The sequence below is a fragment of the Dipteris shenzhenensis genome, chromosome 31 (assembly GCF_047967505.1).
Source record: "Dipteris shenzhenensis isolate YYH24624 ecotype China chromosome 31, Dip_SZ_1.0, whole genome shotgun sequence".
Taxonomy (NCBI): domain Eukaryota; kingdom Viridiplantae; phylum Streptophyta; class Polypodiopsida; order Gleicheniales; family Dipteridaceae; genus Dipteris; species Dipteris shenzhenensis.
Window position 1 is genome coordinate 23,253,185 of NC_141626.1, and position 116,011 is coordinate 23,369,195.

The 116,011-nt window shown below is 41.3% G+C and overlaps 2 protein-coding genes across 7 annotated transcripts; one reads left to right on the forward strand and one right to left on the reverse strand.

Annotated features, from left to right (window-relative positions):
- The first annotated feature begins 14,775 nt into the window (after positions 1-14,775).
- On the forward strand, positions 14,776-44,988 carry LOC147881221 (gamma-secretase subunit APH1-like protein). Its single transcript, XM_087369802.1, has 6 exons — positions 14,776-15,181; positions 17,609-17,761; positions 17,957-18,042; positions 26,212-26,337; positions 43,437-43,564; positions 44,226-44,988. Exons 1-6 carry the CDS (start codon positions 15,069-15,071, stop codon positions 44,385-44,387), a joined length of 768 nt encoding a protein of 255 aa, XP_087225928.1. The 5' UTR covers positions 14,776-15,068; the 3' UTR covers positions 44,388-44,988.
- Positions 44,989-62,961: 17,973 nt separating this feature from the next.
- LOC147881222 (putative 4-hydroxy-4-methyl-2-oxoglutarate aldolase 3) lies at positions 62,962-64,351 on the reverse strand. Of its 6 annotated transcripts, none has more exons than XM_087369688.1 (2): positions 64,170-64,351; positions 62,962-63,875 (listed from the first exon to the last, which is right to left on the reverse strand). In XM_087369688.1, the coding sequence occupies exons 1-2, from the start codon at positions 64,325-64,327 to the stop codon at positions 63,335-63,337; spliced, it is 699 nt and encodes a 232-aa protein (XP_087225814.1). In that variant the 5' UTR covers positions 64,328-64,351; the 3' UTR covers positions 62,962-63,334. The 6 variants fall into 6 exon arrangements, with proteins under 6 accessions (XP_087225814.1, XP_087225813.1, XP_087225812.1 ...); XM_087369687.1 differs by having other exon boundaries at positions 64,113-64,351; XM_087369686.1 differs by having other exon boundaries at positions 62,962-63,867; positions 63,973-64,351.
- Between the last annotated feature and the right edge of the window lie 51,660 nt (positions 64,352-116,011).

Below are 116,011 nucleotides of genomic sequence, written 5' to 3' on the forward strand. Positions count from 1 at the left end.
GATATTGATGAATTTTGAATAGACCCAATGAAAATAAAAATACTTGAACCCTAGTGAAATTCATGAGAAGACCAATTTTGGGATTATGCAGCCATTATAGAAAATGTGTCTAGACCTTTGCATATGTTGACCATCCTTCGATGGAACTAAGTATAAAACTGACCAAATGTCATATTTGAATACAGTCTATATTCATATGAAGTGGTAACCAAAAAGCTGTCTTATACATTCTTCAAAATTGTATTCAATTACTAACTATTATGATTACCACATCCAATTTTGTTGTGTATTTATGCATTGCAACTCTTTTATTTATGCCTTATTTGTATTGTGGAGCTTCTAGTTGTAGAAAAGAACTATGCTTATTATTTTTGTTGACTATCTAGAAGTGTCGACTATAATGTTTTACTAAGTAGGTTTAAAACTAGGCAACAATTTCTTTGCCTTGATGTATATTGCCAAATTTGGTGTTTAGTATTGACGTGTGTGTGTGTGTGTGTGTGTGTGTGTGTGTGAGAGAGAGAGAGAGAGAGAGAGGATATTACACACTAATGCAAGAGAAAAAGCTATAGCCTAGCCCACATCTATAATGATTTGGAGGCAAAAAGGCATCCTCCAAATATCAAAAGGAGTAATGGAGAATAATCGCATCACTATGTCATTAGTTTTCCATATGTATGATAGAAGAAGTAGAGGCAGTGGAAGTATTGGGGACCATAATGGGTTGTACCAAGGATTGTACCCAAGATAAAGATTATTTTTGATCGTTAAGGTATTTAAAAAAAAAGCAACAGCCATGCAAAAAAGAGATTAATCCAACTAGAGACAATTTAAAGAATAGAAATAGCCATTGCACTAGCTATACCAAAACAACCAAGTATAAACCATCAATTCATTTAAGTCAAGATAAGGAAGTTCAAAAATCATTGGGCTAACTTGAACCATCAAGACCGATTGGTAATAAACCAACCCAATCAAGACTAAAAAATGATCATACAATAAACTCTCTAAAGAAAATTGCCATTTATAGCATTTTACACTAGAGGGTCCAACTAGGGGAAGGGCAGAGAGAGAGAGAGAGGAGGGGGGGAGGAGGAGAGAGAGAGAGAGAGAGAGAGAGAGAGAGAGAGAGAGAGAGAGAGAGAGAGGGAGGGAGGGAGGGAGGGAGGGAGATAGAGAGAGAGAGAGAGAGAGAGAGAGAGAGAGTGAGAGAGAGAGAGAGGGAGGGAGAGAGAGAGAGAGAGAGAGAGAGAGAGAGATTAACGTCCTTGGGAGGCCTCCCAAGCCTATGGGATAAAGTACATAACAAAAAAGTAGCTCATATAAGCCTCAAAGGGCTGAAGGAAAGGGTGTGCTAGGGCCCTCGCTGCTTGAGAACTATACTAGGCTTGAGAGCTCAAACAAAATTCAAAACACAAACTAAAGCTGAAAGTTGAGACTCAAAAAGCAAAACTTGACACTATAGTGGCTCTCTAGTGGGCTATGAGAAGATCTCTAATCTTCATTGTTCGAGCTGTATCGCACTGTTGTGAGGGGTGTGGTTGCCTCGATCTTTGGATCCAATGGGCAATATCAAGAGTAGTGCCTTGTCTCTTGAGAGATCTCAACAATGACAACAAAACGGGAGAAGGTGAGAGAGACAGAGAGCCAGAAGAGAGAGCGTTTTGATGGGTGCAAAACACTCTAATCTTCTATGTCATCCATATATATATATGTGTATGTGTGTGTGTGTGTGTGTTTGAGTATTGTACATAACGTGGGTTAAGGTATAGTGGCCTTTAACCCCCACAACCTCCCACTTAAAGAAAAATGTGCTTTTAAGGGAGAACAACCAATAGACAAACTATCCGATGCCCATCAATACACGATAATACTCCACCGCTGACTAGGTAGACTTTTCATCAGCATATCTATAGGGTTATCATTTGTATGAACCTTGACAAGCTCTATGCGCTTGTCCTCAAGTACCTCCCTAATAAAATGGTGCCTAACCTCAATGTGTTTGGTCTTTTCATGAAAAACTGGATTCTGTGCCAGCTGAATAGCACTCATGGAATCACTATGCAATGTTGGTACACCTGTATGAATCCCCAAACCTCCTACTAGGTGATCAAGCCATATAGCCTCCTTGAAACCCCCTGTGGCTCCAACATACTTGGCCTCTGTGGTAGACAAAGCAATACACTTCTGTGCGCGAGACATCCATGACACTACACCACCTGCAAATGTGAACACAACTAGAAGTGGATCTCCTGCTATCCACATGCCCTACATAGTCTGAATATGTGTATCCAAGTACATGCATCTCTCCTCTACTGCCAAAGCAAACACACATCTCCTTGGTACCCTTTATGTACCTCATGATGCACTTAACTGCCTCTCAATGCCTCTTTCTTGGATTAACCATGTACCGGCTAACAACTCCCACTCCAAATGCAATGTCCAGTCTAGTAGCTATCATAGCATACATAAGACTCCCAACTGCTAATGCATACAAAACCTTGGCCATCATGGCCCTCTCCTCATCTGATTTGGGACTATCTTTCTGACTCAATTTCACATATGGAGGAAATGGAGTACTTACTACCTTCCCCCCCTCCATATTGAAGAGTTGCAATACTTTTGTAACATACTCCTTCTATGAAAGCCAAAGGAGTTTCCTACTCTAGTCACGCATGATGCGCATACCAAGTATATCACCTACAGGTCTAAAGGCTTCATGTCAAAGGCCTCATGCAACTTGGCCTTCAATGCATCCAACTCATAATTGTTCTTGCTAGCCAACAGCATATCATCCACATAAATTGCCAAGAGTATCAAGCTATTATCCTTAGCCCTTTTAGTGTAGAGGCATTGATCAATTTCACCTTCTGAAACCCTGGGACCGAATGAAAGCATCAAAATTTTGATACCATTTTCTAGGTGCTTGCTTAAGGCCATAGAGACTCTTTTTCAGCTTGCAAACCAAATGCTCTTTGCCTTTTTCTTCAAAACCTTCTGGCTGTACCATGTAGATCCCCATGCAAGAATGTTGTCTTGACATCCATTTGCATAAGCTCCATGTCCTCTGCTACCACAAGTCCAAGTAGGCATCTAAGTGTGGTCATCTTCACAACTGCAGAGAAGATCTCATCAAATTCCACTCCCTTCTCTTGCTTGAACCCTTTAGCAACCAAATAGGCCTTGTACTTAGGCACATCATCACTTGTGACCTTCATCTTGTAGACCCAATTATATGGCAATACTTTCTTTCCATGTGGCAAAGAAACCAAGTCCCAAGTCTTATTTTTCATGAGTGAATTCATCTATGATTGCATAGCATACTCCCACTTGCATTGATCCTCACGCATCATAGCCTCTCTATAGCAAGAAGGCTCCTCGCAATCAGTAAGCATCACATATCTACCCTTGGAACAAATCTCTTAGGCAGTCTAGACACTCTAGATTATCTTCTCAAGGGCATTTCAGCTTGTTGCCCACCTGCATATCAGCCACATTTGGCTCATCATCTCCACCAATAGACGAGCCATCATCTGCCCTTGATTATGTACCTGTAGGAGTAATTGGTAACACCATTTCCTGCACATTTGGTGCATGGACATCTTGCTCTCTCTCAACATATTCGGGTGGATTCACATCGCGGAAAGTGATTCTCCTTATTTCCACATCCTCATGGGTGTCTTATGCACCTTTTGCTCATTGAAGACCGCATCATAGTTTCATATGATCTTCTTTGCTTCTGGATCCCAGAGATGATAGACCATCTCTCCACTTTCACCATAACCCAGAAAGATGCATTTCCTAGACTTAGGATCTAGCTTCTTCCAAAGCTCTTTTGGCACACGTGCATATGCCTCACACCCAAATATATGCAAATGAGTGATCTATTGATCACATGCACTACATCTTCATTACCTCAGCCCAAAAACCACAAAAAAGAATTGCATTGGAAAGCATACATTGCAACCTTTCTTGAATGGTGCGGTTCATCTATTCTGCAACTGGATTTCGCTCTGGAGTACGAGGAGACGTGAGCTCCCTCTTGATCCCACGTGTATCAGAGAAATGCTAAAAGTCATGAGAAAGATACTCTCCACCATTGTCAGTTCATAAGCATTTAAGCGTTCTACTTGATTGATTTTCAGCCAAAGCTAGCCATTTTTGAAATACCTGGAATACATCGCTCTTTCGAGCTATAGCTTAAGCCCACACTTTCGTAGCTACATCATCAATGAATGTCACATGATATTCATCCCCCCCTAATGACCGTGTAGGCATGGGACCACATACATCTGAATGCACTAGATCAAGCTTTTCAAACTCTTTCTTTCCCCCCTTTTTATGGGCTGATTTAGTATACTTCCCATAGAGACAGTGCTCACAAAATTCAAAATAAGAAAAACTCAAATGCGGTACATAACGCAAATGGCATAAAGTTTCATTCCATTCTGGCTCATGTGCCCCAACCTACAATGCCACAAAGAAGTACTTGGCTACTCAGTTATTGCAACAACATGATCAAACACCCCTGATACATGTAAGGGATACAATGTCCCACACTTGGCACCCCTTGCCAAAACCATAGGGCCCTTCTGAAGTTTCCAACTCTGAAAGCCAAAAGTGATTTGAAAACTAGCATCATCTAGCAGACCCACTTAAATAAGACTCTTGGTCAGCTTAGGCACATGTCTCACATTTTTCAAAACAAATGCAAACCCATTTGCAAAACAAAACTTTATGTAACCTACTCCCACTATGTCACATGCATAGTTATTTCCAAGATACACACAACCTATCTTTCCACTATCATAAGTGGAGAACCATTCCCTATGGGGAGTAACATGGAATGAAGCACCAAAATCCAAAATCCAATTCCGGTTTCTCCACATCTGGTATTGACAAATCGGAAGAAATGAGCGAAGAGTAAATGGAATATGCATCATCTGAAGTGGTAAGTAATTGTGCAAAGGTAGACTAGACATGAAGATAATGTCATTGTCACTATTATCAATGAGACTGCATTGATCTCCTCGATCTTCACTTTTCCTTTGGACTCTCTTCTTATTTTCACCCCAATTTGCATTCTTTTTCTTATCCTTTTGCTCTCTTTTTAGCTTGTAGCGATCCTTTTTCATGTGGCCGTTCTTGCCACAATGGTAACACTCAATGTTCCGTGCCCTAGATTCGCCCTACGAGACCCCTCTCTTTCTTGGGACTTCGTCTTGAACTGTGATATGCCCCTTTGCACATTTAAGGCTGCATCCTACTTGTTGCCTTCCATAGACTTTTGTCTAATATCCTTGGCTACCATGCTACCCACAACATCATCAAACTTTAGTGCTCCACCAGGTGCAGAGTTATTGACAGATGTACATAAGGTATCCCATGAAGATGGCAATGAACACAAGAGAAATATTGCCATAGTCTCCGCATTAAAATTCATCTTCTAAGCTTGAAGCTGGCTGAAAATAATATTGAATTCATTCAAGTGAGAAGAAATGGAGACCCCTTCCTCTTCCGTAGTTAGCTCATCTACTACTGTGAAATAGATTGACTCTATAAGATGAAGTCTAGCAGTAGACTTTGCTAATGCATCCACTCATTCCAATCATCCTCAGACATATCTACAGGCTTAGCTCCAATCCCTGCCAAGGGTTGAATCCGCTTCTTTTGAATAAGCACAGCCCTTATTTGTTCTTTCCACAAAGAAAAGTTTGTCCCATCAAACTTTTTAATGCTAAAAAACTCCTTTTCAGACATGGAAGAGGATGCCATGATGCAAATGAAATAAAATCCCAAATGCTAGTGTCTACAAGAAGAATCACACCAAATACTAGGTGCACCCAAATATGTTTGCCTTAATGAAGGATAGTGTCACCAAAACTCAAGGCTCAAAGCATCAAAATGCATCTGACTCATGTGCATATACTATGCATCCTTATGAGCAAATCTGGCCCAAAAGAAAATGTCAACCCGCAATGACAAAACAATGGCAAACCCAATGCCAATAAGAGCCAAATGCCTCAAGCATAAACACCGCCCATGGGCATAAGCATCAATAATTTATCATCCCTCAACATAAAATAGCATATGTGTGCTAAACATCCAACAATAAAGCATCCCACAAGGCAATCTGGGCCTATCAGCGCATCCAGCAACAACAACAAGGATCACAAAGCATCCAAATGGCCTGTAAAGCATCCATTGCAACCCAATGCAAACCACAAATGAGCGCACAAGGCTTAGACTTCAACATAAGGTATATGCAAAAAATCATGACCCCACGACAACGACCGCTAGTGAAAATAGCACTTGGGATGCCTCAAAACATGGGTGTCACTACATAATCAGACTCAGCAAGAAAATCTGCAAATATCTCTCTTCTGCCACAACTCCAAAATCTCATCCAAGGATGTAGTAAGAGCCAGTCAACCCTTGTATTTACTTGCAAAAATGAACCTTAGGAAACTTAACCTTAGCCAAAATGCCATGTGGCAATCAATGTGAAGGTCTTGGAAACTTTGAGAAATTTCTTGTAAAGAGACAACGGAAAAACACAGAGAATCACAACTCCCTCAATTCTTTATGGACTAGCAAGCAGCTTTGTAGACAGATGTTTCTGCAGTCTCAGATCTAGCGGGATAGACAGCTCTGTTGATGGAGGCCCGGATGTTGAGATCCCAACCACACAAGAAATGACGAAATGAAGATGTTGGAGTAGATAGAGCTTCACCATAGCTTCAGCACTTCACAGAATTAGAAGCAGCTTCACAGGTAGAAGTTTTGCATTGCTTTGAATCCAATGGGAGTGTCGAAACTATAAATGGTGTCCTGGATATGGAGATCCAACACACAAAATCCGCGCAGGAACTTGAATTTTGTCACATTTTGCAGGAGCTTTAACTTTTCACCAAAAACTTAGATGATGGAGATGTAAAAAGAAAAATGAAGTACTCAAAGTCTTCTATAACTTTGCTTTTGGTCTCAGGGTGAGATTTAACTTCCAGAGAAAGATATCTTCATCACAAGACTCTCAGTTCTAAAATAGATTGTCTTTTGCCTCCAAAACCACCTGCTGGCTTGCAAAAAACCACTCATAGAGCTTTTCGAAGGTTTCTGCAAGGGCTCTGTACACTAGGATGGAGGTAAAGTCACCCAATGGAGCTTCTTCTTCCTCCCACAGAGCTGCATCAATAGACTTTGGGCTCCAGGCACAAAACTCGGGCTCATCTATAACAACCACGCTTTGATGCTAGTTGAGAGATCTCAACAATAGAAGCAAAACGGAAGAAGGCGAGAGCGAGAGAGAGAGGGAGATCTAGGAGAGAGAGAGCCACACAAGTTTTGGTGGGTGTGGAACACCCTAACCTTCTACGTCATCCATATAAATATATGTGTGTTTGAGTATTGTACATAACCGGGGTTAAGGTACAGTGGCCTTTATCCCCCACATATCCAGAGGTCCCCTCTAAGGAGAGTGGAGATAGGTTTGACCTTTATTGTGTGTTTGGTCCCTGTCCGTATTATCGGGTGTGGTCTCTGTGCCTCTTGCTCGGGAGCCTTGTGTAAGCTTTGTCTGTGGATCCAACTGCCCTCATATAAGCTAGCTGTGGGGGTTAAAGGTCACTGTGCCTTCACAACACATATATAAATGAATGAAAAAGAAGATTAAGGTGGTTCTGCACCCACCAAAACTTGTGTGGCTCTCTGTCTCCCTCTCTCTCTCTCTCTCCTTCTTCCGTTCTTGCTTCCGTTGAGAGCACTCTCAACTGGTATCAGAGCCCGGGTGATCTAGCTAAGCGTGCGTGAATGCTTAAAGCTCAGTAGCTCTGTGGGAGGAAGGAGAAGCTTTGTGGGAAGCTTTGTGGGTGACTTTACTTGCATCCGAGTGTGCAGAGATCTTGGAGGAACCTTTGGAAAAGTCACTTTAGCTTTGCGAAGTGGTTTTGAGAGCCTATTAAGAGCTTTCAAAGAAAAAGTCATTTTTTGAGCTTTTCCCTATTTCGTTCGATGACAGAGACTCCATATTGACTTATAGAGGTAACTATTGCTTGCTTTTGGTGTCCACATTACTTCAGGAGCTTGGAAACACCTTCATTCCTGAATCTGGGATCATTTCATTGGATTTCTGACTCACTGTGTCAGTTCCTGCGTTTTTTACCCGGGTGTTGGAACTCAAGTTTGGAGCAACCATTTGCAGATCTGTCAGTTCCGGTGGACTCAGGAGGTCTTGAAACTTCTATGTTGCTCATCATTCGCACTCCGGTGGAGTTTACAAACAGCTCTGTTTCAAAAAAACGTTTTTCAGCCCGTGTGTTGGACCCAGTGATTGAGACCACGGTTTCCAAAACTGTCTGTCCCATTGCGTTCCGGACGCCCAAAAACCCCTACCTATCAGTTCTTGCGCGATTTGGTGGAGGATTTTCAGAGTTATAGATTTCTGTGTATTCGATTTCATCTCTCTGTTATGCATTTTTCATTCTAAGGTTTTGAAACCTTAGATTTATGCCACATGGCAGTGGATAAGTGTTGACTCCCATTTCTCACTCATCGGTTGGGATTTTGGAGTTCGGGTAGAAGAAAGATATTTGGAGATTTTCTTACTGAGTCCGATTATGCAATGGCGCCCATGTTTTGAGGCATCTCAGGTTCTATTTTCAGTAGCGCTCATTATCGTGGGACTATGATTTCTTGAGCATACCTTATGCAGATCACTCTGGTTGCAGTTTGAGCAGTGTGCGCTCATTCGTGGTGTGCATTGGGTTGCAGTGGATGATTTATATGCCATTTGGATGCATTGCGGTCCTTATTGGATGCGCTGATAGGCCCAAATTGCCTTGTGGGATGCTATTTTTATGGACGCTTTGCACATGGATGCTATTTTAAGCTGAGGGACAGCTTTGACACATTGCAAGTGATGCACTGATAGTGCTATGCTCTCTTGGATGAGATATTATTGATGCATATGCCAGTGGACGGTGTTTATGCTTGAGTCATTTGGCACTTATTGGCATTTTCTTTTGGGCCAGATTTGCTCATATGGATGCATAGTATATGCACATGAGTCAGATGCATCTTTTGATGCTTTGAGCTTTGAGTTTTGGTGATATTTCACTCTATTGTGGCATACACATTTGGGTGCACCTGGTATTTGGTGTGATTCTCTCTTGAGGCACTAGCATTTGGGATTTTGCTTTATTTGCATCATGGCATCCTCTTCCATGTCTGAAAAGGAGTTTTTCAACATTAAAAAGTTTGATGGGATTGAAGCTAAGCCTGCAAATTTGTCTGAGGATGATTGGAATGAGTTGGATGCATTAGCAAAGTCTACTATTAGACTTCATCTTGCAGAGTCAGTTTATTTCACAGTAGTAAATGAGCAGACTACGGAAGATTTGTGGAAGAAACTGTGTGCAACTTATGAGAAGGAAACTGCCTCTAATAAAGTTTACCTCATGAAGAGGTTGTTTGAGCTGCAAATGAAGGAAGGGGTCTCCATTGCTTCTCACTTGAATGAATTCAATATTATTTTCAGCCAGCTTCAGGCTCAGAAAATGAATTTTGATGCGGAGACTAAGGCAATATTTCTCTTATGTTCATTGCCATCCTCATGGGATACCTTCCGTACAGCTGTCAGTAACTCTGCACCTAGTGGAGTACTGAAATTTGATGATGTTATGGGTAGCTTGTTGGCCGAGGAGATTAGATGGAAGTCTATGGATGGCAACAAGCAGGATGCAGCCTTAAATGTGCAAAGGGGCAGATCACAGTTCAGGGGGAAGTCCCAAGAAAGAATGAAGTCACGTAGCAAATCCAGGGCACAGAACATTGAGTGTTACCATTGTGGCAAGAAGGGCCATATGAAAAAGGATTGCTAGAAGCTGAAAAGAGAGCAAAAGGATAAGAAAAAGAATGCAAATTGGGGTGCAAATCAAAAGGAAGAGAGTCCAAGGGAGGACAAAGGAAAAGTGAAAATCGAGGAGATCAATGCAGTCACACATGATAGTGACAATGATGTTCTCTTCATGTCTACTTTATCTGCAGAGTTGCTTACCACTTCAGATGATGCATATTCCCAGGATTGGATTTTGGATTCTGGTGCTTCATTCCATGTTACTCCCCATAGGGAATGGTTCTCCACTTATGATAGTGGAAAGATAGGTTGTGTGCATCTTGGAAATGACTATGCATGTGACATAGTGGGAGCAGGTGACATAAAGTTTTCTTTTGCAAATGGGTCTGCATTTGTTTTGAAACATGTGAGACATGTGCCTAAGCTGACCAAGAGTCTTATTTCAGTGGGTCAGCTAGATGATGCTGGTTTTCACACCACTTTTGGCTTTCAAAGTTGGAAAATTCAGAAGGGCTCTATGCTTTTGGCTAGGGGTGCCAAGTGTGGGACTTTGTATCCCTTACATGTATCAGGGGTATTTGATCATGTTGTTGCAATAACCGAGCAGCCAAGCACTTCTTTGTGGCATTGCAGGTTGGGGCACATGAGCCAGAATGGAATGAAACTCTTATGCCGTTTGGGTTATGTACCGCATTTGAGTTTCTCTGATTTTGAATTTTGTGAGCATTGTCTCTATGGGAAGCAGACTAAATCAGCCCATAAAAGAAGGGGAAAGAAAGAGTTTGAAATGCTTGATTTGGTGCATTCAGACGTATGTGGTCCCATGCCTACACAGTCATTAGGCGGGGCTGAATACTATGTGACATTCATTGATGATGCAACTAGGAAAGTGTGGGCTTATGCTATAGCTCGGAAGAGTGATGTGTTCCAGGTATTTCAGAAAAGGCTGGCCTTGGTTGAGAATCAGTCAGGTAGAATGCTTAAATGCCTACGGACTGACAATGGTGGAGAGTATCTCTCTCATGACTTTCAGCATTTCTGTGATACACGTGGGATTAAGAGGGAGCTCACATCCCCTCGTACTCCAGAGCAAAATCCAGTTGCAGAAAAGATGAACCGTACCATTCAAGAAAGGTTGCAATGCATGCTTTCCAATGCAAGTCTTTCTGGTGGTTTTTGGGCTGAGGCAATGAAGACTGCAGTGCATGTGATCAATAGATCACCTGGTAAGAGTTTGGATGGTGGTATTCCTGAAGAGGCATGGAGTGGCAAGAAGCCCTCTTACTTCTCATTTGCATATATTTGGGTGTGAGGCATATGCACATGTGCCAAAAGAGCTTCGAAAGAAGCTAGATCCTAAGTCTAGGAAATGCATCTTTCTGGGTTATGGTGAAAGTGGAGAGATGGGTATCGTCTCTGGGATCCAGAAGCAAAGAAGATGATATGCAGCCATGATGTGGTCTTCAATGAGAAGAAGATGCATAAGGCACCCATGAGGGATGTGGAAATGAGGAGAATCACTTTCCAGGATGTGAATCCACCTGCATATGTTGATAGACAGCAAGCTGTCCATGCACCAAATGTGCAAGAAATGGTACAACCAAGTACTCCCACAGGTATACAATCAAGGGTAGATGATGGATCATCTATTGGTGGAAATGATGAGCCAAATGTGGCTGATATGCAAGTGGGACAGCATGCTGAAATGCCCTTGAGAAGATCATCTAGAGTGTCTAGACCGCCTAATAGGTTTGTTCCAGGGGTAGACTATGTGATGCTTACTGATTGCGGGGAGCCTTCTTGCTACAAAGAGGCTATGATGTGTGAGGATCAACGCAAGTGGGAGTATGCTATGCAATCAGAGATGAGTTCACTTATGAAGAATAAGACTTGGGACTTGGTTTCTTTGCCACATGGAAAGAAAGCATTGCCATGTAAATGGGTCTACAAAATGAAGGTCACAGGTGATGATGTGCCTAGGTACAAGGCCCATTTGGTTGCTAAAGGGTTCAAGCAAGAGAAGGGTGTGGACTTTGATGAGATATTCTCTCCAGTTGTGAAGATGACCACACTTAGATGCATGCTTGGACTAGTGGCAGCAGAGGATATGGAGCTTCCATTTGTCCACTATCAAACCACCATGCAATTACGTAGGCAGACCAATGCATGAGGTGCCACATCAAATTATCCATCCATGCCTCCAAGAGCCATCTAGAAGATGGCAGTGGGTTATTTCACCCCCCACAAACATAGCTTCCTACGAAGATCATTTTCCAACAATCCCCCCCATGAGTTGGAGTAGGGAATCAAAGGAAAACTCCAACCACAATTGGCTCATCCCTACCGGCTTTTTGCCATTACATTGAATCGTGAAGTTTCAACAATAGTTACCAAATCTCAAGGCATCGTAGCCTTGAAGAACTTGAAATAAAAGAAGGCATCGTAGCCTAGCAAAAGAAACAAGACAAGGCATCGTAGGCTTAACAAACATAATGATTATCCACATAGGACCGAATCACTCTAATACCTGCCGGTTATCCACAAAGGATCAAACCACCCTGAAACATAGCTCACAAAAAGCACTCAAACGGTCCACCAGCTCCAACTTAAGAAAGGTTTCAACCCAAAAAACACCTACAAGAAGTTGATGATCCATTTGCAAAGATCCAGAACCAATAGATGAACTAGCCATACCCACAAAGGGCCAGGCTAAACCAAAAAAAGATGTAGGAAAGTACGTCTGCCAAATTCCAACATCTTCAATCGGCAATAAACCCTTCAGGCGCAAGGTGACCAATTGCCTTGTGCAAATTCAAAAAATAGTTGCAACCGTTATGATGTAGGAGCAAGACACCACTTAGCAGACATGATAAAAAACCAAGGAAACCTTTTTTTTGTTGCTTCTGCTTTCCAAAAGTGGAAGAAAGCACAATCTTGCGATTTTGTAACCTTTCCCCAATGCATTTTCTATACGCAGCCATGTAACCATGCTTTTGCCTTCTCAATAAAGCTGAGAAACTCAACCTTCCACTTTGGTAGCCTTGGCGCAAACTTGATAAGATTTGCTTGTAGACCCATCACGCTTCTATTGCGCCTAAGCCGTGATGAAAGAATTCTACTATAGCTCACAATCCCTCAGAATCAACATGCAAGCCATTTGATATGTATACTGAAACGGTAGAAAATCTCACGAACTACTCCAAGACTGCATCTAACCAGAAAGATAGGGTTCTTGACAACTCTTTCAAAATCTTGGAGGAGAATACTAAAGTGACCACAATTGTATGAATCAATAAACTACCACGAGAGGGAAAGACTGGCCCAAAAACCGAAGCATCAAAGTCATCACACAACTGCATATAATCTGCACTATCTGCTTTAGCCAGAATCTAGAAACTCATGAATTGCTTATGATAAGATTTTCCCATCAAATCGTGACACTCTTCCTCGCACATACAATGTCACAGATCCCTTTGCGATGCTGCTTTGATACCATATGTTAGAAATAGGTTTATAATTCCATGACCAGAGTTTGCACCTCGCTCAATACATGTGACTTGACATCCTAATGAAAAGTGATGCGCATAGTTTGCACATGGAATATTAACATCAGCTAAAGCTCCAAACATTTGAACTCATATTAAACTCAACTGGAGAACTCGAACAGAGACCAACGTAGAGACAACATGGCCTCACCCCTACCAGGTTAGTTGGCCTTACAAGACTCCAAGAAAGACTTAGACCAACCTACGGACCCTACACATGAGCATCTGCCCTATTGTATCGACTACTAGGAACAATCTAGACAACCAACTCTCATGAGCAAGAACTTCTCCGATGAAAGGAACGAGATCATCTCCTTTTAGTCTATTTGTAGAAGAGTCTAGCCGCTTCAACCATAATCTTACAAGTGATTCCATTGGTCCACTATCAAACCACCATGCAAATATGTAGGCAGACCAATGCATGAGGTGCCACACCAAATTATCCATTCATGCCTCTAAGAGCCATCTAGAAGATGGCAGTGGGTTATTTCACCCCCCCCAAATGTAGCTTCCTACGAAGATCATTTTCCAACTTTTTTGACCTTCAAGTCATGTCAATGGCGGCCCTCTACTAAGGATGAGAGTAGGACCATGCCATCTGCATATAGGAGAATCTGGAGCAAGGATTCGATGAAAGAGTAGTGAGTCCCCCTGGAGTCCCAATGAAAGTCTCGAGCTCGTCTAAATAGAGGCCAAACAAGGTTCATGATAATGGACAACCTTGTTTGACCCCAATAGTGCCCACAATCTCTTTTGCTCATCCCTACACCTATACGAACGTTGCCTCTCATAAAGTGCCATGACTACTTAGATGATCTTCTGATATATGCCAACTCCTACAAACATTTGATGAGACGAGCTCTCGGCATTGTGTCAGAAGCTTTGTGGAAATCCACAAAGCAACAATAAACACTCTGTCTCCGTGCCCTAGCCTCCTCATGGATCTCTGCGGGAGCCGGCCGATCCCATGGCTTTGAGTATAAAAGGACGTCGAGCACTAATGCATAGATCGTGGACATTTACATAGCAAGCGACGGCTGAGCTAGCAAGGCATCACTCGTTGGCGAGAGGGGCATGGCCCATGGGGACCAGTCAGTGTTCACAGAAAACCTGCAGACTATATACGATGATCCTGCAACATTTTCATTTTCACCCGTAAAAAATATTCTCTCAATTTTGTAAGATCTCCAAAATTTTAAGCAATTTCATTACATATTGTAAGCTAGAAAATCGGCAAATTCTCAAGAAAAACCTGCAAAGGAAGAAACTCCAAGATTTGAGAAAAATGTTGTGTGTGTGCAGAGTGAAGAGACGGGGGTGAATGCTGAGTGCGTGAAGAGAAGGCAACGTGAATGGTGTGAAAAGTCAAGTGGGTGAAATAAAGTCAACGGGGTGGTCAGATTATTTAAAGGAGATAGATGTACCGACAACGAACAATGTCACTTTGTTCGTTTGCAGTCAAGCTTCATGCTTCTAGCTGAGCTTTTTATGGAAGGCCATCGTTGATTAGGGTTCCAACTTCAAAGTAAAGGGCTGGATGTAGCTGCATCACCGCCTGATCAGGGAAGAGCACTGACAGGATACAGAATGCAGTTCAATTTCTGATTTCCAGCTATTGCAGCTTTCCCCAGCTTCATCACCTTCACAGAATCAACTCTCCCGTCGTCGCCATGTCACTTTCAGCTGGCCTCGGTTATGCCTTATTGGCACTTGGTCCGGCTCTTTCCTTGTTCGTCTCCGTCATCGCCTTGAAGCCGTTCCTAGTCCTCACGGTGCTTAGCAGGTGCGATTCCGGTTACTCCAGGGTTTTTGATGTATTTTAAGCATATTTCTCAGCTGTCGACATATCAAGTAGAGGAGACTGTTACCAAGTTTATGTAAGGTTCTACATCATACACTCTCTACGACTGTGTGTTCTCTACGAGGATTGGTTTTGGAAAAACGTGTCCATGGCTACGTGGTTTCACGTATGATTTTTTTCCTTTTGGTAAAGGAATAGCTCCTTTTTGATAAGTAAGGAGGAGGAGAAGAACAGCACCAATTTCCTTGAAAGCGTCGTCCCTTTTCCCCCAAAATTTAGCTTGAGCTTCAATTCTACAAACTCCATCCCCAAGTGGGTGTATGAAATAACAACTGATGCCGGTCTCTGAACATAGGAGTGACAGCGTATGAAGTATAAAAAAACAGCTCGTGAAGAGGTTTACTTCCAATTGGTGTATGGAAGAGTCTTGGATTCAATGCATGATTCCCACAAAAAACTTGCAAATGCGTGTAACTGCTATCATATATCCTATCGGAGGGAACCCGATCATCTCAGTGCGATCATAAATCGTCTTGGAGACTACTTTGCATGTAATGGAGTGGTCGTGGAGATTGGGTGAACGCCTGAAGCATATAGCAGCAAAAGGGTTTCTAGCTGATTAATGTCCGGTCCGAACGAACGAGGAGACTTGGTTTTTGCTTGATTGGTGCTTTTGGACAAGTCCGTAGGGGACTGACCCCTTCGCTTGATCGTGCACTGTCATGACAACCAATATCCGCTCAAGATCTTTTTTAGAATTCTGATGCACGCTATGCACATGAACCACCCGAGATACTAAAATCAAAGTATGCAGTTCTCTCAACCCAAAACAAACATCAGATAAAATAACATATGAGATATGAAGAACCAGAGATAATCGACACATTAAGAGACCATAAACGACCTTCTATTATCCAGAGCTGAATGCCGCACCCCTATCGGGTTTGTTGGCTTACAACGGACGACTCAACAGACGACTCAATGACCTCTAAGGACCCTCTGCTCGACACTGATCACTGCCAGGAGGAAAACATTTCTGTAACGACTCTCATCGAACTCAATCACAAGCTATGAGCCCAGCCTGCGGAAACGGTCCGGATAATCACGTTGCTCCGCATTTGTAGAAATCTCTGGTCACGAATTGGACAGCCACATCGAGAGAGATACTTCAGCCAATACAGGTGCACCGCACTGCCACATCAAGCCATGCATGCATGTGCCAATTCATGCAATGGAACGTCATCAATCTTTGTACCACTCTCAAACCTTAGTCTCCAAAAGTTTGCCCCCACATGAAGGGTTTTAGCCAACACAAAGAGGGCAGGAGGCAAGGAACACTCCTGTTTCGTTCCAATGGTGCTGTACACCTCCTTGGCGAGCTCCTGTGTGATATGTACTCTGCTTATGACTCTCTCATACAAAACTTTGACTGCTTGTGTAACTTCTTGTCAAGGGCCCGAAGTCTTGAGATGAGGCACACTTGTGGTACGGAGTTGAAGGCCTTCCAAAAATCCACAAAGCAATAATAGAGTCTCTGTTTCTGGTTTTTGGCCCCCTCTGGGAATTTTGAGATGAAGATGTGATCTCCTGGGGGGTGATCCTGTCTGAAACCTTGTGTGGTCAGATGCTTGCAAGCTTGCACTCTCAGTCTACTCACTGATGTGTGTCTCAACACGCCAGAGAAGATGAGTTTTACGTTTTGTAATTAACCTCTCAGTTTTGGGCAAGACTCACCCACGTTGAGTCCATCTTTAGATAGCCCCAGGCACAGATGTTTTGATCCAATCCCAAGAGAGACCGAGTATATACACAGGATTTCTTAGCACTCCATTGAGTGTACTTTTCTTTTCGAAGATAAGTTAGCTATTATTTTGTGGTGACGTGTTACTCTTAAGTACTACTTCAATAACCCTGGTTAATAAAGGATTTGTAGTGTGTGCCACGCCTATTACAAGTTTCTGGTTGGTTGTCTTTCTGGTCAGCTATGTAAATGCCCATCTTGGCCCTGCCCAAGCCTATTATTCACTCCATCATTGCTTGGATCAGCTAGAGGAGCGCTTTTGCAGCTCATCACTGTATTTTTAGCTTGACATTCCAGTAATTCAGAAACTACTGTTTTGACCTTGGGGCCGTTGGCCCCAATGAGCTGTTGTGTGTTTCTTTTCTCTTCTTCTCTCCATTCATGTTCAGTTTCAGAAAGTCTTCAACTCCTGGTCAAGATCAGTTAGTTAATGTGACATGTGAGGAAGCAGCCCTAGCCCCTGTGGTAGGTAGTTCTTCATCATTCTATTTGTATATTATTTGTGTGCAATTCATCTGTCTTGATTTCCTTTCATAAATTTTAATGAGTTGGGTTCTAATTGAAAGAATTTGGGCATAATATTACGGATATCTTTTTTTGTTATGCAGTGCTCTGGTTTGGCTCGTAAGCCTTATCATTGTGGCAGCTGTGTGGAGGGCATTTCTTCCTTTAGGGTCCTCCCCCTTGCTTCTCTTTCTGTTACTTTTTACTTGTGTTTCTTTCCAAGAAGCTATAAGGCCAGTTTTCTGGAAAATGTACAAGTAAGTTTATCTAAGCTGCATATTATTGACTAATTTGCATGCAAATTTCGAGTCTCACTAGTTTATCAATTGTAATTCGAACAGGTGCAAATGTGTTGCCCTGCAACCTTTTCGATTTTGAAAAATTCAGGATTCAGACATTTTTTGTGGAAAACAATCAGTAAATTATATGAGTCTTTATGTCCACATGTGCAGGAAAGTTGAGGCCTTTCTAGATTTGCTGGCGGAGAAGCTGTCAAAACCACAACTGTACTTTACTGATAAGATTGAGATTGCTCTTGGTAATTCAGAAAATACCTAAACTTGTGTTTCATATGAGCTGAATCTTGTTGTTAGAATATTCATATTTCCTAAGGCAGTGGCCATTTTATTAAGGGTTAAGGGAAGTATTTCCCTTGGTAAGGTTCCCCCGCCTAACCTCAGTCAGAGGTTGAGTTTGTGGGTGAGTCAGTCACCACACATGTTTTGATCCTAGTAAGGGTTTTTCTTCTATGTGTACCCTAGCTTTGTAGTTCATTCTTGTTGCTGCAATTTCAGTTCAGCTTCGTCCAGATCCTTTCTCTCTCAGTCTCTTGCTTCCATTTCCAACATTTGGTATCAGAGCGGGCTGCTCTTGCTCTCCAACATAGGCCTTGATGACATAGATCAACAAACTTGATTTAGAAGGGTCTCCCCCCCCCCCACCCCCCCCTCTCGCCTCCCGATTACTGATCTTGGAGGCCTGGATGACATAGATCAACAAACTTGATTCTGAAGGGTCCCCCCCCCCCCCCCCCCCTCCGGCCTCCCCTTTTTGGCACACTGGAAAATCAGCCATTTTTGAAGACTGTTATCTCCCATATGGTTAAGAACCTGAAAATAATATGATTCCCATCTTCATCTCAATCTTCCAAAATCTTCTATTCCAGGCCTCAAATCTGTATTTAAAATTTGACACGGAAATCAAGCAAAAAAACCAGTCTATAGTGTGTTTCCATGATGTTTTTACCACTGTTTCACCCTTTAACAATTGAATCATGTAAATGATAGTGTATCAAAAGTATAGTCTATTGAAAAGTCTACAATTTCGTCATATAAACTTTCTTTATAATGAAATGTCTTCCCATACATATTTGCCTTCCAAAAAGGGCTAATATAAATATTCGGATGACAAAATATCAAAAAAATTGACAACAACATAACATAGTATAGAAATAGGGCGCAGTGAGCTGAGGCCTCACATATTCTATGCAATCTTTGCATACAGCATAGATCAGCATGCATGGCATTCTGGCCTATGCACCAGCATGCAACCTTAGATCTACATGCATAGCTTTCTAACGCATGCATGAACATGCAAACACTGCATGCAAACTGATAGATCTTCATGCAGGCTTTCCAGCCCATGCTATTACAAATCACAAGGTAGAATCACTCAACCTCACATGCAGCGGAATAGGATCAGCTCTATCCTTCACACTCAATGATGCAACTCACTGATGAAGACCTCACTCAAATAATAATAGGCAGCACATGAAAGAGAGGGAGATAGAGAGAGAGCTCAGATCTATTCTTCCACCAAACAGTGGGCAAGACTAGCTTAGAGTGAGCACAAAACCACCAGCAAGGGCTGGCCCAAAAAGTGAGAACTCTCTGCTTCTGTAGATCTCAGAACACTCCTCCTCCATGCTGCCTAGAAGGCTTCGGGCGGGTAGGGGGGTTTATATAGGGGCTGGCTGCCCCCTGAAGTAGACCAACCTGCTGGCCATTTTTCCCAGAGTGGGTCGACTGGTTGCTTGGCTGGGCCGACCCCCTTGGGCAGGCCTATATATAGGGCCTCCCGTGGGGCTGGTCTTCTGCTGTTGCAGGCAGCCCACACAGCTCCCCCAAAACACGCTCTGCCTCACTCAAATGGGGGCTCACAAGCAGGCACATTGACTTCCAACACCCTCTCGCCAATCTTCGAATGAGGTGTTCCATCTGCTCCTGTGGGAGCGCCTTGGTGAATGCATCCAACAGGTTGTCGGTGGTCAGACAGTACATAAGCTCGATGATGCCGCTGATGATGAGCTCTCGAACAAAATGATAAGGGACCTGGATGTGCTGTCACATGCTGCTGCGCACTCAGCTTTTTACTCGGCCTCCGTAGATGAAAGGGTGACTTAGTCACGAGATGGCCCCTAATGCAAGTACAAAACAATAGCCCGTGGTTGATTGTCTGGTATCCGCGTCACCTGCCCAATCAGAATCATAGACAGCCGCCCAACTCCACCCATGTGGTATATGTGATGCCATAGGTATATGTACCCTTCAAGTACTGCAACACCCGTAGACCTGCACTCCAATTATTCTCCTTGGGTTGGGCAGAGAATTGACGGAGTAGCCCTCTAGCGTAGGGGATATTTGGCCTGGTGTTGGTTAGGTAGAGCAGGCTGCCCCCCATCCTTTGATACTTGCTAGCATCCACCAGCTGAGATGAATCATGTATGCTCAGTTTCAGCCAACCTCTATGGGGTCACAGCCACCTTGCAGTCCTCCATCTGGAACATTCCCGACAGTATTTCTGTTGCGAGATGAATAATCTGCTTAACCTCAATCCCAAGAGAATAATGGAGAGATCCCAAATCTGTCATTTCAAACTCCTTCATAAGAAGCTTCGTTACAACAGAGATCTTTTTCATGTGGTCTCTTGTAAGTATCAGGATCAATACCAGCCTCTTCCCCCTTTCAGAAAAGAGAGAAAGATTGGCAACTGAAGGACTCCAGAAGAATTTGTCTATCCGCTAGTACCACGCTTTCGGGGCTTGTTTCTATTAGAAATGACCCAACAGAGGGTACGCACAGCGGAAGACTAATAGTAATGCCTAGGAGCTCACACAGTGTGGTGTGGGGTGTGGAATCACAAACTTCTTTACTTAATGTGCATCACATAGATGTGCAGACTCATCAATAGACAATGAACCAGCCAGATAGAGAAACCACCAAAATATATTTCTGTCCAAAACTATGGACACAATACAAAAGATATAGATCGAGAGTCCCACCAATGGTGTGGTCCTCTAATCTTACCACAAGGTACTTCTCCTATCTGCTGGCTATCTCTAGACTCAAGCCTGCATGCTCCACCTCGAGCGTCTGTAGACTTTCTGTCCAGTGTGTTCTTCTCCACCTTACTGCCTGTGAATCAGCCTAGGTGGGCAGCCCCTGCCAAGCTTTGTCTGCAGCACAGAGGTCCCTTGGTCCTCCTGAATGTAGGCCCCAAGATAGCTGTTCCACTGCTCCAACCTGCTTGTGAATGGCTGCTCCAGAAGGTGATGATCTCAGCAACCTTCTGCCCTAGAAGACAGTCTAGGTTCAGCCTCTCCCTGGAGCTAATTCTGCATTAACACCTCTCTCCTTTACTTCCTGTGTAGAGGCCCAAGGATGGTGGATATGCTGCTCCTTTCTGCTCCTCCCAAAGCTGCTTGGCTGGATGTGAAATGAGGCTTAGAACCTCTCCTTTTATAGGCCCCAAGGGCCTGTCATAAAAACTGGCCAGTCAGCTTCATACTGGCCGACCAGTCTGCTGCTGGTCCAGCCCTTTAAGGGCTCTAAAACCGGGGCCCTTTGGCCCACACTTCTAGGGCCTTTGGCCATCCCATCAAGGCAGGGACCCAGCCCTATATAAGGCATGCCACTGCCCACTAGCAGCCCCATTTGCTGCTCCACTTCTGTCGTGCTGGTTCTGCCCTCTGCCAGGCTATCTCCAGCCACGTGTGCAGCGCCGTACTCATCCGTACTGCTGCTGAGGTCAGCCGCCATGTGTCACCATCATGCACTCCTCACCTTCTCTAGATGTGCTGCCCACATGACACCCATGTGGCAGCCCCTTTCTCTCTTTTTCTGTGGGGTACTGCCCTAGGTATCCCTCCCCCATGCTCTCCTCATATGGGGGCTTACAGATGGGGAGGTGACCATTCCAACAGTTTCACCCGTTACAATGCCTTCACCTTGGAAGTGGATCTGGAATACCGGCCATCCATGATGGGCAGCCAAGGCTATAATAGTCCGAATAGTCACCATCTGAGCTATCGGAGCAAATGTGTCCAAGCTACCATCAGACTTGAACTTGAGTTTATACACCCACTTGGTATCAATAAGCTTCCGCTTGAAAGGCTCGTCCACCAAGTCCGAAGTATTACTCTTGAGAATAGCATTCATCTTTGCCTTCATGACAGCCTGCCATTCTGGAATACCTCAAAGGATCTCAGCTCGTTGATCTAAGCTACCAGTGCATAGTTCGTGGTAAGAGTCCTCCGGGTGTGTTGAGATCTCCGTGCCCGGAAGTGGTCTCAGGTATGTCTGTCACCCGAGAATCCTGTAGGTCTGTAGGTACCACTGGGGTAGCTTCTTCTCTCTAGATGGTGTCTTCGGAGGTGGTTGTGGTGCATCCTGCTTTGCCTCCTCAGACTCTCCGGCGCTGGTGAGGGGTGCAACTGGAATTTCTCGAATCTCCTCCGGCTGAGACTGTCTCTCTTGAAAGACCACGTCCTTGCTAATGAGGATCCTCTTTGTTGCCGGATCAAAGAAATGGTATCGCTTGGACTTTTTGTGAGAAGTGCAGCGGAACTGAATGGAAATGAAGAGAGGGAGAGAGGGAGCAAATCTCACACATGGAGAGGGAGAAAGAGATGAGAGAACTTGCAAGTGAGGTTAGGAAAAACCCCTGTCCAGTGGGGAAAACCTGTACTATATATGGCTGAATTGCTCCACATTGAGATGAAATTAGAGGAAAGGAGGGGGGCCTATATGTAGCCCCAGCCCCTCCCCCAGTCGGCGGCAGCAAAAGAGCCGACCCTTTGCTCTAGGGGCCAACTTGCCAGTAGGGTGGGCCGATCCGCCTCTGGCCTCCATGGGCTGCTGCATCGCCCTATAAAGGAGCTGCTCCTCTAATGTGCCTAGCCCGACAAGGAGCCCTACATGCTGACCTACTCAGCCCTACAAAACGGGCCATAGAGAGGCCTCTACATGCTGACCTACTCAGCCGACTTGCCCTGCCATTACTAGTAGCCCTAGAGGAACTGCCACGCAGCCTATAAGGGTTGTCTCTTGCCCTATGCCTCCCGACCAGTAGGCCTAGGTGGCCGATTATAAGGTCAGCCCACCTCAACCTGAGAAAGGCACCACAAGAGCAGCTCTCGGGTCCAGGAGCAACCACACATGCCTCCAACCTTGGGCAGACAAATGGCAACCATCCTACCCTAGACTACCCTCACGGGCACCCACAAGCAAAGGCCCTCTCTTTGTACCCTATCCTAACCTCTCTCTGGGGGGGGCACACCCACAAGCAAGGTCCTCTCTCTCTAGAGTGACATCAAGAGATGTTGATCTCCAATGCCCCCCTCTTAGCTCTTGGATGAAACTTAGGCGCCAGGGAGTTGGGTGTCGTCGTGTGGTGCATTGAAGACCGCCACAGGTATTGTTGAAGAAGCCCCCTCGTGGCATGAATTGCCTTAGCACGATCACTGGAAATTGGGTGCCACAAGTGCTAGATACACTCCTCTAGTCCGGTACTAGTACAATAAGTCATTTGGTACAACAATCCTACTGCTAGTACTGGTGGTACATCATTCCAACAGAAGGTACTGATACAATAATCCAATTGATCTTGCCCCTGGCGCAAGGTCTTCTTCCCTGCCTGGGCCCCTGTAGCTCAGAGCTTGATAGCCCCCTCTCAGGTCCAGACTGATGCTCTGACTCCAGATCGATGAACCTCTATGCTCCAGAAACAATAGCGCTCTGTCTACTCACAAGGATCGATCTGCTGTGTCTGGATTCCCCCACTGGCTAGAAGCTTCAGAGCAGGACACTACAAATTTTTCCTCGTCCTGCACGCATGTACCTTCTTGGTACTTGAATCAAGGCATACTTCCTTGCAGCACGTTTCTGCAATTTCGCCTTTCCCACAACCACTTTAAATAGGTGATTCATTTTGAATAGAGTGCTAATACCCCTCGAACCGTTGTTTTTTTGGGGAAGAAACAACAGTTTGAGGGGTCTCTAAATTGGCAGATGTCTCAAAATGGCTAAGCTACTGCTTCAATGCCATGTTGCCCGGTGTTCATGAACTTTGGAGTGACTTATTAAAGGAGGCAGATGTTCCTTCACAAACAAGCTGGGTTTTAAATGACTCCGTAGGAGTGATTCCTATTGTAAATTCTTTTAATTCCTCTCGAAGGATTCAAGAAAAAGAGTCTCCTATTCTCCTTCAAACCTATGATTTTACTATGCTTTATACAAAGATCGAGTTGGAGGATCTGAAGTTTAGAAGCTAATGGCTGAAGTTTTGAAGTTGAGATTTGACAAAGATAGATGCAGTGCTAAAATTTGAGAAAACAGCTTTATATCTTGACTTTTTGTGGCTAAATTATAAACATCATGACATTGATTCTAAAAAGAAAAGATACATAAGTGGTTCCTTTAGTTTTTAATGTTTTAAATTATTCGTTCATTCTGGTTTTCTTTCTTTCATTCATACTTGAGAGAGAGAGAGAGAAAAGAAAGAAAGAAAGAAAGTTTATTAAAGTCTTTGGGAGACCGTGAAGGTCTATGAGACTAAAGATAACTGATACAATGAGCATAACGGTGGCGGTCTCAAAACGGGCCAGCCAACCGTTTCTACAAAAAAGAGGTTATGAAGGACGGTGTGTCTAGTCCTGATACAAAAAATATGTGTCTACATCCAGATGATACAAAAAAGAAGGGGGGGGCACCAAAAATGGGGCAGAGGGGGGAGATAAAGTATATATGTGCAGGTGGTGATCGTCAGAGACCAATCATAGAGGGGCTGTCAAATGGGAGGTCGGAAAAAACCCTGCGATAGATGATTGGCCTCCGACGTCACGCGGCCTAGTCGAGCTCGGTCGTCGGGGGCGGCGGGTGGCCCTGTGGATGAGGGCAATGGTAACCCCGGTGGGGCGGGCAGAGAGCAGAGACGAGATGTCATGGACCCGGATGTGTGAGTCTGTCCGCTGGCGCAGCTATTGTGGCTCTGGCTCTTGCTCACGTCCGCATCGTCGGCTAGACTGAGGAGAGGTATCTTGTGACTGGAAGAAATCAGTGATAGGCCGCTGGGTGTTCTCACGCTGTGTGTGCTGCTCGTGTCGCCGTGCTCGGAGAGAGGTATCTCGGTGGCGAGTCATCTCATGTAAGAAAGCGGCTAGGCCTCGCTGATCCGGGAACTTCAGCATGTGTGGGAGGGAGCCGAATCCGTCACGGAAGAGGTAATGGTACCGGCCTCGAATGGCATAATAGATAGGACATCTGAAAGCAAAGTGCTCCTCCGACTCGATCTCCTGCAAGTCGCAAAGTGGGCAAAGGCGGTCCTCTCGTGGGATACCCTCTGCGCGTCCGTAATCTTGCTTAGTCACCTTCTTCCTTTCTTCTTTATTTCTTGTTATCTTTCCCTTTTGTTTAATTGACGTTTTTTAGCTATCTCTAGACTAGAGTCCGCGTGCTCCACCTCGAGCGTGAGTAGACTTTCCGTCTAGAATGATCTTCTCCACCTTGCTGTCTGGAAACCAGTCTAGGTGGGCAGCTTCCTGCAAGCTAAGTCTGCAGCACAAGGCACTTCTTTCTCCTCCTGACTGTAGGCCCAAAGATAGCCCTGCTGCTGCTCTTTCTGCTGATGGAATTGCTGCTCCAGATGATGTTGAAATGAGGCCTGAATGGCCCCCTTATATAGCCCTCAAGGGCCTGGCCAAAAAACCGACCCAGTCTGTACAAAAACCGACCAGACTGCTTGGGAAAAACTGCCCTTAAAGGGCTCACAATTCAGGCCTTTTATGGCCCAAACTTCCAGGGCTTTTGGCCCTCCATTCAAGGCAAATATGCAGCCTATAAAAGGCCTGCCACCTTCCCACTGCCAGTCACATTCCTTGCTGCAGATCTGAGCCTGCACTCCCTGCCATGTGTGCGCCTCTGCAAACGGTGCGCCTCCATGTCTTAGATAGCCAGCAGATAGGAGGAGGACTTTTGTGGTAAGATCAGAGGACCACACCATTGGTGGGACTCTGGATCTGTCTCTTTTGTATTATGTCCATAGTTGTGGACGGAAATATATTATTTGGTGGTTTCTCTATCTGATTGGTTCATTGTCTATTGATGAGTCTGCACACCTATTGAATGCACATAAGTAAAGAAGTCTGTGATTCCACACCCACACCGCACATTGTGTGAGCTCCTGGGCATTACTATAAGTCTTCCGCTACGTGTACCCTCTGTTGGGTATTTTCTAACATGGTATTAGAGCAAAAGAATGCAACACAAGAATGCAAAAGTCCTCCAATTGGAGTTACAATAAGCAAGATTCTTTACAGAGGTCCATTAGTGTCAGAATGGTTGCTGATATTAATTTGTTATTCTTGAAAATATTATCTTTTTGTTTTGTCAAGAAAGTGTAACAGGATTCCTGTGTTTGCCAATGATTGCAGCTGGTGGTTTGGGACATGGAATTGCACATGCAGTCTTCTTCTGTTTAAGTCTTCTGACTCCTGCTTTTGGGCCAGCGACATTCTATGCGGATTCCTGCAGTCAAATGCCATTATTTCTTGTTGCAGGTAATTGCATCTATGCTTGTTTTCCTTTGTTATGCCCTGGACTGTGGTTTCATTTTTATCTTCGAAATGGGAAACCCTTTCAGCACTCATCATGATGTTTTGAATGCTTCTTAAACATCCAAAGGTTTCTTTGCAGTGCTTCTTGAGCAATCTGTGGTCTGAGGATGGAAGGCTGGGTCTCAACCTATTTATGAAACCTATGTAGAAACACGTTGAGTGAGGTGAGCTACACAACAAAGAGACAGTGTGAGTTCTGCACACATGAGGCAGCAGAGAAACCTACAATGTGCCAATGTCTCGGGCATCTTTAACCTTGTGGCATCGGATTGGCTGCAACAGCAGTCACAGAGCTAAGCCAAGGAACTAGAAACAGCAACACATGGTCCAAGGCAGCGACACACAGCAATACAGGCAGTACGGGATGCCAAACAACAGCAGCAGGACACATGCATGCAGGACAGTTACAGCAAAAGGGCAGAAGAACAGGCCCTGTCAGCCATATTAGCAGGCTGATCAGCCATGTGGCAGCTCACCACATGTCTGGAAGTTGGCCAGAACATGCAGCAGTCTGCCCTCACAAGTTGTGGGCAGTAATCCAGTCCAGCCATCTAGGGGGAGGGGCAGCCGCGTATATAAGGCCTCCATTCCACCACAAAACTTTTTCTTTTTTATTCGTGGAAAAAATAGGATTTATGATTAAGTGTGAAAAGCACAACTCAGCTATCCACAACGGACTAGCCAAGATGCTTGGACACGAGGTCTTACAAAAGTGTTCATGGTGCTGAGATTTCCTGCGGGATCCCTCGCAGTTAGAGTGCCAATGCTAAAACCAGATGCCTACCAAGGACACTGCCGATTACAAGCCGCAACAAGCAACCCAAATGTGTCAGGTTGTGGTTGTGGCATCGTCTCATTGGCGTTCTCTTCAAGGGAAGGTGAGGATCTTTGTTTGAATGTTGGTGATCTCAAGCTTGATCACAATTTCATCATGCATTAGACAGGCCAGGAAGCCACTCATCGCCGTGAATTGGAAGACTTGGTGCCCCTCTAAAAGCTAGCTACCATTCTCAAGTCACTACCCTAGGATCCTTGAAGAACAGAGGATCTTGAGGCATGTCTCCAAATCTACAGGGCTGCTCAGCAATCTCAGAGGTTATGCTGAATGGTTTTTGGAAACCTCTTGGACATTGGTGGCTGCTATGTCTCATCTCATGTGTTCTGGTAGGGGCTAAACAGTTAGCTCATTCAAAAACTTGGTTATCAATGTGCCAGCAAATCATGGATGGAGTGAATGCATAGAATGATGACCAGACAAGGACAAGTTGGAGATTACCTTTTGGTCCTGCAGGTCTCTTTCTCTCTTGAGTCTCCACGGCAAGGAGGCAATTTGCAGGTGCCTATTGATCATGCATCTTAGACAATACTCTTCTTTGGATACCCCACTCCCGATAGACCATTGTCACGGCTGAAAGTTCTATTGCAGTGTGGCTTGGGGCATCACATCATTGCATGTACCCACTTTTGGATAAGCCTGTTTTGAAAGGAAGGTGTACGCTTGCTAATCCATTGTTTTTCTTTTTTAACACAGAAAATAATCTTCTATTAATGCTAGCGAAACCAACCATACAAATCATTCCTTGAGGCGCTGATTATGGGAAATACAATTCGAAAAATGGCTAAAAGGACCAGCCTGTTTTCAGAGAACCCAACTCATTGCCTAGGGAATCTTTGGAACAAGGGCTAGTAGCCAAGGAGCAGGACTACACAACCAGCGAATCCCTCGCAGCATGGAAATATAAAAGGTACCTGCAGGTCAAGCCTTGGAGAAACGCTCCCATTTTGTGGCAATCGCTCTAGGTCCCGCAGTCCTGCGCCCAAGTGGCCCACAAGGTGTAGATAATATCTTGCCAAATGGCAACTAGAGTGGCTGCCTGCGGGTGGAACACGGTGCTTGCCCATCACCAGGGTGCAACGTGCAACCCAGATGTTCCACGATACTGGTCACTGTCTCCCACACTGTGTCCTCTAAAGAAGGGAACTCCTATCCTTGGCAAGGCCTTGTTTCGAGTCCTTCTAGCATCCAAACCTCGTTGTGATGCAAAACTATGTTTCCCTACTCTAAGCCTTCTCCAAGGAACCTGAGACCTACGAAAGCATGTGGAAGATGGCAGCCGATAAGGACGGCAAAGACAGACCAAAGAGGAGATGAAGTCCAATAACAATGTTATTGTTTGACTAATTATTCAGTAATGGCGAGGATACATGCACTAAAGCCACTGTGGCATCCACAGTTAGTGTGATGATAGTAGTGCCTCACAGCACATGATATACAAGAGAGAATGGTTCAATTCTCTTGGTCCGAAGTGCTCGAGGAGGTAGGCAATCAGTTCTGGGTGTCACAAGGTTTTAGCACCTTGCTGATAGAGGCTGGCATAGTGTGCACATGTTTTGTATATGATTTGGTCCATCCTTAGACAAATATATATTGCTGTTTCTACATCTTTCTCTTCAGCATTGTTCAATGTCTGTCTGCACATATATATCTCTCTCTCTACACTAGTATACACTATGGAAAGAAGTTGGATTTGATTTTAGCACTGTGGGATCCCTCTTTGTTTCCAAACTTTGTAGGATTCCTTTATTCATTCATGCTGGTACGAAAGTCGAGTTGTATAGGAATAGTGTGCATATGGCAAAGGCAAACAGGTTATTTCTTAGAGTGTGATTGGCAACAATGTCTATAGAGTTACATCATAAGAGATAACTCAGGCCTGTATCTACGCTGGCAAGTTGTGTCATCTCAGCATGTATACATTGTTCAAGGTGCAGAAGGTTGAATTGGTAGACCGTTTACCTATGATCCATAGATCTCTGGGTATGTGTGATGTCTATCACGTGTAAAATCTCCATACTTTTATATTTAGAAGTAATTGTGATATTGTGTCGATTACAGAGATATCTAATTGTGCTCTGTATACATTGTTATCTTCTTACATAGAGAGGAGAGCATCACTACTAGGAGTAGAAACTTTGTGTCTTGTTGTCATGTTTCAAAAAGTGCCATATTGCTGGGTTGAGGCTTAACCCAATGAACTGCAAGGGATATTAAATACAACTTGGACTGGGCATCCCGGTATGCTCCTCCTCATCCACTGGAGCATTACCCTCAGCATCATTCTGTGCTTGGAATATCATAGCAATGTGGTACTCAATTGATGCAACTTTGGAAATCTGGGCTGAGAGGTAATTCTCCCATGATCCTAAGGTCCATGGGTATGCGCACATGCACATACACAGAGTTGTGTAGTACTAGCTAGGTCAAAGGAAAAAGGAAAAAGAGGAGCAATCCAACCTCTAGAGTTTGCCTCTCATCATTGGCACCATTTGTCTCCTTTTGAGTATCATGTTGTTTGTCCCGATGTTCCTCATTTTGGATATTTCCGTATGCATGGGAGTTAACTTCTCACCACATTTGAAGCATAAATTGGACCTTTTCCTGTTGTCCATGATGGCTTATGTGTGCTTCTTAATTTCTAAATTTTCGTGGTCTAGTGTTTCCCTCATTGATACAGCTTGACATAGAGCATTGCTTGATACTGTTGGATATATGTGCTGCGCCCAGTTTGCTTGTATTTACTTGCATTCTTTGGCTGAAATACCTCAGAAAGCTTGGCAGCTTTCTCGATGGTTTGGAGCTCATGAGCTGCCCTCACATCTGCCAATGCCAGGAAAGGGTGCAACCCCCAAATATATCACAGCATCCTGTCACTCTTGGACGGTGCCAGTTTGGGATAATGCATCCAAGTATTGCTGGAGGGTGAGTGGGGAAGGAAATGCCGTGAACCATCAATCCCTTAAACTGTTCCTACGTGGTGGGTTTGTTTGGAGAATTTCACATGTAGTGCAACTAATCCTGTAAATGCATACCAGCAAAGATGATTCACTCATCACCATCCTTGGATCCTTCAAGGAATGTGAGGACAAGGGTCCCTTTGGTGAGGCAGGCTGCTGCTCCTCAACTATTGCTGCTCTATGGTAAAAACTTGCTGCTGCTAAGCTATGAATCATGCTCAAATCAGGGGGATGAGACTGGCCCCTCCCTTCAGGTGGCTGATGGAATCCTAGGGCAGACTGCCTCTGTAGGCTTGACTTGCAGGGCCAACCTGTGGCAGGCTGTCAGATGCCTGGTCGCACTGCCAGGCCTATTCTTCTGTGGCAGGCAAGGTAGTTCCAAGAGGAGGTGTTGGAGTTTGTCAAAGAGCATCCAATAAACATCATCACATGGATGCCACATTTTAGGAAGGAGGTTGGGCTTACCTTGAGATCATGAAGAAAATTTGAACAGGTTTGCAAGAAGTGCTTTGGCCCCATTCTATCATCAATGTCATCAAAAGGTGACCATGAAGTTGCATTTGCAAAGCTGACCATGCGTCTAGTATTATTTCTTTGCTCAAACTAGTGTGTGGGGGCGCAAGAGGTCGAAGTAGATTAGGGGATAGGTGTCAAATTAATATCTGACTTACAATGGAGTGGAGCTAAATGTCTCCCAGTGCTAACACCACTTCTTTACAGCCACCCCCTCCCAAATAAGTTTTTCCTCAAATTTACAGATGGAGGCTTTTGCATGAGGAGCAACTAAGGTAGCAAGTGCGTACTCATAATTTTTGCCAGTAAAATGCTCATTTTCATACATTCTTTTGCTTGGCATGAGCAACCTGCATGTCTTTTTTGGCCAATTGATCATCTCTTGCTTGCTAATTTTCCACACCCATGTCTTCTATCAACTTTGCATCCATACGTTGATAGTTTTTGGTGCTATCATAACAAATTCAACAAGTTCAAGCCTTTATTCCAAGACCTGTCTGATACTCCACCCATTTCTTCACCCTCTTCCACAATGGCTGCAGCAAACCAGCATGCCAAATATCTTGTCTTGTTTCTTCCATTCATAAACTTGATGATCAATAGCTTCTCCTTTTATCATCTATGCCTACTTACCAGGCATTCTCAATGTGGACTTTATTGATTCTGAACTTCTCATGCATGTAGTTTTTGGCTGTCTCTAGATGGCTCTTACATTCTTGTTAGCCCCTTGCTTGGTGAGGATATGGTTTCACGTCGTGACTCGTAATGTGAACCAAAAGGTTGGGAAGAGGGTTGACCTCTCCCAATGCTGCGAATTACTATGGTTTCACTGCGAATTACCGCATCATGATGCATTTGGCAAAACTACACAGCCAACAATTCATGCCCCTATCTGACTGCAGGTGAGCACTCATTGTCAGACATAGGCCATGCCTCGGACAGGAGGCTCCATGTTCCAGCAAGTCAATGGCACTAGTGGCCAACCAAACATTGATGACATGCTCTTGACGCTCTGTGGGCATGTTGTGCTCTACCTGATTTTTTTCGGGATGAGATGGCATTTCATCATTATGTGAGCCTTAATGTGCAGTGTGTTGGAGGCAATCCAAGAATTGTGCTGCAAAGAATGTCAAGAATAGGCTCACTGCGCATAACTTTAAAGGGGACACTCGAACCTGTCATGGATCATGAAGCTGGAAGACTATGCCGTATGCCTTTATAGCTTTGTCATTCATCTTTTTGGCTCACCAAACGAGAAACAGCTGCTGGACGGGGGAAAAGGAGCAGTCGTTATACCCAATGCTCTTTCAAGCACTCACTTGCACATGAGCGCTTGTTTCTTTCATTTCAGCAAGTTGTTAAAAATTTTAAGTTTGACGCTTGCCCATGCATGTGTGAGGCTAAGGAGAGAGTTTTAACTGTTTTAGCTTTACACTATCATGATGCATTTGGCAAGACTACACAGCCAATAATTCATGCCCCTATCTGACTGCAAGTGAGCACTCATAGTCAGACATAGCCCATGCATCAGACAGGAGGCTCCATGTTCCAGCAAGTCAATGGCACTGTGGCCAGCCAAACATTGATGACATGCTCTTGACGCTCTGTGGGCATGTTGTGCTCTACCTGCTTTTTTTCGGGATGAGATGCCATTTCATCATTATGTGAGCCTTAATGTGCAGTGTGCAATACTAGCTCTCGTAAAAGACAGCAGAGACACTCTCATTTGCTCTCCCTCTCTCCCTCTCTCAACAGAGACACTAGGGCCCAGGACAACATGTCGCGCTGGACCCCCCCGAAGGTATTTTATTCCTTGAAGAGAATCTGTTACAAGAGTTCAGCGTAGAGCTGTCTGATACATTCCCAAAAATCCAAAACGTGAATCATTCATCACAAGAGCTTCAAGCTCATTTCAAATTGGCAACATGCCACTTGTCTAAAATCTAGACTAAGTCCTATTACATGCCACTAAGGGCCACTCTGGAGTCTTCAAAGCACTTGGTCACACGAACCGCCTCCTAGATGCTTGTTAGGCTCCCGTAGCGCTTAGGAAAAATAACTCTTCCTAGTACCTGCAACAATTAATTAAAGCGCACCACCATGGCACCCATTAATTGTTAGCGCTTTGCATGCAAATAACACACTATGGACTAATTCTAGTCACGGTGGGCGTCCCCACTGAACACATGTGCACACCTAACAAATATAAAAATATATATTTATTCTCTGGTTGACCGGAGTCAACACTCTTGATTATAATTAAGGAGCTTTGACCAAGGGTCGAGGCGCCTTAATTATAGCCAAGTCTCTCCAACCGAAGTTGGCACAACTCTCCAACCGAAGTTGGCACATCTTGGTTAACCGGTGTTAATCCTCTTGGCGCATGCCAAGTCTTGTTGACTGAAGTCAACACTCTTTGACCGTAGTCAGCTCTATGGTTCTCTGGTTAACCTCTTGGTAATAAACCAAGTCTCCCCGATCGAAGTCAGGTTTACTTGACTAGAGTCAAGTATCTTTGACCGTAGTCAATCCTTTGACCATTAAAAGAATTCTTTGACCATAACTAACACATATAAAACTCTTTAATTATGATCAAATAAATGGTCAACTGTACTTTGACTTAGGATATTTACATTGTGGTGACATAGCTTGCTTGTAAACATCCAAAAGCTGTGGATGATCGGATAACATGTCTTCGTCCATCCACTTGGCATCTAATGCCGTATAGTTCTTGAATTTTACAAGATACCTGTAAAACTCCTTACTTTGAGGGCCTTTGCGTACAGTATGGTACACAATTTGCTCTGGCTGAAGGACCTCCTCCAGCTCATCCACTTTTGGTGGATCCTCTGATACTGGTTCTGTAGGCTCTGGTCCCTGGAATTTCTTTAGAAGACTCACATGGAATGCATTGTGAATCCTCCAATGCTCTGGCAATGCTAACCTGTATGCAACCTCATTTATTCTTTCTGTAACCCTGAAAGGGCCATAGTATCTGGGAAATAACTTTGCATACACTTTCTGTTTGCCTTTAAACTTGCGGAGCCTAGCTTTTTCAAACTTCAAAAGTACCCAATCCCCTTCCTTGAGATCTAACTGTCTCCTATGCTTATCTGCAGCTCTTTTATGTTTCTCTTGAGACCTTTCGATTGTTGTTCGGACTTGGCTGTAAGCTGTCTGGAGGTCTCTCACAAACTGATCAGCTGCAAATATTTCATCTTTGGTCCTCAATATAGGTGGCAAAATCACCTTCCCATATATGACCTCAAAAGGGGCTTTCCGTGTAGAGCTACGTACTGTATTATTGTAAGCAAACTCTACCAATGGTAGGTACTTTTCCCAGTCTTTACTTTGGTCACCCACGTAGCATTTCAGCATATCCAAAACTGTAGAATTTGCTACTTCACTTTGACCATCTGTGTGGGGATGGAAAGAAGAAGAAAAATTCAGATTCGTCCCCATGTTATCAAATAAAGCTCTCCAGAATAGACTGGCCATTCTAGGATCTCGATCACTAACAATGGACTTAGGCATACCATGATGCTTAAAGATCTGTGCCATGAAAAGCTTAGCCATATGATCTGCCTTTATGGTTTTGCGAACCGGAATGAAATGAGCTTGCTTGCTGAATTTATCAATTATAGTCCAAATCCCATCATTCCCTGACTTTGATCTTGGCAAATTAAAAATAAAGTCCATTGTAATACTTTCCCATGGTGCCTGAGGCACGGGAAGAGGCATAAGTAGGCCAGGTGCCTTCCGTCTGTCATACTTGACTTTCTGACACGTAAGGCATTTAGTAACAAACTGATGTATATCTTTCCGCATCCGTGGCCAAAAGAAATACCTCTCTAGTGCTAAAGTGGTTGCTGTAATTCCTCTGTGTCCAGCATAGGGAGGTGCATGGCATTCCTCCAAAATCTTTTTCCTCATCTCCTAGGTGATGCATAGGCAATCATCTTTCATTAGATACCCATCTTTCAGGGAATAGTGACTGGTGGATTGCCCCTCTTGCATTTGCTGTAAAATCTCACCAAAATCCGCATCACTAGCATATTGCTCCCTCATGCCTTCCAGGTCCTGATGATAAGCAATAGTCACATTATTGACCTGGGGTCTTCGGGACAAGGCATCTGCCACTCTGTTCCGAATTCCTGGGGTATGGACAATCTGAAAATGATACATTGACAGCATGTTTGCCCATTTCATATGCTTCTCGGAAAGCTTGGTCTGAGTAAAAAAGTATCTCAGACTTTGGTGATCTGTCTTAACAGTAAAATCTGCACCCAAAAGATAGTGCTTCCATGTATGGATGGCATGAATTACAGCCAATAACTCTTTCTCATACATTCCTAGATATCTCTCTGCATCCCGAAGTCTCCTGCTTTCATAGGCCACTACATGACCATTCTGATGCAATGCAGCCCCAACACATTCTCCACAAGCATCGCAATCAACATCAAAAGATTGATAAAGATCCGGGACTACAAGAATAGGCTCTGTAGTCAACTTCTCCTTGAGTGTATTGAATGCTTTCTTCTGTGATATTCCCCATGTGAAGGCTGCATTTTTCTTAGTAAGGTCATGTAATGGAGCTGTGATATCAGCAAAATGCCTGATAAACCTTCTGTAGTAAGAACACAGGCCTAGGAAACTTCGAACTTCATGCACAGTTTTCAGCTCTGGCCATTCCTGAATGGCACAGATCTTTGTTGGATCCATTTGTATCCCATTCTTGGATATTATATGCCCTAGATAATGGATTTCTTCCAAGAAGAATTCACTTTTCTTGCTGTTTGCATAGAGCTGATGATTTCTCAGCTCTTGAAACACTATAGCAAGATGTTCCCTGTGCTCTTCCTCATGTCTTTGAAAAGACTAGGATATCATCAAAGAAAGTACCCGTGAAATGCCTGTACTTTCGGAAGATGCGATCCATCATTCTATTGAATGTGGCTGGAGCATTTGTTAACCCAAAAGACATCACTAAGTATTCATACAACCCGAATGTAGTGCGGAATGCTGTCTTGTGCACATCCTGAGGCTGTATCCTCACTTGGTGATAGCCACTCTTTAAGTCTATCCTGCTGAAAACTGAAGCTCCATTTAACTGATCCAGCACATCATCAATGCGCGGAACAGGGAATCTATTCTTGATGGTCATTTTGTTCAGTGCACGGTAATCGACGCACATACGAAATGAACCATCTTTCTTCTGTACTAGCAGTACCGGGGAACAAAAAGGAGACGAGCTGGGCTGAATCAACCCTTTGGACAGCAAGTCCTGTACCTGAGACATAATCTCCTCTCTCTGAGTCGCACTGACTCTATAAGGTGGTCTGTTTGGTGGCTTACTACCAGGCATTAACTCTATCTGATGATCTTCTGGTCTCTGTGGGGGTAACTCCCCTGGCAAAGCATCGGAAAAGCAATCTTTAAAGTTTACAAGAAACTGAAACTTATCTTTGTCTGCATCATTCATTTCAGCATGCATATCATTCTCTTTTTCTTTTACAAAAACCATGTACGCAGAAATTGCAGACTTTATTGCTTTACCACATGTAACATCAGATACAATGGGGATAGTGTCCCCTTTATTCCTGGCAACTAAACGCTAATTTTTCCCCCTATGCACAAACTCCAACACTCTTTCAGGAAGAGTCAACTTCATTGCCTTGCGATGAAACCAAGGCATTCCAAGACTACATCATGATGTTTCAGTGGAGAAATGAAGAAGTCTTCCTGATCCACATAACTCTGTACATGAAGACGGAGCTTTCCTATCAAGGGAGTGACTGGCACAGGATTCCCACAGAACATCTGATCGGCATCCAAAGCCCTGCCCAACTCCTCCATCTTTATTCCCAGCCTCAGGGCTAGGTCCTCTGATATGAAATTATCAGTAGCCCCTGGATCAAATAAAATTAGCGCTTGCTGGTCTCTGACTTTGTCCCATGATAGCAGCAATTCGTTCTTCTGGGTTTGAAACATGACCCAATATGTCAGGAATTCGTCCTGCCATTGGCTTTTGCAGTCCTCGTGGCTTCTCTGCCTCTTTTCCCTTCGAAGTTGAAGGTTTTTCTGGGCACTGGGCAGCCACATGCCTCTCTTTACCGCACTTGAATCATTTCCCATGTCTACGGAATTCAGCTATCTGTTCAGGGGTGAATGGAGATTTGCCTTTATAAGCCTTCGAAAATTGAGTACCCCTCGGCTTCTGAGGCTGAAACCCTTTCTTTTCAACCTTGGGGTACTCTTTCTTTTCTGATTTTGAAAAATCAGTTTTCTTTCTTTCGGCACGTCCTGCATGCAAGGATAGTACCGTGGATGGATCTTGTAACGGCACAAGACTAGCTAGTGAATCTGAATGCATAAGGTCTTGAATGTTCTTTGCCCCCAAAGCATTCACTACTGCCTGGATTCTTGGAGTGAGACCTGCTCTATATTTTCAGATCTTTTTGAAAGGTGCAACCTGCAAATAAGCATCCCAAAACTTTTGGTTGTACACATCCACTGTACATATGCAAACTGTCCCAATCTTGAAGAACATGGTCTCTAAACTGTTTAGGCATAAACTATCGGTAGAAGGCTTTCTTGAAGTCCTTCCACTTCTTTGGGGCTGACCCATCTGTGGTCTGTGCACTCCACCATGCACTAGCTGTCACTGTCAAGTGCAAACTGACCATTCTTAACTTGGAGGATTCTGAAAACTTTTCTGTGCCGAATGCAGCATCAAACTGCCTGATGAACTGCAATGCTTTGTCTGTATGACCATACTGTCCATTGTAGGTCATAAACTTGACAGATTTACCTCCCTCTTTGAATTCCTTGGTTTCTCTGGAAGACTCTCTCTTCCTAGACTTCTTGTGTTTCCTTCTTTTCCTGGATGGTTTATCTGATAAAGAAGAAGAAGATACAGAAGTCGAACTCGGGGTAGACGGTGATGGACTAGGAGATTGGTGATGATGCCTCGATCTCTTCCTGCTATGAGACCGTCCCCTATGAGATCTCTCTTTCTCTGGTTGTACACGAGAGTGTGCCTCTGGCATTGGCACATCATATACTGCATTAGGCATAGCTTCTGCTTGAAACAAATGCTGAGCCCTTGGATCCTTTCTGAGATTTTCCATCTCTTGTATAGGAGTGTGTACCATCTGCTCAAATTCTTGTTGAGTTTGTTGCACACTTCTCTGATTTGGATGCGCATCCCTATCTTGTGAATCCCACTGGATAGGTGATTGAGCCATCTTCTTACAACTCGTTTGAGATCTGCAAATTTCTCGCACACACACTGTGTATGCAACTGATGCACGCTGCCTTCGCTTTTCAAGAGAAAATTTACCTCAACAAGAGGTGTCTTGCATTCACAATCTATGCCAGTACTGGCTGTCAATTCAAGGCATATACCCACATAGTTGCCAAAGCATCAACAACTATATTGCCCTTTTTCTAGCTGCTGCAGATGGCTTCAAAAAGCATCTGTTTTTCCCTCGTTTCACTGCTCAAAGGCATGCATACTCTTTTTCTGCAAATCTCTGTTTTCTCTGCTTTTCTGCTGCTTTTCTGACAGTAAAAGTCTGCTTTCTCTGTTTTCTCTGTTTTCTCTGCTTTTCTGCTGCTTTTCTGACAGTAAAAGTCTGACAGGCAGGTGAAATCTGCTAGCAGAAATAGTCTCTGCAACTGTCCCTTTTTTTTTTTTTTTGGGGTGGGTGTGTGGACAGTAACCAGATGGGTAACTGGCTGGTTACACTAACCAGACAATTCTGGTCTGGTTTGGTTGGCTCCCAACTGAACTCAACCCACTGTAGTCTAGATAACCAGTTATGGTTTGGTTAACTACAGCCAAGGTTAGTTGGCCAAACCTGGTTTGTCTAACCAGTCTGACTTGGTTAGACCAACTAACTGAACGTCTGACCAGGGTTAACTAACCAGAGTTAACTTAACCATTGGTCTGCCACATCAGCAGCTGACTATCTGCCACATGTCAGTGCCACATCAGCTGCATGCGCTGCCACGTCATCATCGCACGTGTGGACCTGTTGGCTGCCACATCAGCACCACGTCATCGTCGCACGTTTGGACCTGCTGGCTGCCCCATCAGTGCCACGTCATCGTCGCACGTTTGGACCTGCTGGCTGCCACGTGTCCTCCTGCGTGAAGCATCACTGTCCCTCTAACTTTCCGTCACGAGATTTGAAGGTCTAGTGTTGTGTGCGCCTGTGTGGAGGTCTCGCTGGCCATCACATCAGAGAATACGCCAAAACGTCTAGGCGACGGTGGAATCCCCCTGCTCACGTCGGAACCTCAAAATGGACTTCCCAAATAAATCCTGTCGTTGCGTGTAGACCCGCTGCTTTGCACATTCGCTACACTTTGCTAGCAATTGCGAATCAACACCCGCAGCTTGATGCACAACATCAGAGGCTCCAAACAAGGGACAAGGTCTTCTTCTCACAACAAGAGCTCCGAATAAAGTCCCGTCACTTATGCTTGCTGCGTGAACGGAATCTCTGCGTCAATCTTTCCGTCAACGGAACTGCTTCCTTCTCGTTCATTTCAGTAGGGCCTAGCTCTGCGTAACCTCAATCCCTTGCGCTCTTCGCGCTTTATCTACCCGATCGTCAAAGCTTGAAGAAGCCTCGAAAACAAGCTCTGATACCAATGCAATACTAGCTCTCGTAAAAGACAGCAGAGACACTCTCATTTGCTCTCCCTCTCTCCCTCTCTCAACAGAGACACTAGGGCCCAGGACAACATGTCGGGCTGGACCCCCCCCAAGGTATTTTATTCCTTGAAGAGAATCTATTACAAGAGTTCAGCGTAGAGCTGTCTGATACATTCCCAAAAATCCAAAACATGAATCATTCATCACAAGAGCTTCAAGCTCATTTCAAATTGGCAACATGCCACTTGTCTAAAATCTAGACTAAGTCCTATTACATGCCACTAAGGGCCACTATGGAGTCTTCAAAGCACTTGGTCACACGAACCGCCTCCTAGATGCTTGTTAGGCTCCCGTAGCGCTTAGGAAAAATAACTCTTCCTAGTACCTGCAACAATTAATTAAAGCACACCACCATGGCACCCTCTTTGTTAGCGCTTTGCATGCAAATAACACACTGTGGACTAATTCTAGTCACGGTGGGCGTCCCCACTGAACACATGTGCACACCTAACAAATATAAAAATATATATTTATTCTCTAGTTGACCGGAGTCAACACTTTTGATTATAATTAAGGAGCTTTGACCAAGGGTCGAGGCGCCTTAATTATAGCCAAGTCTCTACAACCGAAGTTGGCACAACTCTGCTACCGAAGTTGGCACATCTTGGTTAACCGGTGTTAACCCTCTTGGCGCATGCCAAGTCTTGTTGACACTCTCTGACTGTAGTCAGCTCTGTGGTTCTCTGGTTAACCGCAGTTAACCCTCTTGGTAATAAACCAAGTCTCCCCGACCGAAGTCAGGTTTACTTGACTAGAGTCAAGTATCTTTGACCGTAGTCAATCCTTTGACCATTAAAAGAATTCTTTGACCATAATTCACACATATAAAACTCTTTAATTATGATTAAATAAATGGTCAACTGTACTTTGACTTAGGATATTTACATTGTGGTGACACAATGTGTTGGACGCAATCCAAGAATTGTGCTGCAAAGAATGTCAAGAATAGGTTGACTACGCATAAGTTTAAAGGGGACACTCGAATCTATCATGGATCATGAAGCTCGAAGACTATGCCGTATGCCTTTATAGCTTGGAAGACTATGCTGTATGCCTTTATAGCTTTGTTGTTCACCTTTTCCGCTAACCAAAGAAGAAACAAGTGCTGGGTAGGGGAAGGGGAGCAGTCGTTATAGCCAATGCTCTTTCAAGCACTCACTTGCACATGAGCGCTTGTTTCTTTCATTTCAGCAAGTTGTTAAAACTTTTAAGTTTGATGACATGCTCTTGAGGCTCTGTGGGCATGTTGTGCTCTACCTGATTTTTTTTGGGATGAGATGCCATTTCATCATTTTGTGATCCTTATTATGCCGTTTGTTGGAGGCAATCCAAGAATTGTGCTGCAAAGAATATCAAGAATAGGCTCACTGTGCATAAGTCTAAAGGGACATCGAACCTGTCATGGATCATGAAGCTGGAAGACTATGCTGTATGCCTTTATAGCTTTGTTGTTCATCTTTTTGGCTCACCAAAGAAGCAATAGGTGCTGGGCGGGGGAAGGGGAGCAGTCCCAATGCTCTTTCAAGCACTCACTTGCACATGAGCGCTTGTTCTTTCATTTCAGCAAGTTGTTAAAGTTCGAAGCTTGCCCATGCATGTGTGAGACTAAGGAGAGAGCTTTAGTTGTTTTAGCTTTACAGTATCATGATGCATTTGGCAAGACTACACAGCTAACAATTCATGCCCCTATCTGATTGCAGGTGAGCACTCATAGTCAGACATAGTCCATGCATCAGACCGGGGGCTCCATTTTCCAGCAAGTCAATGGCACTAGTGGCCAGCCAAACATTGTGCTCTACCTGATTTTTTTCGGGATGAGATGCCATTTCATCATTATGTGAGCCTTAATGTGCAGTGTGTTGGAGGCAATCCAAGAATTGTGCTGCAAAGAATGTCAAGAATAGGCTCACTGCGCATAAGTTTAAAGGGGACACTTGAACCTATCATGGATCATGAAGCTGGAAGACTATGCCATATGCCTTCATAGCTTTGTTGTTCACCTTTTTGGCTCACCAAAGAAGAAACAAGTGCTGGAAAGGGGAAGGGGAGAAGTCGTTATACCCAATGCCCTGGAGTTGTCTCTTCCCAATTCCATAGATTTTCCCGCCTTTGTACAACTAAGGAGTCTTTTATCACTCAATGTAGTAATTTGATCACTTTACTAATTCACAAGAGGTATAATCCAAGAAAAATAATGAAAAAAGTACGCACAATCTTAGATATGAAGTCTTTTATCTATGGTGTATCGGCCTTAGGCATGTTTAGAATGATTAAACATAATTTGAAAACAAAAAGTGGGGAGCTGAATAGCCCGTTTTTCTTTTAGTTTCAAAAGAGAGTTTGATTGAGTATGCTTGTGCTTTCTAAGTTAGGAAGTAATTTTGCATCTTTGTAGGAAGCGGTACATAAGTGTAAGGGGTCCTTTTAGTTCTAGATAATGGCCCAAGACCGTCCCTAAAAAGGCAATGGTATCGACCGCGGATCTCGTACTGCACGGGGCATCCGAACGCGAAGTGCTCCTCTGACTCCACCTCTTGTTGATCACATAACGTGCATATGCGTCTCTCCCTGGGTATCTGGGTTTGCCCAAGAGACTCCGCGGGTCTTTAGAAACCCAGTATAGCTGCTTATGCTTGGGCACTGATGACGACATAAGTGTTGCTTTGCTTGCTAAGTATGTCTTCCTTTTGTTTTTCAAAAAAGTTTTTGTTACCTCTTTTTTCTTCTCTTTCGTTTTCTCTTTTATTTTGTGTGATTTTTGGACTTTAGAACAACCAAAAATCTAAAGCTGTATGATTGGATATATTCTAGTCTCACAAAGGTATATATATATAAAAGTTTCGTCCCAAGTTGCCCACATTGAGCTACACTCCTGAACGAGCTGGCAGAAGCATAAAGGAAGCTGTGTACAGGATTCTTCAATTGATAGCCCCTTGTTTGGTTAGAATCAACATAAATAACGTAAACACCCATGCAGTTAGCATCCAAGCATTGTAATTGCCTTATTGCTTGTTCTGTGGTTGTGCTTGCAAATAACAATCGGTCATTAGTTTTTTTGGTGTTTTAGCTCCAAGCAATTATTGCACAGCTTGCAATTAGGTCCTTGGCCTTTTGGGTTGTGCAGAATTTTGTGACTACTGTCTCTCTACTCACGCCTGAATTTATTTGGAAATTTCCACAACTCTTGGTTGGCAGAATGCAACGTGATTTTACAAAGAGGAAAAATGAAAAAACCAATGCTTGTAGAAACCTCTCTATTTCATAATAACTTAGTTTGTTCTACCCCTCTTCCAACCTTGCAGCGAAGCAAATACACCCATCGGTAGATTCCTTTTTAAGAATAGATGATGTGAATAATGTTACCTGTTGTTGAACAGCTCTAGGCCTGCATTTCAATGACTTTTGGGTGATACGTTACTTATACAGCATTAGACTTGAGTGTGGCACGCTATTTTACTAAAGGTCTAGAGATCTTGTCCTCCCTGTTAGTGTCCTAGCTGGTCACTGGCAGCTTTATGTCAGGAATACTTTATGAGCAGCGGGGACAGAAATGCTTTGTGATGGAGGTTTGTATCACTTCATTTCAAATGGATGTACACTAAAAATGACCCGCTTTTTTGTTGCTTTATTTCATATATTTGATAAACATTCCTAATTTTACAGATGCACCAGCATCACATCTCTGACTCCGGCTATTTCAGAGACGGAATCCGTTTTTGTTTGCCAGCTCTTTCTTTCTTTTCCATGAAGTAGACTTCTATTAAGTATGAGCAGCAGTCAAGAGCAAAGCACTGAAGGCATAAATACAACAAGCTCAGCATGAACAATAAATGATAAGATATTACTCAAATGTCTAGGCGTATGCAAATCCTGTGTGGCTGAAAGTGCCACACCATGCTAGTTAGAAAGAGTTGTTTGTCAACTCTTTTGATTCAGTTTCTCAGTAAATTTAGAAAAATTGTCATGTATTCATAGGCTAACCTCTGATTGTTTTTCAAACTCTGGACAGCATTGGTATCTCTTGCGTTCCTTATAATTCACACTTTCTCAATGATCATTGCTTTCAATGGGTACGAGGATGGCAAGAAGGTGCACCAGCTGTTTGCACCAGGATTGCATTTTTTGGCTTCGTTCCTGGTAAATTTTCAACCATCCATTATGAATTTGTCCTTATTGGGCCATAGACACCATGGATGATGAGTCTGCTCTTTCCCATCTGCCTTTGAGGGTTCAGAATATGGGCCTCTTTATGCCAGAGTGCCCGGTTGTTCATAATTTCTTGTTTTATTTGTTAAACGGGCATAATTAAATGGCTTATTCTCATGACCTTGATGATCCCTTTCTGAAGTTACTGACCCATGGTGAATGAGTCTTTGTTCTGTCTTTATGGAATTTATTTTCAATATTTTCAGGTCAAGCTGCTTAGTACGTCCCCCGACATTGAAAATTAGTATGCATGTTGATCATATTCTACATCCTTGAAACCAAATATGTCCCCATGTAGTAACTTAATGTTTTTTCTCTTAGGGCCTTGCCTAATCCTAACTTTGGAGGCTGACCTAGTTTAGACTGTAACAACTTCTCCGATGTAAAACCATTGTTTTCTTGCAAGAGAGGACACATAATTATTGATACCACATGGGTGACTTATGAACTTCTAAAAGACTATGTTTTATATTGAATATGAATGAACGTCTACAAAGAAAAGTAGGAATTGCTTCTTGAAAGGGTCGTCTTTGATTGGTTTGTCTTTCTTTTGTTGTGGCTTGTCATTAAATCTTTCATCCTTTCTTTGTAGACACTCGTGAACCTTCTTCCGGGGGGCTGTGTTGCTGGAGTTCCTTTGGCCTTATCCTGTGCAGCAGTTTCCCTCATCTATTGTGGAAAGATTGTTTGGGATAAAACAGGGCAGGAGTCTATGATTTCAACCAATGTGGAGAGAGTAGGGACATTGTCCTAGATTTTTAATCATTATTAAAAAAAAAATATTTTTACAAAGCAGCCCTATGCTGGGACTTGTATCAGGGTACAGGAATGTAGTTCCTTGTGGCAGCTGTGGCTGGCTGTGCGAGTTTCTTTCAAATGCTAATTTTTACTCCTCGATTTTCTTTTCAAATTAATATTGGAGATCTTATTTTTTAATTATTACAACAAGCATTGTATGTAAAGTTGCTGCACCACTTATGTGTGGATCCTGAAGGAAGCAGCAGACTATATTGAGCACTGAAAGGCTTGTGCTGTTAGATCCCAAGTCAATGATAGTTATAATTACAAAAATTATCCCTTTGAATTTTAAGGATAGAAAACTCAGACATCTTTTACAGGTACAATCAAGTTCACGATTTTACTTTGCGTTGGATCAAGTATGAATATAAAATTTCAAGCGAGGGGATTTACTATTCCAACCCAGCTTTTATGAGCTAAAGAAATTTTGTACTTTTGAACCGAAATGAGATTTTATTGTTTCAGGGAAGGGATGAAGTGAGCTATTCTTTCTATGCTATTATGATCTGACACATTATAATACATCATTGGCCTTGTCTTATAGGCAAGACTTTGCATTGTGTTAAAGAAAGTCTACTTTTTAGTCATTATGATGATAAGCCCACCTTGTTTGTAATAAGGACTCATATTGGTTATTTCTATTTCTCTTTAACGGACTTTTCACCAAATCTATACACTCCCCTTTAACAACAAAGTCAAAGACCTCCTCGTCACCTACCAAACCTAACAATTACTCATGCTTGTAATCTCTCTTACAAACTTCAACATCAGTAAATGTCACTATCACAGAAGGCAAGAAGCTCTTGTATCTCACCAAATGTCACCATCACAAAAGGCAAGAAGCTCTGAGAGAGTTGAATATCTTGTCTTGACATGATTAATAAGAAAACTAAATGTAGAGCAAAAGGTGTCTAGATTGTCCATGACTACTTGAATATCATGAACTGTGTTTGTTGGTGTCAGTTGCAAATTGTTGGTTTAGGGGTTTCTAACCATTTGGGAGTTCAATGCCTTTGATTACACCATCTTCAATTTGCTTATGAATTACCTAGCCACGAGCATCAATATCAAATTGCATATAGCAAGGGGGCCAATAGGCAACCTTGTCTTATTGACCTCTTAGGTTGAAATGGTTGAGTCATTTCCCATTTATAAAGACCTTGGTAGAGTCATTGGTTAGGAGAAGTTGAACTTGAGAGACAAAGATAGCTCCTAATCCCATGTCCCGGAGAGGTTGGACAAGGAAATCCCACTCAAGCCTATCATAGGCTTTATCAAAGTCAACTTTGAGAAAGAAGATGTCCTATTTAGTCTCTTTTGCATATTCATAGTCTTCCCAAATGTTAGTGATAGTCTCTAGGAGGTATTTGCCCTTAATGAAGCCTTTCTGTTCTTTTTGAATCTACATGTCCATTCTCTTTTGAATTCTAAGGGCCAAGGCCTTAGCAAAAAATGCATAGCTATGAATTAGCATGGTCTCTAGTTTTTTATGTCCTCCTTGTTCCCGTCCTTGGGTATCGGTTTGATGATACCTCCATTGATGTGGTGAGGGAGTTGTTGGTTTGCCACTCTCATTCCGCAATAATAGGAGATAAGGGCCTATCAAATCCCACAAGAATTTATAGAATTCAATGGGCAGGCCATCCTCTCTTGGAATCTTATCCTCTGCCATTACATGCGTTGCTCCTTTAAGGTCTTCCGAGGTAAGAGGAGTCTTCAAGTAAAAGCTATCAAAGTTTTGGGCAATTCTTGGCATATTCTTCTTGCTCGCTTAATAGACTCATCAGGCACAATGGAAGTGGATAACAGCTCTTTGTAATGTTCATATAAAGCTTGCATCTTATCCTCAGTGTTGTTGGCTATTGTTTCATCCTTCTTGTTTCCATTTGCTCTCTTTCTTCTAATCAATTTAAAGGTGTCTTTTGTTGGTCTGTCCATTGATATGCCCACCATTCTCTGAAATACAACTTAGTCTTAGTGAGTCTTATTTTTTCTTGAATTCTCAAGATCTCTTTTGCAATTATTAGTCGCTCTTGGGCTATCTGGTCACCCTCTTTGGCCCTCTCTTCAAGATGGTTAATGGATTGTTGGATGGCATCCATTCTCCGAACTCTTATCTTGGCTTTGTGCTTCCTTCTTGATTTCAACACTATGTATGTTTTTATCAGAGTCCTTTCCCAAGTCTCTGAAGCAATGCTGTTCTTTGTAAAACAGCTCCTTCAAATATAGGAATTTGTGTCTAAACACTCTTGAACTTAAAAAGATTGGGATTTGCTTTAAACAAAGATGAGGTCCTCCCATTACCAAAATCACAAAAAAATAGTACAGGGGTGTGATCAGATAAGCAAAGGGAGGAGAAGGTTTGACCTGTCATTTCGATTGTTTGACTAATCAAGTCTTGAGAAAGATACTGTGTCCAACCTAGCTTCCCTTCTTGTACCATGGAAGTCCCCTATAGAGTAGACATCTATCAAATGCAAATTGTCCTTCAATTCAAACCAAGCCTACATCTCTGAACCCCTGACCATTGATCCCTTTCTCTGCCATCTTCTTGCAAATTATCAACCATATTAAAATCTCATAGTACCACACTATTTTCCCCTAAAACTGTTAATGACTCCCAAGTTTGAAATCTTGACTAAACACTAGTAGTAGCATAAACAAAAGCAACATTAAAAGAGCAACCTTTGATTTCACAATATACTAAAATCTAACTATTAAGAGGATCAAGAAGAGTGTGTTTGACACCCTCTTTAAAGAAATTTAGGATTCCTATAGCAACCCCTCCTCTCCCATCTTGGTGATTTGTGGAGTACCATTCTCTTCTCATGTCTACCTGTCTAAGTTTGGCCTCTAGAGTAGTAGCTTTAACCATTTGTAAGGCTATAAAAGAGGGAGAGAGGAAGTTAGCTCTTTGCCAGTGATGATAAAGCCCATAAGCTCTTCTAGGGTTAGTAAGACCTCTGACATTAAGAGTCATAAAGAGATGGGCTTGCTTACCATTCTTTTTTTTTTTTGGGCAGAAAAAGTTTGTAATATATTATATCATCAAAGATATGATCAATACATATTCTTTAGAGTAGAGCAGACAGCTCCCATGGGGAGAAGTTTCTTTAGCAAAACATTTTTGACAGAAACTCATGAGCTTGAAGGCTTCTGATGATGGTACAAAAGATACAGATGACACATTGGTACCCCTCTTTTAAGTTTGTTACCATTCTTTTTTAAACCCTTCTTAGCCCTAGGGTTGGGGCTATTCACATGAGGGACCATACCCTTGATCTGAGACAGCCTTCTTTCTTTTTGTACAATGGTGAAGACCTTACCCTGACGTGAGAAGTCCTCTCCAGAAATTGTGTGGGGGTTGTCATCTCCAGATTCTTCTTCCTACAGTAGCTTTGTGACCATGTTGTCCCCTCTATTAACATCATCGTCACACTCTTTTGACCATCCTTCTCCTAGCTTTATGGCATCTCCTTTGTTCTCATTCTCTCTGTTCCACTGCTTAGTTTCCTTGTCAATCAGCACATCAATGGCCTTCTTAGGGGGAATGGTGACTTCTTTGTCCTTACCTCTGTTTCTGATAGCTTGTGAATTGACTACTAATTCCTTTGACCTACTAGGAGAAACAGGAGGAGGTGGGGTTTGCTGATTTTCTTTGGGAGCCCATTTCTCCTTAGGGGAGTTGGAGCCTGTGAAGGGGCAGCTGTGAGTTTTGGTTTAGGCTTTTTTTGTGGACAGTTTGTGACACTATGGCTTTGTAAACCAAACAGAATGCAAGAATTGGGTAAATTTTTATATACCAGTCCTTGCGCTCTAAAGACAGAACCATCTCTGTTAACTATCACAAGGGTGTTTGGTAGATCTTCAGCCATATCCATCAGCACACATACTTGTGGGTTACCATGGGATTGATAAAATTTTGCTTTTCAATACCTAATACCTTACCCAACCTACTAAAAAGGGCTGGAAGTATGTTCTGGGCTCATTAGTGGTTCCTCTCTGGTGGGATACTCAAGGGGATGTGATTTTCTCTTGGGTCATGCTTTTAGTTCTTGTCTCCTCAGTACGGTGAGCGTCTTCGGATTTTTTGTTTGTGTTGGTAGCATATCACCTCCCCTGGTGCCTGTAGCAGCTCCTGCATGGATGGCCTCCCTAGTGGTTCGTTTGATTGTTATGGACAAGCCTCCGTCGTGAATGGACTAGCTTGGGGGTGCAAATCCACCTCCAAAGTCATCTTCTCTTCTTCCTTCACTTGCGCGATGTTCTCCTTTAGAGCTTTCAACTGTTCCTCTTGCAGTGGGAGTGGGATGAGGTTTCTCCACCAAAGGCAAGGCTAGCATAAGACATTCTAGACCTGCATGCGCGGAAGAGGGTTGCCCTCCTCATCGTGCATGGTAACCCTGGTAGGAGAAGGTGCTCTATTATGAAAGTCCATGCCAGATTTGTTTTTCGGAGCTCCCTATCGTATTCTAAGCCGATCGATTTTAGTCTTTCGTCGGTTTCAAAGGGGAAAGATGATTTCATCAGCCGCATTGCTCTCCTAGGAAAAAGGTTTGAAAATCTCAGGTACTGCACCATACACGGGCCTGAGAGGAGGAGGAGGTGATATGGATTGAGGCTGAGTCCCCTCACTGTCATAACCCCCCCATCACCGTCCTCCATCTCATCTAAATAACTGGTTTGGGAATTGAGCATGCCTGTATACTTGGTCTAGGTTCTAAGAAATAGTAATAATTTTTGCATAAAAGGAAGCTCATTCTCAATCATTAGGTTGTGGATGAGCCTTTTCTTTCCTCTCTTTGTATGTGCCTTTTGCAAATAAAGCACGTACTAACAAATTGAGTCTTAGAAGCCTTGAACAACATTTCTTAAAAAGATGTGTATGGCATGTTTAAGACATAAACATCAAAACCTATTAGGATTTACATGATCTATGTAGCATTAGCTACTAACCTATATCAATTCATCTTACAGGATAGAATACCAATAAGCATTGTTGTTTAACATTAGGAGTGCAATTACATCCAATAATTCAAGGTTATTATATTGCCTACAAGGTTAGCACTATGGAAATGCCTTTAGGATTAATCCATCTCCTTGAAGCAATTATTCTAAAAGAGATCTCCCTGTCCTATTTGAGAACCGGTATGCAAGAGTGATTGCAAAGCAATGCTCTATAAAAGGGTTGGTGGAGTTGGAAAAAAGTTAATAGAAATAGCGATTGAAACCTCAAGCAAAAAGACTTTAAGGAAGCCCAATTAGTCTTATTCCAGATTGCATGCAAACACAATAAAATTTTGAATTCGTGGGACTAGGGGCGTTCATAATAGAGAGATCACAAACTAGGTTGCAATTCACTAGACCCTTGAGAGGATGGAATTCAATGGATTTGTCAATAGAAGGAGACTTCCTAAAGATATTACGTACAAGCACTTGAGATTGAACAATAGATTGAATAGCAATGACAACCATTTGGAGCCAATCTCAAGAAGACCATACAAATTTTCCTTTAGCTCTTAATGCGTTAGTCATGCAACCCTCATTGCAATGGTCCAATGGACTCATATTGCACGAGAAACTATTAGGATGTCTGTTGATGCTAATGAAGTATTAGAGATCACTCCCCTTGGAAGAAATAAATAAAAGATAACAATAGGGTTCAAAGCATCATTGGAATTTGGCTAGAAGTCAAACTCATAGATACACACCCCTTTGGAAATTGATGGGGAACCTAGCTTTGTCACCTATACATGCAATTTTCAAATTGCTAGATTTAAGTTTCCCAAGATCTCTTGGTATACTGAAGGAGTCCTTGATCAACATAGGTGACCTTCAATTAAACTATAGTTCTACATCATTAGAAAGGTCTTAGATGAAATAGACCAAAGTGGTGTAGAAATGGGGTGGGGGGGATAAGATCAATATGATGCAAGGAAAATTGCCACTAGTGACGTCAATTCTAGAGAACTTGCAAGCAAAATGAGATACTATGAAGACCCCTTGCTATTAGGAATAATACAAGGGCATACTTACTCTAGGACCCCTTGCTATTGGAAGAACACAAGGACATACTACTTTAAGACCATCTTATCAACTAGACGCCCAAGTAGCAAGTGCAAATAAAGTCATTGGGGGAGGTACAACTACTACGATGGTCTAATTGTAGGAACTAACATTGGCTAGACAAGCTAGAAAGAGGCATCATGGAAGGGGCATGAATAATTACACCCTAAGAGAGAGCACAAAAAAAGATGAATCAGGGACCTTTAAAAGAAAGTATGATGAACACACAAGAGTTAACATAAAAAGTAGGATAAAAGACAAATATGGGTTTTGGGAGAGGTACTTCTTGCCTAAGGATGGAGGATATATGTGACCAAACCAATTGTTGAAGCCAAAACTATTGCTCTTCCTGATAGGTTTAAGATACTAACTTGAACAAAGTATCCACTGCCTCACAACGATGCATTGAGTTTGCAATCATCAAAATAAAAGGGCAAAAAAGCACTTGACATGCACTAAAACATTTGAGACCTTTTACTAGTCTAGAAGCATTGGTAACAATAATATTATTGCTCTTAATGCTCCTATTATTGATGCTACTATTATAAGGATCCCAATAAGAAGTCATATTACTAAGTTGTTACTGCTAAGGATACTCTCATGACCTCCTCACAATAGTAGATCATAACAAGCCCTTGTGAGAATCCATCTTTGTGACCCTTTGCAAAAATCAATAGGCAACTGTGCCAAATGAATGAAATGGGTCAAACACTCCTGGTCAAAGTTCTTGATTTAAAACTACAATTTCAAGAGTTCATGGAAGATGACTATCATACTTTCCCTCATAAATTAGGCAATCATGACCCATCATGAAAGTTAGACATGTTATGAAGCTATAATCAAACTTGAGAGATCTGTAAGGCTAGGCAATTAGTGAGGTACTATCCAAATCCTGTAACTCACTCAGAAGAATTGATTTGAGGCCTTCATGAGATAATTGTATGATTATTCAGAGTAACCTGTATTTTGCCAATTGAGGAGAAATCCATTCAAGAGGAGAAATCATAGACAACAATAATTGAAGCACCATTGGGCTAGGAATTGATAAAGAAGCTAACTATGCTAGCAGAAAGACCGGTTGTATGTGATTTGGCATTTATTGAGCACTTAATAAAACCTAAATCTTTCCCATGTTCTTCCTGTGGTGGGGAAAAGTCTCTAATGAGTGTGGACTAGGTGGTATTGTTGACATGTTTTCCTATCAAACAAGCAATAAATTTGTGCCAAGTATAGTACTTTGTTCTCCATGGCTTGAAAAATATTGGTGCAAGGTGACAAGATTTAATATATAGCTTAATATGCTAGATAATAGCCAAGGCCTTGAATGTCCATGACATGGGTATTTCCAAATAGCGTGATTTGTATGGGTGCAAGAAATACTTCAAAGCCCAAAAAGTGACCTTTGAAAACATTAAGCTCAATCACATAGCTGATGACACTTTGAGGAATCTAGCTAGGTACTTTCATGTCATTGCTGTCGTATGCCTATATCTTGGACTAGCTCAAAGAAAGAGCACCTTGAATTTCTCCAATATTTTAAAAATGGAGAGGAGGAATTCAATAGGGTCTTGCACGAGGTATTGGTAGTTAAGAGTTAAATACCCTTGAGGACCACACAATCTATTCAATCCATTGACTATAAGTTTTTATATGGCCATAGGAAATAATACAAGGTGAAGTTTATTTGTTAATAACCACTCTGCCTGCCATATCTCATAGGACTTAAAAGGATTCATAATAAAAAGAGACTCCTATACTTGTTGGGCAACAAAGGGCTCTATTGATAGAAAAAGAAATGCTTAGTCACTCTAGAATAGGCTCTCGAAGTGGGAAATCTCAAACAAAAAAGAACATAAAAGAATGTTGAGGGACCTTGGGATACCACACCTAGCAAGTGAGCTACCACTTAGGCCCCCCTACTACCACAAAGTCAAGCAATTTAGAGTAAAATGCCACTCTTACATAATAGATCCACACCTATGGAAACTAAACCCTAGAAAACAATAATAGAGTGCATGCTAGCGTGGAGGAAGAGGGCAAGAAGGCTTGTGGTATTCAAACCTTTTGTGACTAAAATGTTTGTAAGCTACATAAAGATCTAAAGATCTTTTGGACGATTGAAAAGTAGGTATTACAATACAGTAAAGACATGCTTGTTAAATCTTGTTTTGTTTTTCTTTGATAAGTACAAGTTCGTCCTTTTCTCTTTTTACAAATTTCAAGATTTGAGTTGGTGAAAAATTCCAAGTTGGTGGTGAATGACTTTTGTATAGATTTTACCATCCAATATTTTAAAGCTTGCAATATTCTTTCCTTCATATTTGAAAATTTACCAAGCTAGAATAAGACATGTTGGAGGATCAACCCTATGCAATTAACTCTACAGCAAAAGAGATGAAAGGTATTAATGTAGCGGCTACTTCAACATTCGGTAGAAATGTGGGATGGTTATGAAACAATAAATATAGTTATGAATCCAATAACCCCTTGAGCCCATCTTTTGGTTGCATAAACTTGAATGGTGCACTACAGAGCTTTGAAAGCAATCCTTGTTTCCCTTCATGCCAGGTGCATGCCCTAGGAAGTACTCAACCAAACAAGTGAAAAAATGCCACATAGAATAATATCGGCTTATGTTTACCACTCTACTGTGTGCCATCACTTTTAATGAAGTTGGTCCAGAATATACTCTTATCTACCATGGACTCACACATCCACTACTTAATGATGCTTTGAATTTATTTAATAATGCAAACATATGTCATAGAAACATCTCTACCAATCTCCTCTTCCAATTAGAGTACATGGCTGAGCACAATAAACTATCAAATGCTTTGAGTCTTCTCAAAAAGCATCCATGACTTTACAATGGTTGAGCACAATCACCTATCAATTGCGCTAAATCTACTCAAGAACCATCCATGATCTTACAATTCTTGAAATACTTGGATTCAATGTTTGAAACATGCATCAAGCATGCCATTCTGACATTCATCCAAGGGGTTGAGTGAATTCCCTTTTTGGTTCAATTATTTCCTCATTGTTGGATCCTTATCCCCCCCCTTTTTTTTCATTGTACTGAAATTGAAAGTGCCAAACGATCCTATACAAGGTGACCAAGATAAGCCCTAGGCTGCCCCTAGGGCTTGAACTTGCGGCAAACTCGGGGCTGGCACATACGTGCCCACATGTTTTAGTTGGTTGGTTTAAACGTTGATGGTCTTGACCATCATCGTTCTGTGGGAGGTTAGACAATGCTGTTGCCATTATCACTGAGTAGTTTCCGCCACCTATCGTTGAGAAGATACGAATGCTCTTGATGTTGGTCATCCTAGTTAGCTACCCTTTTTTGACATTTTCTTTTTTGCCACGTTGTTATGAAAGGACTTCTTGGATCATTTGCTATCATTGTTTCCTGAACGGTTGACCCAACAAGCCTCTTTCTTTGTGACATCTTCATCTACCCAAATCTACTCCAACATATGTCGATCAAGCCACCACTTATCTCTAGTTCATTACCCTTCAATAAAGGTCCTATAGCTGACCACCTATTCAGATCTTTTGAAGTTACCATCGATGTATTTTTTGGGGCTTTTATCTGTTGTTGGTTGCCCATAATCATGTTGATGTTGTTCTACATTTGGACTCCTCATTCTTCGATGTTCACATTGCCTATGTTGTATGCACTCGATCAATGTTACTTGACATTAAACCCAGTGGGACCTTTATGATTAATAGTGCTACCTCCAGCATAGCATAGGAACTATACGCATGATGTTTTGCTCTACTTCTAGGGAGTGAGTTCTTTGAACTCCTTTGCTGAATAAATTGTATGCGAATAAATCGTATGTGTAGCGAGTTCTTTGAACTTATTTGCCGCAATGAAGTGAAACATCTTTGCTTACCGAATTTCTTTACATCTTCCATTTGATACTACATTAACTTAATAGTGCTGGTGAATTGAAAAAAATCAAACGATGGACTATGGTCAAGCATGTTTAGATAAATATTATAAGAACAAACTAATGAATTCATTGCATAACACCCATTGGACACAAATGTGATGCATTGCATTTGGGTATTTTTCATGGACTTTTCATATGAAGAACTTTTTGAATTGTGCATTATAATGACGTTGAACCATTGCCACGAGAGCATGTACTTGAATTCCTTAATTGCGGGTTGAATTCAAAGTTATTTGCTATTTGACATTTTGAAATTCTTCTTAACAAGATTTGACACTTCATTCAAGGTAATAAGATATGATGGGAAACACTATCAACCATTTTTCATGTAAAACCATCCATAGGCAATAAATGCCATCACCTTCTAGTGGATGAGAGTTGCACACGCCATACAATTGTTCCACTGGTAAGGAAGGACTCAAGACAAACATATGTTGTGTGGACCCACGAGCATGAGGAACAACTATGTTTACTACTTAGAAACTACTCTTCACCTGCTTGACAAATAGTAATGATACATGACAATGACTTCCCACACAAGAAGTATGCCATAAAGGCAATAGAGAGGAAGATCTATAGAATGAGAATGCCCCTTTCATTAACACCCAACAAAGTGAATGAAGCAAGGTGAATTTATACAAACAACATGCCAGTATAAGTACCTATTCAATGCCTTAGCCAATGAAGACAATATGTAAGGCAACAAAGCACTACTCGCTTTGAAGAAGAATATAAAAGATCCATTCATGATACCCCTCGCTTTCCATGCATTTCTTGTCAGTCGCTCACATTCAAATGGAAACTAAATAAAATAAGTGAACGGTGTAAGCATTTCATGATCCAAGCAGGGTTAGTAAAAGAATCGATTACCCATAATGAAAGGAAAATATGCTCACTTTGTACAAAACAAGTCAAGCACAAAAAGATACCCATACTTTCATACCCACACATGACCGTTGCAAAGAGAACACGATACACATCTAGAGTTAAAGAAATTGAAGCTAAAATAGTTGCAATAAGCATCCCATTTGCCAAATAAAGGAGTTATCATATGATGGGCAAAGGATGGACAGTATGTCTTATGTGGAAGTAGCATTTTCAATGTTCTTGCTGATGTTGACGGACCACAAAGAGTCCTTCCACATTTCTTGACAGACGATTCAATAGTTCTAGTTGCAATTAAAAGAAAAATGGAATATACAAACAATTACAAGAGTGTCATTATACAACCAATATTGAGTGTACATGCTTTAAAGGAGTTCTGGGAAGATCACTATCCAAAAATTACAATTACATGAGTGGCATTGTATGGCCAACATTGACTGCACATGCTTTAAAGGAGTTCTTGGAAGTATTGTTGAAGAAGTGAAAGGAAAGCATGAAGCTGAACACGAAATGAGAGAATGCTTGCTTATAGAATGAAGAAGGTTAAGGTCCATATGTAGGCACCTCTACATGAGCCACCAAGCTCCACAATCATCTCCTCAATCATCTCCTCAATCAACTTCTAGAATCTCTCAATCATCCTATGTGGCATCTACCACCACCTAACAGTGCTTATGGGCACCTAACTATGCCTCTAGCACACACACATAGAACCCAAGGTGTGCCTGGGGCATACACCTTGAGATATCCCATCAAACCCCCCCTCAAGGGAATGTCTCAGGCTATGTCAAGGATACATCTAGTCTCATAGTTTCTCATGCCATCTCATGGTGGTCAAGGATAAATATATGGCTAGGATCTCATGCTAGCAAGGGTTCCCAAGGGTGTGAAGTAAACAAAGGGATACATAAGACCCTCCAATGGTTATCTCCCCTGCATGTACATGCACACAATGTCTGCAGGAGGTACCATGGAGCTAAACACATACACATTGCCTACATCACATGGTGACTAGAGGTGTTTACAAAGAACACAATAGTTTATTCCATTCATTTTGGAGGACTATCCAAGCAGAGTACCTTGAGTTAACATAAAAGAGAGATCTAGAGCATATGTGGAGCTGGTTCAAAAAGCATAATCATCATAGGAGGCCTCATCTTGTGGAGGCACATCAACTGAAAGTAAATTGGTAGTTTCTGGTTTTGTAGTTGCTTCCTTCTTGGCAACCATTATCTTGGCAATCTGCAACAAGGAAGCCATGTTGGCATTCTCTTCCATTGTAGCATAACAAAACATTGCTTCATGATTTGGCTTTCCACATATTTTGCATAAGCAAGCCATGAGAGGGTCTAACCCAAGAATTGGGTAGTGTCTACTCTCTTACAAGCTAGAAAAAGCTGAAAAGCTTCAAAGTACAAGCATTTGGTGTAGCAAACACTTGTAACCAAATTCCATAATAAAAATCATAATGGAAATGATACTTCAACTTGCATGCTTGATAGAGGTGGTTAAATGAAAGCATTTTAGGCAAATCCAGGTATAGCAACCTAAAGGAAAGTTGTAGCCACAATTGTATTGATGCTATTCAACACTTTAAAACATCAGAAATGCCAAAGTAGCATCTAATGTAGCACAAAACTCACAACACTGTCAAAACTGTCCAAAACAGAGGCCTGATCTTGGAGGGCTTGTATCTCACTCTTCAAGGCAAAGAAAAGAGGGCTTTCTAGGTAGAAATAAAGCTGTTATAGTAGAGAAGAGCCACTGAAGAGGAAAGGCGAAATGCCGCATCATGTCGCCATAGCCAAGAGCTTGATTGTTGATTGGTTTTTTCATGTTTTCTCCCTCCTCGGTGGACTATTTCACTTCAAATTTGGACAGGGGCTAGCTCATGATGTTGTGCAAGCGTGGCTCAGAGGAATTTTGAAATGGTTGCTCCAGCAAGTTGTATTGCAGAAAATGGCATCAGGAAGAAGGTGGCTATTGCGTAGGTCTGTGGGCACCATTCCCTAATTGCTCTGATGTGGAAGATCACCCATACAAAGGGTCTCTCCAGCCAAAAGGACTCTGGGAATGGTTGCTTGTAGGTAGAGAACAAGCTCACACAAAATTTCGGAAGGAAAGAGGAAAATTGCATAAGAAGAAGAAGAAGAAGAAGAAGAAGAAGGTGACATGGCATAAATGGGCTCAAGGAGGATCATAGTGCTCTGATACCATGTTGAAAAAAGGAAAGCATGAAGCTGAACACGAAATGAGAGAATGCTTGCTTATAGAATGAAGAAGGTTGAGGTCCATATGTAGGACCTCTACATGAGCCACCAAGCTCCTCAATCATCTCCTCAATCAGCTCCTAAAATCTCTCAATCATCCTATGTGGCATCTACCACCACCTAATAGTGCTTATGGGCACCTAACTATGCCTGTAGCACACACACATAGAACCCAAGGTGTGCCTGGGGCATACACCTTGAGATATCCCATCAAGTACCACTATATACACAAGGCAATATCACATTGAATCCTTTGTGGATTGACTGCATTCTTAACTTGCAAGACTCTATGAGAGAGCACAGGGTCTTAGTAATTAAATCCCCCCCCCCTAAAGAGCTTGCATTTACAACTTTGTTTTATGGACACCTATGGAACTATAACATCCCTACATGAAGAACTTACCAAGATATAGCACATTGGGAACTCATGAAAAAGGACTAGCATTTTGCATACTCGATAGAGAATGTATTCTTCAAGACCATGAAATTCTTAGTCCCAACAAGTAATCTCTTCAACATGGGTGCTAATGAGAAAAGGGCAACTACGAGGAAGGACACTACAAGCAAAGGATACGATACAAGACAAAACATAGCCTTATCTCTACTAGTACTAGAAACTTCACATACATTAACACGAGTAGACAAAGCAGCTTCACAAGCAACCAAACAAGAAATGACAATGTTTTTACTAATTCTCTAGCAAGGGAGAGAATACAAAAGGTAAAAAATGCTATTCTCAACACACAACATATAAATGCACAACAGTCAGTCTACATAGCCTTATCTCTACCACTCACAAATAGTACTAGAACCTTCACATACATTAACACAAGTGCTACAAAAGACCGGACATTGCTACTAAAATGGAGACCAACTAGAAAATATGGATCCATATAGTACATATATTTTCTTTGAAGATCACATAAAGAAGTATTGTAAGTGCAACATTCACATGCAACATCTATGCTTGGAAGAAATTACTGCGCAATATAATAGTAGTAGAAAAGGTTTACAAAGAAGAAAATACCCAAAGATAATTTGATTTAACAATTACAACATAGCAAAAGATCTAGAAAGCCATTTTTGAGAATTGTGCTTGCTATACTTGCCATTCATTCGGAATGGACATATACTAAGTGACAAATTCCCAAAGTGATAGGATAAATACAAAGGCCAATAAGAAACAATAGAACTAAAAATAACAATTCAATAAACTATTAGTTTGTGACATTGGAAGTATGAGAGACAATGTAATAGATAGCTCATCTTTGAGCAACTCAGAGGTAGGACAAATTCGCGAAGGATTCAATCTTGCTACAGAAGAGGACCTAGCATTTTTGAGAAAATTACATACAAAATAATGCCGAATCAATAATTCTACTATAGATAGATAGCTTACACAACAACAACACCTCCTCTTAGAAGATTCGATGGTACAAAAGCATACAAAAAATAATTCAAAAATAAACTTGCTTCTCATAGGAAATGCAAGCAGGGGAAAACATTCATCCTACTTCTTGTCCAAGCACTTCTACGACATTATAACCACTAACACATGTTGGACATTGACCTTCCACATGGGTACTCCTACTAGCTTACATAGGTAAAGTAGCCTTCAACTTAGGAGGTACAACCATACACTCCGCACTACACTTACCTCTACTAACCTCTACTAACCTCCAACTACACAATCTTAGCCTCAGACAAGCTTCAACAATTATTTGCATTATACAAGTCCTTGGAACCTTTAGTGTTCGAATTGCACATTCGATTCCTCTTCTTGCAGGCCTTATGAATGATTTATTGGCCTGCTCGAAAGGGCAGGTCTTATTGGAGATTTGCACTTCTAAGAAGCAAAATTGAGATTTGAATTTTAAAAATTCTTTGATTGTATATGATTGGTCCAAGTTCCACGTGCTATTTCCTTCCTTGGATCTCTCTCTCTCTCTCTCTCTCTCTCCCCCCTTTAACTTTGTTATCTCATGGAGTCTTCATGCACACCATCTCCACTGTTTTTTTTTTTGCCTTTTCGATCTCGGGCAGGCCTAATGAATGATTACAAATTATTCACCTTGTTTCGCATGTTTGCCTTGTTTGTTGGCCTTTTTTTTTGCATTTTTACCTTGCCTTTGCTTATGCCTTCTAGCTCTTCCTATCTTGAGGTTCTCAGACTTCTTCAGGGTAGGCCATTTCAAGGTGAATGATATTCAATCATTCATTTAGCCTACCTAGATCCAACAAGTTGAATTTGCATTCAAATGGCTTGCCTTGAACAAGTTTGACAACCTCGGAATAGAAACAGCTGTAAGGAAGAGAAAAAGGCAGAGAAAATGATAGACAAGAGAGAGAACCACCACTCTCACTATGGCAAGTGTAACGAGGAACAACACACATGTAAGCAAGGGCAAGGTAAAAATGTGGGAAAAGAGGGCCAACAAGCAAGGTAAAAAATGTGAAAAAATAAGGCAATAGGTGGTGATGAAATCCTACGTCCTGCTCCTCCCACAAAAATATTTTTCCATCCATGATGAGTAACGTACCCTCACTAACCACAATTGTTCTTCTGATTCTAGCGGGTTTGCTATTTCCAATGCTTCCATCTAAATGGGAATAGGATCATAAGTAGGTAAGGCGAAAAGGGGCAATAGGGGGTGACGAAATCTCGAGTGGAGGTCTTTACTATACCCTTGCCCATAGACCTTTACTATATATATATATATATATATATATAGACCTTTACTATACCCTTGTCCATAGACCTTTACTATATATATATACCCTTGTGTAATATTAACTTCCCCACACAGCTTTGCTATAACTTTCTCGAGAGAGGTGAGGCAAATAAAATAAATGAGTATGAGAAGCTCAACAATATAAGAAGAAGAATGTTGAATCGTATTTACTTCCCTTTTGGCCTGGTAGGTCTAAGTGAAGACAATTCCCAAGAAATGAAAAATCATCATTTTCGATTTTTAGAAAATCAAGTCATTTTATGATCCACTTACTATTTACGGTAGGTAGCCTAGAAGGAAGTTTTCCTTTTCTAAGTTCTTGTGAAGCCATGTGTCGTGATTATAGGCATCGATCTTTATGAAGATCCAAGGGTTTGAAACGTGCTTTATAGGCTATGCCTCCGTCAAGAACCAACGTGATGGTGGTAGCATCCCACTACACCCTCCATGAGTCCTATAGTAACAAGCATTGATTTTCTATTGTTCTACATGTAGTCACCAATTTAGCATTACAATCCATCTTTGAGAAAAACATAGCAAACATTGTTTGTGGAATTAAAAGACAAGATGGTCTAGGGTCATCATAGGGTAAATGACTAGTTAGGTGGTTCTATCCTAAAATACCATGCAATCTTCCAAAGAGGGTTGCAAATCATAAAAGAAACACTCATTATTATGATAGGTTGCATTTACAACTTAGATTATTGATCAACGAGAGAAATTATTGATTAAACGAGAGAACACATCGACCTGAACAATGCATTAGACATGCAAAATAAAATCTTGAAAGGTGTTGTTAGAGTATTATGGTTTGCTAGACCCCAACACTTACAATACTCAGTTTCCATTCTCATGCACCCCTTGTGCTTTCTACACATCATATGGTGGCTTATGAGTGATGGGAGTCCTCGAGTGCATCATTTCATACCCTGTGTATCAATCCTCGAGTGATTGAATTCATGATATTTAACTGTGAATATTGTGAAAGAATTAGCAATCTTTAGATTAATGCACAAGATAGCATTTGGAAAGAATAAAACATGAGCTAGATGAAAACTCAATTATCTCCTTTAAGGTGGCATTTAAGCTAGGCAACCAAAATGCATTGATTCAAGCTCACCCGTTGGATCCATCAATCCAACTAGCTATTGATTCATGCGCATAGCAACTCTCCATACAAATGAAAATCATACTTTCAACAAGAGATGACAAACGAACCAAAGCAAATGTTGGATTACAAAAAGCATCAAAGCTATTTATAACATACATCTTGCATACATTCTAAAATGATCTATTAGTCTAATAGAAAGGTGTGGAGATGGTGACCGGTCATCATACCTACCTATTTTGATGTTGCACCCTACTCGTATTCTTATACAATAGAAGGGAAATAGTGCCATTGCCATACTACCTCTTCTGATGTTGTACCTTGCTTCTAGTAGTTCTTACTTCTTTAAGATATACACAAGGTTCATACTACCATTGACATCTTGGTGACATACTCTCTCTCTCTCTCTCCAATGATCCTATGCATTGGGGGTTTGATCGATGGATGCTTTCACATTGATGAAGAGAAAGACATAGACGATATAATCATATGCCTCAAGAAGGAAATACAGCAAGTTGAATGGGATGAGAAGGATACAAGCAATATCTGTCAAACTGGCACTCAAGCACAAGTCTGCTTCAGAGGGAGGTCAACAAGAGTTAAAATCTTGAGAAAAACACAGAAATTGAAGGGCACTAGAATTTAGATATCTAAGCTCACACTGTCCCAGCTCAAACAAAGATATAGTAAACTTGTCAAAGTAAAGGAAGTAGGTAAATGGGCAGTTTATCGAGATGGGCAAGCACTAATTAAGGATTTCAAATCTAAACCCAAAGTCTCTCAATCTTAAACTTATGTTCAAAAGGTCACCTTATGATAGTTCTAGGATGTAGTTATGCCGTATAATAATTGGGAGTTGAGCTTTGTGCACTCCCCCGACCTTCTCCGGTTTTCCACATGTAGTTGGTCAATTTTTGAAGTTGGTACTTCGCCTCATAGACCTGTGAAGTCTTCTGCAGACGTTAATAGATCTTTCTTTCTTTCTTTCTCTCGCTCTCAATTTGCACATGCATACACACATATTATGCGAGCCCACATATTATGCCGACATCCATCAACATTCCAAACAATGTACACAGCAACATTAGCTGTGGAAGTCTCCTCAGGTTAGAATCACCAAAGATACATTCACATGTGTACTTCTCAGTCACAAAACTAGTCTCTATTCCTGCTATCAGGTAGTAACGAATGCTTGTTTCTCCAGAAATTCAACAGAAACAATCAACAAATGCTTATATCACAATGCAACTCCAAGTGCTTTAAATACCATGGACTACAATCAAAAGCTCCTCTAAAAGCGATATGAAAATACTGCGTAACATATTGCCATCATCCCTACAGATTTAGTTCTCCCTTCAGTTCTAGCTGATGGACGAGTACATCACGTTTTAAGGCCAAAATCTACATAAATTATGGAAACTTTTAAGAAATCTCTTGGAAACTTAAAATTTGAAAACACATATTGTGACACTAAACCCTGCCGTATGAGAATATTTCAGTCTCAACTAGTGACTGGTCGCCGTCTTTTTATTTTAATTTCCAGAGAAGGTCTGTGCGAATCTGGCTTTCAACTAGACATAATTTTATTGAACTTACAGCAATTACCATGGCAAAGAGCTTGCAAAATACATACATCAGAACCGCATGACCTTCAGAAACACAATCAACTCATCTCCCACCGAAATCTGAAAGATAAGAATCACTGTAGAAAGTCATCCATACCTACCGTCCTCCTACCATCGAGATTTCTTTTAGACAACATCGTACCGCCATGCCCACAATTGACCTTACCGTCGGTAACAATCTCCTCTTTGAAATAATTATACCATCACTAGAGCTTTGAATCCTGTTTGAAATAATCTCCTAAAGAGATGTCCCTAGAGCTTTGACAATCTCCTGTTTGAAATAATTATACCATCACTGTCTGCATAACACCATTCTCCTGGAAGCACTCTCACTCCCCCAATTGAAACTGTTACATTTTTGTCACCCTCTCCTTTCTTAAGGCTTTTCACTGGATGAGTGGCCAAGGCCCTCACCCCTATGTCACAATCATTAATTTCATCTGTATCCCGAACACACCCGTTCACAATTATACCAGCCCAGCCATTATTCTGCCCCATGAGAGCTAAGTTCCCTCCCAATAAAGCACAACGAAGACTAGCACCCCCATCGACGAACAAGACCTTCCCCTCTCCCTGTTCTTCAAGTAATTCCCGCACAAGAACGTTATCCTCAAACACTTTTACTGTCACAATTGGGCCCGAAAAATGACGGCGCTTGCCGTATATTTGGAACCCAGGAGGAAGCACTCGTATGTCACCAGCTGCGATTTCCTTCATATGCTCATCACAGAGGTCGGTGGTCGCAAGCTTGTCCATACTCGTACCCCAGATTCCTCTCAGGAGACCTGCACGACTTCAATTCAACCAAAACAAAAGTCAGTACGACCAAGAAGCAAGCACAAATGCATAAGACTTAGAAGCAAACGATCGGATTCTCTAACAGGATGTACCCAGTTGGATATGGGAAGTTGACAAAGAAAAACGGATCTGTAAAAGTGGATGGGCGCTAGCCGCTAGTAATGGGCAAAAGCTGGATGGAGAGGGAAGAAATGAAGAGAATGAAGCAGGAAGGTGGGCAAAAATCCTCAACCAAAGCAAGATGAGGGGGTACTGATTCGGTGGAGAGGCGATGAATGGGTGAGCAAACCGGGATGCGGGGGCGGAGATGAGGCTGTTGACACGAGCATTCGTTGGTAGCGAGTGCAACGGCGAAACGTAAGGCACCGAATCCTCATTCTTTTCTTCTTCTTCTTTTCGAGAAACAACAATTCGAATCAAATTACATGGAACAAGGTGAATGATCATATGTCATTCATACGGCATCTCAAATACCCAAAAAGAAGACGAATTGGATTTATAGCTCGCACAAGAAGTTGGAGAGATCATGAATTGAGAGAGAGAGAGAGAGAGAGAGAGAGAGAGAGAGAGGGGCACTGGGAAGGGAAGGAGAGAGAGTGGCTAAAAATATGGAGGATTTGTAGGGAAGAAACTAGGTTGCGGTAGGTAGCCTTTCCGTTATGGCTCTAACTCCAAATTGGACTTGAATCCTCACTATTATTCAATTGGAGTTTTAGTAGCAGGTCGTGAGCTTTGTCCAACAAGTACGCAATCAAGTGATGGCAAGAAAGAAAAAATTTGGAAGGAGTGTTTTAGTCCTTTAGATCAATCTCAAATCAAGGGCCTAAAATTATACACATGGCTTAAGGACTAGAGCTCACAAAAGTTTTACCACCATTGTGTGTTGATTCTTGGTAGATGGTAGGCTATAGTTTGCTACTACCTTTGGGGGGGTTCGCTATGTAGACATGCATAGCCACCATTGTGTGTTGATTCTTGGTAGATGGTAGGCTATAGTTTGCTACTACCTTTGGGGGGGTTCGTTATGTAGACATGCATAGAGCACTTGAGAGCATGCATGTATATAATTCAAAATTTACATGTTTCGCCACAGCTGTTGAAACCTTTCTATATGTGTACATGTTATGATGTCAAGTTTATAGATCCCCTATGTACATCCACGTAAAGTAACTACAGAAGCCTAATCTGTTTGTTCTTCGGAAACAATTGGATACAAAGTCAGTACTAACCCACAAGGCTCTATTTTGGATTCAAAATCAGGGTTCAGCCATGAGATTTGACTTTGAGTTATGCCTCTGGTTTGTGTTTTTCGCTCGAAGCATAAATAACCAATGAACGTTTATTCAATCCCCTTGAGCATGTATATGCCATGTAAGGCACCTAATTTAAGAAATCCCCTTCTTTGCTCAAAGGTGCACTTTTACATGTTTGAATAGTGTCCTCCCCAGAGTTATTACCACCATCACATTGGTTCATAATAGATGGCTCATGTGTCACTTGTCTAAAGAAAGATTGGTGATATATGATGTGATAATTGGTATTTTATATCATTTGCAAGTTGTTTGCAAGCAATTGGATCATTCTTCATTACAAAATCAATTCATTTGCAATGTTATTTTTAGATCATTTTGAAACTTCTAACAAGGGGTCATGGGATAAATGAGAGTACTGCCCATTTGAGGGTACAACTCAAGTCCTCCTTAAGAATGAACCTTTTCAAACTCAAGGCAAAAAGAGAGGAAGCAAAAAGGGACATCAAGTATTTGAACTAGAACTAAAAGACAAAGAATTTGAGATAGAGAATGTAGAGTTTGAGATGAAATCCATGGAGATAGAGAATGTAGAGCATGCGATAAAATCCATGGGACAACATAAGAGGCTCAAAAAGTAAAAAAAGGAGGCCCTTCACAATTGGCTTTGCAGCATGAGAAACGTCTTAAATATTGAGAAAGGTGACATAATCGAACATCTATGTAATGTTGTACAACTTGAAAGGAAGGTTCAGAGCAAAGTGTGTGGGTTCAATCTTACCAGAAAGGAGCCATACTAATGCACATCTTTAAGATGTGCAATATTGTTAAGGCATGCATGTTGTTTGGCTACAACTATATAATGTGATTTTCCAAAAGCTTACCAAGGCTCCTGGTTGTTTATACGTGCACTCTTTCCAACTTCAGAAGTGTAGAGTAGGATGGTCTCTCATAGGATGCTTATATTGAGCTTACTTAGGAATTGAAAAAGCTTCAAATAATGGCATAGGAGTTAAATTCAACCCTTGCACGAGTGAGCAAAGGGTGGAGGTGATGCCTGCATCCTCAAGTTGAGGGAGGCAACAATTAAGAAACTTGGTAATGAGCAAAGTGTCACATTAGCTCTCACAATAGCATTTCCTTCCACAAATTACCCTCTTTTCATGGTCCAAATGCTTCCTCTTTCATGATTTTACTCAACATCTTAGCTTTAATGATCTATCTATGTAGCATGCCAAGAACCTACTAGATAACTTCAATACATAAAATTAAAACAAAAGTTTTGGTAGACAACTTGTATCATGCTTGGAACTTGTTAGGTAGCTGGTGCAATTCTTTTAGGAAAAGCCTCACGCTCTTGAACTGTGAGTACTCCCTCTTGATTTTGTTATGCACATATGGGATTGTTGTCTTAGCACATCCAAGTTGCTTTGTAATTTCTACTTAGAGCCTACTAAATTATTGATGTCGATAGCATTTGTTGAAAGGGAGTGTAGTACCCAACTCTGCATTGAACTTGCCATGATATTTTGCTCATAGAAAATGATATGTCATGGATTGGTTTTACTTTGCAAGGTTTTTATGACCATCTTTATTGTTTTGTACGGAATGGAAAGTTTCACTAAAAATCTTTCTTCTATGATATTGAACATGTAATCTCATTATTTCATGTCTCTTAGGGAGCAAGTTTGTGAGTGCTTGGTTGCTCTCTTATCTCATTACATAAAAAGAGCCAGGAGCATTTGGTGAAACAGTTTTTTGAGGCTTTTTTTGCTTTATAAATTTTTTCTCATTCTTTGAAAATTGACATTGTAATAATTTCTTTATTTCTCTTCTAATTTATACCAAGAATAACATGCCTAACTATTGAGTCATGAGTCTTTCAACTTAGCCTTTCATTCTTCTATTATATTTAGCACTAGCAAATATTTTTCCTAATTTAATTTAACTTGGCATGACTTAATTATTTTTCCATTGTTGGCTGCCTGTTAGCATTGGCTGGACCTAGATTTTTCTTTGGAAAACTCTATATTTTATATGACTTTCCGAAATTTTGTATACCAAAATTTGGGATAAGCAATCCTTGATGGACATTTTGAAAAATACTTCAATGTGAATAAATTAATCTAATTACATTACATTGATAAATTCAAATATCGATTTGCATAGCTAATTTCTCCCACTAGCGTAGCATTGCTACATCATTAATTATAGTTAATATGTGACATCAATAACAAGCAATTGGGGGGTGCTTGGATACCTGTCACCCCCAAACCAATCTCAAAGTTCTAACTCTGGTTATTGCCTAGTTGGTTGAAAGTTATAGTGACGCATTCCTGGGATAATGGTGATTAATAACATAATCCTTTGGCTAGTAAATAACCTATTTTCAAAGTGTAAAAATATTATTCAAGTTCAATATATCTAGCTTAAAGAATATGTGTAATTATAGCAATTTGTTTTCCAAATCTTTTTTGAGACCATCGTGCGATTCTAATTCTACACACACACACACATACACACATGCACACACACATGCATGCATGTGTGTGTGCACATGCGCACGTGCGCATGTGCACACACACACACATGCATGCATGCATGCACGCACACATTTATTCTCATTTATGTACATATGTGATCTTAAGTAGACTTTTAAATTAGTTTTTTTAAATGTTTGTAGTGGTCTACTTTAAGAAAAGTCTTTCTTATTTTGAGGCCTAGCAAAAGTAAGCCATTATGAGTTTGTAAGGGGTGGTTTTAGAATTCAAATAGAGGACTCTTTCATAAAGTTTGTAAAAGAACTTAGAATTGTAAAAGACTTCAAATGGTCTCCAAAAGTAGACAATGGCATAGTTTCTAGGAAACTTCGCTCGAACTTTAGGCTCGCTCCAATGTAGTTGCTTGATGTTTTGACTTACTCATACCTACCATTCCAAAGGAGATTTTGCCAAACCCCATATTCTCCAACACCTTTAGCAGATAGTACCATCTCATCCAGTTGTAGGCTTTATTAAAATCAAAGCCTTGCAAAACCCCTTTTTTCCCTGACTTGGAGGCACAATCCATAATAGACACTACATTAAAAATGCTTCAAAAATATCCCTCCCTCTAATGAAAGCTTTTTGCTCTCCATCCACCACTTTAGAGCATACATCTCTCACCCTATTTGCCAATGCTTTTGCCACTATCTTATAAGATGTATTTAACATTGTAATTAGACACCACTCTCCCATTCTCAACTGGTTTTTCTTTTTTGGGAATAATTTCACTAAACAAAAATTGAAATCTTGAGATAATGCACCCCTCTTAAATGTAGCCCATCACTTGTCATCCCCCCTTACTTTGAACTGGGTGGTCGATACCATCAACCAAAGTAGAACACAATACAATCATTTTTGGGGGACAACCTAGGGCAGAGGACCTCTTATTGACGCCAAATACATTCAATTTAGAGGGACAACTCAAGGCTGAGAACCTTTATGTGGCTCAACACAAACGCACATAGCATAGGGGCCTAGAAAGCCCAACCCTCATCAAATCGATCCTCGTTGTCAAGAGAGAGGCCATGAACCTCTGTTGTAGCTGCATGTATCTCCTCTGGGAGCTCTTCAGGTTCAGCTTCGGCTTCGTCTTCGTCTTCAGCCAAAAGATTGGCATGATGCTTCTCTTGTTCTTGTGCTTTCTTCTTGAAGCAATGGGCTTCAATGTGTCCTTTCCTTTTGCAAAACCTGCAAATAATGTTCTTGTTGGTCTTCCATTTGCTTGTGGAAGCAAATGCATGATCAATAGGAGAGGCAAGAGCAGGTTCCTTATTGTGATGATCCCTCTCAATGAGGACATCCGCCATATCATCAAACATGGTAGTGGCAAGACAAAGGATCTCAAGAGTGTGCTCAAAGTGAGAAGTGCCATGCATACTCTTCATAAGGATGGTCACTTTATCTTCATCATCAGGAACACTCTTCAAACTTGAGAGTTAATGAACAAGAGATTGAAATCAGGCTAGATGATCACTCAACTCATCACTCTCTTCCATTTTCAAACCATAAAATTTGAGCTTCAAGAAAACTTTAGAGTTGGTGATTTTATTACCAAAGGAGTTCTCAAGGTGAGATCCCAAATCTGTGGGGTTAAAGGTCACTGTGCCTTAACCCCGGTTATGTACAATACTCAAACACATATATAAATGAATGAAAAAGAAGATTAGGGTGGTTCTGCACCCACCAAACTTGTGTGGCTCTCTGTCTCTCTCTCTCCTTCTTCCATTCTTGCTTCCGTTGAGAGCACTCTCAACTGGTATCAGAGCCCGGTGATCTAGCTGAGCGTGCGTGAATGCTTGAAGCTCAGCAGCTCTGTGGGAGGAAGGAGAAGCTCTGTGGGAAGCTTTGTGGGTGACTTTACTTGCATCCGAGTGTGCAGAGACCTTGGAGGAACCTTTGGAAAAGTCACTTTGGCTTTGCGAAGTGGTTTTGAGAGCCTGTTAAGAGCTTTCAAAGAAAAAGTCGTTTTTTGAGCTTTTCCCTGTTCCGTTCGATAACAGAGACTCCGTATTGACTTGTAGAGGCAACTATTGCTTGCTTTTGGTGTCCACATTACTTCAGGAGCCTGGAAACACCTTTATTCTTGAATCCGGGATCATTTCATTGGATTTTTGACTCACTGTGTCAGTTTCTGCGTTTTTTGCCCGGGTGTTGGAACTCAAGTTTGGAGCAACCATTTGCAGATCTGTCAGTTCCAGTGGACTCAGGAGGTCCTAAAACTTCTATGTTGCTCATCATTCGCACTCCTGTTGAGTTTACAAACAGCTCTGTTTCCAAAAACGTTTTTCAGTCCGTGTGTTGGACCCAGTGATTGAGACCACGGTTTCCAAAACCGTCTGTCCCATTGCGTTCCGGACGCCCAAAAACCCCTACCTATCAGTTCTTGCACGATTCGGTGGAGGATTTTCAGAGTTATAGATCTCTGTGTATTCGATTTCGTCTCTCTGTTATGCATTTTTCATTCTAAGGTTTTGAAACCTTAGATTTATGCCACATGGCAGTGGATAAGTGTTGACTCCCATTTCTCACTCATCGGTTGGGATTTTGGAGTTCTGGCAGAAGAGAGATATTTGCAGATTTTCTTGCTGATTCCGATTATGCAATGGCGCCCATGTTTTGAGGCATCTCAGGTTCTATTTTCAGTAGCGCTCATTACCGTGGGACTATGCTTTCTTGAGCATACCTTATGCAGATCACTCTGGTTGCAGTGTGCGCTCATTCGTGGTGTGCATTGGGTTGCAGTGGATGATTTATAGGCCATTTGGATGCATTGCGGTCCTTGTTGGATGCGCTGATAGGCCCAAATTGCCTTGTGGGATGCTATTTTTATGGACGCTTTGCACATGGATGCTATTTTATACTGAGGGACAGCTTTGACACATTGCAGGTGATGCACTGATAGTGCTATGCTCTCTTGGATGAGACATTATTGATGCATATGCCAGTGGACGGTGTTTATGCTTGAGTCATTTGGCACTTATTGGCATTTTCTTTTGGGCTAGATTTGCTCATATGGATGCATAGTATATGCACATGAGTCAGATGCATCTTTTGATGCTTTGAGCTTTGAGCTTTGGTGATATTTCAGTCTATTGTGGCATACACATTTGGGTGCACCTAGTATTTGGTGTGATTCTCTCTTGCAGGCACTAGCATTTGGGATTTTGTTTCATTTGCATCATGGCATCCTCTTCCATGCCTGAAAAGGAGTTTTTCAGCATTAAAAAGTTTGATGGGACAAACTTTTCTTTGTGGAAAGAACAGATAAGGGATGTGCTTATTCAAAAGAAGCAGATTAAACCCTTGGCAGGGATTGAAGCTAAGCCTGCAAATATGTCTGAGGATGATTGGAATGAGTTGGATGCATTAGCAAAGTCTACTATTAGACTTCATCTTGTAGAGTCAGTTTATTTCACAGTAGTAAATGAGCAGACTACGGAAGATTTGTGGAAGAAACTGTGTGCCACTTATGAGAAGGAAACTGCCTCTAATAAAGTTTACCTCATGAAGAGGTTGTTTGAGCTGCAGGTCTCCATTGCTTCTCATTTGAATGAATTCAATATTATTTGCCACCTTCAGGCTCAGAAAATGAATTTTGATGCGGAGACTAAGGCAATATTTCTCTTATGTTCATTGCCATCCTCATGGGATACCTTCCGTACAGCTGTCAGTAACTCTGCACCTGGTGGAGTACTAAAATTTGATGATGTTGTGGGTAGCTTGTTGGCCGAGGAGATTAGACGGAAGTCTATGGATGGCAACAAGCAGGATGCAGCCTTAAATGTGCAAAGGGGCAGATCACAGTTCAGGGGGAAGTCCCAAGAAAGAGGGAAGTCTCGTAGCAAATCCAAGGCACGGAACATTGAGTGTTACCATTGTGGCAAGAAGGGCCATATGAAAAAGGATTGCTACAAGCTGAAAAGAGAGCAAAAGGATAAGAAAAAGAATGCAAATTGGGGTGCAAATCAAAAGGAAGAGAGTCCAAGGGAGGACAAAGGAAAAGTGAAGATCGAGGAAATCAATGCAGTCACACGTGATAGTGACAATGATGTTCTCTTCATGTCTAGTTTATCTGCAGAGTTGCTTACCACTTCAGATGATGCATATTCCCAGGATTGGATTTTGGATTCTGGTGCTTCATTCCATGTTACTCCCCATAGGGAATGGTTCTCCACTTATGACAGTGGAAAGACAGGTTGTGTGCATCTTGGAAATGACTATGCATGTGACATAGTGGGAGCAGGTGACATAAAGTTTTCTTTTGCAAATGGGTCTGCATTTGTTTTGAAACATGTGAGACATGTGCCTAAGCTGACCAAGAGTCTTATTTCAGTGGGTCAGCTAGATGATGCTGGTTTTCACACCACTTTTGGCTTTCAGAGTTGGAAAATTCAGAAGGGCTCTATGCTTTTGGCTAGGGGTGCCAAGTGTGGGACTTTGTATCCCTTACATGTATCAGGGGTATTTGATCATGTTGTTGCAATAACCGAGCAGCCAAGCACTTCTTTGTGGCATTGCAGGTTGGGGCACATGAGCCAGAATGGAATGAAACTCTTATGCCATTTGGGTTATGTACCGCATTTGAGTTTCTCTGATTTTGAATTTTGTGAGCACTGTCTCTATGGGAAGCAGACTAAATCAGCCCATAAAAGAAGGGGAAAGAAAGAGTTTGAAATGCTTGATTTGGTGCATTCAGACGTATGTGGTCCCATGCCTACACGGTCATTAGGCGGGGCTGAATACTATGTGACATTCATTGATGATGCAACTAGGAAAGTGTGGGCTTATGCTATAGCTCAGAAGAGTGATGTGTTCCAGGTATTTTAGAAATGGCTGGCCTTGGTTGAGAATCAGTCAGCTAGAACGCTTAAATGCCTACGGACTGACAATGGTGGAGAGTATCTCTCTCATGACTTTCAGCATTTCTGTGATACTCGTGGGATTAAGAGGGAGCTTACATCCCCTCGTACTCCAGAGCAAAATCCAGTTGCAGAAAAGATGAATCGTACCATTCAAGAAAGGTTGCAATGCATGCTTTCCAATGCAAGTCTTTCTGGTGGTTTTTGGGCTGAGGCAATGAAGACTGCAGTGCATGTGATCAATAGATCACCTAGTAATAGTTTGGATGGTGGTATTCCTGAAGAGGCATGGAGTGGCAAGAAGCCCTCTTACTCTCATTTGCGTATATTTGGGTGTGAGGCATATGCACATGTGCCAAAAGAGCTTCAAAAGAAGCTAGATCCTAAGTCTAGGAAATGCATCTTTCTGGGTTATGGTGAAAGTGGAGAGATGGGCTATCGTCTCTGGGATCCAGAAGCAAAGAAGATCATACGCAGCCATGATGTGGTCTTCAATGAGAAGAAGATGCATAAGGCACCCATGAGGGATGTGGAAATGAGGAGAATCACTTTCCAGGATGTGAATCCACCTGCATATGTTGATAGACAGCAAGCTGTCCATGCACCAAATGTGCAAGAAATGGTACAACCAAGTACTCCCACAGGTATACAATCAAGGATAGATGATGGATCATCTATTGGTGGAAATGATGAGCCAAATGTGGCTGATATGCAAGTGGGACAGCAAGCTGAAATGCCCTTGAGAAGATCATCTAGAGTGTCTAAACCGCCTGATAGGTTTGTTCCAGGGGTAGACTATGTGATGCTTACTGATTGCGGGGAGCCTTCTTGCTACAAAGAGGCTATGATGTGTGAGGATCAACGCAAGTGGGAGTATGCTATGCAATCAGAGATGAGTTCACTTATGAAGAATAAGACTTGGGACTTGGTTTCTTTGCCACATGGAAAGAAAGCATTGCCATGTAAATGGGTCTACAAAATGAAGGTCACAGGTGATGATGTGCCTAGGTACAAGGCCCGTTTGGTTGCTAAAGGGTTCAAGCAAGAGAAGGGTGTGGACTTTGATGAGATATTCTCTCCGGTTGTGAAGATGACCACACTTAGATGCATGCTTGGACTAGTGGCATCAGAGGATATGGAGCTTATGCAAATGGATGTCAAGACAACTTTCTTGCATGGGGATTTGCATGAGGAAATTTACATGGTGCAGCCGGAAGGCTTTGAAGAAAAGGGCAAAGAGCATTTAGTTTGCAAGCCAAAGAAGAGTCTCTATGGTCTTAAGCAAGCGCCTAGAGAATGGTATCAGAAGTTTGATGCTTTCATTCGGTCCCAGGGTTTTAGAAGGAGTGAAATTGTTCACTGCCTCTACACTAAAAGGGCTAAGGATAATAGCCTGATAATCCTGGCACTAATGATATGCTATTGGCTAGCAAGAATACTTATGAGCTAGATGCATTAAAGGCCAAGTTGCATGAGGCCTTTGATATGAAGGATTTGGGACTTGCAGGTCATATTCTTGGTATGCGCATCACGCGTGATCGGAGTAGGAAACTCCTTTGGCTTTCACAAAAAGAGTATGTTACAAAAGTATTGCAGCGTTTCAATATGGAGGGGGGGAAGGCAGTGAGTACTCCATTGCCTCCATATGTGAAACTGAGTCATACAGATAGTCCCAAATCAGATGAGGAGAGGGCCATGATGGCCAAGGTTCCTTATGCATCAGCAGTTGGGAGTCTTATGTATGCTATGATAGCTACTAGACCAGACATTGCATTTGCAGTGGGAGTTGTTAGCCGGTATATGGCTAATCCAGGAAAGAGGCATTGGGAGGCAGTTAAGTGCATCATGAGGTACATGAAGGGTACCAAGGAGATGCACATTTGCTTTGGTAAAGGAGACATGCGTGTACTTGGGTACACAGATTCAGACTATGCAGGGCATGTGGATAGTAGGAGATCCACTTCTGGTTATGTGTTCACCTTTGCAGGTGGTGCAGTGTCGTGGATGTCTCGCGCACAGAAGTGCGTTGCTTTGTCTACCACAGAGGCTGAGTATGTTGCAGCCACAGAGGGTTGCAAGGAGGCTATATGGCTTGATCGGCTAGTGGGAGATTTGGGGATTCATACAGGTGTACCGACATTGCATAGTGATTCCATGAGTGCTATTCAGCTAGCACGGAATCCGGTCTTTCATGCAAAGACCAAACACATTGAGGTCAGGTATCATTTCATCAGGGAGGTACTTGAGGACAAGCGCATAGAGCTTGTCAAGGTTCATACAGATGATAACCCTGCAGATATGCTGACGAAGAGTCTACCTAGTCAGTGGTTTGAGTATTGTCGTGTATTGATGGGCATTGGATAGTATGCTCACTAGTTATTCTCCCTTAAAGGCACATTGTCCTTTAAGTGGGAGGTTGTGGGGGTTAAAGGTCACTGTGCCTTAACCCCGGTTATGTACAATACTCAAACACATATATAAATGAATGAAAAAGAAGATTAGGGTGGTTCTGCACCCACCAAACTTGTGTGGCTCTCTGTCTCTCTCTCTCCTTCTTCCATTCTTGCTTCCGTTGAGAGCACTCTCAAAATCTCCTTAGGAGTTGACTTGAAGTCCATATGATGAATGAGAGAGTTGGCCAAGCAAAGACCAATAAGAGCAATGGCCCTGGCATTCTGCTACTTCCATAATTTACATTGTTGCTGATCAGTTGTCTCAAGATGCTCTTCCTCAACAACATCCCGAACTCCTTCATGCATCAGCAATAGTTGCATCTTGGTTTGCCACGTGGGAAAGCCTTCCCCCTTGAACTTCTCCACAAGTAGGGAACTTGAAGAGAAGGAAGTCATGATTAAAGAGGGCTTTTAGAAGGTGTGCAATAAGCAGAGGAAACAAGCAAGTATGGCTTGGCCTACTCCAAAATACACACAACAGCACTTGGAGAGGCTAGAAAAGCTCTGAATTGAAGACCTTGGAGAGGCTAGAAAAGCTTGAAAATGTGCATGGCTGAGGTGGCTATAGGAAGAAAGGTGTTGTCTATGATGCTCAAGCTGCTGAGAGAAGGTCGGCTGCAGGGATGGAGTTTCTTGGAGGAGCCAACCAAGATGGAAAGATGGCAGCAGTAGCAGGAAATGACTTGACCAGCAGGTAGAGAGGCTGTTAAGAGCACCTGAAATGAAGGTAATTGGCTGCTATATAAAAAATAAGAGGCAAAATAGAGGCAAATGAAGGACTGTGATGCAGAAACCCTAGGCGAGATGAGCCTGTAGAAAAGAGAAGGCAACAAATGCAAAAATAGGGCAGCTGAGAAGATTTAGGGTTTTGAATTAAGTTCAGGGTTAGGTCTAGGATGTAGGTCTAGGATGACATGGTAGCTATGGCTATTGCGGGGCTAGGTGGCTCTGATATCATGTTAGAAACATGGTGAAGGGAGAGAGAGAGAGAGAGAGAGAGAGAGAGAGAGAGAGAGTTAGGGTGTGAGGAAATAATGCTCAAATGAAGACATAATGAAAGGTTCTCATTCATTCATCAAGTGTGACAAGACAAGTGAAGTACAAGCCTTATGTAGGCTACTCACACACACTCTAGCACCTAGTGCATATGGGATAAGTCCCATGATGACACATGGTAGGGAAAAATCAAAGGCCCGCTGATCTCCAAAATGTTGATCGACTCGAAACATGTTCTATCTCACTTGGAATGGAATGGCAAGGATTGTATATAGGGCAATTCTTTACGTTCTTAAAGCATACATTGGTCGAGAGCATTTTCCCCTTCATTGGCTTTGCGTGAGCCTCGACATTCATATTTTCTAAGTATTAAGGGGATCCATTCTATTGCAGATGTGATTCATGATGATAGGATCCCTCTTTCTTTTCCTTAGGCTACTGCAAAGTTCAATTGTGGCATGCATTACCATCCTGTTACTCATATGCTTCAACCTTATATTCCAATACCTCCTTTGGAAATTCAGGATCGACTTCAGGGTTGGACACTTCATTTGCCAGGGTCAGCATGTCGTCCCTTGAAGCTATCTCACATAATAGTTTCTTCTTTGTATAAGGTTCTTCAGCCCTTGCCTTGGGTTTTACAACGAGCAAACAACCTTGGCATATGAATCGTCCCACAAAATGGTGGCAACGGAGATTGTGCAGGATTTGGAAATTTAAAATTCCTCTTCGACAGCAGGTATTGTTAGGAGTTCTTCCATCTGGATAGTTTTTGTCACGCAGACATGTTTCTCCACCTGTTTGTCACAGATGCTTGGCTCGACAAGAGTTAGTGCCTCATCTTCTTTGGCATTGCTCTCACACTCATAACTTTTTGGGATTTCTCTGCCAACGTTTACAAACTAGATTTCCCAATGTAGCTTTTGGAAAATCTTTCTGGTTATTTGGGATTCACCCACACCAACAGGGTTTTGATTTGTTTTCTATATGGGCTCGGTATTGGGCAATATGGACTCTCTAAAACGATAGAAATCATAGAGTCTTTGGTGATCCCTTTTCCCCCTATACTCCTTCTTCAGACACTCTTTGCAGCAACCTTTTTTTGATTGCTTGCAAACAAGGACTTTTGATCATGATGTATATTTATCATATCTTGAAATTTTTCTTGATGTACTTGAGCACATCTTGTTTTGGGATTGTGACTTTGTAATATAAAAAATAACTCGTTTGTCCAAAAAATTTTTGTGTGTGTGTGTGTGTGTGTGTGAGAGAGAGAGAGAGAGAGAGAGAGAGAGAAGAGTGCACATGATATAGCTACTTGTACACTATGTTGTATGAACATTAACATGAATATATACATGTGAATCCCTTAGGGTTAGGGTTAGATTTGCTCCGAATGTCCTATCTAGATGGTGCAATTTACACCATCCTTAACAATGGTTAGTATTGTGGGTGATTCCATGTTAATGCTAATGTCGCCAGTGTTACTGGTGTTATTGCAATTGGTTGTCACAAGGTGTGTATTTTGATGTCTGTATATCAAGCAAACAATTGTGTTGGGATTAGTTGGTGTGATAATTCCTCAATTGATTGTAACAACTAACAAAATTGGAGGCTTGAGTATAAACGATGAGTTGGATAACGAGCAACGGCGATCATGAAGGTGATTTGGATTGATCAAAGTATCGAATGGTTGCCAAAGGCCATGGGCCATATTGTAAAGTAATGAATCTTAAGTCGTGGGCTAATTTATTTTATTAATTGTGGATGAGGGCATACTAAGCCTTGTGATACTTTGAGCTTGTGGAGCTATATTGAGCAATCCTTTTAATTGTGGACAAGGGATGCTTTTGGTTGTACAATTATTGGCTCTTTGCTTTGTGGAATTACAATTATAAATACTCTAAATGGGAAACAAGAGCCACCATCTGGGGGGGGCAGATTGGACCCCATGCAGTATTGTAGAAAGTGCAACAACCTTTTGCAGCTTTGTAACCCAGGTCCACCTATAATGAAAACATACCCAATTCTTCCATCTTTATCACCTACCATATTTGAAACAACATATCCTTGTAGAGAAATGTTTGAACCTTTAAAACATAAAGCATGCACAATCGTACCTTTCAAATATCTGAGAATCCACTTTACAACCATCCAATGTTCTTTATTTGGATTATTCATAAATTTGATCACAACTCCCACTGCATGTGCAATCTCCAGCCTTGTTCATACCATAGCATACATCAAGCTACCAATTGTTGATGCATATGGAACACAGTGGTCTGAATGACATCTACTAAAACCTTGTTCTATCACAAATCTGTCAAACTTCAAATACCACTGCCTTGGAGCTTGCTTTAAACCATACCGACTTTTCTTTAACTTGGATACCAATTCCTCCTTTCCTTTGATCTCATATCCTTGTGGCTACTACATATACTCTCTTCCTCTAGATGCCCATGAAGAGAGGCTATCTTCACATCTAATTGTTCAAGATGCAAGTTTTCTACTACCACAAGACTCAAAACACTTCTTATTGAAATCATTTTAACAACAGAAGAGAATATTTTATCAAAGTCTATACCTTTTTTTGGTGTAAACCCCTTTACGAAAAGCCCTGCCTTGTATCTCCTTTTTCCTCCATCTTCTTCCTTCACCCTATAAACCCATGTTGTTTGCAATGTTGTTTTTCCCACAAATCCCAAGTCTGGTTTTGTAGCAAAGAGTCCATTTCCTCTTCCATGCCTCGCTCTCACTCCTTTTTGGATTCTACTTGCATTTCTTCTTCATATGTTTCTGGTTTACCAGAATCAATCTCAACAAACCTAATTGAAAGAAGGAGAAATAGCTCAGGTGGTCTACTTACCCTCATAGACCTTCCAAGTGCACCTGGAGGAATTTGAGGTTCTTGTTGCTACTACTGCTACTACTGCACATTCTCATTTCTGCAACCTTTGTAATTTCATCTCCTGTGATTTCATCAAGAGTTGTGTATTTTGTGTCTGCATTTTCTTTATTTCTTTTCTGCAAGTGATCTTTATACATAATAGTCTCATGAAATACAACATCTCTGCTCCTAATGATTTTGTTACTTTCATAATCCCACAAATAATAACCAAACTCACTACCTCCATATCCAATAAAACTACACTTCTTGGATTTTCCCTCAAGCTTTGTTCTCAATTCCTTATCAACATGGACAAATGCTTCACAACCAAAAACTTTCAAAAAAGAATAGTTAATTTTTTTACTTGTCCATGCCTCTTCTAGAATGCCACCATCTAAGGAACTTGAAGGTGATATGTTTATCAAGTAAATAGTTGTATTCACTACTTCAGCCCAAAGTTGTAAGGGCAGCCTTGTAGGTGGTCTCATGCTCCTTGCACACTCCATGGTTGTTCTATTCATCCTCTATGACATAGGATTTTCTCAAGGCATTCTTGGAGTTTTCTCTCTACGAATTCCATTTTATGAACAGTAACTATCAAACTCTTTGCTGCACTATTCACCTCCCAAAACTGTTTTAGTAATTTTGGGACAGTTCCTTGATTTTGGGATGAATTTTATCATCTCTCTTTATCCTCTTTATTGAAAAGTATACCCTAGTGCTTGAACTTAAGTTCAAGCATGGAACACTTGAAACTTTTAGGCCATGCTCGAACTCAAGTTCGAGCATGTCATGAAAGTAATAACGAATTTCCTATAACATTGGGACTTGGAATTGTCCCAAAATTACTAAAACAGTCTTTCCATTATCAGACATTTAGAGTCTTAAACTTCTTTCCTGTCTCATTCTTAACCAAATCTTTTCATTTCTTAAAAGTCTCAAGGACATCAAATTTTCTTTGAATGCAATAAATCCAAGTTTTCCTAGTTGGATTGTCAATAAAAGTAACATAATAGTGAGAACCACCAAGAGATGATACATCAGCAAGACCCCACACATCTATATGCACAAGCTCTAGCTTTTCTCTCTTCTTTTCTTTCCCAACTTTGATCTCTTTTGTTTTCCAAAAATACAGTTCTCACAAAAATCTAAATTAACCTACTTCAAACCTGGCAACAACTCTTGATTGAATAATTTACTTCCCCTTCTCACTCATGTGTCCAAGCCTATGATGCCACCGAGTTGTATTTGCTGCTGTAGAAGATAAAGTAATAGAGGAGTAAGCATTATCGGTACATAAATACAACATACCTACCTTGGTTCCTTTTGCTAATACCATTGACCCTTTTGTGACCTTCCACAAATTTCCTATAAATGCGGTTATGTAGCCTTTGATAACTAATTGTTCTGTTGAAATTAAGTTTGTTTTTAAATTAGAAACATGCCTTACCTCCTTCAGCAACCATTGGTTTCCATTCTACCATTTTATCAACACCTTTCCCTTTCCAGCAACCTTCAATGCTTCATCATCACCTTAATGAACTTCTCCAAAATCACCTTGAACATAGTCTTGAAAATATTTCTTATGAGGTGTAGCATAAAATGAATACCTTGAGTCCACTACCCATGCATTAGTGATAGTATCCAATGAAAGAATCAAGACATCTTGCAACACATTACCTGCTACATTTGTTATCCATCTCCTTCCTTTTTCTTTCTTGACCAATATTCTTTTTTAAGGTGTCCTTTCTTCCCACAATGCTAGCACTCCAAGTTCCCTTTGGGTTTATATCTACTTCTTCTTGACTTGTCGCAATGTCCTAGGCTCTTTCCTTTCTCCCTTTGCCTTCCCCTGTTCTCAAGAGTCAAAGCATTATCTGATGTCTCACCTATGCTTTTCCATCGCATTTCCTCACTAAGGAGAACACCACCAACATCATCAAACTTTAAAGTTTTTGACCCGAGAAACAAAGTTACTCACAACCATGACCAAGCTATCCTAACTTTCTGGTAATGAGTGCAAAATTAGGAGAGCTCAAAACTCATCATCAAAGTTACTTCTACAGACCTTGGTTGGCTTGTATTCATATTGAGCTGACTCAAATGATCAGCTATAGACCCACCTTTTGACATCTTCGGATTGAATAAACACTTCATAAGAAATCCCTTGTTAGAAGCTGATGGTCTTTCGTATAATGTATCCAACATGCTCATCAAGTCCTTTGTTGTCCTCTATTCAAGAACATTGAAAGCCACTAATGCTCTTAAACACGGTCGTATTGTTCCTAGAGCCTTCTTTCAAGAACCTCCATTAGGAAAAAAGGGAGCTCATTTTGGGGCCTTTTAACCAAGAAAGAAAATAGACCTCCACCAATCAAAGGAGGTCCAACGTAACATTGAAAATTTTAGAAAAAGGAAAACAAAAGAAATGTGGTCGAGTTTGCATTCAATGATGATACTTGAGCTACTTTATTATATTTGATGTACGGTGCAGAATTTGGTATTTTTGACATCACCAGCTACATCCACATAGAAACAACTAGTCTTGCATTTTTCTTATCTAGCAAGTGAGAAGATACAAGATACAAGCAGTATATCCACTACCCTCCTACTATGTGAGGCACATTTTTATCTTCTAAATTCGACCACCCAATTCATGAGTAAATCATGCACCAATTTTCATGTATTTTTGGTTTTGGGGGTGCTGTCCCTCCCCAAACCCTCACCAAGGGAGGGGGCCTTGGAACCCTCAGCAACAACAGTACTAGGGGGGATGTTGCCCCCCCTTTATGGGATGGGTACAAACACACCAAGGTCCAAAACACGGCCAAAAAACAATCTCTGGAAAAAAGATCAAGCTCCACACACAACACTAGCTACAATGAGATCCCACGGAGCAAAACATGATGTAAGGTGACCCTTCTAATTAGCCAAGAAGACTCCATCACATGTAATTTTGTTAGTACACCCAATGATCCACCACTCCCACCTACAAGCGGTGCAAGAAACAACCAATAGGCAACCAATAAGCAACTGTAGCTAAACATCCATCCATAGTATTAATTATATAACGTTTAAAATAAGTCAATTCCTCTTAATCAACTCCACTGGAATGCAAGATAGTCCAATTTACTCTAGGTATCCAACCCCATCCGAGGCCCAACATAACCTTGAACTGAAAGGAACCATTGGAACAACCATGAACTTCCTGTGGTTACTTAAATCAAGTGATCTAAAACCCAAAAATGGTCCACAACGTGTCCACCATAGTTTGATAGAAATTGTACTAGAAACTATTAGTTGAAAATTCTAGATGCAAGTCTGAAAATCCATAGTTTGATCACAATAGTACATCGACAACTGTTATTGGAACTTTTGAATGTGAATCAAGACATTCAAATCAACAATGGCAACATAAACCATTGGATTGATGTAATAGAAACTAACTCTTTAGGTGAGCCAAGAAAACTTCACAAATGAACGTAGTACAACCCAACACATAATGTACAATTCCACATCACCTCAAAAGTTGAAATCAACAACAATCCAATAAACAAAACATAGAAGCGTCATCACCTTAAAGCAAAGTGCATGGCCTCTCTCTCTTGAGTGAAAGTGCAATAGGTGGAACTACATGGGTCCAACTAATGAATACAAGTGCAATAACATGCATGGCTTGTCACAAGTGAGTGAAACATCAAATTAATTCCTTCAAGAAAATTCATGTGGATAAATCCCTATGGACAACATAATGAACAAATCCTAACCCACAAAAATTTTCCATTCTCTTACCCACTCATAAGAAATGAATAGATTCACTCTTGCACACCAAATCTCCCACTACTCTAACTAGCAAGCATCTGCATAGGCATCCATTAGAATATCCTACAAAGTATGTGCCTTAGTACCTCAATCAAGACAAAAATGTGCACACCACCCATGCAAGCACTTGTACAAAAGCAAATGGACTTTTAAAAATCCATGTCAGTAGTGACAAAATAAATTGCATGTTAGGTGGAGCTATTATGATAAACCCCATCCCCATTGATGATGGATCACTGGTTGAGATTGTTTCATCATACACTTATTTAGGATTTCTCTAGTTTGGTCCTATTTTCATGATGAGATCAGCAATGCAATGTAGTTTGAGTAGAGGATATGCTTCATTAACCCGCATAGAGAGACAGTGCTTCCACTCACACTTTTGAGACCCTCAACCCAAGACTCTCCTTTTCAACTCCTTAGTTTGTCTAGTTGGCAAGCATACATATGGCAGCCCTTTTTAGGAGGAAAATCTCTGAGTTGTGGAGTGGGCTAGGATAGAGTGACTTTAGGTTCTCATGTTATCGTGGGATGATCCGTAGTAAGCTTTCAATTCCCCACTAGGTCATTCAAATTGACTTTGGGTCATCTCTGCTACAGCTTGATGCAGCATTGAACTAGCTCATCACATATTTATACTAGCTACATCAGGGAGTATGCTCCTACACCTTAGGCGACATTAACAACCATGGCTTAGCAATATTGTTCTCTATGGCCTTGGCAACTGAGGGTGATCAAAGATGATGGTATGCACACACATGCAGGTGGTTTAAGAGGTTGGGACTCGTGACATGGATAGATTACCCCTCTTCTAGTATAGCATTGAGGTGCCATCTCTCCCACTTAGATATCACAAGATCTACCAGATCATACATGAGGACCTTCTATAGCTAAAGACATTCAAGAACTAGTTGGCAATGTGTGAGCTCTTAGTGAAGCTCTGCTTCTACAGAAGTCATCACTTGTTATTATCTGAGGAGGGCTTCATTAATCCACCATGGAATACTTGGATCCATGTCCCACATTAACTGAGTATCTTTATTGAATAGTTCCATGTTTGATCACATCGACTGTGCATTGAGAGTGGCCGAGATTCAAGGAGTAACCAAGGAGAGTTGCATTTGAACCTTATGTAATATAAGAGGTCAAGTCAGAGGAGCACTTCATCTCTAGATGCCCTATGTACCATGAGATTTTGAGGGTGCTATCATTGTCTCTTCAGAGATGGCTTCAACATCCATGAGGTGGTTAGGCATAGAGAGCACTTACAACACTTTTTTCATTAATTTTGGACTCATATTTCCCATCCATCAAATCTTGGATCCAACCTACCCCCACCCTATAAATGCCGTACAACCCGCATGAACCTTGACTTGACCTTGTGCAGACTTTGGTTTGCCATTTTCTTCTTTTGGATAAGTTGTCTTCTATTCTTTGCTTGCCTCACTAGCTAGCTTCTCTGGGTCTATTCTAGACTGATCATGGCCATGGCATCAATGGCAACATGCAGCTCGCCATGGCTTGCAAGAGAAGCAGACAGAGGATACGAGATAGGAAAGCCAAAAATCCAAGTCAAGGCACAAGGAACAGAGTGTGGGTCGAGGAAAGCGCTCGCCTGGTATCGAATTGGCAATGGAAGACACTTTTGCAGCATCTGCAAAGGGAGAAACAACGAGAAGAAAGAAATCTCCTTGCAGAGCAGTAATAAGAAGCAGTTGCAGATGCACACATTCATTGCCATCGGAGCAAAGAACATGAGTTGTGGTGTCACGATTGGTGGGAGCATTTGAGGTAGCAACATTAGGCCATTCAGGTGATTACTAGTCTCGAGTCTTCACAAGCTTTAGCCTCTGCACCCTAAAGTTCATAGAGTAACAACCCTACCAACACCTCAGGAGATGCATGCCCAAGAGGCAATGCTCTCTAACCTGAGAAATGGCTTACAAAAAGTGAAAGGGGTGCATAGCTTAGATCAACTAGGTGCAAAGAGGGCGACATTATCTATGTTGGTGTCTTCTAAAACAAAGGAGAAATGGCTTGGGCACACAATGTTGAAGATGTTGTCAACTAGAAGGACCAATGTGGCTCCAGTGGTTGAACGTAGAGTAGAAGCAATGCACGATCATCCTAATCCGAGAACTATGTGGGCTTCAATAGAACGCAAGAAAAGGAGAGACAATCTAAGTGCAGAAGGCATTGCTACAATGATGACGTTTTGGCACAAAAATCCGAGAGTTTTTCCAAATAGAAAGGACACCTGTAAGAAGTGAATGGGATGTAAGGTGTTTGAGGAGCACATCATACACATGCTAGATACAACGCATGTCAGAGGTGCCTAAACTAGCCTGGTGGTTATTTGTGATTGAGCTTTGGGATAGTTTACTTACATCATTTCTTAAACCAAGCTTGGACTAAATGTGATTGTCCTAAACTAGCCCAGTGGTTGGAACATCATGCAACTGTAGGGTGGTTCAACTCAATCTCCAGTTATGTGATTGTCCTAAATTAGCATGGCTGAATAGACATTAGTTATTGTCCAACTTGGTGGCATGATTGGGCAAAAATTTACTACAATATATTTTGCAATATATTATTATTTTACTAAACCAGCCTGGTGGTTGGAACATCATGCAACCGTGGCTGCTTTGGCTCAATCACCAGTTATGTGATTGTCCTGAACCAGTGTGGTTGAACAGACATTAGTTATTGACGAGCCGGGTGGTTGAAATTATTGTATTTCTTAGTACTTAAATTCATTAAATTTAATTTCCTACTATTCAGGTCATATACCACTGATAACTGTGAAATTCAGAAATGAAAAGCAATATTTTGTTATTTTCTAATGGTGAAATTCAGAAATAAAAAGCTAATGGTCAAATTTTGTTATTATCTAATATGTGAAGTTGAGACCGTCAGGCTAAACCATCCTGGTGGTTGAAATTGTGACAGTGTCCACACCATCATGGTGGTTGAAATTGTGATTATCCTAAATGTGTCTTAAACCAGCCTGGTGATTGAAATTGTGACTGGTCCTAAGCTAGCGCGGTGGTTGAAATTTTTTTTGCTTCATTATATACTTTAATTAGATTATGTTTTGTATTCTTTTAGTAGTAGCAAAAAGGGGGCTCATTGTTCTGTTGTTCCCGCATGTTGGGTCAGCAGATGGAGTTGTATCTCAAGTTTATGGATCAAAATCCGAACATTTCAATTGGGAAGAGGAGCTTTGAGCATTGTAAGCCCTGGTACATTAGGAAACTCAAAGATAGGAATGTTTGTTGTTGCAAAACACACATAGACTTTGACCTGGCCCAAGAAGCTATGAATGACTTGATATCTGGTCATGTGTAGAGCATGGCTCCATGGGGATCAATGCCCATGCCTCCCCAATGAATGTGCAGTCTGTAGGCCACTTGGATCCTCATCATGTGTTGCAAGGGAGGGTAGGTTTTGTAGCCTAAGGTCTCTATGGGAGCCAATGGTTTGTCCAAAGGAAGACCATGAGTGGCAAAGGATTGAATGCATTTGTGGCACATGCAAGCATTGTAGTTCGAAGCTAAAGAAGAAGACATTCAATGTCTGTCCACCAAATGAAATGAGGGAAGACAACCATGTTACTCTAAGATGGAGGAGATTTGAAAATGTCAATGTTGAAGGATCCGATAAAAAGAGATGGCTACTGTCATATAAGAGCACCCAGCAAAGGGAGCTTGTAGGTCACGTGGTTCAATCCATCCCAAAATATGTGCTTCATAATTTCATGGCTAGCTGCTAGCAGGATAAGCAGTTCAGGATGTGCCTTGCCAATTTCCCCCGCGGCACTATTGTATCTATCATAAATTTTGCAAAAAATTATTCTTTTCAAGAATAAGATGAGATACAAAGTGCTCACTGGTACAACAAGTAGATAACAATTCTTGTGCATATTGTGACGCCAAAATTTGATATTTTTAATTTGGCATTGGTATTGTTTTTCTCTATGTTTGATAAGAGTTTGAGTATCATGTGATAGCCTAGCGGCTCTCACTTATTTCTATTTTCTATGATATTGTATGGGATTGAGAGGATGAGTGGAATGGCTCATTGTAAATACCATAGGTATGAATTATAAATACCTTGGTATGGGGTGAGAGTTATTTGTGTATTGGATATTATGGAGTTTTTAGAAAATAGGAAGAGTGAGTCATATAAAGAGGTGGCTCATGTCCATGTGTTCCAATAATATAAGAGAGGCCACATGCCAAGCATGTGGAAGGCATGTGGAGGAGTGTGAAGTCAAGAGGAATCCTTCTAGAATTTCTATGTGGAATAAGGAGGATGTGGACATGTGGGAAAGAGAGGGTCCCTATGGGCTCCATGTGAAGAGACTCTTCACTTTCTCAATATTTTAAGAGTCTTGAGCATCTTGTGATGGGACACATGGCAAGAGTAGCCAAAAAGGACATGGATGGTGACATATGTACTTATGTGATTGATGGGTAAAGGAATCTACACGCAACAATTGTAAATGGGTAAAGGAGGGTAACAAAATCTCTATAAAAGGAGCCCTCCTCTCCCTTGTTCATTAATATCTTCCACCATTAGGCCTCATGTTGCTGTAGCTCTAGTCTCCTCAAGCCTCTTCCATGAGCCTTCTCTCCCTCTTGTAGATATTCTCTTATGTAGACTCTTGAGTCCATCTCTCTCTAGTTTATTCTCTCTCTATGAGTAGTCTTGGAGCTTCCGCTCCCTCTTGTATGTATGAAACCTTCTTCTCCCTTGTGTTTGTAGTGTTGGAGTGGATTCTCACTCTATTGGTAATGAAGGTCACTTCAGGTTCTCTCTCTCTTGAGTGTCTCTTCCCTTTTCTTTCTTTCAAAGCCTCTTTCTATTCAGCTGCTCACTGTGCACACATGGTCCATCTGTTTCCCGAGCCACCATGCAAACTTCTTCCTCTCTTCTAAGCAAAATCTATGAGGGTTAGATCGTTGACGAAGGTGGTGTCTTGAGGGAGCATCCTGCTCAGGCGAAATTAGCATGGGTGGAGGGCAGTTTTCATGACAGTTTGACCCCCTATTAGTGTTTTGCTCATAACTTTCTGCTCAGTAGTCTGAATTTAATGAAATTTATATCAATGCAAAGCTCTCTTTAAGCTGTATGCTTGTATGTGATGAGATCTTGAATCAAATACTAGTGCAAAAAGTTATGAGTCTCTGTGTCTGACAGTCTATTTTCATGAGAGTTTTTACCCTCATCTAGTAAACTATCCATAACTTTTTGGCCGCTTCTCTGTTTCTTACGAAACATATGTCAGTGCGAAGCTCTCTTAAGGCGCATGTTTTGATGTGCTTATATTGAATCAGATATTAACGCAAAATGTTATGAGTCTCTGTGTTTGACAGTCTATTTTCATGATAGTTTTTACCCCCTTCCAGTAAACTGTCCATATCTCTCTTCAACCATCTATCTGTTTTCAATGAAACTTATATCAGCGCAAAGCCCATCTCAAGGCACATTTCTTTGTGTGTTTGAATCTCTGATATCATGTCTCTACTGAAAGTTATAGGCCTCTGTGTCTAATGATAGTTTGTAGAGTGTTTAAGCTAAGTGTAAAGGTGTCTATGAGGGAGGTGCAATGTTTCCTTGGAATCTGCCCATCTGACCCAATCAACCCCTTCAAACTCCTCGATATATATGAGTTCATGTCATGTTGAGCTGCAAGATCTTCTTTCAACAACGTATCACCCTTCTCTTTGGTGCAGACCGCCGGCTCGCTGAGATTATGGCCTCTGTTGATCCTTTCCTTCTCCCGATGCTTGAGTACAACATCACTTGGGATGTTACCATCTTCATTCTCATCTGAGGGAGGAAAGTATAGTGTGGTATCTTGGCATAAAAGACTCTTTTTAATGTCCCATTCTCAATGATAAATATCTTTGTCACTCAGTTTGAAAGCAGCAGGAAGTGAAGAGGTACGTGAAGTTTATTACCCCCAACTTCATGTCACATCTTTTGGTGGAGACGCCGAGTACGTTTGGTATTGGATTCATCCCACCTTACTGAACAGTCTCGGGTGTACTTGATTGCATGTTATGCCTAGTACAGGCATGTGTTTCTGATGAGATAAAGAAAATGCCTGGAAGAACTTCGTTAGAAGAGATTGTAGCCTATTTAAGAGAACTTGAAGATTGTGAAGGTGATGCTCAAGCTATTTGCACAGTCACCATGATCATGTCCTTTATGTTTGCACTGTTGAATATGTTGGTGAATCGATAATGCCGACAGTGGGCACAATGATAGATTGGGAATTGTTCCATGCACTGGTAGCTTGGTGTGAAGAAGAGTTGAGTCTTTGGGTAGTTTTCGACTATAACAGTGGAGTGGTGATTCTTAATGCTTTCAACTTCTTTTGCTATGAAAATGACGAAGAGTAGAATATCTTAAAGCTTTTATGTGCACTTCCTATTGTGAGAAGGGTGATTCTGGAATGCATGTATACATAATGTTTTCATGGTGCTGGTTGGTCACTTATTTTTGAAGATTTTGTTGAGGATCACATTGTGGAGGGTTTTCAACAAGTGGTTATGCATAATAAGTTGGTCTTGGTATACTAAGGCTTTGTGGGATCTTGTTTGGATCTTGGTGTTTCCTTTTTGTGTTTCATCATGGTGAAGATTCCAGTGTTTCGAGGGAACCAAGGGGAAGACCCGGAGTCTTATCTTTGAGATTTTGTTCGAGGATGCCGGCTTTCTGGATGGTCCATGAAGGATCGGGTGGAGATTTTCCCTGATTTTCTTGAAGGTGTAGCGTTGAGTTGGCATGAGACCTTGCCGAACTCTACCAAGGAGGACTGGGACCAAGTGGTGGCAACAATGAAGTAGAGATTTGGGGCAGTGGAGTTGCCAAATGCTTTGATGTTGCAGTTGGACCAGTTCTATCAAGGAAAGGGTGAGTTGGTCTCTCCGTTGGCAATCCGATATGAAACTTTATGGACAAAGTATGAAAGGGCAGCTTTGCGAGCTGTGGCATCTACATCATCGGCCCCTCAAAGTCTCTCAGGGATGGAGCACTTGAAGATGAGTAAATTTGTTATGGCTTTGGAGCCTCGTCTTTGCTCAAACGTAATGAGTAAAGATTCAACAACATACGTGGAGGCACTTCGCATCGCGACCAAGAAAGAAGCTTCTCTAAAGATCGAATCCTCTTTTGTGTCTTCAACAGCTTTAACTTCTAAGGTAGAGGTAATGGGTGCTCCTCAAGTACCAAAGTCCTCTGAGTTATATCATAGTATCTCCCAATTGATGGCAGAAATTGCTGATTTGAAATTGCATTTGGTTAATGCACGACAACCTAGAGCACCAAAGAGTGAAGATAGGCCTCGAGATAAGAGTGGGGTCACTTGCTATGAATGTAATGAAAAAGGTCACTATCGTCCCGAGTGTCCTAGATTGAGAAAGAAAGAAGAAAAATAAGTATCCTTTTAGAAGCTTCTTCAGGGGATGAGGAAAGAGAGGTAATGATGGCTAAACGGGGGTGTGGTAAAGCAAAAGAAGAAGAAGAAAGCAAGGAGGAAGTAGATGAGGAACATCAGGAAGAGGAACACCGTAGTAAGAAAAAGAAGGCATCTAGAAGGAGAATTAGCTAGTCAGACTTTCGCTTAGGACAAGGGATTGGAAGGTATGACTTGTTGTCGGACCTTAAACAAAAGGAAGCTCATATCACCTTTGGTCAATTACTTGCTTTGTCTCCAAAACTATGGAAGGAATGGGGGAAGCTAGCAAGCACAAGAGTGTCAAAGAAGAAAAAGAAGAAAAGTTCCATCCCTGTTGTTCAAAAGGTAGATATAGATGTTGGTGATGATGTACCTGTGGTTGATGTGATCATTGATGGTCAAGTGATTTCTAATGTGTACTTAGATAGAGGTGCATCGATTAATGTCATGAGTGAGAAGACCATGATAGATGTTGATTTAAAATACTCTAGTATTACCTCTCCTTATTGCATCAAATTGGCTGACAACACTAGGGTTAAGACCTTGGGAGTTGTGAAGAATCTAGAAGTGGATGTATGTGGAATTTCTGTGTTGAGTACTTTTCACGTGATCCCTACCAAGCCAGATGCACGTGCCTATCCATTGATTTTGGGAAGGCCTTGGCTGCGCAAGGTGAAGGCTGTTCAAAAGTGGGATACTGGAGAATTGATTTTGCAGGGAAATGATAAGAAGGTGCGCTACAACATCAGAAGCCACAAAAAGGAAGTCGTTAAGGAGGAGTCTTCAACATCAGAGAGTTCAAGCTCTGACTTAATCGATGAAGAAGAAGAGACAGGGTGTAGCTCCGAGGAGTCCAACTCAGAGGGTAAGTTGGAAGGAGTGGCCTTTGGTCTTTGTCTTGGTGCTGATCGGGATGAGTCAGGAAGGAACAAGGTGGTGGTGCAAGAAGATCCTATAGAGGCACTTCATGTGGAGGATGTGGAGCACACTAAACGATGCCAATGCAATGAAGAGCTTCTTGGTGATTCTCTATCAGGTCGTAAGAAGCTCCATTACTAGGATATGTTAGATGATTTTCCATGTCTCTTTGCAACAAACTATTCACAGGTTCGACCAGTCTCTCTTGTGGAGCACAAGATTGAGTTGAAGCTAGAAAGCAAGCCAGTTGTGCAATGCTTAAGGCGATTGGGGGTGATCCAAGCTGAGGCACTAAAGAACGATGTAACACAACTACTTGAGGTAGGATTCATCTTTCTTGTTGATGATTTAGAATGGATATCTCATGTAGTTGTCACACCAAAGAAAGGAAATAAGTGGCGGGTTTGTGTGGACTTTCGTCCTTTGAATGCATGCACTAAGAGGGATCATTTTCCTTTGCCATTCCAAGATGAAATACTAGACCAAGTAGCAGGGCATGAGATGTATTCTATATGTGATGGGTATTCTGAGTACTTTCAAATTCGTATTCGGGAGGAAGATCAAAAGAAAACATCATTTGTCACACCTTGGGGAGTTTTTGCTTACAGAGTGATGCCTTTTGGGTTGTGCAATGCACCAGCTACATTTCAAAGGTTCATGAGTCAAGTCCTGGAGCCTTACTTGGGAAAGTTCATAAGGGTGTTTTTGGATGATTTTTGCATTTATTCTCGGTGCATAGATCACATGGTGAAGTTAAAGATGGCCTTAGCTAGGATTGATGAAGCAAAAGGGTGTCTAAATCCTAGCAAGTGTCATTTGGCTCAAATAAAAGTAGTCTTGTTGGGGCATATTGTGTCTGAAGAAGGCCTGCAAATGGATCCTGAAAAGGTTCAAGCAATCATGGCATTGCCAAGTCCTGAGAGTGTCACTGGTGTTTGTAGAATTCTAGGAAAGAGCAAGTATTATCAACGCTTTTGTGATGATTTCACAGAGATAGTGCATTCCATGAACTTGTTGACAAGAAAAGGAGTTTCTTTCCAATGGGGTGTGGAGCAACAAGAGTCTTTCTAGCAACTTAAGGAGGCCATGAGTAAGGGCCCAATATTGAAGCCCCCTGATTGGTCTCAAGACTTTTATGTAAATCCAAGTGTATCTTTGCATTCAGTTGGTGCTGTATTGCTACAAAAAGGAGAGGCAGATAGAATGCAACCCATCTATTATGCCAGCTGACAGCTTACAGATGTGGAAACAAGGTATGAAGAAATGGAGCAGCAAGCTCTCTCTTTGGTGTTTTCAGTCAGAAAGTTTCGCTCCTATTCATTGCCTCGACCATTTTTCTTCCTTACCTCTCAGTTTGTATTAGCATATCTAGTCCGCAATTTAATCCTAGGGGGAGATCTGCAAAATGGTTGTTAGAGCTTCAAGATTTCTCTTTCTCTTTTGTCACTGAAAATACCACTAGGTCCACTATGATAGATTTTCTCACATGACAGGAGGATCTAGGAGAAGAAAAGAAATGTAAGGAGAACATTAAAGATGAAAGGGATACACCACCAGTAGCTTTTGTTTTGTATTTTGATGGGGCTTTTAGTCCTTCATGCCAACAAGGAGCCGGGGGGATAGCCTTGGTGAATCCTGAAGGTCAAGAGGTGTGGGCAAGAGGACAAGAGCTTCTAGGTATCACAACTAACAATGTAGCTAAGTATAATGCTTTGATTCTTGGTTTGGAGGGTTGTCTTCAAAGTCAAGTTAAAGAATTAGAAATAAGAGGATATTCTCAGCTTCTTATAAAGCAAATGCAAGGGCATTACAAGACAAGAAGTCCTCATTTGAAGGAGCTTAATCAAAAGGCTATGGCACAATGTAGTCGGTTTGATTTTTGGAAGTTTGTTCATATAAACAGAAAAGAAAATCAAAGGGCAGATGAGTTAGCTACTCAAGATATTGTAGTACAAGACCGGGGGGTGGTTTCTTTGGTAGACACTGGATGGCCAAAACTATAAGATGTTCAGAAATATGTGGAAGAAGGCATGTTTCCTCGAGGGTTAACTCCACAACAGAAGCAAAGATTGGTTACTTTTGGCCACGCCTCCATAAGGATGTATATGAATGTCACCAATGGAACCTATCAGTTTGAGGATGTTGATAGCATGGTGATACCCGGATGCACCAAAGAGTATCGCCTTAAATTCTTCTATACTCGACCACCTTGAGGGCCAGCAGACCCTCTCTATCATTAGAGAGGATTTGCTGGGGGGGGGGAAGATGTGACGCCGAAAATTGATATTTTTAATTTGGCATTGGTATTGTTTTTCTCTATGTTTGATAAGAGTTTGAGTATCAAGTGATAACCTAGCGGCTCTCACTTATTTCTATTTTCTATGATATTGTATGGGATTGAGAGGATGAGTGGAATGGCTCATTGTAAATACCATAGGTATGAATTATAAATACCTTGGTATGGGGTGAGTTATTTGTGTATTGGATATTATGGAATTTTTAGAAAATAGGAAGAGTGAGTCATATAAAGAGGTGGGCTCATGTCCATGTGTTCCAATAATATAAGAGAGGCTACATGCCAAGCATGTGGAAGGCATGTGGAGGAGTGTGAAGTCAAGAGGAATCCTTCTAGAATTCCTATGTGGAATAAGGAGGATGTGGACATGTGGAAAAGAGAGGGTCCCTATGGGCTCCATGTGAGGAGACTCTTCACTTTCTCAATATTTTAAGAGTCTTGAGCATCTTGTGATGGGACACATGGCAAGAGTAACCAAAAAGGACATGGATGGTGACATATGTGCTTATGTGATTGATGGGGAAGGGTAACCAAATCTCTATAAAAGGAGCCCTCCTATCGCTTGTTCATCAATCTCTTCCACCATTAGGCCTCATGTTGCTGTAGCTCTAGTCTCCTCAAGCCTCTTCCATGAGCCTTCTCTCCCTCTTGTAGATATTCTCTTATGTAGACTCTTGAGTCCATCTCTCTCTAGTTTATTCTCTCTCTATGAGTAGTCTTGGAGCTTCCGCTCCCTCTTGTATGTATAAAACCTCTTCTTCTCCCTTGTGTTTGTAGTGTTGGAGTGGATTCTCCCTCTATTGGTAATGAAGGTCACTTTAGGTTCTCTCTCTCTTGAGTGCCTCTTCCCTTTTCTTTCTTTCAAAGCCTTAAAAGTTCTTTCTATTCGGCTGCTCACTGTGCACACATGGTCCATCTGTTTCCCAAGCCACCATGCAAACTTCTTCCCCTCTTCTAGGCGAAATATATGAGGGGTGGATTGTTGATGAAGGTGGAGTCTTGAGGGAGCATCCTGCTCACACGAAATTAGCATGGGTGGAGGGTAGTTTTCATGACAGTTTGACCCCCTGTTAGTGTTTTGCTCATAACTTTCTGGTCGATAGTTCGATTTTAATGAAATTTATATCAATGCAAAGCTCTCTTTAAGATGCATGTTCATATATGAATTGAATCAAATACTGCTACAAAAAGTTATGAGTCTCTGTGTCTGATAGTCTATTTTCATGACAATTTTTATCCCTGTCTAGTAAATTGTCCATAACTTTTTGGCCGCTTCTCTGTTTCTTACAAAATATATATCACCGCAAAGCTCTCTTTAAGGTGCATGTCTATATGTGCTTAGATCATGAATCAAATATTGCTGTAAAATGTTATGAGTCTCTGTGTTTGATAGTCTGTTTTCATGATAACTTTTACCCCCTTCCAGTAAACTGTCCATATCTCTTCAACTGTCTATCTGTTTTCAATGAAACTTATATCAGTGCGAAGCCCATCTTAAGACACATTTTTTTTTGTGTTTGAATCTTTGATATCATGTCTCTACTGAAAGTTATAGGCCTCTTTGTCTAATGATAGTTTGTAGAGTGTTTAAGCTAAGTGTAAAGGTGTCTATGAAGGAGGTGCAATATTTCCTCAGAATCTACCCATTTGACCCAATCAACCCCTTCAAACTCCTAGATATATATGAGTTCATGTCATGTTGAGCCACAAGATCTTCTTTCAATAACGTATCACTCTTCTCTTTGGCGCAGACCGGCTCGCTGAGATTATGGCCTCTGTTAATCCTTTCCTTCTCGCTATGCTTGAGTACAACATCACTTGGGATGTTACCATCTTCATTCTCATCTGAGGGAGGAAAGTATGGTGTGGTATCTTGGCATAACATCCCCTTTTTAATGTCCTACTCTCAATGATAAATATCTTTGTCAGTCAGTTTGAAAGCAGTAGGAAGTGAAGAGGTGCGTGAAGTTTATTACCCCCAACTTCATGTCACAATATCATGTACGGTCATTTGCTTGATTCTTCCATGCCTGATGCCAATCTACTTGCTGACTCACAGGAGTCCAGGTCAGTGCAATGCATGTACCATTTCTACATTTCAGATGATAGGGAACATGACACCCTACTTGTGCAGCATGCTTTTCTAGTGCATTAGGAATGGCTGAAAAAGGAAAATCCCCATGTAGAAAATGTAAAACAATATTGGGTATGGTCAGATGGTGCTGCCTCTCAATTTAAATCAGCTCGTGGATTCTACTTCATCTCAAGGTTCAAATCCCTGACTCATCTAGACTTGATGTGGAATTTCTTTAGTGTTGCCATGGCAAGGGTGAACATGATGGATGCAGTGCTGTTATTAAGCAAGCTCTGCTTAAACACCAATTAGCATGCCCTCAAGAAAAAATCAATGATGCCCATGATGCTGTAACATGGCTTATAGCCAACCTCTCCACAGGCACACAGTCAACATACAGTAAACAAAGCCTTAAGAATATTGTAGTACATAGAATGTTCCATGAAGTGAAAGTGGATGAAGTACAAAGGAGAAGCCGGCATGATTGTAAGAAAATTAAAGGAGTTCGTGGTCTGCACAACATATGGGGCTTTTTAAAACAAGAAAACTTTCTTGTTTTTGTAGTGCATGCATAATAGGAGATCATTAAGATTGTGAGAACATTACAATTGTGAAGACATGGGAGCAAATTCAAGCTTTCCCTCTACATTCACATGGAGTGACAAACAATGGAGAGAAAAACGACTCGCCACAATTTGGGGAGAGTTTCGATGACCTCACTGATTGTCTGGAAGAGGGGGATAACTTTGCACTTGTCATAGATTTTGGGGAGAACGAGGAAGATGACCCATACTTTCTATTGCAGTGCACAAAACCTAAGTATAAGGTTGAGGAAACATTTAAGGATAATTGGGGAACAACCTATGAGAAGTGGGATGTAGTAGTTGGCTTTTTGTTACAAAAAAACATCCAAGAGAGGCTGCAATTATGAACTGCTACATAAGAGCAACATGTGTGTACTCTCATCTAGTAAGAGCTATTAAGTTCCAGATGCAACCTCTACCACAATGAAAGAAGGAAAAGAGTGCCTTCAGATTGGATTTAGACATGCATGAGCACATCTTGGGGTGTCATGGAGCGATGGACGAGGACGACTGAGATAGTACTAAGAAAATGTATGTAGTCTCATTGCAAGGAAACAATATGTCCACTTGTCCTACAAAATGGAATTTGTATTTGAGACTATGCTTCTTTGTAGTATATCCCAAACAACCACCGTGCTAGTTTTATTAAATTGTTTTTGTAAATCCCAAACGGTAAATCCCAACAACCACCGCGTTGGTTTTCCATAACGAATCCACACATCCTACAAATCCATTCATCTTGTAATAATAGAAGCAAACCACCACACTGATGCTGTTAATATCCTAGTATTGAGATATGGTGCCATGAGCACATATTAGAGGCTAAGGTATGGTATAGGAAAGAATTAAAGTAGCACCGTAGGATGTCGACTACATGATGTGAGGATGTGGATCAAGGATATCCACAAGGAGAGATGTGGATTAGAGGACCCCACAAGTGTTGACTATTCTAAGGGCACTCTCTATATAAGAGGCCTATCATGTATTGTTGAAAAGAAGAAATGCACATTCACTCAAGATTCTGTTTATGAGTCCAAGCTAATCTATCTTGGAACCTAATTGACTTGAGGTACATCTCATGAGCATTGTTTTCATCATGTTTGCACTTAGGTTGCATCCTCCTTAGATTAGCATTTAAGTAGGATGTTATCTCATGACTAGGAGAGCTTGATCCCTCACTTTAACATGGTATCAAAGCTTAGGTCTAGTTTCCTAGAAGATTTGTTGTAGGCACGCCTTAGGAGCTCATGTTTTCTCTTAGATTTGCAATATTGCCTTACAAGTTTGTTAGTTTGAGATAGAGAGAGAGAGATCTTTCTCCTCCCCCTTATGCTTAGGTAATTGAGCCAGTAACAAATCTATCACCCCCATCTCATTTCCAAAGCAATCCATACAACACAACTGGGTGCACAACTTAGCACCATACATAGAAGGCACTTCTTTGAACATCCTCAGCTGCTTTCATGTTTCCATTCCCAACAATCCTAGTATGGATACACTATTCCTGGGTGTAGCCCCTATGTGCAATCTCAGCCTCGACTACCCACGACTTGCAACTCCCATTCAATTGTAGCTGAAAAAGTTCAATTAGTGTTTTATAATCCTTAGGTATCGACCTTACAGCCACAACCACAACCAACGCCATGGACTCAATAGCTCCAAAAGCCTTCTACCTTCTATGACGGCCAACACATCTTCTACTTCTATGCCTCTCCAACAATGCTCCAGCCTCCCATGCATTGCTCCAATAGCTCTTGCAATCAACACAACAAATGACTCCCGTCTTTTTTGATGCCTTCCAATGGCTTCGCTGCGGCAAACTCGAGCTTCACAAAGCCTCAACGGCCCATTAGCAGCACGTCCGACCTGAGTATGCCGATAGTGCCAATGAGCAAGCAAGCAAGCAGTAGCTTCTATAGCATCTACAAGCTCCTATGCCAGCAACAACAACCCGACAGCCTGGCGACTCCTCCTACCACCAGCAGAATGGTGGACACCATGAGTTGAAAGAAAGTGCAAATGACTTCGTCTAGTGAGCGTCGCCCACGGGCCTCCAACACACACACATCCCACTTGCAATAGCTCAAAATGATCATAGCCAACCATGAACATTTAGCACAGCCACAATGATGAGAGCCAGCCACAATCACCTCCTCAACGTCACCATCGCCCTTCAATGTCACATCGCCCTGAGCTCCCTGCTGCTACAACATATTTCCTTCAAAGCTTTTCTTTCTCCAAGGTTCCCTTGGATTGTGACGTGGCTCATAATAACTAACCAAGGTTAGTTAGAAGCACCCTTGGTTGAGTTTATGGTCACACTAGGGTTAGTTTAACCTTGGTCAAATGGTCAAGTAAACCATAATAACCATAGTTAAGATTAGAGTTAGTTAAAAATGCCACATCACCAAGTGCCACCTAAGCACACAGCCTCTTGCTAAGCACAGTGTGAGTGTACCATATGAATCCATGTGCCACATCATCATCAAAGGCCTCTTCTTCACAAAAACTTCGACAAGGTGTAACTTGCAATCCAGGAGGAATTTGCACACTCCAAAAAGGAAAAATGATCGCCTTTTTGAGCTCGATGTGCGTGTCAAGTTAGAATTATTGTTAGCAATTAGACACTGCCATTGAAGAAAAATGAAGCTCATGGTAAGACCTTTGCAACAAATGCTAAAGCAACGCATGAACGCAAAAAGCATGATGGAAGCACAAGTGCATGAGATGACCATAGCACAAAGCATGGCATCCACACATAAAGAATAAAGGCACAACAAAGCATCATGCATCAAGCTACATCAAGCAAAGAAGCAAATGCCATCAACATCAAGCATTGAGAAGAAACAACCTTTCCACCTTTAGCCCATATGTTTGTAAATCAAATCTGACCACTTGAGAGTAGCCATGTAAGCACCTAGGGGAGGATTTGATCTTGTAACTCACATATGACCACCTTGCAGTAGCCAATGTGGATCATGGCTACACCAAGGGGAGGTGTTGAGATATGGTGCCATGAGCACATATTAGAGGCTAAGGTATGGTATAGGAAAGAATTAAAGTAGCCACCCTAGGATGTGGACTACATGATGTGAGGATGTGGATCAGAGGATCCCACAAGTGTTGACTATTCTAAGGGTACTCTCTATATAAGAGGCCTATCATGTATTGTTGAAAAGAAGAAATGCACATTCACTCAAGATTCTATTTATGAGTCCAAGCTAATCTATCTTGGAACTATTTGACTTGTTGACTTGAGGTACATGTCTCTCTTCATCATGTTTGCACTTAGGCTGCATCCTCCTAAGATTAGTGTTTAAGTAGGATGTTTAAGTAGGATGTTGTCTCATGACTAGGAGAGCTTGTTACCTCACTTTAACACCTAGTGCAGCCAACCAGCACACTGGTGATAACTTATCCTGCACTAATTCTGCACTACTACTATGCTATCACTACACTACTTCCGTGCTATCCTAAAATTTGTTGCACAGTGCTATACTAAATCAATGCCCTTTAGATTGTTTATCATTTCGTTAACCATCAGATTTCATCCCATGCTTGTTTTTAGTATATCCCAACAACCACCGTGTTGGTTTTCCATAATGAATCCACACATCCTACAAATCCATTCATCTTGTAATAATAGAAGCAAACCACCGTGTTGGTGGTTGTTAATATCCTAGTGCAACCAACCACCGCGTTGGCATAACTTATCCTGCATTACTATTACCATGCTATCCCTACACTCTACTACTGTGCTATCCTAAAATTTGTTGCACAATGCTAGTGCCCTTTAGACTGGTTATCGTTAACTATCAGATTTCAATCACCGGGTTACTTAAAACATTTAAGTAACATGGAAGTAGTTTGATACAAAATCAGGTATTACGAGCACCATGAGAAAGTCCATAAGTCCAAGAAATGTATGCGAGATTTTTATTGTTTCAAAACACAACAACATTTTGCTTTTTCAAGGAAATTCCATACTCCCAACTATCTTACTAGCCTCTCTATGGCAAGCATCTCCCAGCTCTTTGGGCCAGTCTGATGCACAATGGCAGACCTCTTCACACACTTGGATTACACACTGCTTGCTTGACTCTACCGACTTATACACCCATCGTAACTTCTCCTTTCATTGGGGATCCTCTTCATCCTAGTCTTCATGCCTCTATCATGTCCTGCCAAAAGAAACCTACATCATGACCTTGACAAGTACCTTAAAGGAGCATAAAAAACAATATCCAAAGAAATTAATATTCAAAATCTCTGCCGACTCCAAGTAATACACCCACCACCGAAGCATGTCCTCCTTGTAGCTATTTTCCTCCTCCTTCTCTAGGTCTATTTCTGTGAGGATGTCATCCAACATCGTTTTCAAATAGAACAAAATCATTCCAAAGTTATTTGGGTATTCCATATATTTGCTGTAGGTGGATCGGTGTACAGAGTTTTGGGGCTAGATTTTGTAATGGGCTCTTAGTTGTGTCTGCACTACACTTAAGTAGGGAGAGAGTTCATTGAGCCCAACCTTCTCAATCTTCAGTCTCATGTTAGTTTGGTAATTGAAATCTTTGAGTTCATTGAGCCCAACCTTCTCATTCTTTAGTCTCATGTTAGTTGTCTAATCAAAATCTTTCATCTCACATTAGTTGTCTAATCAAAATCTTTCATCTCACATTAGTTCACTAATCGAAATCTTTCAGTCTCACATTAGTGATCTAATCGAAATCTTTCATCTCACATTACTTGTTAAATCGAAATCTTTTGTCTCATTATTATCACCGTGCTGGTGTGGATCAAAGGACACTATCTAGTCACATAGCTGAGAAAACATTGCCCAAGTAAACTCTGGAGAAGATTAACAATTCAATAGATTACACACAGATTACATAGATTGCAATCTCAAAGACTCCTTTACTTCAGATTAAATCTCAAGGACTCCTTATTGAGCTCCCTGATATGATTTTATTATTCCTTTTCTATATAAGAAAAGAACAAATGAGATCATGGACATGAGACATTATTCAAGGTCCATTAGGATCTAGACTGCAAATGTCAAGGATATTGCTTATTATCAAGTTAGTGATGGCTAGAGTTTACCACCTTTTTATTTTTACAACGTAGCAGCTATATGAAGAAGGCATTCCTCACATGGGTCAACACTTTTCTTTAATTTCACAAGTCATTGTTGTTGTTATGTATGTGTGTGTGTGTGAGAGAGAGAGAGAGACACACACACACACACACACACATGCACGCACGTGCGTGCACACACACACACACACACACAGAGGGCATCAAGTAGAGTCAGTTGTTATCCAAGTATGTGACTTGCAATTTCCAGCCATGATAACCTCGATAATGACTTCCTAGATGGATGTGTGATTGGAAAATCTGATCTAGATCATATTGGATTTGTGTTGTTGTTATATTTTTTACAATTTCAGATTTAGACGAGCAAATAGTACAACTATAGAGCTACACACATGTAAGATCCTATGCCTACCAAACAACCTCAATAGATTCCATTGACGGCTTCTATGTAGACACCCTCGACTATCACCACCAAGCATAACTTCTCCAAATTTGCTAGTCGACAGCCTGGACTCCAAACACTCCAAACGAGGTGGCTTCATAGTGATTCACAGGAACAGAGAAAGTGATGAATTTTTGTCTGTCATCAAAATCTTTAGAAGATTCTATTGGCATCTCAAAGGATTTTGGTGAATCCTATCAACACAACCACTTGCCACGTGGAAACTTGCCATGTTGGCAATTCCTATCTGCCACATCAGCAAGTCCTATCTACTAGCCATGTCATCATGATAGCCTTGCTACCACGTAAGCATTAGCCACACAGTGCCATGTTAGCATTCAGCCACATGTCACCTTATCCACACCTGTCACATCAACATTTCCCTCCATGTCATAGCTAACATGTGGCACACTTGCCACGTAATCCTTCCATGTAGGCTAGCCACATCACCATAGCCCTACCATGTCATATGGCCACCTTAGCAGGCCCTAGTCAATAGCATGCCTAATGAGCCTATCAGTAGCATGCCCAGTCAGCTTGTCCACTCAGCATCTATGTCACATCTATGTCAACAATACCACCTAGGCCCAGTTCTCCACACAAACACATCTTTCCACACATCATGTGACCCACAAAGCCGCATCACCATGTGCCACATCATCTTTTTGAGCACCCTCTTGGGATCAAAGTTTGGCCTATTCTTCCAAGAGCCATAACTTTTGATCCAGGTGGAATTTTGTAGTGATCCAAAAAGCAAAAACGATTGCAAGATTTTGCTCTACATGTTGAGCACCTTAGATTTTCCATTTGACATTTCAACAAGTCACCATCACGAAATATTTTTCATTGGAACCACATCATGATCCATTGCAACGTACCCAATACATAAAATGAACTAAGATAAAATTCATTTGCTGCATTTTCTTCTTCAATGTGTAGTCTAGCATAGTCATAGAGGAGATTCAACTTGATCAAGCCAAGTAAGTCATTGCCACATTACCTGATTAGTTCATATCCGATCTATCATCGGCTTCACAGTCACACATATGACACCAGCTCAGTCCCTTGGCATTTGGAAATTCATCACATAGTGTGACACTGAGCAGAGTCATATTCCTCTCGGATTCTCAGGATTGTTGCACATTTTTAGAACCTTCTTTGACCATTTATTGCAATAGGGTATGTACCAGTTTATAACAATGACTTGACCCTCAATGGCCTTGAGAGGTCAAATGCTGATATACCACATGCTAGCATGGATCAATTCACACTTTCTAATCATGCACATTTCTTAGTAATCCCTCAGTACAAGGCACATTTGATGGTAAGACCTCAGCATGAGGTGGTCCCATCTACATTAGCGTAGACTAACTCTTATGATGCATTGCCATCACTTTCATGCATGGATCTGACTACATCTACTATCATATTAGATGTAGATATTTAGAAGAAGCTCACGAGTGATCATGGAATTATTCAACAGGTAAGCCCTCAGTACAAGGTACTCACATCTCCAGCCGCATGGAGCGATATATGCCCTAGTGCATTCAACTCCTCAGGTAATTTCATTTGAGAATCAATCCCTGATGCTTTCACCTCTGACACGGAGCATCCTATGGACATAGTTTCCACGAGTAGTTTGGACCAACAGATTAGTCTAGAAGACATTCCAGGATTGGCTCAGTCATGCTGGATTGCATCATGCTTGGATCCAATTATTACTCTCACCTTAGATCAACAGATCCTTCCTCAGCATGAGGACATTTATGCATCAGTGCAGTCCTACCCTAGTGCAGTCGACATCATCAGGTTTAGCCATAAAGCAACTTGGGGAGACTTAGTAGTTCAACATGCACTTATGGATGTTGTGTAAAATCCTTGATTGATGCTAATTAGGGGTTTGATATATGACTTCAGATTGGTCCCTAGATCAACATTCGGAACCACATATGCCTCAGGGACATCTTGTGATTTTTCAATTGTATTTTAGGCTTCTAGGCCTTTATACTGTTAGCTCCTTTCAAAATCCTATGATAGATGCTACATTCCATGCCAATGTATGTTTATCCATGCACACATGTTAGATGACCTTCAGCTCATGACAGCTGAGCATACAGGTTTGGCAAGCCACCACACCTTGTCAGTTTTATGGGCCTATTCTTTAGTAAAGTAGCATATCACACTAGCCCTTTTGGACCTAGATTTTCAGCCCCTAGATCACTCTATCTACATCGACTATGCGGTCTTCTTCAACCCTGCATTATTTGACAGAGATTATCATTCCACTGCAACATACCTCCGACATTGCTGTCAGTTCTTCTAGGTTGGTGACACTCTTGTATGTCACAAACTACCAAATCAAATCTTCACAGCTACACCAACTAGCTTCACATCTAGAGTCCTCTTCTATAGAGTATCTGCACAGTCCATGACAACACATGACATGTTCAGCATGTAGCCATACACATAGTTCTATACGCAGTCATCTTTTGACTTACCAGTCTTTGATCTAGGTGGGCATCTTACTTCCTCTTCCCTGTAGCTTATTTTTTGGGATTTGTTCCCAAAGGCAAAGTATGAGCCACAACTTAAGATGGGGAAATGCACATTATGTACAAGATCATAAGTAGTACTCATGGTACATGCTTCTGCTATGTAGTCACTATGTTCACATATATGCACATACTCAATTTTCTTTTTAGTTTTAGATGCTATCATATGCACCAAATGAAATCCACAAAAATTCTTGTACATGCACCCTCTACTTACCCAGTGCAATTTGAAAGGGGGTGTTAAGGATGGTGTAAATTGCACCATCTAGGTAGGGCATAGGGTCAAACCCTAACCCTAACCCTAAGGGGTTCACATGTATATACACATATTTGTGTTCAATACAACTTAGTATGCAGGTAGCTATATCATGTGCACTGCTCTCTTTCTCTCCCTCTCTCACTTCTATTATCACCTATGGCATAAAGGTTGCAAAGCTACACTGCAAAAAATGGTTTGACCTTAAGCTTCAAAACAAGGACCTAAAAGAAGGTGACCTCACATTGTTGTATAGCATAAGGAACACAAAGCATAAATTGAAATATAGATCAATGGGTCCAACCAGGTTGTAGAAATCATATTGAGATGGATGGTTATATTAATGTCAGTAATCTTAAATGCAACTACGGCTCATTAATGCTTCAAACACTACAAGCCATCCATTCGGAAAAGGGACTAAGGAAAGATGTCACTCGAATGAAGCAGAAAGTGATAGAGGAAGCTATAGGGCATGGCAAGATGCGGCAAATAACTTAAGGCTAATAACAATCTACAAGTCATCCATGGAAGGGTTAGACCCCATGGAAGATTTCACCATTTCCCCTACTAGGATACAAGTTGACTTCCAATTATGTAGGAACACTATTTACTCCACAAAATCCTTCATCAATCCTGGTGCAAGCCATAATTTGATTTCGTACGAGATGTGCACCCAACTCCTAAAGTCCAAGGTAACCTTGGAATCTATGCCCATTATGGTACGTGTTGTTAATAGAAAAATATTGTAACGCCCTAAGCAGAAGGCACTATGAGATACATTGAGTATACATTCACATGCAAACATGATACATAGAGACACAAGAATGTGAGAAGGGACATCTTTACGGAATCTAAATACATGAATAATGCATATAATATTCAAGAGACATTGGTCTCATTGATTTACAATGTGCAGTTCGAATCGCACAACTGAAAGGTTGTGGGTACTTGCACCTTTAGGAATCCATGCTAACTTCACGATAACCCCTTGCACTATTAATGCATCAACACATGGCACTAAAGGTGGATTGTATGGACCCACACTGACTACTGCGGCCTAATGAAAAGTTAAATTAGTGTGGTGCAAAGTGCATTACAATCGTTTTTGGGTTATGCCAGGGCAGAGAGCCTATGCAAGTAGAATTCTTAAATATCCATGAAACACAGCTAAACAACATCCAAATAAAGAAGTATTAGGAATAGAACTCTAAAATCCTGACTAGGACTTAGAGAACACTGATTGAATGCTCTCAATGAATCCAGTCTACTCCCTAGCCTCCTTCTTTTGTGCCTTCTTGTTGCTTGCTACATCTTCAGTGATACAGGTGCCCTTGACTCAAAGAAGAGCCACTGGTGTCACTCGGTCTTGCATCATCCACCTCCACTAATTTTGCTCCTACCTGTGTGTCTCCTCCAGGTCCACCAACCCCCACCAATTCATTTGATTCCTTTGAGATGAGTCCATAGGGCTTGGCTCAGACCACCATTCTTGCGGTAGCTTCTCACAAATTATCTCCCATAGTGGCAAATTTAGATCTTGATGTTCTTGCAACAACATTGAGCACTCGAATTCATGTGGCCAAAGAGAGGGATCATCTGAGAGTGTGGGGAATGGCATATGGCGATCAACATAATGCACTACAGGAACCGGCCAGTTGGCTTCCACCAAGGTGACGAGGTGACAAGGTAAGCACAAAGGATGAGCGGTGCACTCTAGCCAAAAGCACAGTTGTTGTATCTTCTCCTTGAACCAATTGATCTAGGCTATCCGCCCCTTGAGAGAATGAGCTCTGGTTTTTACAAAGGAGTTGTATCTATCCTCTCATGAAGCATTGGCTACCTCCACTACTGCTTTGCCTTCGTCTGCCACATGTCCATCTCCTTTGGTAGTACCATGTTGCGATCCAGTTATGGTGGGGGTTTGAGTGCATCTCATCATCCTTCCACACCTAAACCCAAAGGACCACCTGCCCCACCACCTTCATCCAATTCTTGGGGCCATGGAACTAGGCTCTAATAGGTCTGTAGAACCAAGGCACATTGCTGGTGCACTATTTGGGAGTCAAAAAGTTGGTCCACATTGATTGTTGATGTGCTGGGCACCGTTTCCAGGAAGCTTGCTAGTGCATCTAACATTCGTCTATGCTACAACTCCGCAAACGTGCTCGAGGCTTTCCTCATGAAGAGTGCAGGTGTTATCTGTAGCCTGCTTTGCATCTTATACCTGCTCTTCAAGAGTCCAGATTCAAAGTTGGTTCTATTACATTTGCTCCATTTGACTTTGGAGAGCAGTATTTTGGGTTCGCAACACCTAACATCGTGCCAACCCTAGCAAAAAGTAGCCACAAGCCTTCAACTATGTAGGCTGTGATATTGGCATCGAGGGCCTAAAAAACAAAGTCGATGGAGAGGACCCAACCATGACAACTAGAGCAAGAGTAGTAGGGAGTGAGCAAACTAGTTGCGTAGACACCATTGAGTTGCCTGCTACTACTAACGTGGTCACTGCGCTGGGGTTAAAGTGCTAACAGGTTGCATAATTCTCTCTTGCCACTATCGGAGGGAGTCCACAAAACATGCTATCCCTCCAAAAATAGATCCAAGACTTGAGTAAATATCAGATGTACTCACCACACTAGTCATTGCAATCGCCAGAACATTGCCATTGTAGCAATGACTTGGATTGTATCCAGCATGTGCTAAACCATTGACTTGCATTGTATCCAGCTTGTGTATGATATGCTTGTCAACTTCTTACATCTCATTCTCTTTCTATAGATGTCCTTATTTGGAGAAACTCTCGAATTCTTGTGCCATAACCTTTTCACTCTAGCAATGACTTCCATACTTAGGCTGTCTCTCCTTTTCTTGCATTTTGTTGAAGCCCACAGACTTCTCAGATATGTATAATCATGCATTGCTTTTGCTCTATGTCCCACAACTGGAGCCACATTGGTCCTTCTAATTGACAACACCTTTGACAATATGTGCCCAAGACATTCTCCTGTGTTTCAAATGAGCTAATATCACCCTCTTTGTAGCGAGTTGATCTAAGCTCATGTTCATCGCTTCGATGGAAATTATCAAATGTGTGCATCTACAACCACTTCCTACTACTGCTCTACAAGGAGCCTTCTGTCTTCTTATTGTTTCTCCCACTATAAATGTTGCAATTTCTCCATTTACATTTTGATACCATGCCATTGTTGTCCTTAACTGTTCATTATGCCTTCACCAAGCTTTTCAACTTTCCTATCTCACAACCTCTATTTGCTTCTCTTGACAACCTGCATCTTGCCATTGATGCCATGGCGATGATCATTGAATCACAAGAATAGACCCTCTAACTTATAAAGACCCACTAGCTTGTGAGGCAAGCAAAGAATATAATACAACTTACTTGAGTAAAGACCAGCTAGCTTGTGTGCAAGGTACGATGTAGCTTGTAGGGTGGTGTAGGTTGTAGTATGCAAAGATTTGTATGCGGGAGGTGTGAAAAATTAAAATTCACAAGAGTAGCAAAATTGTTAGTTGCGGGAGCTTCCCCCCTCTCACAATCCACATCAACAAAATTGAATATCCCATTAGGGAAATTTTTGACTCAAAAAGGGCCACTTACATTAGGCCCTTAAGATTTCTCTGACCGCAAGATTAGCAAGCCATCCTTGGACATTAAAAGAATCAAGGATTTCATATTGGCCTCCCATTGGTGGAGAGACCTCCCTTGGTCCCCACTATCTACCACTTGTCTCCCTCTTGCCCCCACCACCTCCTTGGGGCATTTGCTTACCCCCTTGACATTTCGCTGCCCCCTTGACATTTGGCTGGTCCCCTTACCCTACTCCCTCTCAAGTTGGTGGGGCCAAACTTGCATGGATTTTTCCCCTTAAAAAAAAGAAGAAAATTTGGAAAAGTCTCCCCACCCTCACCCCCCAAACACCTGCATTGAAAGAAAAAGAAGCATTGGAAGATCATATTTTTGGGTTTTGTAATACCAAAAAGAGAATGAAGGTAAAGGTTCATCACGTGTATATGGATCAAAAGATGAAACTTGGATTCTAGAAATTGAGCTTTTTTTCCTTCAAATGGTATGTATGATGTAGATTGTCATTTTTGCATTATGACAACTCCATTTGTCCATTCGACTATGTATGTTTATGTGTGTTGAGAGGGGCCACCATATTGATATTGAGAGAGTTGGAGAGAGAGAGAGAGAGAGAGAGAGAGAGAGAGAGAGAGAGAGAGAGAGTAGAAGGAGTGTTTTATAGATGGAGAGAGAGGGAGGGCGGGAAAGAGGGATGGAGGTGTGAGGGATGGAGGGACGGAGGTGTGAGGGAGAGAGTAGGTGCACTCTATGTGTGTGTGTGTGTGTGTGTGTGTGTGTAGATTTAATAATCCCATCAAGTAAATGAACCATACAATCGATTCAGTCATAGAATAGCATAACAACATTAACTAGAAATAATTTAGATATGGAGAATAAATAGTTCAAGAACTCTTAAGTTTAATTTCAAATGTATTATTAAAACCAAACCCTAGTAGGGTTACAAAACATGAGTAAATAAGTGATGAATCTGTTAGGCAGTCCAAGCTCCAAGGTCAAGGTCTACTTACCTGCCACCATCCAAATAAGCCATATGTTAGAACAGTATAGATTAATTTTGGTAGACAAGTAATGCATGTTTCCCCTGGCTTGTTATTGCTTTACCTAGGAACAAGAACATCAGTGTATAAAAGTATGATGATTTCACAAAGGAAAGCACTTATAAATAATGCATTAACTCAGTTTTGAAGGAAAGTTACCAATAGACTAATGTTGCATTTAAAGGAGTAAATTAATTAAAGAAGAAATTAATTAAAAGAGTTTTTGTGTAAGTCCATAAGGTGCATGTGCTACCACTCCTCCCCCCTCATCCCGTTGAATTATTATGATCTTGGCTTAGATGATCGAGAAATTCTCCCATGGAAACCATCTAATCACACGTCATGGCTAGACGATGATGTATATAACCGCCTACACTAGGCTAGGCTACCAGCAAAATCCAGCATGTGGATTGTGTGCCTTAGCAGTGATAGGCACCCAGAGTCACACAAAATGACATAATAAATAAAGGGGGAAAGAGTGGGAGGGCGAAAAGTCTAGCTATATTAAAGCCTTAAGGGTAGAGGAACAATTCAACACACCCAGTAAAATCCCTCTCCTACCCCCTTCCACACTCTCCAAGCCCCCTTCCACCCCTGTGGTGAATCTTCTATTGCAACCTTGTCGATGCCCCTTCATAATGCTCAACATTGGAGGCCCCTTAAATGATACCTAAGGCTCTCAGTTAGGTGTATGTATATTTTGAGGGAAAACTCACATAGTGTACTTTTGAATGATTACTTGGTTGTGTGTATCTACAGAACAAAATTTTGATGTTTTTGAATAAATTAATATACCCTGTACTCTTAATGATGCATGCTTCACATGCAATATAGCACTTGTAATGCTTTCTCCAAATCTTTATTCCATATTTTTTTAATCTCATGTTAAAGATTGGAATTTTGTACTACAACTTGAAGACAAATTTTGTTGAATTCCATTGAGCAATACATAAGTTATGGCTCAAGCAAGATACTACATATAAAAAATACCTTGAACCTTGTTAGGAGCAATGTCATACTGGAGCAACAATACGAGAAGCAGAATCTATGAAATACACATTACAAAAATTGCATGGAATGGAAGAGAAAGAGAGACACCAACATACATAGTTCACCCAATCCAGGCTACATCCATGAAGAAACAGTCAGTCTTGTCTTTTTCTTATCCAACAAGTGGGAAGATACAAGATACAAGCAATATATCCACCACTACTTTCTTGCTATGTGAGCCACACCCTTATCTTACAATTTTGACCACACAACTCATGGACCAATTTTCATGTATTTTTGTCTTTGGTGGTTCCACCTCCAACAAGAGGGGCCTAATGCATGTCCCCCTCCTTGGAACCCCTCGATGACAATCCTAGGGGGTATGTTGCTCCCCTGCTACTACTTCCCCTTCATGGAATGAGTATAAGCATGATTGGGCTCAAAGAATAGCCAAAAACAACCTCTGAAAAAAAAATTATGAGGCTCCACATACAACTATCTCCCTCTTGGAGACTGATCATAGTAACTTCACTCATCCACTTAAATTCTTTAGATCTGGTTATCTCTCATGTTATTCCTCATTCTTAAAGACCAATGGAAATCAAGAAAGAGCTCAACTTCTCCCTAGTTACTACCTTAGTCAATATATCTACAACATTTTGGCTGGTGTGTAGCTTTTCTAGCTTCAACTATCCCTCCTCCAAAATAGATCAGAAGAAATGATACTTGAGTTGTATATGTTTCATTCTTGAATGGAAGGCTGAATTCTTTGCAAGATGGATAGCACTCTGGCTATCTATATACAAGCTATACTTCTTCCCAAGTTTCTCCATAAACCTCTGCAAGAAAATTATCTCTTTACTTGCCTCTTTAACTACAACATATTCTACTTCTATTGTAGAAAGTGCAACAACCTTTTGCAACTTTGATACCCAACATACTGTTGTTCCACCTATAGTGAAAAAATACCCAGTGGTGCTCCTTCTTCCATCTTTATTACCTTCCATATTTGAATCAACATATCCTTCTATAGAAATGTTGAAACCTTTAAAACATAATGCATGAGAGGTCATGCGTCTCAAATATCTCAGATTCCACTTTACCAACCCAATATTACTTACCTAGATTTTTCATAAATCTGCTCATAGCTCCCACTGCATGTACCATTGCCTTGTGCATACCATAGCATACATCAAGCTACTAATTGCTAATGCATATGGAATTCTTGACGTATAGTCAAGATTCTCCTCCCGTGTCTTGGTATACATATCCTTACATAATCTAAAATGATTAGCCAAAGTTGTAGAAATAGGTTTTGCATTCTGCATTTCAAACCTTTCCAATACCTTTTCAATGTACTCACTCTGAGATAGTGTCACTTTGTGGATTTTCATGTCTCTTATTATTCTCATGCCAAGGATTTGCTTTGTAGCATTCGAACCCTTCATTGTGCAAATGTATTTTCCAACTTCCTCTTGAGCACATTTATATCTTTCATGTTAGAGCCTGCAATAAGCATGTCATCAACATACAATTACAATATCACATATCTACCATTGTCTAGTTTTTGAGAATAAACACAGTGGTTTGAATGACATCTGCTATAACCTTGTTCTGCCCATAAACTTGTCAAACTTGAAATACCATTTCCTTGGATGCAAACTTTTTTTAAACCTACATACCCATTCCTCCTTTCCTTTGACCTCATATCCCTGTGGCTCTACATATAAATCTCCTCATCCAAATGTCCATTAAGAAAAGCTATCCTCGGATCTAATTGTTCAAGATGCAAGTTCTATATAGCCACAAGACTCAAAATAGTTTTGATTGAAGTCATTTTAACACAGCAATAGGAGAGAATATTTTGTCAAAGTCTATACCTTTCTTCTGTGCAAACCCCTTTACAACAACAAGGCTTGCCTTGTACCTCCTTTTTCCTCCATCTTCTTCCTTCACCCTATAAACCCATTTATTTTGCAATGTTTATTTTCCCATACGCAAGCAAACCAAATCCCAAGTCTGGTTTTGTAACAAAGATTCCATTTCCTCTTTCATGCCTCACTCCCACTCCTTTTTGGATTCTACTTGCATCGCTTCTTCATACATTTGTGGTCCACTAGAATTAGTTAACTGAATATAATTGAAAGAAGGAGAAAATTGCTTATGTGGTCTACTTACCATCGTAGACCTTCTAAGTGAACGTGGAGGAGTTTGAGCTTGTTACTACTACTGCACATTCTCATTTTTTGCAGCCTTTGGAACTTCATCTCCCGTGATTTCATCAAGAGTTTTGTATTTTGTGTCTGCATTTTCTTTCTTCTTTTTCTGCAAGTGAGATTTATAGTTAACAGTTTCATTGAATACATCTCTACTCATAATGATTTTTTTACTTTCATAATTCAACAGGAGATAACCAAACTCACTACCTCCATATCCAATAAAGATATACTTCTTGGAATTTGCCTCAAGTTTTTTTCTCAATTCCTTATCAACATGGACAAATGCTCCTCAAGCTTTGTTCTCAATTCCTTATCTACATGGACAAATGTTTATAGCTAAAAACCTTCAAAAAAGAATAGTTAACCGTTTTACCTAGTGTTCATGCCTCTTCTGGAATGCCACCATCCAAGGAACTTGAAGGCAATTTGTTTATCAAGTAAATAGTTGTATTCACTGCTTCAGTCCAAAGCTATAAGGTAAGCCATGCATGTAGTCTCATGCTCTTGCACGCTCCATGTTCATCCTCTTTGACATAAGATTTTCCATTGGCGTTCTTGGAGTCGTCTTCTCTCTATGAATTGCATTATATAAATAGTAACTATCAAACTCTTTGCTGCGTATCTGACACCCTTCAACTTCTTCCCTGTTTCATTCTCAGCCACATCTTTCCATTTCAAATAAACCCAAGCTTTTCTAGTTGCATCATCAATCCAAGTAACATAATACTTGAGAACCACTAAGAGATGATACATCAATAGGACCCCATACATTTGTATGCACAAGCTCTAACTTTTCTCTCTTTTTTGTTTCCTAACTCTAAGAAAGATGACTCTCTTTTATTTTCCATAAACACAGTTCTTAGAAAATTCCAAATCAACCTACTTCAAACTTGGCAAAAGCTTTCTTGAGTGAAGAATCTACATCCCCTTCTCACTCATGTGTCCAAGCCTATGATCCACACAAGTTGTATCTGCTTTTGTAGAAGCTAAAGAAATAGAGGAATAAGCATTGCCGATACATAAATACTATGTACCTACCTTGGGTCCTTTGGCTATTACCATTGATCCTTTAGTGACCTTTCATAAATTTCTTGCAAATGTGGTTCTGCAACCTTCATCATCCAATTGTCCTACTGAAATTAAGTTTCTTTTTAAATCAATAACATGCCTTACCTCCTTCAACAACCATTGATTTCCATTTTGCAATTTATCAACACCTTTCCCTTTCCAACAACCTTTAATGCTTCATCATCACCTAAATGAACTTCTCCAAAATCACCTTGAACATAGTCTTGAAAATATTTTCTATGAGGTGTAGCATAAAATTAATCCCCTGATTCCACTACTCATGCATCAGTAATAGTATCCAATAAAATAATTAAGGCATCTATACCTTACTTACTACATTTTCTTCCTATGTATTCTCTTGTTATCCATCTCCATTCTTTTTCTTTCACAACCAATAGTCTTTCTTCAAGTGTCCTTTCTTTTCACAATGCCAGCACTCCAGGTTCCCTTTGGATTTGGATCTACTTCTGATTAACTTGTTGTGATGTCCTGGGCTCTTTCCTCTTTTCCTTTTTCTTCCCCTATTCTCAAGATTCAAAGAATTACCTAATGTTTCACCTATGCTTTGTTGCCACATTTCCTTGCTAAGTCATTGCTCCCAATCAAACTAGGAACCTCCTTCCAAACCAGTCAACAGAAGTTGCTTAAATAAAGTCTTTGGTACCAGTTGGCTAGTAGTAACACGATAATGGAGCAACAATGCAAGAAGCAAAATGCATAAATTACGCAATATAGAAAGTGCATAGAATGAAAGAGAAAGAGAGATGCCAATATACGTGGTTTTTCTAGTGTGGGCTATGGAGAAACAGCCAACCCTGTGTTTTTCTTATCCAGAAGTGAGAAGATATAGGGTATAAGCAGTATATACACTACTTTTCTGCTATGTGAGCCACACCCAAAAAATGCCTATCCAATTCTACTTAGAGGACCCTAGCTAAAGAGTGTCAAAGTGTTGCATGATTGGGGTTCTTAGATGATGACCACTATGCAGACACAAAATTTTAGGTTCCTAATAATCCAAGAAAAGTTTCAAAAAGCTGTAGACGAAAGGATTTGGAAGTCCGAGATCAATTTCCACAAGATGTTGAAACTTGATTGATGAACCTTCAGACCCTACCGATTGGTGAGCTTGAAATATTCCAAGTGGATGCTAAGCTCGAAAAAATATCAAGGCTTGACAAGACAGTCAAATGGCAGAATCTTTATCCAAGTAATTTCAATAAATATATCATTGGTCAAAGGCAATTAGTCAAGCCAAAGCTAACGTCACTCGGCTCGGTTCTAAATAGATGGTTCCAAAACCTACACAAGAACTCAATCTAGGAATAGTAGAGAAACCAAAAACTATGGTAATTAATGCCCATGTGGCTGATGGACAACTTCAAGTAGCCAAGGACTTGTTTATGTAGTATAAAGATGTGTTTTCTTGAAGTAATAATGACTTGAAAAGCGTTCCTCCAAAAATATGCCAACACAAAATCCCACTTGTTTCACATGCAAAACCCATTAGGTAGCAAAGATATAGAATGTATCCTAATCATGCCAAATAAGTCAAGGCTGAACTAGATGAGGTCATCCAAGCTGGATTTATTTTTTTCATTGATAAAAGTGACTGGTTGCTTCCCATTGTGGTAGTACCAAGGAAAAATGGCAAACTCAAAGTATGTGTGGATTATAGAAAATTGAATGCTTAAACTATTCGAGACCCATTCTCTATCCCATTTATATATGGTATTCGTGACAAAGTTGCATGCATGAGATGATTTATCAATTGCTATAATGGATAAAATCAAATTTCTATAGCACTTGAGGATCAGAGTAAAACTTCTTTTTTTCTTGAGTGGGGTGTTTCTGCCACAAGGGTAATGCCATTTGGACTTTAAAATGCACATTTAGTCTGCCTTGTGAAAGTATTTGATAGATGTAGTCAATTAGCTATTTTACAAAATTCTGCCAAAAGTGTTTTTTGCGTCTAAATCGTTGTTCTACTAGGTCATTTTATTTCCTAAGAAGGCATTAGGACTAATCCAAGTAAGATTCAGGTTATAGAAAAGATGCCCAAGCTTTATCAATTAAGGTCTTTTGTGGGCTTTGCTAGTTTTTATTGAATATTAATTCTAGATTTGCCAAGAAAGTAGCTCCATTGTATGAACTGACCAAGAAGGATACAAAATTTAGATGAACCACTAAATTGTATATTGCTTTCTACATATGGAAGAATCATGCCTATAAAACACCCATTCTCAGATAGCCAAGATGGGATGTTCTTTTTCATGTTCATGTAGATGCTTCTAGGGATGCCATTAGTATTATACTAGCCCAGGTAGATGGAAGCTTGAGTACCCAGTCTAACTATGCAAGAAGATAGATGACTCAACTCAAGTGCAACTACAACACAATCGAGCATGAAGCTCTTGGTATGTTTTAAAGTTTACAAAATTTCTAACACTATTCCCTTGGGAATCGGTTCATCTTTTATGTTTATCATCAAACTCTAATGTACCTTATTAATAAAATAGTAATCCAAGGTATATTGTTATGATGGATGTTGTTATAACGAGAATTCAATCTTGGAATTATTCATAATCTTGAAAAATCACATGGAGAGCTAATTGTTTATCCAGATAAGCAACCTCAAATGGTGATAAGCATTTCAATATTGAATTGGCAAATGCCCATTTGTTTGCAATTGATTTCATTAAAATAGAGTATG

Excerpts from the sequence above, each read along its gene's own strand:
- LOC147881221 (XM_087369802.1), top strand. The coding sequence starts at position 15,069 with ATGTCACTTTCAGCTGGCCTCGGTTATGCCTTATTGGCACTTGGTCCG. Across the intron at positions 17,762-17,956 it reads GTTTTCTGGAAAATGTACAA|GAAAGTTGAGGCCTTTCTAG; the intron begins GTAAGTTTATCT and ends CCACATGTGCAG. Across the intron at positions 43,565-44,225 it reads ATTTTTTGGCTTCGTTCCTG|ACACTCGTGAACCTTCTTCC; the intron begins GTAAATTTTCAA and ends CTTTCTTTGTAG.
- LOC147881222 (XM_087369686.1), bottom strand. The coding sequence starts at position 64,327 with ATGATCATTCACCTTGTTCCATGTAATTTGATTCGAATTGTTGTTTCT. Across the intron at positions 63,868-63,972 it reads AACTTCCCATATCCAACTGG|GTCTCCTGAGAGGAATCTGG; the intron begins GTACATCCTGTT and ends GAAGTCGTGCAG.